This window comes from Balaenoptera ricei, chromosome 18, assembly GCF_028023285.1.
Source record: "Balaenoptera ricei isolate mBalRic1 chromosome 18, mBalRic1.hap2, whole genome shotgun sequence".
NCBI classification, from domain to species: domain Eukaryota; kingdom Metazoa; phylum Chordata; class Mammalia; order Artiodactyla; family Balaenopteridae; genus Balaenoptera; species Balaenoptera ricei.
Genome location: NC_082656.1, coordinates 22,166,178 through 22,310,356, shown reverse-complemented (window position 1 = coordinate 22,310,356; position 144,179 = coordinate 22,166,178). Strand labels below are relative to the sequence as shown.

The window sequence follows — 144,179 nt, the reverse complement described above, 5'->3', positions numbered from 1 at the left end:
GGAATAAATTTAACCAAGGAGGTGAAAGAGCTATACACTGAAAACTATAAAACATTGTTGAAATAAATTGAAGACACAAAGAAATGAAAAGATATTCTCTGCTCATGTATTGGAAGAATTAACATTGTTAAAGTGTCCATATTACCTAAAGCTATCTACAGATTTAATACAATCCCTATCAAAATACCAATGACATTTTTCACAGAAATAGAACAACAACAACAACAACAAAATCCTAAAATATATATATGGAACCACCAAAGACCCCAAATAGCCAAAACAACCCTGAGGAAAAAGAACAAAGCTGGAGGTATCACAGTCCCTGATCCAAATTATATTACAAAGCTATAGTAATCAAAACAGCATGGCATTGTCAGAAAAACAGACATACAATCAATGTAACAGAATTGAGAGCCCAGAAATAAACCCACAAATACATGGACAACTGATTTATGACAAAGGAGCAAAGAAAATATGATGGAGAAAGGATAGTCTCTTCAATAAATGGTGTTGAGAAAACTGTACAGCCACATGCAAAAGAATGAAACTAGACCACTATCTCACACCAGACACAAAAATAAACTACCTCAAACTGGAATACTACTCAGCCTTAAAAAAAATTAAATCTTGCCATTTGCAACAACATGGATGGACCTTGAGAGTATTACGCTGAGTGAAATAAGTCAGACAGAGAAAGACAAATACTGTATGATTTCACTCATATGTGGAATTGAAAACAAAACAAAACAAAACAAACAAACAAGAAAAAAAACAAAATAAATGTCCAAATCATACCAAACAAAAACAAACACATAGAGGAAGGGGAGTTGTGGGGGGGGGGGTGATTGGTAAAGGGGATCAACTGTATGACAGATGGAAACTAAACTTTTGACAATGAGACTGCTCTAGTGTATGCAGAAGTTGAAATATAACATTGTACACATAAAACATGTTATAAGCCATTAAAAACAAACAAACAAATAAACAAGGCCGTAGGGTCTTTGACCCTGTGCCCCAGGCTTGTGCAGCAGTTACATTCACTTCCATGTCTTTCACAATTGCTATGTGTGTAAGCATGTGAATGGCTTTTAGCTGTACTGATTTAGGGGTTACTGGTACTGAGTTTCTCGCCTCTCCATAAGAATCAGGGTTACCCTCAAACGGCCCCATTTTTAGAGAAGTTCTCCCGGCAGTCTCTCTGGGGCAGCCAGCAGCAACAGGACACACACTGCTGGAAAAGTACCATTCCTCCCCTGGCTGGATGGCCAAGGACCCAGTGTCCCCGGAACCCACTGGCTGCTAGAATAGTATCAGACCCCTTCTCTTCAGCCCGATGACCACCTGCTTGGCCTTGGGTGGTAGGAAACTGTGACCCTAAATCTGCTCTTTGGCTGGAAGTTCTCATCTTTCTTTCCACTGGGTCTCAGGAGGACTGCAGACACCACTGCAGCTTTCTCATGTCTTACTTGTACGTCGTGCATCTGTGCTCCCAGTGCAGAGGGAAGCCGCTCCTGGTTCACCCGGGGACCAGGAGTCAGGTTTCAATCAGATAGGCATGAAGACAAATGTCACATACCTTTCTTCCCTAAAGTGGCACAAAGCTCCCTAAGAAGAGGCCAAGTGGGCGGGGCTAAACTTTTGTACTCCTATACTTCTTAGTCATGTGGGGAGGCCACTTACAGGTGAGTTTGATGTGGGGAGGAGGAAATGGACAGCTATTTGAAGTAAGACGTAGGTAACGCTCCACAACTTACCTCACAGTCTCAGGTCACAGACCCACAGCTTTCCACTCCATCTCAGTGTGTCTTGTCCTTAACTCGAAACCACAAAGCACATGTGCACACCCGGTGTGCTGGCTGTCCCAAAAGACTCTGAATGAATATGAGATTATTCAGACCTCACCACCTGTCTCAGCTAGGATTCCCCAGAAAGTAGAGTCTGAGGCAGAGGGCTCAGATGCTTCAAAACTTTGTTAGGGAATATAATCTTCTAAAGATTATAGGAAGCAAGATCGAGGGAGAAGAGGCGAGGATCAATTTAAGGATACCAGTCACTGAGTCGCCTACCAGTCACTAAGTGCAAGATGGCTATATACGCGGCATTCATTCAAATATATTTCTTTAATACTCATTAAACCCCAGGTATTATGCAAAAAGCTATAGAGTTGGTCCCTGTCCTCAAAGAGAAATCATGCAAACAGCGTCTAAAGTCCGCCCATGTTAGTGTGGGGAGGGGGGAGAGTTTTTTTTTTTCTTTTATTTATTTATTTATTTATTTATTTAATTTATTTATTTTTGGCTGTGTTGGGTCCTAGTTTCTGTGCGAGGGCTTTCTCTAGTTGCGGCAAGCGGGGGCCACTCTTCATCGCGGTGCGCGGGCCTCTCACTATCGCGGCCTCTTCTGTTGCGGAGCACAAGCTCCAGACGCGCAGGCTCAGTAATTGTGGCTCACGGGCCCAGTTGCTCCGAGGCATGTGGGATCTTCCCAGACCAGGGCTCGAACCCCTGTCCCCTGCATTGGCAGGCGGACTCTCAACCACTGCGCCACCAGGGAAGCCCCGGGGGGAGAGTTTATTTATCAGCTCTCGCCTCCCATTGGTCGAAGGTGAGCCCCAAAGGGCACTGACTCTCCCACGCTTCCAGCTTGCCCGTGTGTGGGCACCAGGCAGGTCTCGTGGAAGCATCAGCAGGGGTGCCCTGCGTGGGGAGGTGAGAGGTGACTGGTGTGCATATAGGCAAAGCACTGCTGGACCCACCCGAAGTCCACTGGAGCCCATGTGCCATGGCACTGGGACAAGAGACAGGAAAGGCCAAAAGGATCTGAAACTCCAGCCATGGGAAGAGTTAGAAGGACGGGATTGCAGCAGCTGTCTGCAACTCCACATTGGGACCTCCAGAGCCCTGTGCCTCAAGTGGCAGCCAGCGCAATGTCAAAGGGCCAGACTGTCATAAAGACACGGAAGTGACAGCAAGCACATACCAAGTCAGGGAAGTGAATGGGATTTCACAGGCCGCCAGGATCTTCTAAAAACATTCTATGCTCTGATTCATAATCCACACCCTCCCCCGTTTGGGAACTCAGCAAAATCACAACCCCCTCTCTTCCTGGGGAGGCAATCAACAAGGAAGCCTTACAAGTTTGCAGTCTATGTTCAAGTCCCAGGTCTGCCACCTACTGGCTTTAGGACCTTCTGCAAGATTCCTAAACTCCCCCAGCCTCAGTTTCTCCACCTGTCAAAGGGGAAATTGAGATATCAAATGAGAGCAATTCAATGTCATGTTTAGCTGGTTCCTGGCACCCGATAAATTCTACATAAATAGAAGCTACTGTGGTTACAAGGCCACAAACCCTGCGTGCCTCCAGGAATATCATGTTTCTCTGGGGGAAATTAGGATGGTATGACACTCTGAAAGGGTCCTAAAGCCTTAAATATATCAACAACTGCTGCTATTTTAACACCCCTGGGAGCAAAGAGAAAACTTGGCAACAGCAAAATGGCCTAAAAGAGAAATAAAATCAAGTAGTAAAATTAGCATCCCATCCCATCTTCACTCCAGGGCGCAAGTTCTCCCTAGCCCCCCAAGAGTGAGTCAGTTCTGGCAGAAGAGAAATGAATTCATCCTAAAAGAATTTGTTATTCTTTCCCCACTAATCCTTCTCTTTCAGACTCAGTGTTTCAGCCTTGAGGAGGATGCTTGTGAATGACTACTTAGGCTTATGAAAAAGGTCCTGTGTGCTTAAGTTTCCATAAGTAGATGTACTCTACACTAAATGCTCCCACTTCACTTTGCTCCCACTTCTTACAGCTTTTTTCTTGCAGGTCTATTGCTGACCAGACTTCAGCACTTTATTAGTCCCCCAAATGTCTACGGAGCCCCAAAATTGTGCCAGGCCCTGCGCTGGCCTTGGGGATAAAAAGGTGAGTCTCTAGGGGAAAACTGCTTAGACAGGGAAACACATCACAGGACAGGTGAGCACAGAGGTTCAAGCATTTGTTCAACAGATACTACTGAGCACTTATCAAGCCCAAGTGATGTGCTAAAAGCTATATAGACTTGATGCCTGACCTCCAGAAGCTTGTCATCTGGAAAAGGAGACTGACAAAAAGCAGACGATTACCATACAAGGAGACCGACAGTGTGAACGGGAGAACACACCAACATGCCCTTTCTAGATTATTCCAGGAGTCTGCACCAAGCTGCACTGAAATTGAAGCCACCCTATGCTCAACTCCCAGACACACCTCAATCTTCCTGTCTCTGGGTATCCTTCAAACCACTCCTCTCATTTCAATGACATTTTTATGTTTATCAAATAGGGCATAAGTTCTTTTAAGGGTTGAAAAGCATTCCTCTACAAGATTCTTTCCTGTCTAGCTAAAAGCCACCAACCTGGATTACCAAAATGTCTCAGCGCCCAGTACCGTAAGGTCTAGAAAAAGGGGTGAGTTTCTTCCACCCCACAGATGGCCTGCCTAGTAAATTTCCTATTTCCGGCCCCCAAACTACCTCTTCCCAGGTGATGACAGTGGGAAAGCCCCACTCCCTTCAGTGGACACCTCCACTCCGCGCTAAGGCTATATCAGTCTAAGTAATACTCATGCAGTGGTTGAAACGAAGGGTGTGTCTCTATCTCCCTAAATTAGCAAAAATTACCAAAAGAATGGACAGCTCTTTTCCTAATTTTATAAATTGTTTGTTGATATACAATATACCTAGAGAAAATTGCACAAATCATAAGGCATGTCTGGATGAATTATCTCAAAGGAATACCCCCACTCCCATGACAACTACATAGGTCAACAGCTGTGTTTTCCATTCTAATATGTTTTAAAGTCTAGATTATTCTAGGCTCGGAGAACCAGTGCATGTTCGCCAAACCCAGTCCAACTCTTTGTTATGGCCCCTTCTCCAGCATAAGGCCCAGGTGATGCCAGCATGCCCTTCCTGTGGTCTTGGGCTTGGCCCTTCCTGTGGCTCCTTGTGTCCTGCAGGCAACTGAGCCAGACCTAACACACACACAGCACCACAGCCTGCACACACAGCACACGGTGGGTCCACAGGGGGAAAAGAAGCCCTGTCCCAAAGGAAACATGGGCTGCAGAGATATATCTCTGCCCACCACAGAGACAGCTTTTATATATTGTCATACAGAGCAGCAACTAACAGCTGACTGCTCTGGCGTCTCAATTTAACAGCCCCGTCAGGTGGATCTCCCTAAAAAAGCAATGGTTTCCATCAAAGGCATATTCAAGACCCTACCTCGTGCATGATTAAAAACAGCTGAGAGCGCTGAAATGCTCTTTTCCCCATCTCAAACGTTTCAAAGACCTGCCATTAAATTCCACTTTCCCCCGGAGGGCTCTGAAAGAAGGATGCTTCTGTCTGGCATGTGACCAAGGGCAGGGAACTTCACCAGGAGATGGGGGCAGCAGAAAAGCCATCTCACTGGGACACTGGGCCAAGCTGCTCTCCCCACAAACAAGCTCTTCCCTTCAAAATCAGCTCCAACTCCATCTCTGCTCGGCCTTTTGTGCCTACTCCAAGGGCCGCATCTGGGATTTGTCATCTACTTTCTCACATGCCGTACCATCACACTTGCCCTGGCACCTGATGGCCATGTAGGGCTCAGATAAAATAACTCACACCAAAGACCTCTTAAACATCAACTGGTGTCAGACACTGGGTCAGGAGCTAGGAACACAAAGAAGAATATGCCTAGGACAGCTAACTGACCAGATCAAGGGGAAATATCATGAACAAATGCAAAAAACAAACAAACAAACAAAACTTTAAAATGGTCACTCGCTCCCATTTACATCTCACCTGAAACCCTAGTCTTCTCTTTGCAACATTATAATTCTCTCCAGTGGTGACTAATTGTGGCGTCACAAAGGATTATAACTCTAGTTGAGGAATAAGCAGTAGAAGGAGAGGAAAGATCCTGTTTCCACGTCAGTGTTTCTGGCAAATTTGTTTTCAAAGGCGCGAAATAGACCGTCCCCTTTATTCTCACATTTGATGGTAACAAGAAAGTCTCACATCTCTTGAGCTTCTTGGTGAGTACTTCACTCAGTACTGCTTCTCATATGTGATCCTGGTAGAAAGATGCCTTTCTGCATCTTGAGGCTTGTATCCTCTGCTCTCAGGGCACCCAGAAAAAAAAGTCTCTTTCCCCACAGTTCACAGAAGTTCTGGAACTTTGTCTCCCCTGCCTCTAACTGGCCTGTGTCCATTGCTGAACCAACCACAGTGGACAAGCAGTACAGCGGTCACATTCCCCATCAGCTCCACCCGAACCACAAAGACAGTGAGTGCAGGACAGCGAGTTTCTCAAGGAAAATCAGGATACTCCTTCCTACCAGAGGGAGGTGGAAAGGAAACAAGAGATGTCTATTGAAGAGTGAAATCGGCAGCCTAGCCTAGGCCCCCATCAGTTGCAACAGAGGTTAAAAAAAAGTCATCATATGATACAGACTAAAGAAGCCCCCAGACTCAGAGCCCTGTCTCCCATCTTCTTTTTTTTTTTTAAGATTTTTTTTGATGTGGACTATTTTGTTAAGTCTTTATTGAATTTGTTACAATGTTGCTTCTGTTTTATGTTTTGGTTTTTTGGCCGTGAGGCATGTGGAATCTTAGCTCCACCGCCAGGGATCGAACCCACACCCCCTGTACTAGAAAGTGATGTCTTAACCACTGGACCGCCAGGGAAGTCCCCCCCCTCTTTTTTTTTTAAGATTTTTTTGATGTGGGCCATTTTTTAAAGTCTTTATTGAATTTGTTACAATATTGCTTGTCTCCCATCTTCTGTGAAGCTTGGTGTTGCATCCACAATACAGACCTGAACATTCATCTAAAAAAACTAAGACACAGTTTGATGTAGTAGAACAGGGTTTCTCAACTTCCTCACTGTTGACTTGGGACTGGATAATTCTTTGCTGTGAGAGGTCTGTTCCGGGCATTGTAGGATGTTTAGCAGCATTCCTGGTCTCTACCCACTAGACCCTACCCCCAACCCACCCCCAGCTGTGAAATTAAAAATGTCTCCAGACATTGCCAAACGTTTCCTGAGAGGCAAAAATCGGCTCCCAGTTAAAAACCACCATGTTAGAAGGCATGAGGACAGAAAAGAAGGGTTCTCAACACTCACCAGGAAGGACAAACCCAAGTCACCTGGTCCAGCTGGGTCCCTCTGCAGCCCTGGGGCCTGCCCGGTTGGAATTCTGGGCAGGAGAATTGGGTTACTGGACACTAGGTGCCAGAGACAGAGATTTTCCAGTCCTCTCTCAAAACTTTGCTCAGAGCTGGCCTCAGAGGGACCAGGGTCTCCCCTCTAATTCAAGTTTCATGCAGTCATAAATCTTACCCCTTACTGAGCACCTGCTGCATACAAGGCACCACTGGGTGCTTATGTGTATATATTTTCTCACTTTATCACCACATCAACATTCCAATACAGATGTTAGCTTCATATCACAGAGGAGGAAACTGAAGCTCTGAGAAATTAGCTGCCCCCAAATCACACTTAGTGAACGCTAAAGCTGGGATGCAAAACTGTCTGGCAGAGTCCAGAGTCCCCACCTTCTCTAATACGCTTTGTGGCCTCCCTGCGTGTCCACGTGTTACCGAAAGCGCGATCTGGTTGCTCTCCACTCAAAAGCCAATAAAGAGGCAAGGTTGGTAGAAAGGAAAGTTTGCTTTATTTTGGATGCTGACAAACGGGGGGATGGGGGGCAGAGCGGACGCCAGTCCAAAGGCCGACTCCCCCAACTGACAATCAGGGGGCAAGAGCTTTTATAGACAGAAGGAGGGGGCTGCACGCAGAAACGGCACAGTCAGCTCTGACAGTCACCTTGAAATTGGTCATGCGGTGGTCTGACCAGCTTCATCTTGATTGTTTTAAGTACAGTTAGTCTTCAGTTCCAGGGCCGGTTTGTTCCCATTTCCTTGAGGCCAGTTCTCAGAATCGTGGCAGCTTATGTCATGGCTACAGTCTGGTCATCACGTAGTTATCTTCTTCCACCTGATGGGCGTTTCAGTATCTACAACAGCTCACAGGATACGGCTCAGAATATTATCTACAGCCCTTGAGGAGGAACTAAAGGTCCTTGACTTTGCTTCATGACTAAACTATTATTATTTGGTCTCGTTTGACTGTTTTCCTTTGTTTCTGCACTTTCTCACTTCTCTCATTAAACTTATTCTTTGGCTAAACTTTTTCTCAGACAAAAGGCAGGCTGAGAGGACATGGGGGGCAAGGACCACAGGGTCCTGCTCTGTTTCACACTCCTGATGGCTTTCTGCAGCCAAGCTCCCGTGACTTACCATTTCTATTCCAGTTTCTCTTTTCTTTGAGATATTATTTTATATTTTGTCTCATTCTTCTTCCTGTGCTCTGGGTTTCCACTTTGAGAGTTTAATCGCTTCATCTCTACAGGTCTAACAGAACAAAGGAACTGAATAACAGTAACTATTGCTCACCCTTAGGTGAATGACTGTACTTAACTATTCTCTTGAATATTTGGTCATTTTAGAGATTGGTTTCATGACTTAATTCTGTCTGAATTTAAGTTTATCATTTTAAAGACCTCATAGTATGATGAAGGGGCCTATGTTTGAGACGCAGAGGACCTGGGTTTTCCTTTTGACCCTGCTACAAACTTGCTGTGTGACCTTGGGAAACTGATTCAGTGTCTCTGAATCTCAAATTGGGTGCCTAGATTTATTCATCTACAAGGACTCTTCTAGCAATTTGATAAAGGCACTAAATCTAAAATTAATTCCATGGCCATTTAAAAAGTCTGAAATATTTAGAATAGGTTTCAAATAAGTAGCAAGTACTGCTTCTCCGGGAGGTGGTCGGAGAGAGTCCCACTGTGTGGAATAACAGCTCGCAGCTGACTTCAGCTGTGTTCCATGAGGACAGAGAGGGGGGCAGGCCTGTGTCACCTGAGTCTCGAGAGAAGAGGTCATTAAAAATGCATGCCCAGGCTGCAGGAGGACACCTAGTGAATTAGTGATGGCCCTCAGATGTCTGCGCTGCATGGTGATGGTGAGACAGGAGACGGGGCCCTGAGTGAGGCCCAGCGGAGGATGAGTGTAAACAGAGCGCCCAGCTCAGAAGACCTCCAGCCTGGTTCTGGGTGTAGCCACGGCACAGAAGGCGCCACCTCTGAGTTTTAGGTGAACACGATTCATTTGGCAGGAGAAGCAGGGCAAGCAGGGTGCCTCTCACACCACCAGAGCGTGCACGGGCCAAGCCTCCAGCCTTCCGTCTCCCGGGCTGCTGGCTTCCCAGAAAACAGTGGCACTGTGGTCAAAAAGGGGAGCCCCAGAGCAGGAAGGGGGGCGCTGCAGAGATGACAGAGTGGCCTGAACCCCTGCCAGGAGCCAGAGACCTTTGAGGCCAGGAGGGAGTTTGTACACCGGACGCCCCCTTCCTCCCTCCCCCTCGCTCTCCCATCCTGAACTCAGCTGCCGAGCTCAGCTGCCGGCAAACTATTTTCTGTTGAGTCGTCAGAGGGAGTCTCCAATGGATCCCCACAGCTGAAGGATTAGAAACCCACTGAGCTGGGGGAACCCACCTGAGCTTCGTAGTAAAGGTGGTCTGAGAGCTTGAGAAGAAAACCTCCAGGGAGTGGCCAGGGAAAGGAGCCCCTTTCTCTCTCTGCCCACGCCAGGTGCCACGTACCAGGTACCAGGTGTACTACTGGTGGGGGGATGACCCAGAGGATGCTGGAGATACACCCAGAGCCTCCCCTGGCTCCTCAAGTCCTGGGCAGGTACAGAGGCCAAATAGGTAAGGACAGGCTTCTGCCCTGGTCCTGTGGACAGCAGTGGAGACGAGGACACAGCTCAGAGAAGGATTTAGCATAAGGGGAGGGAGGAGAAATTTGTCAGAGGGCTCCAGGCTGGGCAAGGTGTCTGGGAGACCCCGGTCACCGAGGCTGGGAAGTGGACACATCCAGCCAGAGGTAGACAGAAGACTTGGAGCTCAGGGGTCATGCACTTGGGGTCATCAGAGAGCAGGAAGGAGCTGACACTTGGAGGGTGGATGGGTATGCAGAGCAGAAATGCGTAGACTGAGCAGAAAACACCATTTTAAAATGTCCTTTGTAGAGAAGCTGGGTTTCCTGGGCCAGGTCACTTTTGAGTTATTAGAAAGTGCAGTGGTGATGATCACCACACATAAACTTCACATAACTTTAAAGTCACCATTAAAAGAACAGTCACGGGACTTCTCAGTGGGTAAGACGCCGAGCTCCCAACACGGGGGGCCTGGGTTCGATCCCTGGTTAGGGAACTAGATCCCACATGCATGCCGCAACTAAGAGTCTGCATGCCACAACTAAAGATCCCACGTGCCACAACTAAGACCCGGTGCAGCCAAAATAAATAAAAATAAAAATTTTAAAAATAATAAAAGAACAGTCAGCAGTCCTCCTCGGCACCATCCAAGCTTTTACAGATAGTTGTGCTGAGAAAGCTTCCTCAGCAACTCCAGGCTGAATGCATGCCTCCTCCATCCACTGGATACGTGCCTCAGCTATCTCACCCAGAGAAGGCAGGACCTTCATCGGCTCGGTTTACCCTTGTACCCTAAGTGCTTGAACAGTCTCTAGCACATGGATGACACTCAGTAACTATTTGATGAATGAATGAATGAATCATTTACTCATCAGTCTTTCTAGTAAAGAGTAGACCCCCTGTAAAAAATCATTTCTATATCCAAAGCCCCTATACCATTGCTTGACACACAGTAGGTGCTAAATCAATGTTTTTGAATAAAGTGAAAGTGTCCAATGCCAACAGCAGGCAATGTTTGCTCCTTGGCTGCCCTGGGAATCATTTACACAACACCGCCACACCACCACCCCCATCCCTCACCTAAAATTTAGATGAATTTCTGAGTTGTTCTCTAGACAAGCAATACAGTCACTTCTTCTCTAAAAATGTGTGTACTAACCTGTTTTCTTTTTCTTTGTTTTTTTGTGTTTTTTTGTTTTTTTTTTTTTTTGCTAAAAACAAGCCCAGCAAATGTCTAGCCTCCTCTAACAGCAGCAAAATAAACACAGGACATAGTAAGGACATGGCTTAGAGGAAGAGAAAATGGCTACCTGTTTTAGTTAATTTGAGGAGATGATTTTATAAGAAACTTTGTGTATTTGTCAGATTACAAATGAGAGCTTCCAGACCTCATGGTCTCTCTTTGATGATGCTGAACCTCCCGCATTAATCCCCTCAGGAGTAGGCGGGCAGGACGGCACCTTAACCAGCAAATCTGCATAATAGACGTAATTACTACCATCAGGGTGAGTGACAGAAATACTGTCCTTAACAATGTTGTGTAATCTTCCTTTTTTGTTTTGGCCTATGGTAAATTAAGATCATTTCCCTCTCCTCTGAAAGGATTCAGCTGTCCTGCTTCTCTTTCTCTCCCCCTCCCCCCGCTGCTCCCCCATCCCTCACTCTTTTGTCCTCCCTCCTTTTCCCACACCCATTATCCATTGACTCACCTCCCCCTGTTTTCCTCTGGGATCTGACCAGAAGCCTCCCCCTTTCCCTTTTAATTTAGGTTGTGACATCTCTGGTGAGGTCGCTAGCCTTTATTTAGGAGACTGGGAGCCATTACCCACCGCTGCAGAGCACTGCCCAGCCCTCTAGTCTTGGAATTTGGTCCGAAGGAAGCATCGCTTCCACGTGTGGGCTTCCAGTAGGAAAACTGGTGCACAGAATTCTTGGCGGTGTTTTTTGGGTGCAGTGGGAACTAAAGTTTAAGTGGTCATGTTTTTTTTTTTTTTTTTTTTTTTTTTTTTTTTTTATAAATTTATTTATTTATTTTTGGCTGTGTTGGGTCTTCGTTTCTGTGCGAGGGCTTTCTCTAGTTGCGGTGAGCGGGGGCCACTCTTCATCGCGGTGCGCGGGCCTCTCACTATCGCGGCCTCTCTTGTTGGGGAGCACAGGCTCCAGACGCACAGGCTCAGTAGTTGTGGCTCACGGGCCCAGTTGCTCCGTGGCATGTGGGATCTTCCCAGACCAGGGCTCGAACCCGTGTCCCCTGCATTGGCAGGCAGATTCTCAACCACTGCGCCACCAGGGAAGCCCTAAGTGGTCATGTTTGAAGCCACTCTGGTGGTGGCAAAGCACGGCGCAAAGACCAACTTTTTGCTGCAAATTGATGCCAGTTCTGAAGAACAAGGAGTTCCAGGCAGGAACTAGCAAGCTCCAATGTTACTAAAAAACTAAAAGCAATAATAAAATTACCATTTGAATTAGTTTCCTAGGGCTGCGATGACTACAAATTGCCACAAACTGGATAATTTAAAACAACAGAAATTTATTTTCTCACAGTTCTGGAGGCTAGAAGTCCAAAATCAACGTACTCTCTCCAAAGCTTTTGGGGAGGATACTTCCCTGCCTCCGCATAGCTTCTGGCGACACCAGCCATCCTTCGTGTTGTCTTGTAGATGCATCACTCCAATCTCTGCCTCCGTCTCCACGTGGCCTTCTTCTCAGTGTGTCTCTGTGTTCTCTCCTCTCCTTTCAGGACACCGTTCAGGGGCTTCCCTGGTGGCGCAGTGGTTAAGAATCTGCCTGCCAATGCAGGGGACACGGATTCAAGCCCTGGTCCGGGAAGATTCCACGTGCCGCGGAGCAACTAAGCCCATGTGCCACAACTACTGAGCCTGCGCTCTGGAGCCCACGAGACACAACTACTGAGTCCATGCGCCACAACTACTGAGTCCATGCACCACAACTACTGAAGCCCACGCACCTAGAGCCCGTGCTCCACAACAAGAGAAGCCGCCGCAATGAGAAATCTGCACACCACAAGGAAGAGTAAGCCTCGCTCACTGCAACTAAAAGAAAGCCCGCGTGTAGCAACGAGGACTAAACACAGCCAAAAATAAATAAACTAATTAATTTTTTTAAAAAAGGACACCGTTCACTGGGTTTAGGATCCACTTTAATCCAGTACACTCTCATCTGAACTAAACGCACCTGCAAAGGCTATTTCCAAATCTGAGATTCCAAGTGGACATGAATCTGGGGAGGACACTATTCAACCCAGTACATTATTTTAAAGACATAGGAAGATATATTTTTAAAAACATTTCTGGATTTCTTCATATTCTCTTGCATATCTTTCAAATATCATCTAGGGGAGAAGGGAAGCAATGAAAGAATATAGTATTTTAATTTGGGGTGTTTTTTAATCCCAAAGAGTTCTCACAAAGCTAATTTAAACTTAGGGGCCTCAAGAAAAACAAATTTCACAACAATCCTCCTCAATGTTTATTTTTCAGCTGAATATACACATCTCCTCTTTGGAAAAGGGCCTTTTCCTCTGTGCCTTGCCTCTCTCACATCCCAAATTCAGGGGCTGCTTTAGGGTGCCTCCTTATCTGAAAAGAGAGGTACATGTTGTAAGAACAGCAAAAATATCAGTGTGAGGTGTGGAAGAAACACCCCTTAAGGCTTTCAAAGCCTCATTTTAGAGTGAATTAAAACTTATTTGTATAAACATCGTGTGAGCTTTTCTTAAATTTTCAAACAGAATTCAGGAACTAGAACTAAGGTGGCCTTCCTACTACTTAAATTTCCAGTTCCTATGTCCACACAATTACAGTGAAAGAAGCAAAGTCAATAACCAAGATACTTCAAGTCCAAAAATCTGATTAAAAAAAAAACAACATAAAAATAACCTAAACCAATTTTTTTTAAAGCATTGGTTCTCAACCAGGAGCAATTTTGCCCCCCAGGGGACATTTGGTAATATCTGGAGACTTTTTTTGGTTGTCATGCCTGGAGGGGTTCTACTGGCCTCTAGAGACCAGGGATGTTGCTAAACATCCTGCAATGCCCAGGAAGGCCCTTCACCACAAAGTATGATCCAGCCCCAAACATCAATAGTACTAAGATTGAGAAGCCTTGGTGTAGCACCAAGAAAATCGTTCCCAAACCTTATTTTGATCATGTTTTGTTCCTGCTCAAATGACTGAACATTATCTTTGAGAATTCAACCTCCTTGACCTTTAAGACCTTCTAGAACTTACCCCAGTTTCCCTTTCCAGCCTTCTCTCACTACTCCCAATAGGAACCCTTCTTATCTACTACCTTGAGCCTGCACGTACACTGCTCAAGCCCTTCATAGCTCACCCTGCTTTGAAAATGTTTCCCCCTCGCTCAGACTCAAACCTCATCTGTCATTCAAGGACCAGCTCAAGATCCCCGCTTTCCAGAAACTCTCTGGGACCAGCCCTCTCCTCTCCATCTCATCTTGCGTCCCTCTCCCCTCACTCAGTACACTCCAGCCACACTGGTCTCCTTGCCGGTCCACTCACACCCCAAGCTTTTTTTCCCCTCTCTTCACCTGGCTGCTTGTATGGCTGGCTTCTTATTCTTTAGGTTTTAGCTTAAATGTCGTCACCTCAGAGTGGCCCTCGCTGAGCTTCCTATTCACTGCCCAATTTCTCTGTCATCACTCTATTTGGTTCCTTCATGATATTTATCACTACATAGTATCCTGTCTATTCACAGGCTTGCTTACTTCTTTCCTGTCTTTTTTTTTTTTTTCACACTAGGATGTGGACCTTGAGGGCGGGAACCTTGACTAGCTTTTCAGCAATATGCCCCAGCCCTTTCACAATGAGTCTGACTCATAATACATGTTCAGTAAATATTTGTTGACTTAATGGCTGAACTCATGGGCCGGTGTTTTGTTATTGAACTCTTGAGGTACATCTCTCTCATTCTCAGGAGCAGAGTTGCCCCACCCCCATAGTACAGCATGACGCTTTGGGGAAGTTTCTAGTAATTGTGCACTGGATGAAAAAGTGCCTGCCACAAATTTAATACTTATAGAGCTTACATCCCAGTAGCTCTGGATGTAGACTCCACAGTGGACCTGCTTTACAGTTAATTCTAAGTGGCTGATGGAAGATGCAGGAAGCAGTATTCTGACTGATTAGGCAAATTACCTGATAGCCACTACATTCTCATGAAGATTTCAAAATTGCTCCAGTTCTGTTCTATCACACTAACATGCCTTGCTTATTATCACTGGGCTTCATACTCTTTCTAGGAATAAATTTCCATTGATTTGTTTATCAAAATCCAAGCGGTTCCTTGCTCTGCAAAGACCTGGCAGAGAACCTCTCAATCCCCATTTGATTTTCCTCCCCTGGGGCAGTTGCAAAGGAGAACGAACATTGTACTTACGAGGCATTTTGCCACATTTCTTCCAGTCACCTATGGCAGAGATGCTATCTCCTGATACTGCTTTTCCTCATGTTTGTAGAATGTTAAGTTGGGATGTTGCCACCCTGGTTAAAGCCCACATGTCCCAGACTCCTTTGCACTGAGGTTTAGCCATGAGACAAAGCCCTGGCCAACGGGATGTGAATGGAAGGTATGTGTGAGCTTGAAAGGTGAGTGCCTTCCCCTTCTTTCTCTTTTCTGGCTTAAATATGGATTAGGTAGTGTCCACCATGCAGATGAGGGTGGTATTCCAAAGATGGCAGAACAAGAAAATGGAAGGCAATTGGGTCAGTGACTCCATCACTGCCGCGCAGGCGGTTCATGCTTAGGCTCAGAAGTTTCCATGAGAGAGAACACTTTCTATCTTGTTTAATTGACTGTTATTTGGGGCCTTGCTCCAAAAGATGACCTGATAGCCTCAACCTTTCCTACCTTCCCCACTAAGAAAGTCAGCAACACCATCCCCATTTTGCCAAACCGAGATAAAGAGGGGGTGCGCCCATGTCATTCAATAAAATCGGCAGAAATGCTAGATTTGAGCCAGTACCTCCTGGGACATGCTTTTCTCTGCCTCCTTTGCCACTCAAGCTCCTCACTACTGCCTATCCTTGGCCTTGTCTTAGCTCGTTCCAACCTTGATGTCGCCCATGGGCACCAATCAGGTGGTGCAACACAATCTGAATAAAGGATATTTTGAGAGACCCTGAGCAGGCTTATCTCCGGTCAGCAGTGCTTTTTACATTCCCAGAGGGAACTCACCCCATTCCTTTTTCTCAGCTTTCCCGGAGGTTTCATTTACTGCACAAAGACAGAGCACAGTTCCTTCGACTTAAGGATGCCTCCAGAACTTGTGATCTAAGCCTGCCACTGTGGATTGCTTTCAGGTTATCAGAGACCCCTGAAACATGAATACTCCTTGCCAATATCAAAGTGCTTTGCAATGGTCTCCACTGACCTTCCCCCTTTCACCATTTGTTGAAAATAGATGATCCTAGCGTCCTAAAGTGTTCTCAATGGAAGCAGCCAAGAAAGAAGGTAAGTGAATCAACTTGTTCACGCAACATACGTGTGTGGAACACCTGTTCAGCTGCCATCCTAGACACTGAGGATCCATCAGAGAGCTCCCATTTTAGTAGGGGAGACAGATGAGGAAGGAAAACAGGAGGAACCAAGAAGGAGAGAGAGGAAAAGGGGAGCTAGGACAAGGAGAAGGAAAAGTAGGTTCATATTGCGATGAAAGTGCTATTAAGAAAATACAATGGGGAGTGGGTCAGGCAGGCCTCTCCCAGAGGAGACTGATTGAGCTGAGGCTTGAATGACACCAAGCCAGTCGTGGGGATAATGATGTGGGGAGGAATTCTGGAAGAGGGAACAGCAGATGCCAATGCCTGGGGGTGGGAACATGCCAAGTTTGTTGAGGGGCAGACAGAAGACCCTTCTTGACTACAGTGACATGAGTGAGGAGGAGAGCATGAGATTGGGGGGGGTGTTAGCTCAGCCTCCTTCCAGCTCTCAAAGTGCACACGTGGAGTTGGAAAGTGGGCCTGGAGGTCAGGAGAAGAGGAAATGGGAGGCCCACCCTTAATCTATGTCCTTCCCATGGAGACAGGAGCTGAAGAAATCTCAGAAAATCTATTTCAATTGTACCCAGTCCCTCACTATCTCAATGTCCTTTAGAGAGGACTTTGCCTGTGTTTACACTTGGACATGTGGTAACTATGCTGATGATGAGGGGATTGACAATTGAAAGCTTTGCTAAAGCTTGGTGTTAAATGTATCTGCTTCCAACTTCTCCAAAATATGTACCTTCCAGCACAAGCAGAAAGTAACACTTCCTCTTCTAAGACTAAATACTTAATGGAACAACTCACCACGAAAGTAAGATCTAAAGCCTACAAAAAGAAGATTCTTGCCTTGAAATCCTGTTTTTCTGCATTTATGACACACTGTGGACCAGATAGCCCCACCTCAGCCTTGAGTGACCCAAAACAAAGGTTCTGATCAGGTCTCTGGGATGAATGAGATGGGTTCACGTGACTTGCTTTATGCCTTTGGGCCTCAGTTTTAGCTTTGAAATGAATATAAATACCTCGAGACTAATGTCAGCTAATTGGTAAGTAGACTCTAGAATCTACCTTTCTCATTTTTGTAAACCATGATGACTTCTGCCTCTCTCTGTAGCATACCTCCCATAATTTCCCAGAAATGACTGCTCACAGGTCTGCGGTCACTCCTTCATTGGCTGGGCAGTCAATGGCCATACCATGATAGACAAGATGACCATGGTCCCTGCCTTCAAGAACTTTCCTAAGTCTAGTGGGGAACACAGATACTGAGCAAGTAATTTCTGGAGTAAGTGCCATGCAGGGGAAATTCAGGTCCCTTTGGAAACAGCCATCTACAATGTCTAGGCCTAAGGCTTGGAGAACTCAACTCTCCTTGAGGGTCTCATCCATCCTGAGAAATTTTTGCTAGCCTTTGAAGACTGTTTTGCTTTGTGATGCACTGAAGAAAATATAGGACCAGCTGGTTTTGCTTTCTATCACCTGCCTGCGGTACACTACCCCATCTTCCTCTATATATACTTTTGAACAGGGTAACAGAAAGTGATGTGGGATAGTGGAAAGACGCAGCATTTGGCCTCAAATGATCTGGGCTCAAATCCCAGCTTTGCCTCTGAGAAGTCGCCACACACTCTGAGGATAATAACTCCTACCCACCCCGCCCCCCCCCCCCAAGGATTATTGTGAGGATCCATGTGATCATTTACATGAAAATGCTTTGCAAACCATGGAGCATTATTCTCATGTCAGCTGCTATTTCACAAGTCTTAGCATATTCTGGACTTCAGCTTTCCTGACACTAATATACAGATTCCTGCTACTCTTTTGTGACACCCTTCATTACGTGCCCCTCCTTCCATCTTTTGTTTGTGTTCATTTAAAATTAAAGCTCTAACAGCCTTCCCTCACCACCATGTTGGTTCTTTTAGCTGTCTCTTCCTTTTTTTCCTCGTGATTTTTTGGAACTGGTGTCATTTAAAGCTTCATAACCTCCCTGGGTCCTTTCAGAGTCACCCTCAAATCCAAATCTCAGACATCACTCTATTCCGTTTACCAAATTGGAAAATCAGAAAACTTTTAGTCCAGATCAAAATGACCATTCTCAGCCTGATGTCAAGTATAGCCTCAGCTTTTCCATGAAATCTCTCCCATTTGGTGGTGGCCCTGGAGGAACTGTTTGGAAGCATAGGGGTCAAAATTCCCTTGAGGGTCTAATATGGTGGTTCAGAGAACTTAGCAGCTGTTTATCTAGAGACTCCTCTTCATACCCCAGAGTTTTCTTAGGGCCCCCAGACTCACCCCACAACTGGCCTCATCAAACTGAAGAGCTGGGTCTCTGTTCGCTGGTCACCACCACAGCACACCACCTCAGCCTCCCAGGCGGTTCTTGGCAGGATGGGGGCAAGCTGGCCCGGGAGCATGTTGTTTCTCCCAGGACCCGCCAGAGGCAGCTCAGGCACGAGCTTCCCTTCCTCGTCCAGACAAGCCACCACTGACCCTGGTGGCAACCCGCCAGGAGCGTCACTGCCCTCTCTGTTCCTAACCATCACCAAGGACTTTGCATCCAGGCACTTGGAGTCAGAACAAGAGGGTCCTAATCTTCCACTCAGGAAGTCCCAGCGGTTGCCAGGTGACATCACAGGTGAGGACGGGGGAGAACTCCTGAGGCAGGCAAGCAAGGAGACTGTGGATTGATCCAGTGTCTAAGTACAAACACGTGAAAACTCGAGCACACGGAAAGGAAATTAACATCACTTTTTGCCCCACTTCAGTGGAAAAGGAAGCTGGGTAATTGCAGTTCAGATGCAGTTTCTTTATTGGAAGTGTCTCGCTGCCAATGACAATAAACAGGGAAGCAGGTAGGAGGGATGACAAGCCCCTGGGTTGTTGCCATGAGGGCAGGAGTCACCGGGTGGTGCCAGCAAGGACGCTGCTATGGTAGCAGCCCTTTCCCAGCTGTGGGCACCTTGGCCGGGGTCCTCAGCCCAAAGTCCACAGCTTGCTTCCCTGACTGAGGCAGTGTGGTTTCTGGAAACACAAAGAAACACACACAAAGGGCAGCCCATTAAAAAGGATGGGGCTCTTGGAGCAAAGAACCAAAGCATGGCAGGGCTGGAGCTACTCCCCAGCTCCCGGACCTCTGCTTTACCAGGTGACAGTAGCTTTCTTCCGAGTGACTTATGAGGAATCCCAGGAGTGTGCATGTGTTTTCAAACAAAGATGCCAGAGCTCTTTGGTTACTGTGCAAGACTCAGTCTTTTTCTTTCTTTCTTTCTTTTGTTTAAAGCCTTCTTAATTCAATCTACCCATCTTCCACAGTCATCACCAAATGTCACCGAATCTCCCGTGTCAGATGGAAATAACTACTGTTGGTTTCAAACACAGGTTCGTTTATATACTGGAATATGACACATCTTAGAAACGGCAAATCAAGAGGCATTCTGAAAAATAAGCACTAGCAAAAAAAAAAAAAGTAACTTTATATTGTTCAAAACACTCAACTGGGAAATGCCATCATTTTCACTTGCTGCAATCAGAGCCATTAAATGAACTTCATCTTTGTAATTCTGAGTACTTTGTTTTTAAATGTGTGCCCCCACGGGTTCTGGCAAGCCTGAGGGCATTATTGTTGCTTTGGTGATGATTTCAGAACTGTTTAAGGGTATCTTAGAGTTGTTGAAGAAAGTTTTCCTTTTTTCTTCCCTCTCCTGCCGTTTTTTTTTTTTTTTTTTTTTTGGTTTTATGGAAATATTGACCCATGAGGATTTACTTAAATCCTCCTTGGTTATAGGCCTCCAAAGACAAAGCCATATCCATGGCAACCACAGGCCGCCCAGCAGAAGAGAGAACACATCAGACCCAGGCATAATAGCTCTGTTTACTGATGACTAAGATCTTGAAAGCACTACTGTACATTCCGACTCCCGGCTCAGGGCGGGACTCCAGGCTGTCCTCACCCTTCAGACCCAGCAATCTATAATCAGAGCCACAGAAAGGGAGAGAAGCCCTTTTCGCAGCCCTTGGATGTTCCTCCTCCCAAGAAGAGAGGAATGTGCCACTTCTGCCAAGGCCCGGAATGGTCCTGCAGGAAAGGAAATCGTGAGCCAACAGGAGAAGGAGGCGGGGCCGGGGCAAGTCACGTGGGGTGGGGTGCAGCTGCACCGGCTGGAACTTCATGGCCCTTTGGGGGGTCGGGGACCTGCCTAGCTGCAGGCCCTCTAAGGCCAGCCTCATGCCGAGGCCACCTCACCTCCGGAGGCAGAGGCACAACCACCAGTAGCAGACCCTGCTGGAGCCCAGGTTCCCAGGTCACAGCCAAGTGTTTTGTAATTTACCCTCTAACCCCGCTTCTTGCACCAGCAGGCCTAATTCCATCAGTCTTTTCCAGGCGCCAATACACATCTGGTAAACACACAAAGCCAAGTAAAGGATTGTGCACACCAAGCACCTCCCCTGCTTTCTGACACACGGACACCAAACAGGAGCTCCCACAGCTCTCATCCCGCGGCTGAACCAATCAAGTCTCTGGCTTGCTAAGAACCCTCAGGCAGCTAGCCATGCCTTCCTTCCAGAAAGTGAGTTCATCAGAGAAACCACCAAAAGGAAAAGAACTCCAGCCCCAAATGCATTAATTTCAACCCCAATCACACCGGAGCCCTCCCTGGGAAGATTTCAGGTGCCCGGATCTGGGAGGGGGAGGGGCAGTGGAAGGTGGGGAGCATCGCAGGGCCCAGCGATCCAATCCTGTTCCTGTGCTCCCCCCACCCAGGGTCTCCCAGTAAAGGAGAAAGGCCATCCCCACGCACTTAAATTGCAGAAAACTTCTTCCAGGGAGAGAAAGACAGGAGGAACCGGGCGCTTCCTTCGTAGCAGCTTGGGGGTTTTATCTGTTTTCTATGCCTGACTTCTACATACATGTTTATTTGAATGTTTTAAAAGTTCCAGATGTTAAAACAGTTTGAAAGTCACAGCTCTAGAGACAAGAAAAGGGAATGGAGAGCAGGAGGAGGAGAGAGGGTAGGGGAAGGATTTTGTAGTGCTTATTGAACACCTTTATGTTAGTTTATTTGGTCATTCTTTCATTGACCTTATCACATAGGCATTGCATTTGCTATTGGTTTTTAGATGAAGAACTGGGATTCGAAGAAAATACAGAATTCCCCCCCAATGTCACACGTTGGCAGTAAAATCGATTCCAAGTCTGTGTCAAGTTGAAGTTTCGCCCCAGGGCTGTTTGATTCACCTCCAGCTTTACTCCTCTATAAAACTAGTAGCTGTTTACATATGATTACAGATGACAAAATAAAGAAAGCTTACGCTGTCAGCCAAGTTTTGACAAGAAATTCGAAATATTTGTGTCCTCGCAGGCCCCAAATTGAAGCAATCACTGTGACCAAACCTTCGGTGCCAGATTTATTCTAAATTCTAAAAGCTCTCTGCTGAAGAGGGGGACTCTGTTTCTTGTCACCAGTGCCTCAGGTGCTCTTTGTTTTAGATCCCAGTACTTTGGAGATGTTTAGACTGCTCCATTTTTACCATCAAAGAAGAGAGAACCTCGTAGAATTGCTAGGAAATGGAGCCAGCTCTCTATGTACAGGGAATTGTGCACAATATCCTTGCCAGAAAGGGAGCATGAGCTCGGGCTATGAGGCGAAGTGGGAAGGATTTGGGAAGGTCTCCATTCAGAGCTGTGCGCTGGGCAACCGCTAACTGCATGGAATCAGTTTTTGTGCTCAAAAAAGCTCATGGAAGCAGCCAGCGTTCTTTGACCAGATCTGCTGGCTTTTTAAAATTTGGAGCAAAAAAAAAAAAAATACTTGGGGGGGCCAGTTGGGAATCTCGCCAGAAAAGTTTGGCTCTAGCTTCAGCGACCAGGCAAACAGAACCAGTGAAGGAATATTGCCCCATGTACACTGCATCTGGTCACTGAGATCATTTTCTTCACCAGTGGCTTGTGGCCTAAGCAGAAGTTGGAGAATGAATCCATGATACCACCTTAAAAAAGAATCTTACATTGGCTGTACACTTGATCCCTCAGAACATCTCCAGAAATTGTTGAACTTGTTTGACCTGACTCAGCCCTGGGCGGACCAAGCAAGCAGTTGGTGGTGAAGGAAAGGACAGAGGACCTCGGGTGTCTACACTGGAATTCAACAGCAATGCCAGGGACGCATATCTACACCTAGTCATCTAAAATTAAACAACCCAACCAAAACAAAGCAAAACAAAAAACCCCCGCACAACCAACTTCAGCCTTGCCCCTCTCCCCCATCACACTCCCTCCCAAAATATTCACAGAAATACAACTGCTGCTTCCTCTGTCCAGTAGCAGTGGTAGAACAGTGGAACCCTAGGTTGTCTCTTCTAGTCTCTCTATAGCCCCTGTACCCGCTACTCCCAAGCCCGTTACCCCCAACTCACCAGCATCTAACTTCACTTTTACATCGTGTTCCTAGGGATGGTGGCAAAAGTTATTATAATGAAGCTACAGTGCTTAGGCTCCTAATGTTTCTCATTCTCACTTAATTTCTTTTAACTTTCTATTTTGAAATAATTGTACACTCACAAGAAGCTGCAAAACATTTAAATTTTAATGGTCGTTTACCCGAGAGCTGTAATCACACTCGCTATGTCCCCCTTCCTACAGGTCTCTGCCCTTTGGGGGACTCAACCTGAGGACAAGAGTCATTGGAGGGCTTCCCTGGTGGTGCAGTGGTTAAGAATCTGCCTGCCAATGCAGGGGACACGGGTTCGAGCCCTGGTCCGCGAAGATCCCACATGCCACGGAGCAAATAAGCCCGTGCACCACAACTACTGAAGCCCGTGCACCACAACTACTGAAGCCCGCGTGCCTAGAGCCCGTGCTCCGCAACAAGAGAAGCCACTGCAATGAGAAGCCCGTGCACTGCAACGAAGAGCAGCCTCCGCGCGCAGCAACGAAGACCCAATGCAGCCAAAAATAAAAATAAATAAAATAAATTTATTTAAAAAAAAAAAGAGTCATTGGAGACTGGAGATTTATGAACTCTTGCGGGGGGGTGTCTAACTTTCTTGAAAGCAGAATGACTTTCTACATACATATGTCTATGTACATTTATACCACGTCCTCAGAAGACCATGTTTAAAAGTTAGAGAGCTCTCTCTAAATATCCAAGTTATTATGCTTTTATTATTGCTGAGCCTAATAGGAATGAATTCTATTTTCTCTTTTTACTATTTTATTTGTCATAGCTGACACTGGCCTCTTCCCAGCTTGTTAAAGGACCTGTTGTTTCTGCTAACCCTCAAATAAGAATTCAAATTATTGTGATTCTTGATATAGAATCTCATTGTGAGAAATCTCTCAGGGATTTCCACACCCAGCAGATCAAAACTCCAACTAAAAAAAATTTTTTTTAAAGCCACTCTGATTTTCATTTGCAAAACAGCAATAAGGAAAGGAAGCACTCTGACAAGAGGAAAGTTACCAGATGGAGAAGACTAATGGGATCTAGGTTGTGCGCTTACAAAGTCTTTAAATGCTAGAGAAGAGCTTTCAGTGAACGGTTCACAGACAGTCTTGGTTCACTAAAAGAATGTCACTTACGGCTAAAATGGCATTTCCTGTGCAAGACCCAGGGCATCCAGGTTTTGTTTTCCGATGAAAAGATGGACCAGCCACATCACCCTGGATGAGGGCATGAATGGGAGGTTAGTGGGCCTGGAGCCTTGCCCCTTCCGTGTCAACCCTGCCCACTGCAGGGGTCAGCCCAGAACCCATGTCTAAAGGGTGAGAGCACCACATAGAGGCTCACGAAAGGTTGGATGGCTCTGAAATGTCCTCGTGCTGCGGGTAGCTGAGAGCACGCTATAGGGCATCTCATAGCACTCAACCCAAACTCCCAAGCTATATGGATTTACTTCGGGTGGGGGGAAGTTCCTGACTATACTCATGTCAAAAATAATTTGGAGGGCTTCCTTGGTGGCGCAGTGGTTGGGATTCCGCCTGCAAATGCAGGGGAGACGGGTTCGAGCCCTGGTCTGGGAGGATCCCACATGCCGCGGAGCAACTGGGCCCGTGAGCCACAACTGCTGAGCCTGCGCGTCTGGAGCCTGTGCTCCGCAACAACGGAGGCCACGATAGTGAGAGGCCCGCTCACCGCGATGAAGAGTGGCCCCCGCTTGCCGCAACTAGAGAAAGACCTCGCACAGAAACGAAGACCCAACACAGAATAAAATAAAAATAAATAAATTTATTATTTTTTTAATTTAAATAAAAAATAATAATAATAATTTGGAAACTTGAAATAAGTGCAAGGAAAAAGATTAAATGTAACTGTACCACCCAGAAATAGCCACTGTTAACTTTTTGGTATATTTCCTTCCTGTTTTTAGGTATGTGTGTATTGTCTTCTATACAAAGTTGGACTCAAACTATACATAGAGTTAGGGATTCTGCTTTTTTCTGTGTCATTAGATAATCTTGGCTGTAAATAATCGGCTCTACAACATTCCGCCATATGGATGGACCATTTGTTCATTCATTCTCCTATTACAGGACCTTTTTAGCATTTCAAGTATTTTTTTTTTCAAGTATTTTTTAATGATAGATGATGCTGTAAGGAAAAAAGCATCCTTGTTCATCCATCTATATCTTTGCTCTTCTCTGATTCTTCCCTTGATGTAGATTTCTGAAAATATAATAACTAGATAAAATGAAGAAACATGCTTACGGTTCTGGATGTGTATTACATGCTAAACAGTTTTCCGTGAAATTCGTACCAACCCAGCTTTCCAGTGTGTCCCACAATCACACACAAAACATATGCAAGAAACAATGTGCCAACATTAAAGTGCCCAATTTATAAAATAAAATAATTAGTAGCGCAGGGTCTTCGACTGATTCTTTACATAATGTAACAAGATCAGAAGGGACTAGAAATTTTGCAGGCTTTATTAACCAAGACTTATTAATAAAAAAAAAAAAAAAAAAAAAAGACTAACAAGCACCCCAGAGACCCTGAAAGCTTATATAGTATCTTTGCTCAAATTGGAAAAAGTCACACCTTTCTCAAGACCCTTTACAAGATGGCAGATAATTTTCTGCCATCTGCCAGAAAATTATCAAAATCTATGATGACTGCAGTGGAACTGGAGGCCCTCGGAGCTGCGCAGGGCACATTTGGTGCTCTTGAGATGTGTCACTGCAGGGCTAGAGGTTTATGTACAAAAGCGTGTGTCTGTCACTACAGGCTCGATACGCGACAGAATCTCTCACATCTTCCCAAGCACACACTCTCTCCACCACACCACTGATTGCAATAGCCAGGCACCATTCAGTTAGAAAACCCTCTTATTTGCCTGAACATGACTATTGCCCCAGAGACGTGTGCTTTCACGGGTATTCCAGCCTGGATTGCCTGCGCTCTTCATTTGCTCTATTTAGATGTCCCAGCAGTGCCTCAAAGTTGTCAGAGGAGACAAATCTCATTCTCTCTGCCCCACTTCTCTGTCTCTCTGGGGATGCTTATCATCTTGGAGTTGTCAACAAATCATCCCTTCCCTTCACACCCCACCACTGAGCTGTTGCCAAATTCTGATTATTCCTCCTTTACTTCCCTTAGTGCACCACTCTCTCCGCCTCCCTTGAATCCATTAACCCCAATCAGGACATTAATGAGCACAGGTTATGGAAAATTACTCCAGCTTCTGATAACTGGCAGGTTCACTGTTCCCACCACAGACTCAGTGCACATATTTGATGCTTACAAAATGTCCTGCCTTCCTCTGTACCCTCCCCCTCCCTCCCCAATCTCCTGTATTAGAGCTTAGAATGGAAAACAGCACTCACCAGAGGTAACCAGAGGCAAGAAATAGATGATGGGGTTCTTTGCCTTTGGCAAATAGACTTGCTAGGAGTGAGTCAGGGTCAAAGGCGATGCAATCGGACTGCCGCAGGTGTTGGATCAACAGAGCTAAAACTCACTGAGGGTGGGGCATGAGGTTCCCTGATAATAACAAGGTGAACTCCCCAGGTCCACCGTCAGACGCTGCAAGATCCAGACAAAATCCTGACAGGCCTCCATTTTCTGCATGCGATTCGGCAATTTTGCTTTTGAGCTCCCCGTGGAAATCCTAATGCAGGTGACACGCCTCAGACTCACTGTGGTTCTGATGAGACAGAGTTCCTTAGCATCAAACACTCCTCTAGGGTCCCCTGTTTCCATTTTAAGATGAGAGCATGCCGTGGGACGGCCAGCTAGAAAAATGTAGGTCTCAGAGAAAACTGCTAATCCCCATAGCCCCTCCTCACCCTTCTTTTTAAAACTTCCCCTTAGGAAGTCTGGAAAAAAGGTGGGAGAGAAGTCAGAGCCATCCTAAGCTGCTGCCCTGAACACTTTTCTATGTTTTGTCAAACAGTTTGCGGCCATAACCAATCCTGTCTCCTTCATTTCCACTGAGAAGAAAACTGGAAAAAAAAAAAGGTTCATAGTAAAGAATTTGGCCTTGCCCAAAGAGAGGTCTGGCCTTTGCCCTTGGCTTCTGGGAAGTAATCTATCAAAGACACTCCTACCTGAAAGGAGTGTCTTTGTTTAGGGCAGGGTCTGGCCCTACCGGATAGCTTTAGGGTGGGAGCTGGCCAAGCCAGAAAGACCAACTATGTGACTTAGGATGGGAGCTTTGGGTCACATGTCGTCAGGCAGCCTAGAGGATGAGCTCAGTCACGTGGGTGATCAAGCAATCAATCATGCCTACATAATGAAGCCCCAATAAAAACTCAGGTGAGCGTCCCTGGTTGGCAATACTCCATGCATATTGTCACACATCAATACAGGATGGGGGTGGGGTAATGCATCCTGACTCCATGGGGAGAGAGGAGAGGATGACAGAAAGTTGTCCCAGACTCTGCCCGGTGTGTCTCTCCCTTTGGCTGATTACAGCCTGTATCCTTTCCCCATAATAAACCGTAATTGTGAGCGCTACAGCTTTCACTGAGTTCTGTGGGTCCTTCCAGTACATCATCAAACCTGGGGGTGGTTTTGGCAATGCCCCAAACTTAAGGACGGTGTCCAAAGTGAGGGCAGTCTTGAGGGCTGTGCCTCCAAACTTCGCAGTTTGGCTAACTCCAGGCAAATAGGCTGAAAACAAAGTGTAATGTGATCTAGGTTAGTCCACAAGGAAACTTTATTTTATGACAAAGTTGCCAAATTCTGAAAATGAGGTTATGGAAGCCATTTCAAAGACCTGTTAAACATTTTCATCTTCCCATAAAAGTGTGGTTGGTTCTGACCACAAACAGAGAAACTGGCCAGAAGGTTCTCAAAGCCCCTGGAATCCAGGGAGTCTCATCCTGGCGGTGGAACCCTCTCTATGCTTAAACCTCCAGAGCTTTCCCATAACATTTAGAATCAAATCCACACTTCTTACCTTATTCATGTGTTTTTGTGTGTGTGGAAGATTCCCCAACTAAAATGTAAATCTAGATGTGTGCTGGCCCATAATCGGTGCCTATAAATGTTTGCTGAATGAGTAGCTCAAATAAAAGGAATATAAAAATGCTTATTTTGCCAGCAAGATTTTATCTCTGGCTTAATTTTTTTCTTTTTTTTAAAAATTGAGATATAATTCATATACCATAAAATCCAGGCTTTTACATTCGGGGGTTTTAGTATACTCACAGAGTTATGCAACCATCACCACTATTTAATTTCTCTGGCTTAATTTTAATCCCTATTCCTCCTTCCTCCCCACCATGCGGTTCTAATGAGGGCTGCCAATCACAATACCCTACATGCATTGACCATCAAGAGGGTACAGGTCCCAGGCAAGGCCGCATTCCTCCCCAGCACTGTCCAACAAAAACTAAGAAAAGAAAGACCTTCCCTCTTAGTTGGAGGAGCTGTGAGTAATAAGTATGGAGCTGGTGGTGCCCAGATCCCTGCCATGTGGAAACAGCTGGTCCATAATAGGTGAGAATAAATCTGACACCCAGAGAGACAGAGAGACAGAACACTGGTTCTGGTTGTCCCTGAGGCCAGCCACACCACTCCACTTTCCACAGTTTGGTTATATAAGCCAATCGTTCTCTCTCAGGCCTGAACTAGTTCCAGTGGCTTTCTGTAACTTGGAACCTAAGATGTTCCTTGAGACAATACAGTCCTTGTCCGGCTCACACATTCCCTCAGCACATGTTTATTAAGTATTTACTGCATGCAGGGCACTGGCCTTGGAGCATGCGCTCTAGCGGGGGGCCATGGCAAGCGTGGTAAATGCAGTGAGAGAGAAACACGCAGACCAAAGCATCTCCCCCCACTGTCAGAGAGGCAGGAGAGACTTCTGGAGGAAATGACATCTAAGTTAAGACCTGAAGTTAGAGAGGAATTAGTATCAGAAGAGAGGTATACAAGATGCTAAGAGGAATCAGAAGATATTCCCATCAGGAGTCTCCCAGCAGGAGAGGTAAGGGTTGCTTCGTGAAGGACAGGACATTTGAATTAAGCCTTAAAGGATGGATAAGATGCAGATATTTAGAGAAAGGACACAGGAGCATTTCAGTAGAGGAAAAACTGAGCAAAGGCCAGATACAGGGCAAAGTGAGAAATTAACTGAAACCTGGGGTGCACGGAGGGAAGCGGTAGAAGCAGGTTGTAAAGGTAAGCTGGGAGCACATGGCAGGCCAAAGCCCTGAAGGTGCCGGGGAACAGCACGCTCAGATCCACGCTGTGACGGGCAGTAGGATGTGAGATAGAAAAGATGGGTGAGATGGGGGTCAGAGAAACCAGTTTGGTAACTGCTGCAATAGTCCAGGGAACAGATGATCTGCCCAGCACAGTGGCGGGGGGAAATAGATAAGAACGTACCTCGGCATCACTGAAGAGGTAGAAATGATCAGATTTAACACCGTGATTAGAAGTAGAGAAAGAGGAACTAGACATGATAATAATGACAATGATGATAATGGTGGTGATGGCAACAAATTGCCATTGGCCCCAAACTGGGCCAAGCACTTTATATGCATTATCTTATCTAATCTTCACAACCTTATAAGGTAGGTCCAATTATTACCCCTATTTTACAGTCTAGGAAACTGAGGAACAGAGAGATGATGTAATTTGCACAGAGATTCTGAATAACACTTTTTTTAAAAAAAGGAATCCAGGCAGAAGAGCCTTAAGATGGAGGACAGGGCTTCCCTGGTGGCGCAGTGGTTGGGGGTTTGCCTGCCGATGCGGGGGACACGGGTTCGAGCCCTGGTCTGGGAAGATCCCACATGCCGCGGAGCAACTAGGCCCGTGAGCCACAACTACTGAGCCTGCGCGTCTGGAGCCTGTGCTCCGCAACAAGAGAGGCCGCGACGGTGAGAGGCCCGCGCACCGCGATGAGGAGTGGCCCCCGCTCGCCACAACTAGAGGGGGCCCTCGCACAGAAACGAAGACCCAACACAGCTAAAAATAATAAATAAATAAATTTATAAAAAAAAAGATGGAGGACAAAGTCATTGCTGCATAGAATGAGGGTAAGCTGCCTATCTGGGTGAAGCTGAGCCCCAAACTTCGGTTTGAATGCATCCCTGCCAGACAGCAATAGTGTTACCTACATTTTCTTCATGAGTACACAACAAAGTACAAAATCCCAAGGTTTCTTAAGTCAGGATAGATTATCTTGACTGCTCCCCCATCCACCATGCCTGTCACTCTGTGACAAAAGGAAATTAGATTCATCTGATCAGCTTTGTTTTTCACAAAGCTATGTGGGATGATTACCTAGTACGCTGTGGGCTTCTAGGTGTTTGCAGATTGATTTTTTGATTATTTGTTCCAGTGATTTTCCAAGTATTAAGTGTTTTTCCAAGTTGTTCAGCTCTACAACGTGGGTAAGTTAAAAAATTCATATTTGCCTTCCCTTTCCTGTATTAATATGAAGTGTTAATGCTGCAATTATTTAGGAAATCTTTTGCATGCAACATGTATCTCTCAGGGAACATACATACAAATCTATGTGACTCTATATACCCATGTGGGTGGGCATAAAGCGATATCTATGCAGACTCCCCCAAAGCTTATGACCATATATAAAAATAAAAGCATACTGAGAACCTATGACTAGTTCAAATATCCCAAATAAAGATCATCACTTTCTAGAAATGTCTGTATGGGGAATAAGAAAAAAAATTTTTTTAACTCAAAACTTCAAACAGGAAAATTGTTTTGACTGTGAAAACTGACCAAAATCAAGATACGACAGAATTTTTAAAATTCATCTTCTCAGCACCCAGTGGTGCAGGAGGGAGTGGTTTCAGCCAGGACACCATGAAAGATTCAATTTGGGGGAACACAACCTAAAATCCAGTCCTAGGGAATCAGAGGCATAAAATCCAGGACCCAATGCTTCATGGGTAAAATAAGGAGCTCCATTAAATGACTGCAGAGGGCATTTGCAGCTCAAATAGTCTATGAATCTAAAGACTGATTAGGAAGATGATTAATGAAAATTACTGTGAAATGTTCTGCAAAAATACAAGGCTGTAAAATGCCAAATATAACTCAAGCAACCATCTCCCCACAAACTTAAGCTCTTTTCATTAAGTACATGTCTGCATCTCTTAATTATCATATGCATCTAAAGGAAGCTTTTGTCAAATCCGTGAGGCCACAAGTCTATTTTACGGAAATGAACGATTCATAGGATGAGTAGATTTAACAGCCTTCATGTGAATGGAACTCACCTGCCATATGAAAGCAAGTTTTAAGACAAACAAAAACAAAAACCACAGACCCTCAGTGGCAGCCCTCTCCTTCAGCCACTCTCCCCCGATTACTCATTTTAGGCCCAGGAGCCCTGAGGACTGCATTGTTCCTTGTTGTTTTCCTAGACCCTAAATAAACTCTAAATAGTCCCTTTATTAAACTCTGTTAAGAATGTCATCAGTTTCCTACTGGGCCCCTGGCTGATACAGACATAATAATAATATCTGATAACAAAATAAGGATTAAACTGAAAAGGGCGTGTAAAACATTTATCCTAGTTCATAGTACATGCTCAATAAATATTACTTCTTCTCATTATGTTTTTTATTTTCCTATCAATTCTGTCCTACTCGATTCAATAAATGCAGATCACCTGCTGATGATCAATTTCTCCTCCAATTTGTGACCACCTAGAGGGGTGGGATAGGGAGGGTGGGAGGGAGGGAGATGCAAGAGGAGAAAGATATGGGAACATATGTATATGTATAACTGATTCACTTTGTTATAAAGCAGAAACTAATACACCATGGTAAAGCAATTATACTCCAATAAAGATGTTAAAAAAAAAAAAAAAAAAAAAAAAAAAATTTCTCCTCCAAGCTCTTTATTTAGGAATTTTGAATAAGCATATATTTAGCCTAGTATTTTTCTCATGAAGGACGGCATTTTTGTGTCCCTTAAAATCCCAAAGGACTTTAAAAGGAGAGCAAATTTCAAACGAAGTCATGTGGATGCCAAGTCTTCTTCACAGCCGTTTCTCAGGGTTAATGGCAGTCTGGGAACAAACTGGGGAAGCTTCAAAGAGTTCAACACCAGTGGGAAAGAAGTGTGGCTTCTAAAGGCCTGGAGACTTTTCCTAATGGCAGATGGTTGGAGAGGTAAGCAAGATAAACGATTACAGCAGAGGATGCACTTATTTGGGTAACAGTTGGAAACTGTCTCGTCACACATCAGTACTAAGATTTCTAACTCTAGAGAGCTTGTTGAGCCTATCATGAATTCTTGAAGTTTTTTCAACAGAATGTGTCAAATAAATATGTTAGGGCATGAAAAGAAAGTGCTGTTTTTGCCATTGCCTCACTCCTCAATATTTGTAATAACCTAATTTTCTTTTTTCCTCCCTCACCACCCCCCCTTCCCCCCGCAATAACTGATTTAGTGAGCTCTTTGAATCACAAACACAATCGATTGTACCCTGAACTACTCTGCCCTTAATAATATGTCTTTTTGGAAATCTTGCTGTCCTTCTCAAAGGAATGGCTTTAGGCAACTTAAAAGCCCTATAATGCCCTACAATATGGCTTTTCTTTTTCTTTCACAGAAGAGCGCTTTTTGGTCATTAGTTCCATAGTCACAGTACAAGGAGAAATTAAGGAGAAAAACCAGCTGAAACGTATATCTTAGCACGGGACCGGTTGGCTCCCTGCTCCTCAGATTTAAAGACTTATTTCAAAAGCTAACTTGGCACTGTTCCGAGTTACTTCCTTTCCTCCTGCTCCTGCCAGCGGACCGGGTTTGGGTGGGCTGTGTGCCGACGCCCGCTCCAGGGTAGACCCTGATTCTCTCCAGCTTCAATCTCTCCTGGCTGCTCTGAAATGGGGTTACAGCGTTTTCTAAAAACACTAGTCTAGTCTCCCCCCGCTAGTTATGGGGGGTTTGAATTGCTTTTGTTTTGTTCTAAAAGTTCACAAATTCCCACACCGGGAGTCGAACCCGGGCCGCCTGGGTGAAAACCAGGAATCCTAACCGCTAGACCATGTGGGAAACGACGACCAGCGTGGCAAATCTAGACAAATTAAGTCTTCGGCCTCAGCTTCCTCCCGCCTTGCCTCTTCCGTCAACCGTTGCGAGACCTGCTTCTGCGCATGCGGAGATGCCTTCCGGCCCGCCCTCTATTCTTCTGCGCGTTGAGGAGGGCGCTTGAATCTCTCTTTCTTCCACGTTCGCGGCTTTTATGACCTCATCCAGTCTCCTGATTTTTAGACACCACGTATACACCGGTGTAGATTCTAGATTGATGAGTCATTATTCATAATTTCTCACAAGAAATGGGCAGAGTACCAAAGGACTGACACTCCTTTGGAAGGACGTAAAAGCGCCTCCACAGAGGCCGGAGTGGGCTGGGCGCCGGGTCCCTGGCGGCCGCTGACCAGCCGCGGGGCAGCCGCTCGTAGCGCAGCAGACCCGCCTCGGTGCAGCCGGGCGGACCCGCACGCCCGAGGAAACGCACGGGCCGCGTCCCCTGGGCCGCCAAGCCCGGGTGTCCCCAGCGCCCGCGGTGTGTCCCTCTCCCCTCCGCACTGAGCAGGGCCGTACGCAGGCCCCGTCCCGTCCCCAGAAACTTTCCCTTTCCTCTCAAGAAACAGGAGGCAGGGCTGCTTGGAAGCCTGGAACAGTCCATGTTCTGTTGACTGAACGGTAAAAGGCAGGATTCGTGTCACTGAAAGTAGGCGGTGGTGGTGCGTGAACGTACTTTAAAAAACCGGAGAAAGTCCCTCATTGCCAGCAGGCGTGATTGAGGGAAGGTCCCCGCGGTTTCCCAGCCCGGTCTCGGCTGGAAGCAGCATCTCTCCGGGCACAGTTTCTGCCTTACAATCGGCCCCGTGGATGAGGAAGCACAAAGAGCCAGTTATTCGGGCAGCCGGGGTGGGAGAGCTGCGGTCCCGGTGGCCTCGTGGCGGCTTAAACTACACAGAAGTTGTTTTCGCGAGCGCCGAACACGTGGGAGTCCCTTTAAAAGCTGGTTCTGGTTCTCGTTTACTCCCTCCTCTCTCCCCACCGGCCAAAGGGTCTTAGAAGGTTCCCGCTCTCCCCCTGACCGAGGCTCTCTAAGGCTTCCATTGTGACATTCATCAACATGAACACGGATGAAGCTCCCGAAGAGGGAGTCGACATAATCCAACACCACTGGAACGTCATGAAGCCTCTGAAGGAAAACCACAACCTACCGACTGAAAACCTGCTCTGTGTGTTAGACACGTTCCAGTATGTTTGCTCAGTTAATCTTCATAGTATAGGTCTTATACGCGTCTTTGGGGTGGGGGGGGGGTCCTTCCTGTGCGATCTTTGCATCCTCGAACAGTTTCACTTGTTTGTTTTTCAGTCAGTGAGACAGCTGCTGCCTTCCTTCGGGGGGCATCTGTTCTGGAACAGTAAAGAAAACTCTCCAAAACAAACCTCATCAACTACAGACTGCCCTACATCTGCGGTTCTCAGTCTGAGGGCGGAGATTTCATGTATACCTTTCAGTTTTGTATGTCCACGTGATATTTCTCTTTTAAAAGTACCTTCCCAGTTTTAAAGATAAAAGTTCCCCATGTAACCCATACATTGGACAGGCGCCATCCTTAGGATATAACCAGAATGCAGCTTTCCTTTGGTCTCTTACTATCCCCGAACTGAAATTGGTTCCGTTTTTCCCCTGTTACTGGATGAGAACTTGAGCGGTAACAGAGAGCTCTATGGTCACTTTAAATAACAAAGCACAGTTCAGGACAATATACTGTTCAGCAACTCAGTCTTCCTTCTGGATAGATAGTTCTCCCCCACCACCCATCGTGGGCGTGACTTCAGGCTAGGAACGGTGGGGAGCTGGGTCAGGCTCCTACCAGCTCACCAGATCGAATTTTAGCTTCTCTTCCTAACCCTGCATTCGGTGGCATCACATGGGTAGCCTGAGATGGCCGTGCTGGAGAGTATTTACACCACGGAAATAGGCAGATACTCCAAGGCAGGGCTTTTTACCTTGGAGAGCTGGTGTGCTGGTTAAAGAATAGCGGTGTGCTGGTTCAGTATTTACCAGCAGACCCGGGGCCAGGGTCTGCTGTCCAGGAAAGAGGGTGTGACCCACTTCTCATTTCTTTCTTTGGCCTTCCTCCCTTCCGGGCTCCAAGGCCCTCCAAGATTGGAGCGCAGGGAGGGCAAGGGAATGGGGGACCGAAACTTGCTACTGGATCGGTACTGTCCCAAGTCAGCTTCCTGGGGCTTCCCTGGTGGCGCAAGTGGTTGAGAATCTGCCTGCCATGCAGGGAACAAGGGTTCGAGCCCTGGTCCGGGAAGATCCCACATGCCGTGGAGCAAATAAGCCCATGCGCCACAACTACTGAAGCCCGCGCACCCTAGAGCCCGCACACCTGAACTACTGAGGACATGTGCCACAACTACTGAATCCTGTGCACTCTAGGCCGGTGTGCCGCGACTACTGAGCCTGCGTGATGCAACTATTGAATCCTGCGCGCCTAGACCCCGTGCTCCGAGAGCCCATGCTCCACAACAAGAGAAGCCACTGCAAGGAGAAGCCCGCTCACCACAACAAAGAGTAGCCCCCGCTCGCCGCAACTAGAGAAAGCCTGCGTGCAGCAAGGAAGGCCCAACGCAGCCAAAAAACAAAACAAAAAGTCAGCGTCCTGCTTTCTGGGCCTGAACGTGTTTTAGGGCTGACTCTTTTTCTCAGTGGCTCTCTGTGAGTTCCCCCGAGGCCTCCCTGCTTGGAACCCTTGGACAGCATCTCCCAGGAGGCCAGCAGTGACCTTCCAGTGTAGGTCTTACACCAGTGACACCAAGATCACCAGTGCCTTTGTTTAACTGCAGATTCCCAGCCCAACCTGGAGCTTCTGAATGAGAACTTCTAGGAGCAGGGTCTGAATTTTAACAAGCACACCCACCACCACCAAATGATTCTGATGCCACTTGAGTCTGAGAAACACTGAACTACAGGACTCTAAGTTTCCTTCAACCTCTAAAAGACCATGATCCCTGAAGCAAAATTTCCGTCATTTCCCTTTCCTGCTCAAAAACCTGAAAAAAAAAAATGGCTCCTAATTGCCTGTTGAGTAAAATCTAAATTCCCTGGCCAAGCCCTCCCAGCTTTCCATAATCCAGACCTCACCTAACCTGTTAATATTATCCTCCCGTGCCCCCTCTTCAGAGACCACATTCCAGTCACCCTACTGTCTCTGTCCCACTTGCCCCTCATGCTTTCCTGCCCTGATGCCTTTGTTCCACCTCTCTCTGTACCCTCCCCACTCTTCTTCCCACATCTGACCCCAACTCCAAGGCCAGCTCAGCCCCATAAAGCCCTATGGGTTCATTTCCTCTGAGTCCCAAAGCACAGGCCTTTAAAAAATGGTGATGTAGGCTTATGCCTTGCCACCCTTGTTATTTAAGTTATTTAATAGGAAAGTCCATGAATAAAAATCAGATTCCATAATCCCCCTGGGAACCCAGTCCTGCACTCACTCATTCTGCCAAGTAGTCCTTCCTTTTATCTAACTTAAATACTTCCTGCTGTACTTCTGTGTGAAAGCTGCCCCCTTTTTAACCAGCAGCATGAACAAAGTGTTCTTGGGAGGAGGGAAAAAACACAAATTTTTGAGGTTTAGCCAGACCAGTAAGTGAGCTGCATTTCTTTAGTTACACACACACACACACACACAAAGCCTCCTTGTTGACACAAGGAACCGCTATTCCTGTTCCCATGCATCTAAGGCTGACTCTCACTGGGCAGCTCTCCCATTTCATGCACGATTTGATACATTTGATCCTGAAAAAAGCCCCAAATACATTCTACTTGCTGGGCATCTACATTAGCCAAAGCGATGGGTGCAATTCAGGTCTCCTGCCTGCCAGTCATTTAGGAGCACGAATGGTTTCCATTTCAGTGGGCCCAGGAGTCACCCTTTATAAGGGCATCGAAAATAAGTGCCAATTAAATTCCACTCTCCCAAGGAGAGCTCTGGCCAACGCGGACCCAGCCTACGGCATAACGTTAACCTCAAAGCTCTTTTGGGTAACAGCATCTGCCCCTGCTGACCAGTTGGGGTGAGCTAATCTTCATGGCCTAACACTAGGTTCAATTTCTAAAATTGGATCTGAGCTCAGGAGGCCACTGGGATAACAGAGCTTCCTCGGGGCTTTTTTAGGTTATATAACTCTGCCCTTCACCTCTATCCCGAATCTAGCATCGCCTTCTCGTCCCATGACTCAGGACAAGTACCCTTGAACTCCCGAAACTGGGTTCGGTGCTTGTTCTGTGGGCCCATCCCATCAGTCATCAGGCTGGATGAATTTCCCTGCTTCCCTCTCCATGGTTGATTGTAAGCTCCTGATGGCACAGTCTGGGTCTCATTCTGTTGTCTCCCCAGCTTCTAGCACAGTTCTTGGCAAGAGGAAACTTCCTCAGCCAGGTAAAAATATCTTCACAGCGTGGTATCTTTCCTGACACATGAGCCACACTCAGTAAATGTTTAAGTGGTTGCTTACTTGATTCATTCATTCATTTAGTAATCAATCAATCAGTCAATCCCAGGGGAATAGTCTTGGTTTCCAGCCAGCACCTAAGTGGCAAAGCAACTAAGAGTCTCAGTGGGCCACAATTTCAGTATCTGAGCAACTACAACATAGAACATGGAATCATATCACTGTCTCCCAGTGTCCTCCCCCACCTCACAGACACACTCTTTTCTCCCCACACCTTCCCTTCATCTGCTCTGATGGCACAAGACAGGGAGAACTTTGTCAGACTGTATTCATACTCACCCCTATCTGTCTGCTCAGCCCTGGGGCAGAGACGAGCTTTCCTCATTTTTCTGGAGGACCACGTTCTGGAGTTGTGCAAGGCCAGGTACCCCATGGCCTGGCACCTAGAAAACTTGCCCAGTGTCGTAGTTTCCTGTTCCACATAGCAGTTGCCCAAATATTGAAATTATGGCCCTCTGAGACCTTCAGTTAGCTTGCTTTGCCACTTAAGTGCTAGGTGCAAATCAAGTTGGACCTTGTGTGGAAGGTTAAAACTATTTGTGATTCATTTCTGGATTTCCTACCAGCAGTTCTGAGTTGAGTGAGCTTTCGAAACTCATTTTCTTCTATACCTGGGAGATAATCTGTCTCAATTTTCATCAATAGCTCCATGGCCAGGGATAATGTCAAGTTCAGTGCTCGTCATGGCACCCAGTATATAAGACAGTGCTTGGTATAAAAAAATAATAATTATCGCATATAGGATTCACTTATGTGCCATACAATTCTAAACACTTTAATATATTAACAGTTCTCACAATGACCCAATGAGATAGGTACTAATATTATCACCATTTTACTGATTAGAAAACTGATACACAGGAAGGTTTAGTAACTTGCTAAAAGTCTTACAACTTATAAATAGTAGAAGCAGGATTCAACTGCAGGCATTTTGTCCCAGAATCTGAACTCTTAATATCAAACTGCCTCTACTATTATACATATGGCATAAAATAGGGGACTGTCACTGATAATAATAATAATAATAATAATAATAATAATGATAATGCCATCAGCAACAATGACAACATGCATTCTGAGGCCAGATGGAGTATTCAGCAGAGACTGAAGATGTCTGGGGGTCTTCCTAAACCAATGAAAATAAACATTTCGTGATTTAAGACTTCATAGATGCTGACACAGATGCACCCCTGGTCCCTTCTTCCTCATCATCTAGCCATTTTCAGAAATAACCGCTTTCTTCATTGTTATCCAAAAGTAATGTTTTCCCTCTCTCACAGTCTAGGGTTAGAAATCTCATAACTTTTCCCCCTAGCCTCTATTCAGAATTATTGTTCACTGTTGATTAACTGGTCCACAGAATCAACAAACAAGGCACGAAGATTCATGAGGCTGAAGACATTCTGCCCTTCTGAGGCTACCGCCTACTTGACAGCTGCACCTGGATGACTACTGAGCATCTCAAACTCAACATGTTTAAAACTGAGCTCCAGAGAGTCCACCACTTCCGTTCCCCCAAACCAGCGACTTCTGCAGTCTTCCCATTTTCCATTAATGGCCGAAACGTTCTCCGGTTGCTCCCACCAAAAATCCTGGAATCACCCTTGATTCCATTTTCTCTCTCATTCTACACCCAATCCCTCAGGAAACCCAACTGGCTCTATCATGAAACTACGTAAAGAACTTGATCGCTTCTCCCCATTGCTCTGGCCCTGGTCGCTATCATCTCTCACCTGGATGACTGAAATGCCGACAAGCTCTCCCATCCCCCAGAGCTTATTCTCAACGCTACAGCTAGAGAGATTCCTTTAAAACAAATCAGATCACGTCCCTTAACTCTTCAAAACCCTCAACAGGTCCCGTCTCACACAGAATAGAAGCACAAGTCCCAACGATGATCTACAAGGCCCTACATGACAACACCCCATCCCAGTAATTGTACCCCTACCCCCGTGCACTGGGCTCCAGACACACTACTCTCCTGTCATTCTTCAAATCCTCTAGATATGCTCCCAGCTCGGGGCCTCTGCACTGAGTGGGGAGGGAAGAGCTTTCCAGATGGAGGGAACATGTCCATGGCTTGCTCCCTCACCTCCTTCAGGTCCTTTAGAAATTATCATCTCAATGGGACCTTCCCTGTCCACCCAGCTGAAATTTCAGTAACCTGCCTTTTCCAGATTTACGTTTTCTCCTCAGCACTTAGTGACACTTGATCTACTATGTACTTTATGTATTTGTCTTGCTCTTTATCTGTCTTTCCTACCAGAAAACATTTCTGCTGTTTTGTTCACGGCTGTCTCCCCTGCCTTGAACAAAACTTGGAATTTAGTGGGCGTTCAGTAAATATCTGTCGGCCAGATGAACGAATGAAGATGGTTACACAGAGGACCGCGTTGAAGGGCACTCTGAGTGATATGGACAGCAACCGCTGTAAGAATTAAGAGGAAAGGGCTTCCCTGATGGCGCAGTGGTTAAAAATCCGCCTGCCAATGCAGGGGACACGGGTTCGAGCCCTGGTCTGGGAAGATCCCACATGCCGTGGAGCAACTGGGCCCATGAGCCACAACTACTGAGCCTGCGCATCTGGAGCCTGTGCTCCGCAACAAGAGAGGCCGTGGCAGTGAGAGGCCCGCGCCCCACGATGAAGAGTGGGCCCCGCTCGCCGCAACTAGAGAAAGCCCTCGCACAGAAACGAAGACCCAACACAGCCAAAAATAAATAAGAATTAAGAGGAAAAAGGTCACTTCTGATGAGGGCAATCACAGAAATGTCAAGGAGGAGGGAGGGTCTGAGCTGGGCTTTTAAAAATGGGGAGGAACCTTTGGTAAGTGTAGGTGGTGGGGAGAGCCCAGTTGCGAGGTAACAGGAGCAAAACTCCAGAAGCAGGTACATACAAGACATGTGGTAGGGCTACTGCCCAGACCAGCGTGCCTGGAATGGGGGTTCCTAGAGGAAGGTAATGCTGAAGAGTTAGGCTGGGGCAACAGAGAAGCCTTCGCATGCAACCCGGGGAACTTGGATGTTGCGGATGAGGATTCCACATCGAATCTTAATTTCCCACGTCCAGGCCATAATCATAGCTGGCTCCACAACCACGGCATATAAAATACTTCTGTGATGATAGGGCATAAGGAAGCCAAAAAGATTTCTCATCAGCCTGAGAGTAATACTTACCACTCGCTGCTCACAGAACCTGTGTTGCCAGTTAACTTACTGTTGCCAAGAACAGAGGCAGCTTTGACTCAGACATCTGAAGGCTGGGACCATAGCTTTTAGCAATGCACATATTAGAGTTGTAAAAAAAAAAATCAAAAACAAATTGGGGAATTTATCTTACAGTCAGTATATTATGATTTCCCATTAGATGTAATGGCCAAGACTCAGCAAATCAGAAAGCAGCTGAACTAAGTATTGTCCCAAACCTTTAAGAAAACGTGATTTTTGGAGGGGGCCTTCAGTAGAACATTAACTTCCAAGCAGCTGATAGACAGTTCCCAACAATTAGATACTGTTGAACAATAATAATATCTTTCTTCCTGAGCCATTCTCAGGATAATAGAACTTTTATAAAGAGGCTTAGGCTGTAATACTTACTGAGTGCAGGGTAAGTCAACTACTAATGACTGATCCAAGAAGAGCTGAATATCCCCTTAGCAATGTCCCCTTAAAATTAAAAAGCTATTCAGACTACATCAGGACAACACTCTCTCCCACTGCCTGTTCCACTGAAGCCCCTGTTCTTTCCACTCTACCTAAAAGGAAACACTCAACACCATTTCCTAGTGACCCTCAAAAAGCAGATACCCATCGGCATTGCTGTGAATCTATCTTTTTCTGATATTTCTCTGGGCAAAATTCTGAGCAAAGGCCAAACAGTGCTCATTAAAGTAGAAACAGAAATGCAAGGGGGAAGCTATACAGCAGACAAATCCGAACCAGCAGCAGCAATACTCCTGTGGAAGAAATGAAGACCAAGCAAATGAGAAAAACAAAAGCTCTTTGTTCAGAGCTTGCTATAGCAAGGAAGTCAGCCACTGTCACGAGCACTTGGGCAGAGAGTCAAAGGCAGGCAGGGGAGTGGGAAAGTTTCATAGGGACCAGACAGCTGCAGGAGGTCTGCCCTGATTGAAGCTGTTGGCCTGGGGAAGCTGGAGTCAGGCTGACTAGAGGCAGAGGATCCTATGTGATTGTGGAGGGGTAAATATTTGGCTTTCTCTGATTGGTTCTTTGCTGGACGTGGAGACGAAACAGGGCAGCTGTCAGTTATTAATCAAGCCCTGGTCATTTGGGCTGATTGCTTCAGAAGCTATTTAGCCTCCTGGGTTGTTACTAGAGATAGCAGACTGACTCTCTACAAGCCTGGCTGGCTTCCTGGGTGGTTTAGTGGAGACCGCAGGTGGGTTTCCTGGGCAGGCTGCTTCAGGCTGTGGATCAGAGTTCTGTGTTTATCTGTGGCCTGGCCACCGTCCATTTGCACACTCAGTCTCTCATTCCCAAGAGGGCGAGCCGTGTCCCATAGCTGTGAAGCTCCTCTTCAGGCCGAGGCACATAATACAGCCTCTCCTCACTCCTTCCTTCCTCTTGCCAGACTGGGCTCCCCACACATGGGCCGGCAACACGGGCTCTTCCCTTCGTCCTTTCTGAAACATCCCTCCTACCTTGCCTGTTTGATCAGGGCTCTCCTTCGCACTCCAAACCACGTTGCCATCACCCCCGGGGCAGTCTCTGATGAAGGGCCTCCCCAGAATGCGCCAGGTCCCCTTCTCTCTGCAGTGTCTACATGTCATTTATTTATTGACAGGCACGCATACTTATTGTACGGTATTAACATAAATAGCAGTGACCTTGCTCGTCTCCCAAGACCGTCCAGGGCCCAGAATAGTGCCACAGCAGAGAGGTGCTTAGTAAACGGTTCTGATGCTTGGTGACCCAAGCTATGCTTTAGGAAAGCAGAGAGCAATTCCAGTCAACTGGTCAGAAGAGTTTCAGGTAAGCTGCTTAACCCCAGGTGGTGTCTTTCTCTCCCAGGCCCTCCTTCTTTTTAAATTTAGAAACATAGTAAAGGCATTTCAGAAACATGTGCATCCTCTATTTTTGGAAAAAAAAGTTTCCCCACTGTTTGAGTAGTAAAGTTATTACATATACATATTTACCCAGATACTGATTAAATTCTCACTTATGATAACTATTAAACTAAAAGTCACATGCAATAATTAGAATGAAATAGGCCTTCCACATTCACAATCCAAACAAAATACACTGGTTAAGTATAATAAAAGCTGATGTAAAAAAAAAAAAAAGCTGATGTAATAGCATCTCATACAACAGTGCTGTTTACCTAGATCCAGATCAACTCCTGCAACACCTTAGAACTTAGTTATCCACCATGAAAGCCTGGTATGGCATGAGGTTTTGTCCAATTCCTGGTACCAGACTACTAATAAATTTCATTCAATTAAAATAAATGGATTCTTTATGCAGAGTGAAGTAAGTCAGAAAGAGAAAAACAAATACCTTATGCTAACACATATATATGGAATCTAAAAAAAAAATGGTTCTGATGAACCTAGTGGCGGGACAGGAATAAAGACACAGACGTAGAGAATGGACTTGAGGACACGGGGTGGGGTGGGGGGAAGGGTAAGCTGGGACGAAGTGAGAGAGTGGCATGGACATATATACACTACCAAATGTAAAATAGATAGCTAGTGGGAAGCAGCCGCATAGCACAGGGAGATCAGCTCGGTGCTTTGTGACCACCTAGAGGGGTGGGATAGGGAGGGTGGGAGGGAGATGCAAGAGGGAGGGGATATGGGGATATATGTATACGTATAGCTGATTCACTTTGTTATGAAGCAGAAACTAACACACCATTGTAAAGCAATTATACTCCAATAAAGATGTAAAATAAATAAATAAATAAATAGATAGATAGATTCTGGAAAAAAGTCTATCATAAAACTTTCAAATACTTACATGGTCAAAGTCAGTCACTGCTATTTTAAAACAGCCACAATTCATGAACTAGTGCTCTCTATTGAGATACTTGTCCAATTTACCTGGGTCCAAATTCTGGCTTTTAAAAGAACAGTCAGGAGAGCCATTATTTGTAAACACCGAATCTTAAAAGTATAAAACTACTCTGTTAATTTTGTAAGTTCTGAGCCTTTGCTCCCTGTTCTCTTTATCTTCTCTGAACTCCTCCCTTGGATACAGAAACCCATCACTTCCCTGGAACTCAGTTAAGGACCAGAAAGGATACAAATAATAAATACCACTTCTCGTTTGCATCATGCTTCACAGTTGTTACTGTTTTTTATTATTTATTTATTTATTTATTTTGGTTGCACCCGGTCTTAGTTGTGGCACGTGGGATCTTTAGTTGCAGCATGCGTGTGGGATCTAGTTCCCGGACCAGGGATCGAACCTGGGCCCCCTGCACTGGGAGCGTGGAGTCTTACCCACTGGACTACCAGGGAAGTCCCCGCTTCCCATTTTATAAATCAGCTCATATAAAAGGAAGTCATGTGGACCCCAAGTTATGGGTGAGATATAATCAAACATCTGTGGTGTTCTATCTCTTAAAAGATACCAGTCATTATCAGGGTGTGGGTCAGACATGGGAATTTGCACGAGCTCTATGACAAGCCCATAAAATCATATGTAATCTAATAAAGTTGCCAATGAGCCTGTCTCCCTGGATCATATGAATATGTTTCTTCCTGCCTCCACCTAATGTAGCCCACAAAATAGGCCAGGTAATTGCCCATGCTACCAAGTAATAATACAGGATTTCCAAGTCAGCTGTCCTCCTTGGCTACTCCCTTCCCTGACCTAAAGAAAGATATTAAGTTCAAGATAATGCTGGAGACTCCTTGGGCAATTGCCCAGTTGCCCCCAGGAAATAAATTCCCTCCTCCTGCCTCCTAACCTCTAGTCAAACAGGCTTTTAAAAATCCTGTGCTGGTTATTTCCCTCCTGTGCTCTGTGATGCTGGGGCATAACTCTGTAGCTATGCTCCCTTCACCAGCTGGCTCCCTGTTTGGCTCTGTCGATAGGGGGCACTAGAGGGAGACTATGAAACTGTTTGCTTCCAGTTCCCGAGCCTGACCATGACCACACCGTAACTCATCCTAGCAGCAGCTGTTGGTTCCAGGGGCAGCAGTTCCTTCCAACACTTCCAGAACCAGCATGAGCGGCACCTCCGCTCCCTGCTCAGAGACACTAGCATGGACACCAGCATCCCCTCACCAGAGGTGTGAGTGCCAGCTCCACCGTCTCCCCTTTAAGCTTCTGAGGAACCAGGACCAACAAAGTAGGATGTCCTCCAGCCCAGAGGTCTGAGTCAGGGCCCTGCTCCAAGGTTCTAAGTTTCAGAAAATCCCAGCCTCTTACTTGTGTTATCCCAAGCCTAGGGGTGATCTCTATTTCCTATCATTCTTACCTCTGTGACATCTGTGTCCCACCTTTGCCTTTTTTCTTCCCTAATACCTGTGTTTCTTCCCTAATATAAACAATCCTTTATAGTAAGTCCCCTATTAAAATACCTGCTGTGGTTTCTGTCTCCTGATTGGACTCTGACTGATACAAGTCCAATAAAGGAACTCGTTCAGCCTGATTTCATATCAACACTTCTTTAAGAGCACAGGTGCTAGACTCCCCTGGTGGCTCAGTGGTTAAGAATCCGCCTGCCAAGTCAGGGGATACAGGTTTGATCCCTGGCCCGGGAAGATCCCACATGCCGAGGAGCAACTAAGCCCGTGAGCCACAACCACTGAGCCAACGAACCACAACTAGTGAAGCCCATGTGCCTAGAGCCCGTGCCCCGCAACAAGAGAAGCCACCGCAATGAGAAGCCCGCGCACTGCAACGAAGAGTAGCCCCCGCTCGCCGCAGCTGGAGAAAGCCCACGCGCAGCAACGAAGACCCAACACAGCCAAAAATAAATAAATAAGTTTATAAAAAAAGAAAAAAAAAAAAAAGAACACAGGTGCTGGTTGCTATTTTCCAAGAGGTCTTTATATATCTCTATTAATTCATGCTCCAAGGGCAGGGACTGGTCCTCAGTTTGAAAGATTCAGAATTGACTATGTCAGCAAATAAAAGCAAATCAGTCTCTGAATCTTTTATAATGTGCAATGAGCCTGTCGGCCCTATGCTCTAGAGAGACAACATCTATTTTCAAGGCTGATTGCTATAGAAAGATTCTTGAAAAGACAGTCCAGAAAAATGGAAACACAAGAGACCCTAGGAGAACTGTCTCCCAACATTTATCTGAAGCTTGCATATCAACATAGAGCCAGGACAGTTAGTTGGATAATTGAATTGCTTACATTTCCACACCAGAGCTCTATCTACAGGACCTAGAATAGTTGAGTCTTTGGGCCAGGGTCCCCCTTTCTTATTTCGTGCCATTATATGTCTCTCTGAATCTAGATTTCTCTAAATTACAGGCTATTGATCCCTTTTCTCATTGACATAGAAGTAAGTTGGATATATTGTTAGTCAAGTCTTGCTCTGGCCAGTAACTAAACCCCACTAGTTGCAGCATGCGGGCTCAGTAGTTGTGGCACACGGGTTCAGTAGTTGTGGCTCGCGGGTTCCAGAGCGCAGGCTCAGCAGTCGTGGCGCACGGGCTTAGTCACTCCGCGGCATGTGGGATCTTCCCGGACCAGGGCTCGAACCCGTGTCTCCTGCATTGGCAGGCGGACTCTTAACCACTGCACCAGAGATTTAACTATATAGAGAGGCCAGTCATATTTGCAAGTAAAGCAGTCCCCGCTTATCCACGGGGGATGCGTTCCAAGATCCCCAGTGGACACCTGAAACCGTGGATAGTACAAAACCCCATAAATACTATGTTTTTTCCTATACATGCATACCTATGGTAAAGTTTAATTTATAAATTAGGCACAGTAAGAGGATTAACAACAAAAATGAATAACAAAATATAACAATTATAACAATATACTGTAATAAAACTTATGTGAATTTGGTCTTTCTCTCAAAGTACCTTATTGTACTGTACTTACCCTTCTTCTTGTGATGATGTGAGATTCTTGTCCTGGGCAGGACAAAGTGAGACAGCATGAGATTTCTTCACGCTACACAGAGCAGTGCACAATTTAAAATTTATGAATTATTTATTTCTGGAACTTTTCATTTAATATTTTTGGACTGTGATTGACCACAGGTAACTGAAAATGCAGAAAGTGAAACAGTGGAAAAGGGGGGACTACTGTAGCTGGAAATTACCTTACTCTCCCTTGGTACCACCCATCTTCAACCTCAAAGACCACCTTAAAGATCTAGTTTGAGCATAAAATTGCTTTCTGCTGTTTTTCCTTAATATTGTGCTAAGGAATCTATCTTCTATCTATAAATATCTTTACAGTACACATTGGTTCTTAGAATATTAGGAGAAAGTAATGCCCTAGGTATTAGTAGACTAAGATTCTTGACCTCCTAGATCAATGTCAAATGTGAGATCATAGCTGATGCCTGACTTATATAGGAAGCAATCAGTAAATAGTAGTCGTACTGTCAGGGCTCTGGCAGATAACCGAAACTGAGTACGTTTGTGCAAAATAAAGAATTTATTATAAGAATAACAGGGTGTCTTCTAGAAATCCACAGGCAGGAAAGCAGCCAGTTTTGGAATGCCCACCCTGCCTTTGCCCTTCTGTATAACGTGACCCCATTCATTGCCATTCATTCAACTCCTATGTGCCAGGCACAGTATTTGCAGCTGAAACACAATAGGAAACACAAACTGATAAATTTTTTTTATAGTTTAAGTCCCAGAGCTTACAGTCTAGTGAAGAGAGACAAATCAAATGATCACACAAGTAAATATAAAACTGCAACTTTGGCAATGCTGAGGAAGGCAGGTACATGGTGTGAGTGTGTAAAAAAGGAGGACCTCACCTACTTGGGGAGGTCAGGGAAGGCTTTCCTGAGGAAGTGAGGACTGAGCAGAGATCCAAGCTGAAGCAAGCAATAACAAGATGTTAGAAGAAAGGGAAGAGCTTTCCATGCAGGGAGAGGAGTAAAGGCCTCCTGGCAGGAGGAAGTATGGGTGGAGCTCTGTGGCTGGACAGCAGAGAGATCAGGTGACCTGCCCAAGGTCACAATAAAACCAGGGTCAAAGAATGGGGACTTCAGCCCAGCTTTACACAATGCCTGGGCTATTTCCATTCCACTACCAAGCCACCCTAGCCAGCAAACATCTTCTTTCCACTCAAAACTTTCCTTAGCGGGCTTCCCTGGTGGTGCAGTGGTTGAGAATCTGCCTGCTAATGCAGGGGACACGGGTTCGAGCCCTGGTCTGGGAAGATCCCACATGCCGCGGAGCAACTGGGCCCGTGAGCCACAACTACTGAGCCTGCGCGTCTGGAGCCTGTGCTCCGCAACAAGAGAGGCCGCGACAGTGAGAGGCCCGCGTACCGCGATGAAGAGTGGCCCCCGCTCGCCGCAACTGGAGAAAGCCCTTGCACAGAAACGAAGACCCAACACAGCCAAAAATAAATAAATAAAGTAGATATAAAAATTAAAAAAAAAAAAAAAACTTTCCTTAGGGACAGCATCAGTTAATGCTCACTACAAAGTGTAAAAATGACCAAGTAGAACATGAAAAAGAAATGCAAAACTTGAGCCACAGAAACTGAGAACCCTGCCATAGAATTCAGTTTGTTGTTTCCTTGTTGAGCTTGACTAGTCGGGGACTGGGGAGCCTTGGGGATTGTCTATGTCAATAGTACTCCAAGTGTGGTCCCTGGGCCAGTAGCAGCAGTAGCAGCAGCTCCTGGGAACTTAATAGAATTGCAAATCCTCAGGACCTACCAAAGACCTGAGTCAGAAACTTGGGAGGTAGACCCAGCAATCTGTATCTGAACAAGCAAAACATCCTGCAGGGGCTTCTAACGCACACAAAATGGTCTACATCAGAGGTTTCCAAACCTGTCAGACCATCCTAATCACCTGAGGAACTTGTTAAAACATTCCTGGGCTATACCCCCATATCTACAAAAATCTGAATCTCAGGGTAGGAACCTGTATTCAGATGATCAGCCTGGTGTGGGAGCCACTGGTCTACATCAAAGTAATACAGTATCTGACACAGTGAACAATTAATTTTCAAATGCCATTTTTCCTTGCTAGGTAATTAAAGACAATAAGTACCACAAGCTCTACAAGCCAGACTCAGTACATAATTTTTTTAAAAATAAATTTATTTATTTATTTTTGGCTGCTCTGGGTCTTCGTTGCTGCGTGCAGGCTTTCTCTAGTTGCGGTGAGCAGGGGCTACTCTTTGTTGCGGGGCATGGACTTCTCATTGCAGTGGCTTCTCTTGTTGTGGAGCACGGGCTCTAGACACGTGGGCTCAGTAGTTGTGGCTCGCAGGCTCTTGAGCGCAGGTTCAGAGCACACGGGCTTAGTTGCTCCACAGCATGTGGGATCTTCCCAGACCAGGGCTCGAACCCGTGTCCCCTCCATTGGCAGGCGGATTCTTAACCACTGTGCCACCAGGGAAGTCCCTCAGTACATAATTTGACTGATAATCTTCTATATTCTCAGCTCTTTGATTTTAAAACAGTGCCTTTCAGAGATTTCTTATTTTGATGAATGTCTCCTTGTCGCAGTCTCATATATCATATCCACCAAAAACCATATGAGATCTAATAAGTGCTTACCAAATTCAAACCTTGTTATTTTAGTTGTGGTCAAAAGACCTGTTCTTGAATATGTCCCCAAGTTCCAAAATATTCAAAAGAAAAGTGTCCAGCCTTGTAACACAAATATGCATCTAATTCAGAGCTTTTTTGTTTTTTTTCCTGCTTCTACAAGGAAATAGATTTCTATCACAGTGATTTGGCATTGTTTTAAATAAACATAAAAATAAATATGGAAAGAATTGAGACGATATTATGTCTAGAAACAAAAACCAGAAAGTATTTCCAGAGCTGAAACCATAAATGTCATCCTAGATTTATTTTCAAGCAACAGAATTTTCAAGAATCTTAAAATTCTTCCATATCCTGGGATTTATGCAGTTCATCTGCAAATAATATTGACTGGTGTACTGTAGGTAATTTTATATGTCTCAGAAACTCTCAAGCAAGACAATGATATATGACTTACTTCCCTCAAGATATATGAGGGTCACAGTCCCATGAGAAGGGACAAAAAAATGAGTGGTTACTGTAACATAAATAAAGGCCCCAAGTACTGGTTATCTTCAGATAGCTTAGTGGTTAGGGTCAGCAATCTTTGATTGTGTAAATGCAGAATTTGTGAACTAGCTGCTGCTACCATTCCAATAAAACAAAGAAGTGGGACTTCCCTGGCAATCCAGTGGGTAAGACTCCGCACTTCCACTGCAGGGGGTGTGGGTTTGATCTCTGGTCAGGGAACTAAGATCCCGCATGCCACGCAGCCAAAAAAAAAAGGAAGAAATTTCAGTAGTTTTAAGAAAATGGAGAAAAGAGCATAGGAAGGAAAAAAGGTAGCCTTGATTAAATAACTCTGCCTTTGAAGATATTAAAAAGAAATCTCTAACTGTAAAATTACATAATAATAATAGATTGTTTCCTATTATACAGTATCATCATCTTCAAAGAAAAGAAAAACAGAAACCCTTCTGTAGAGCACAAAATGTAGAAGGCAGTATCAAGAAGGTAAACCATTTTAACGGTAAGAATAAAGGGATGAGAGCAAAAAAAAAAAAAAAAAAAAAGTCTTAAGTTCCTCCTCTGTAGTTCTACAGAATAGGGAATTTTTTTTTTTTTTTAAATTTGTTTATTTATTTATGGCTGTGTTGGGTCTTCGTTTCTGTGCGAGGGCTTTCTCTAGTTGTGGCAAGCGGGGGCCACTCTTCATCGCGGTGCACGGGCCTCTGACTATCGCGGCCTCTCTTGTTGCGGAGCACAGGCTCCAGACGCGCAGGCTCAGTAATTGTGGCTCACGGGCCCAGTTGCTCCGTGGCATGTGGGATCTTCCCAGACCAGGGCTCGAACCCGTGTCCCCTGCATTGGCAGGCAGATTCTCAGCCACTGCACCACCAGGGAAGCCCGGGAATTTTTTTTAAGTAACAAATTCCTATCTCATACTACACACAAAATAAAGACCAAAATATAATATCACAAACATATATTACAAGAAAAAAATATATTTTTGTGTGACACAAAGCCATCAAAGAAAAAGCAATAGATCAAACTTCCCCAAATTAAAATACTAGCAAGAGATTGAAATATTAACAAAAGATTGAGATCCATAACAAAGTGTCTGTACAAATCAAAAAGAAAATGTACAAGCAACCAACAGGAAAATAAAGTACTAGAACAGGTAAGTCACAGAATACAATGGCCAAAAAGAAGAAGAAGAAGAAAAAAAAGGCTTAGCTTCACTAGTGTCAGGGAAAAAAAAGCCATTCTCTCACCTGACAGACTAACAAAATTACTGTATCTGCTGTTTGTTGGGTGTTCTTGTCCCTCAAAAAGGTCATCTAAGTATAATCTGTGTTATATTTGAAAGGCCCAACACTGGGGACCACTTCACGACCGCAGTGAGAGGACCGCCTCTAGGGGTAGGAGGGATCCAAGGAAAGGCACACATACCTCCCCAACCGGTGCCATGAGGGGTATGGAGACAGAAGCCTGGGCACCACTCAGTCCTTACAGTCTCACATCCTCCTCACGCACCTGAATGGTAAGCCCCAACTGAACTAGGACGAAATGTTTACTTTTTTTTTTAAACTTTTAAGTCTTTAAGTCTTACATACTGGCACATTTCATGTATCAGCAAAACTAGTAAAAAGATTTGTAATACACTGGTAAATTCCCATGTACTTGTCAAAGAATAATTTTCAAAAAGTTGGAAGCATAACACAGTAAAGCACAGGTCAAAACAAAGGTTTGTTTAACTTATTACCAAAGGACCCTGAAGGGTGACAAAAGAGGATACCAGAAAACAATGTGGGAATAAGGTCACAAAGTTAGATGCTAAAGTGGTTAATGTCCTACAAGGCTAAACAACTGTAACATCCTTTCTACTAGAGAAAAATAGCATGTCACTCCACCAAATAAAGATCATTTGCAGCTTATCAATAATGTACAAGTTAACACCTGGCTTTACAGAGTCTGGGCCATAATCAATCACAAACAAAAAGTGGCAGTTAGGACTTCCCTGGTGGCACAATGGTTAGGAATCCACCTGCCAATGCAGGGGACACGGGTTTGAGCCCTGGTCCGGGAAGAGACCACATGCCGCGGAGCAACTAAGCCCATGCGCCACAACTACTGAGCCCGCGTGCTGCAACTACTGAAGCCTGTGCACCTAGAACCCGTGCTCCGCAACAAGAGAAGCCATCACAACGAAGAGTAGCCCCCGCTCACCACAACTAGAGAAAGCCCGCATGCAGCAACAAAGTCCCAACGCAGCCAAAAAAAAAAGAAGTGGCAGTTAAACATCAGCATCTAGCATTGTTTGTTAGACAATGCTCTAGTACAGTGGTTTCCCAAACATGTCTCAGGACTCTGTCACACTCTTAAAAATTATCTAAGAGCTTTTATTTATGTGAGTTGTATCTACTGATATTCATAGCATTAGAAATTAAAACAAAATTTAAATATATTAATTCACTTAAAAACAATAAACCATTTACATATTAACATAAATAACATTTTTCCAATACAAAATATATTAGTGAGCTGAGTGGCATCATTTTAAAGCTTTGCAAATCACCAGGATTTCAAAATAACAACTTATTGATGACAATAATTACAGCGGTTACAGAGACTATATAGCAGGGATAACCAAAGAGAGCTAGTAAGAATACAGTAAAAGTCCTGAGAACAACCTGAGTTAATCTCTAAAAACTCATACACATATCCTCAACCCACCACCTTAGAAAATTCTAGAAAACACAAGAATAGCCAAGCACATAGTGATGACAGCATCACACACTGTGTAGCCTTTGGGAAAGCTCCACTGTGCTTTCATAAAAGAAATGAGAGTGAAAAAGGCAAGTAATGTCTTAGGATTAGGAAAATAGTTGCAATTTCACAGCCTCCACAAAAGTGTCCAGAGGTCCCTGGACCACACTTTGAGAACCACTGCTCTAGTATGACAATGAATAGCCTCCACGAAAGTGTCTTAGACACCACCAGAGGTCCCTGGACCACACTTTGAGAACCACTGCTCTAGTATGACACTGAAAGGGCATAAAGTAATCCATTTCTCTTATTTCAAGTTTCAATCCTTTTTAAAGCATATTTTTAGTAAGAATGTAATTTGATACAGCCTTTTAAAGGTCATTTGATTTTTTCCTAACGCTCTTTTCCACAGAAGTATCCAGAGGTGCATACACATACTCATACACAGAGTGTGTATCACTGTAAATTCAGTAGTGTTCACTGTAGTATCATTAACCTCAGAGAAAAATTGGAAACAAATTTCCCCATTGGGGAATGATTTAAAAAGTGAAAGCATATGTATACATACATGCATATATATATATGCATATATATAAATACGTGTATATAAATACACATGCACAAACATTTGTGACATATTGTCAAGTGAAAAAATTTGCAAAGCGTTATCTATGATTTTTCCATTTAAACACAAAGTTTATACAAGCATATTTAGATACTTACATGTGTTTTAAATGTCTGGAAATACACACCAAACAGTTAACAGTGGTTCTCTGGGGAATATGAGAAGGGAACAGGACAGAACAAACCTCACTTTCTTATCTTATATACTACTGGATTATTTGAATTTTTACAATGAGCATATTACTTTTGACACTGAAAAATGACAACAATTAAAAACAAGATAACTAAGAGACACAGCGACTAAATGCAACGTGGTATCCTGGATTGAACCATCAAAAAGGACATTCTTGGAAAACGAGTAGAATCCAAATAAAGCCTATAGTTTAGCTTTACAGATTAAATAAAAACATAAAAATAATCAGAAAAACATATAGACACTAAACTGCAAATACTTGACCCAGGAAACGATGGCATTCGCTGCTAATAACCAGAGATGAAGCTGCCAGAAACTGGAATGTGGGAACCTTCACACAATGGGCCAAAGGTCCTGAAGCAAAGACATCATAGTTTCTCCAGGGTGTGTACAAAGACTTGTTTAAGTCGGCTGGGTACGGAAGGTCGATAGAAGACACTTGCTCTCTTTATAAGAAGACGCAGAAAGTGTTCCAAGCATGAGCCACGACCGGTGTTTCACAGGAGCTCTGCACTGCAGGGCACACAGTCTATGGCAACAGCTGTAAGAACAGAATTTCAATTGGGGGTCTTTTCTCTGTACTTTCTGAGTATCTGCCTTCTTTATTACTCCATTTAGTCACACCTACTGATGTTCTCCTCTTCCAGTTTTGAGGACGAAATAATCATTTGTTCCCTAAGCCGCTCCCAAGCTGCCTCCAGGTATGCTAACAGGAGACTGTTCTGGAGCACGCCTGCCCTCCAAAGCTCCGCTTCCACCACAGATGAAGTGGCTTATTCCCTCCCGGTGACCACGCAGTCCCTTTCAGCCTTGTAAAAGAGGCAAACAGTCACTGGACAAAGGAAGTGAATAAGGCAACTTTCAAATGCTAATTCAGAGTGTGGGCTGTGGAGGTTAGAAAACCACCAGAAGAAAACCCACCCTGGCCTGTTCCATCAGCCGGGCTCTCTCCTCCCCTCTCCCTGAGGACTCACTGAGCACCTAGCGCCCAGCAGCAGCGGAGAGCTCTACTGCACAGAGCACCACCATTTTCACGTTTAAATTCAAATACTGATACATTGTCCACCCCAGAACTTAAATGTCTGTTTTTTAATGGAAAAGAGGAAGGTGTTAGTAATAGTAAATACAAAAATAGGTTGCGCTTTTAAATATGTCCAAAATATAGTCTTCCAACATGGCACTTTTGATATACAAAACAAGGCACAACATGAAATATACAGAATGATCTTAACTATGTTATCATAAAAAGTTATAAAAACTTAATTTGTCTGATTGGACAGTTGATGATCTTAAGGAATTAATTTGTAATGATAGGTGTCTTTTTTTAAATCCCTATCTTCTAGAGATGAATGCTAAAATATATAGGGAAAAATAATAAGATGCCTGAGTATTTGCTTCAAAATAATCTCAGGTGGAGTGGGGTAGGGTAGGGTGGGTTGGAATGGGTGAGGTGTAAATGAAAACATGATTGGCAACAAACTGATAAAGTGTTGAAGCTGCACGATGGTTGGGAAGAAGGGTATCATTACATTAGTCTCTTTTTACACTTCATATACTTTTACATGTGCTTGAAATTCTCCACAATAAAATGCTTTTTTAAAAAGCCACAAAAAGGAGAAAAAAAAATTAAACAAAGGTGTTTACCCAAAAAACCGAGGACTATAATGAATAAAGAGATTCAATTAAAAGTCTGGATTAAAACAATCGGGGCTTCCCTGGTTGCGCAGTGGTTAAGAATCCGCCTGCCAATGCAGGGGACATGGGTTCGAGCCCTGGTCTGGGAAGATCCCACATGCCACGGAGCAACTAAGCCCGTGCGCCACAACTACTGAGCCTGCACGCTACAACTACTGAAGCCCATGCACCTACAGCCCGTGCTCCACAACAAGAGAAGCCACCACAATGAGAAGTCCGCGCACCACAGTGAAGAGTAACCCCCCCTCGCTGCAACTAGAGAACGCCCACACACAGCAACAAAGACCCAACGCAGCCAAAAATTAATTAATTAAAAAAAAAACAAACAATTGACTACTCTCTCCATATGCTCCAAATTCCTTGAAATGATATTTGTAAAAACAACTGAAGATTTACAACAGGGAAGAAATACAAGATAAAGGAGGATATCAGGAAGCCAGTGGTTTTGAGAAACTCCTATAAAATGGTTCTCAAAATGCGGTTCCCCCCAGACAAACCTCATCAGCATCACCTCAAGCTTGTTAGAAATGCAAATTCTTAGGCCACATCCCAACTCCCCTTAATCATAACCTTTGGGGGCAGAGCCCTGCAATCTGGTTTTAACAAGCCCTCCAAGTGATTCTGGTGAACCAAAGTTTGAGAACCACTGTAAAACTGATCAGGCTGACAAGAAACAAGAGAGGAAGGCCTCAGCCCAAACCAGCCCCAGAGACAGCAATAGGAAAGGTAAAAAGCAATTCCAGGGATACTCTAAGCTGAGTCCACAAGTGACAGAAAGCTGGAGGCCTCTAGCTGCAACAGTCAAGTGCTAACCTTGCCCACCTCCAAAACCAAGTGGTTGGTGGGAGTGGGAGATAGTTCTGCCCGGGATTAAACCTCAGATTAAAACCCTTTGTATTTTGGCAAAGAGATGGGAGTGAGGCTGAGACAATAGCCTAGATCTCTCGCCCACTCCCCATCCGTGTATTCTAAAAATTCTGCGTGAACAAGCTCCCTTTTCTCAGTCAAGGTAAACATCTATGGGAGCAAAGACGGCTTTTACAAATGTGGGAAAAACCCATACCCACTACCAACCCATTAATCAAGTGAATCTTTCATATGTAAGAGTGATCCTTTAAGGACAACAAATAGTGATAAAGATAATTAGTAAACTGAACAAACAGAACAACTGACAATCAATGGGGAAAACAAATAATTCAAGGAATAGAAAATAACATGAAAATTCTAATTGATATCTTTAGAAATGTAAGGGTACTACACCTTTGAAAAAAGCAATTAGAACATGAAAGCAATCTTGACTATTTAAAAACAAATTACTAAACTTAAAAACTAAACAGAAAAGCTAAATGATGTAATGGACATGCTTGAAGAGGGAATTAAGTGATCTGGAGGATAACATTTGAAGAAATCTTTCAGAATAGAGCAAAAAGACCAAGACAAATTATATAAATCCAGTGAGAGGATCAAGTCAGGAGGTCCCATATTCACTTGATAAGAAGTCTAGAAAAACAAAAGGCAAAATGGAAAGAAAATAAAGAAATCATTTTAGAAATTGCCCTTAGTCTAAGAATGGTACAATTCTTCAGAGTGAAAGGACCATTAGGTAAGCAGAATGAATGACATATATTATATTCCACATACTTGGGTGCATTACTGGTGAAATTTTAGGACTCCAAGCATAAAAAGAAAACCCTGAAAGTTTTTCATGAGGGGGAAAAATAAGTTTTTACCAATAAATAAAGAGAGAGAATCAGATTGGTGTCTGACTTTTAAGAAGCAATACTGGATGCTAGCAATTATGTTATAGCTTCAAAATTCTGAAGGGAAATGATTTTGAACCTAACACCCTAAACTGTTTTTTTTTTTAATTGAAATGAGGATTCAACATTTAATTACTTGATGATATGCTGCAGTAAACCAAAAAACTAACCCTGGGATGAAAGAAAAAGCAGTGAGAAGGAAACAGTGAAACTTATAGCTGTCTAAATAATGATGCATAATATCAAGACACAAACACAAACACACACCAAGATAATAGAGATTAATCTAAAACAAATCTCACATGATTACACCAGGAGAAGAGGTCCAGGTGGGGAAGTGACAGAATGCTAAGGTAACTGACTTAATCGGGAGATGGGTGGAAAATATGGCTACTGATTAACTGTAAATATAGAGAAAAAAGGTAACCCTTAAAGGAACAACAATAGGTTGAATTATTTCCAAAGCACTAAGAGGAAAAACAAGGAGAAAAAAAACGACAATCAGTCAAGCCAATGAAATGGTAAAATAAAAACAAGCACGATATTCAGAAAATACAAAATACGATGGCAGGAATAGTCCAAACATTTCAACAATTTCAATTAACATGAATGGATTAAATTTCCCAGAGACTCTTAGATTGAACTTCCCCAAAGCTGTTTTGACTACATTAATTGGGGAAAATAGGAGCCAATGCAGAAAGTATTAAGGACAAAAGAGAATATCTCAGTTATAAAAGGCACAGCTCACCAACAGTCACATAATGCTTTCACATCTCAGAAATCAATTCATTAAATGGACAATAAGAATGTAGAAGGTCTGACCATTAACAAGTTAAATCCAAAAAAGAACAGGCAAGCCACCCCTCCCCGCCCCAGTAACTCATAGAATATTTACAGATATTGACTATGCATTCCATAAAGTAGAAACCGTACAGGTTACACTCTATCTGCTTGGAAATTTTAAACACATTAAGTAATTCCTGGTTTAAATATAAAGGCAAGTGAATCTGAAATTACCCACTAGAAATAAACAACAGTCACCACAGCTTAAGACTGTCAGACACAGCCAAGGCAGTACTCAGAGGAACATTTTCAGTCTTAAGTACATTTATTAGAAAACAAGAAAGATTGAAAATAAAACATTGCACAATACACCTTAAAGCAGTGATTGTCAACACCCCTGGATATAGAGTGGTTCTTTGAAAGTAGCCTAGGAGTCTGTGAATTCCTTTATATATTTAAAAGCCTATAGAATTTACATGCTAACCTGTGATAAAACTGCAGACCAGTCAAAATTTGAATATTAAGTCAGTTTGTAACATTGGTTACTTCATCCATCCTGATGAGATGAATTGGGTTAAGAGTCACATCTTTGAATAATGCAAGGCCTTATTCATTTTTCTATCTTTAATCCATTGAAGTAGTATACGAACTGAATTAATTAATGAACTGGACAGATAATTTTCCAAAATATGGGGCTCACTGGAGGAATAGAGTAAAGCAGAATAAAAAGGTCTGTATGGTGGTTACCAGGTTGGGAAACACTGACTTCAGTATGAATCTTAATCTCAGGTCTGTGATGTCACGGTGTTCCGTGCCTGGTGTTCCAGGATTTGGGATGGCCTCTTACAGACGCAGAGGAACAAGAGGGCAGAGACCTGCTACCAGCTTTCTTGCCTTATTTCTTGAAGGCAAGATTCATGGATTTCAATAATCACAATGTCAGATAAAATTAATTTTCCAACTACAACAAGAGACTAATTTATAAAAATCCAGTTCCTTTGGCTGTACGTCAAAAGGGTAGAGCTCTAGCAGTAGCTAGCACAAATGACTAGAACATAAGACCAGAACCTCTGGTATTATAGGAGATAAAAAGATCTTAGCAGCTATTTATTTAAAACATTTTTAGAAGGTTCAATTACTATCTTTATAGGACAAATTTTAATTATTTAAAACTCAGGTACCATGATTTCACAAACTACTGTTTATGCTATAAGAAACTAATTGAACCTCATCAAGTACTATACTTTACATACTTTTTCAAAGGAAAAATTTTCTAAAAGGTCCAATTCTGAACCATACCAAAAAGAAGCACTTCAACTGAACTGAAACACACACAGAGGCCATATCTGTAATGTTTCAAATGATCAATATTTGAGCTACTTAAATGCCAATAGGTGAATTTCAAAATGTCCTTTGAAATAAACAGTGAAAATTTAAATTTCAAGACCTTCTCATTATATTAATTTGTTCTGGTTTATTTTTAAAATATCCCCCTTTGCTGAAGTTAAAGAATGACTCTTCCTCTCCCGTATTAAAAACAAAATGACTGTATTTCTCTCCCCAACCTATAGCTCTGCTCAGCTGAATTAAAAATTTTTTTAATTTTTTTCTTTACCACTAAACCAGTGCCTTCAATTCTTAACTGGCCCAAGGGCAGACTTCCTTACATGACAGCAATAAATACAAATAAAAAGTAAATTCTGCCAGCAAATATTATGTATGATCCCAACAATACAGACACAGTCTTAAAAATCAGTTACGCATTTATTTGTATAGAGTCAAACGAAAGACTGGAAAATCCTACATAATAGCCCATGAGGCTTACAATTTAATTACTAATCCAGTTTAAAAAAAAAAAAGGTTTTCCTCCACAAACTTGAAGATGTTACACTATTTTACATGCTTCAGATATGTGTGCTAAAACACCAGACACCTATTCATCTTTAGTTTTTGCAGAAGTAGTATTAAGTCCAAAAAAGTCTTTTTTGATGATGTACCGAACACACTGCAAAATCACGTTTCTTTCACGTCGAATGTCTGGAGCTAAAAGCTAAAAAATGACAAATAAAAAGATTAGCTGGTAAATAAAATACATCCAAGAAACACCATCTAAAATAGCATGTGTGCCTTCTCTATATAAAGAACACAGAACAATAAAGATGTGTATTATATTTACTAATTATTTTACTAAAACACAATGCAAGAATATTTCCTTTTAACCAAAACTATCTAGCTTTAAGCACAAATGTTCACATTTGAGGCCCTTTCTAGGACTATCAAGCAAAGGACAGGAAAAATAGATTTAAAAGTCTACAATTCTTTAAATCTAAACATCATGTCAAACAGGATCCTCCCAAACCCAAATCTATAAACAGTATAGAAAGTGGTAAGGAGATATGGTAAATATAGTAATAATGAAACTAGCAGTAAAAAAATCCTAACACTGCTGGTCTTTCAGAACTGCCCATTTTTGTGCTTACTGTAATTGAAAGAAAGCTGAAAATCCCTGGTATCTAGAATACATAACCAAGGACTTATATGTGATTCGCCAAAAAGATTTAATGTAACTACTCATTTTACTTCTGATGTCATTAATGTAGTTCAGAAACACCCACACAGGACCTTTCAGTAGAAAGATGATTTAATATACCACTTATAAGGTAAGCATTTTAAAAATGCAATTTACTTTATATAGCACCAAAATTTACAAAACAAGAGTACATTTCAGATCAATTTTATTAAGAAGCAACTGTGTCTACATGTATTATAACATGTCATAGAGTGTAGTCACAGAACACTTCAGCTACAGCAGAAGCATATATCTGACCAGGCAAAATCAGACTTTGCACAGAATGTCAATAGATAGTTTTACAATTCCACTAAAAATTTCAGAGTATTTCTATCACTCTTAGATATGAAAGCCTTGGATCTTTGAACAGCTTCGTGTCCATCACTTAGAATCAAAAGAGGCATTGCTTCTTTACAATTTGAAGAAAGATCATAAATTTTTGAGCACATCATGCTGAGAATAAAGCCAATAATGCACAGAATAAACATAAAACCCTTTCCCTCCCTTCAGCCTGCACTGTATTTAGCTGTGCTTTCAACAGGAAAACTTTAAAAAGGTCAGTACACTTCAATACATATTTCTTTACCAACCACTTAAACCTAGATTCCTTTATTTTAAGCAGTTTTGAAAATTGTAATTATTCCACATTTACCGAATATCAGCTATATTTCAAATGCAGCTTCAGAATTAAGATACATAGATAACTCTTCAAGGAGCATATGTCTCTGGTAACCTTAAAATATACACACACAAGCCCAGGAGCTCTATCTTCAAGACACGAGAAGAACACAAAGATCAGAACATAAAGAAAAATCACTTACCATTTCCAGGAGATATGGATGGTGTGTTCTTGGTTCAAATAATGTTTGACAATTGCGATAATTCTTTTTCCTCTTAGGATTTGTGTTTTTAAAACTTTTCTTTTGGCTCTCATACTTGGCTTCTGAGAAATTTCTAACAGTTGCTTTAACATCTTGACTTGGTTTCTTAGGAGTACTGCTATGAAAAACCTGGTCTTCTGCCAGAATGTCTGCTTCAGTCTTGATGGGAGCTTCTAAATGTGATGAAAAGTAAACACAAAAATAAAAAACAAATTAAAAAACAGGGAAAACTTCCAAAGATAACAAAAAAAAACCCCATAATATTCCCCTTCCCCAGCCATAATACTGGCTACTTATTAGTTAAAACTGAGCATGTACAATGTATTATACAAAATTTTTCAAATTGTGAGCTATGACTGCCAATAATTGAGGAGATTACCACAAAGAGCTACAGAAAATGATCCCTATGAAAGAAATAATACCAGATGGAAACTTGGATCCACACAAAGGAATGAAGAGTGCCAGAAAGTCAATATGTGGATAAATACAAAAGACCTTTTTTCTCATTTGAAAAAAATTTTAAAGGTAATTGACTATTTAAAGCAAAAATAATAATAACAATGTACGTGGGGTTTATAACATCTATAGACTTAAAATCTAAGATAACAATAGCACAAAGGAAGGGAAGAGGAAAATCTAAGTATATTGCTGTAAAATTCTTAAATTACAGGAATACTTCATTTTACTGTGCTTCGATTTAATGTTCTTCACAGATAGAGTGTTCTGTATAAATTGAAGGTTTGTGGCAACATTGAGCAAGTCTATCAGCACCATCCATTTTTTCAACATCATTTGCTCACTTCATGTCTCGGTGTCACATTTTGGTGATTCAATATTTCAAACTTCATGTCTCTGTGTCACATTTTGGTGATTCAATATTTCAAACTTTCACTGTTATTAAACTTGTTACAGTCATCTGTAATCAGTGATCTTTGATGTTACTATTGTAATTGTTTTGGGTCACCACAAACCATGCCCACATAAGACAATAAACTTAATTCATAGATATGTATGTTCTGACTGCTTCACCTACCTGCCATTCTCCCATCTCTCTCCTTCGCAGGCCTCCCTATTCCCTGAGACACAATATTGAAATTACGCCAGTTAATAACTGCGCTACAGTGGCCTCTGAGTGTTCAAGTGAAAGGAAGTGTCTCACGTTTTTCACTTTAAGTCAAAAGCTGAGACAGGCCAGAAGTTAGGCCTCTTGTACCAGTTAGCCAAGTTGTGAAAGCAAAGGAAAAGTTTTTGAAGGAAATTAAAAGTGCTACTCCAGTGAACACACAAATGATAAGAAAGGGAAACAGCCTTACTGCTGATATGGAGAAAGCTGTAGTGGTCTGGACAGAAGATCAAACCAGCCACAACATTCCCTTAAGGCAAAAACCTAATCCAGAGCAAGGCCCTAACTCTCTTCAATTCTATGAAGGCTGAGAGAAGTGAGGAAGCTGCAGAAGAAAGGTCTGAAACTAACAGAGATTTAAAAGAAGCCGTCATCATGACATAAAAGTGCGAGATGAAGCAGCAAGTGCTGATGTAAAGCTGCAGCAAATTATCCAGAAGACCTAGCTAAGACAATTAACAAAGGTGACTACACTAAACAACAGTTTCTATGTAGACGAAACAGCCTTGTATTGGAAAAAGATGCCATCTAGAATTTTCATAGCTAGAGAGGAGAAGACAATGCTTGCCTTTAAAGCTTCAAAGGACAAGCTGACTCTCTTGTAAGGGGCTAATGCAGCTGGTGACTTAAAGTTGAAGCCAATGCTCCTTTACCATTCTGAATATCCTAGGGTCCTTAAGAATTATGCTAAATCTACTCTGCCTGTGCTCTATAAATGCAACAACAAAGCCTGGACGACACAGCACATGTTTATGACATGGTTTACTGAATATATCAAGCCTACTGATGAGACCTACTGCTCAGAAAAAGATTCCTTTCAAAATATGACTGCTCACTCCTGGTCACCTAGGAGCTCTGATGGAGACATACCAGGAGATTCATGTCGTTTTCATGCCTGCTAACACAACATCCATTCTGCAGTCCATGGACAAGGAGTAATTTTGACTTTCAAGTCTTATTATTTAAGAAGTACATTTTGTAAGACTATAGCTGCCATAGATTAGTGATTCCTCTTATGGCTCTGGGCAAAGTCAATTGAAAACCTTCTGGAAAGGATTTACCATTGTAGATGTCAGTAAGAACATTCATGATTCATGGGAAGAGGTCAAAATAGCAACATTAACAGGAATTTGGAAGAAGTTGATTACAACCCTCATGGATGACTTTGAGGGGTTTAAGACTTCAGTGGAGGAAGTAACTGCAGATGTGGTAGAAATAGCAAAAGGATCAGAATTAAAAATGAAGCCTGATGTGTGACTGAATTGCTATAATCTCATGATAAAACTTTCACAGGGGAGGAGCTGCTTCTTAGAGATGACCAAAGAAAGTGATTTCTCGAGATGAAATCTACCCCTGGTGAAGACCGTTGAATGACAACAAAAGATTTAGAATATTACATAAACTTAGTTGATAAAGCAACAGCAGGTTTTGTAAGGACTGACTTCAATTCTGAAAGAAGTTCTACTGTGAATGAGATGCTATCAAAGAGCACTGCATGATACAGAGACACTGTTCATAAAAGGAAGAGTCAATTGATACAACAAACGTCACTGGGGTCTTATTTTAAGAAACTGCCACGGCCACCCCAGCCTTCAGCACCCACCATCCTGATGTCAGCAGCCGCCAACAACAAGGCAAGACCCTCCACCAACAAAAAGATTATGACTCACTGAAGGCTTGGATGATGGTTAGCATTTTGCAGCAATAAAGTATTTTTTAATTAAGGTGAGTACACTGTTTTTTTTAAGACATAATGCTATTGCACACTTAACAGTCTACAGTATGGTGTAAACATAACTTTGATATGCACTGGGAACCAAAATATCTGTATGACTTGCTTTATTGCAGTGGTCTGGAACAGAACCCACAATATCTCTGAGGTATGACTCTATATATGCAGTGCTATAGTATCATTTGAAAGTATATTGTGATAAGTTAAAGTTGTATCCTATAAACTGTAGACCAACTCCTAAAAAATAAAATAAAGAGATACACCTAATAAACAAATAGAACCAAAAACAGATGAAACAAATAGAAACAAATATTGATAATTACAACATTGACTATAATTATTTGTTTAAACACCCCACTTAAAAGGTGAGGTGGTATACGACCCAGCAATCCCACTACTGGGCATATACCCTGAGAAAACCATAATTCAAAAAGAGTTATGTACCACAATGTTCATTGCAGCTCTATTTACAATAGCCAGGACACGGAAGCAACCTAAGTGTCCATCGACAGATGAATGGATAAAGAAGATGTGGCACATATATACAGTGGAATATTGCTCAGCCATAAAAAGAAATGAAATTGAGTTATTTGTAGTGAGGTGGATGGACCTAGAGTCTGTCATACAGAGTGAAGTAAGTCAGAAAGAGAAAAATAAATACCGTATGCTAACACATATATATGGAATCTAAAAAAAAAATGGTTCTGAAGAACCTAGGGGCAGGACAGGAATAAAGACGCAGACGTAGAGAATGGACGTGAGGACATGGGGAGGGGGAAAGGTAAGCTAGGACGAAATGAGAGAGTGGCATGGACATATATACACTACCAAATGTACAATAGCTAGCTAGTGGGAAGCAGCCGCATAGCACAGGGAGATCAGCTCGGTGCTTTGTGACCACCTAGAGGGGTGGGATAGGGAGGGTGGGAGGGAGACGCAAGAGGGAGGGGATATGGGGATATATGTATACGTATAGCTGATTCACTTTGTTATACAGCAGAAACTAACACAACATTGTAAAGCAATTATACTCCAATAAAGATGTTAAAAAAAAAAATGTTAGGTGGTCAGACTGGTAAACAACAACAAGACCAACTACATAATGTCTACAAGAAACCAACCTTAAATTGCAGGCAGTCCTTGCTTTGCACAATTTGAACTGAGAGTAAGTCTCAGTTACCAAGGAACAATGCAAGGTAAGGACTGCATATATAAAGTCAAAGGTTGAAAGTAAAAGGATAGAAGAAGATACTGTGTATACAGCAATCATAACCTTGGAATGGCTATATCAATATCAGACAAAGGAGATCTCAGAACAGGGACTATCGACAGCGAAAAAGAGGGACAGTTCATAATGATAAAGAAGTCAATTTGTCAAGAAGACAAAACAGTAACACCTAAAAACAGAGTTTCAGTATACATGCAGCAAAAGCTCACAGAACTGAAAGGAGAAATAGACAAATCCATTATTAAGGCTGGAGACTTGAATACTCTTCTCTCAGTAACTGAAGAACAATGAGACAGAAGATGAGCAGGGATATGAAACACCTGAGTACCATTAACAACCAATTCAAACTGACAACACTCGACCCAACACACATTCTTGTCAAGTTCACATAAACATTCACCTTGTGTTGGGGTATAAAACAAATCTCAATAAATTGAAAAACTGAAAGCATACAGAATATGTTCTCTGACCATAACAGAAGTAAATAAAATCAGTAACAGAAAACTATCTTTAAAAACCTTCCAAAAATTGGAGCTGAACAACAGACTTCTAAATAACCAGAGTTAAAGGACATATCACAAGAGAAATTAGAAAATATTTTGAAATAAATAAAAATGAAAACAAAATGTGTCAAATTTGTGGGATGCAGCTAAAGCAATGCATGGAGGCAAATGTATAGCTCTGAATGCTTACATTAGAAATGAAAAAAATCTAAAATAACTTATCTAAGTTTCTACTGTAATGAGGTAGAAAGTGAGGAGGAGAGAAAGAGTGAAAGTGTGAAAATCAACTAGAAATAGACAATAGAAAAAAAATCAACAAAGCCAGAAGGTAGTTCCTTGAAAAGATTTATAAAATTAATAAACACCTAGCAAGATGATCTGATCAAGAAAAAAGGGGGGAAAACCCCCAATTTATAGTATAAGGAATCAAAGAAGGAACATCACTATAAATCCTACAGATATCACAAGAAAATATCACAAACAACTTTATGCCAATAAATTTGACAATTGGTCAAATTGAAACAAATTCTTTTGAAAAATACAAATTACCAAAATTGGCTCAAGGGAAAAATAGAAAATCTGAATAGTGCTATACCTATTAAGGAAATTTGATTAATTTAGAATCTTCCCCCAGAGAAAATGCCAGTTACAGATGGTTTCACTACTGAATCCTACAAACAAGAAAAAATTGCAGCAATTCTACACAAACCCTTATAAGAGGAGGAGGAAACAGATCCCAACTCATCCCAAATCCAGACAAAGCCTATAAGAGAAGAAAAACACAGACTAATATTCCTCAAGAACACGGATGCAAAAATCCTTAATAAAATATTGGCAAATCAAATCCAGTAATGTATTAAACAGGTAATACACCAAGACCGAGCAGACTTTATCCCAGGAATACAGGGTTGGTTTGACATTTGAAAACCAATCGGTGTATTTCACCATATTGAGAAAAAAAAACAACCATATAATCAGTTGAAAATTCACAAGTATTAAGATAGGAATTCCCTCTTCTCAGCCCCAAATGGTTTTTCTATATTTTTGATTACCATGAATTATAGGCTGATGTGATATAAAGAGTTCTATTCTAGAAGTCGGGAACTGAGTTCAATTGCCTGGACAAGAGTGTAACAGGCTAATCATATGCCTCAAAACTCTCAACATTCAAGCATTACATAGGACTGAATGTGGATATTACATTTGAAAGGAAGTACAGGGTAAGTTTTAGAAGCACAGACTCTGTTACAAACTGTTAGGTTCAAGTTCTAGATCCAAGACTTCCTAGCTGTGTGACCTTGGAGCAGCTACTTGTCTCTGCCTAAATTTCCTCATAAGTAATGGCACCTACTTCATGAGGTTACTGCAATAATAAAATGAGTAAAGCACATTAAACAGTGTCTGAAACAGAGTAAGCACTATATAAGAATTTACCCTGATAGTGATTTTAATGTGCCTTCAAAGTAATGGGGAAAAGAGGAAAAGAAGAGAAATATAACCATAGAACAATGGAGCTAAGAATTCACAAGTGGTTTGCAGAGTTCAAAACTATGGGAATAATAATTAAAGGCAAAAAAGAAAAACTAGGGCACTATTTTCTATTATTTCCTTTCCCTTCAAGTATTGCTCTCCCAATCCAGGAATAAAAAAGACAAATGAATCAGAGCCTATATTGTCAATTCCCTGCTAAGGAATGAGGAAGTGGGACCATTTATATGTTTCTTGAGGTTCACAACATTTTCCAGCTTAGTATCATATTTTAATGTAATATTTATCAATCCAAATAGATTTAAAACATGGCCACTGAGTTTTTTCAAACCTAAATCACTCTTTTTTGGTTTGTGGCCTTTTGAATCAGTTTTCAGTATGGAGGTCCCTCAATCATAGCCAAACCTGTTTGAAGAAACATAACAATTTTGGGGAGTTGCAAAACTGTGCTTAACTTCTCATATGGCGCAAACAAAAACAAAAAACTAACACGCAAGACCCAGGATGGATAAAACGTTTGGAAATATTGCTCACTGAAATTTTCTTTCCTGTCTATATCTTAATGATTCTGACAGCCCCAGAACCAAGTATATAGCCTCTTCTTTTGCTCAGTGTTTCTGGAAGGACCCTTTCCTTGTTTAAAATTCATTCTGGAAAAGCACTATTCATGCTTAAGATCGTCTACACACTTCTATGTTAATTCCTAAGTTAAGACAGGTGTTAAATATGAAAATATGGTCGTTAAAATCTGTGAGAAAGAATCAGACTGCTTCTCTCCATTTAGAACCCACTTAAATAAGCAGCCTTCTAGATGCTATTTCATGGTTCAGAGAAGGCTCACTTTATTTCCTTGGTTTATTTATTCTGAAGTCCCTCTGTGTCAATATCCTATCCTATCCTATAGCCCAGAATTAACACTGAAAGCTAGAAATTTGCTAGTGACCTGGATGGCTTAATAAAGCTGAATTCAAATTACATAAAATAATTCTTAAGGCTTAGGAATGTGAAGCAAGGCCTTTTTCCTTAAGGCAGGACATTTTAGACAATTAGTCAAAATGAATTCATACAAAAGCAAACATATCTTTTAACAGACAACATCTTCTGTTATGTACTAGAAAAGAAAAGCTATGCATTACTGTGCAGGAAGATAGCAAATGCCACACAAAGAAAGACTAATGGAAGGCAATATAGTTGGCTTCTTTAGACATTTAAGTCCCTAAACCTAAGCTTTACATCAGCTTTGCCATATACTAGCTTTGCAAACCTACCCTCTCGAAGCTTAAGGGTCTATAAAATGGAGGGTTGAAACCTCAAAGATCCCTTCCAGTTTCCTTTCTTCCTTCTAATTTAAAAAATAGTGGCAGCCTCAAAATGAAGACATGAGTATAAAATGTTTTATCTTAGGAATGAGAGAAGAAAGCATTAGTACAGCTTGTTTTTATGGGATTCAGTAATCTGGTAATAGCTTTCTTTGCTATCACCTGTCATAAATACAAATGATTAGCAGGAAATGTAATACGTGTTTAAAGAATAACTTCATCTTCATATCAGTATAATGGAAACAAGAGTAAAGAAATAAATACTGTTTTTCTGAAGATTAAAAAAAAGAAATAAGAAGAGGCAACCATCTGCTAAGGAATACTCTGATAAAGCCAAAGTAGTTTATATTTCAAAATTCAACTAGCTTTTAGCCAGCTACCACGGTAAAAGGAAAAAAGGAAAAAAAAAAATTCCTGTTAGATAGATCTAAACCTTAACTTTCGTATTAAAGCCCAACTCTTCCTTCAACATCTCAACTACACAAACATTGATTTTCTCTAGCCTAGCCAACATTAAAAGTCCTGCCATCTTCATCCAATTACATTCAAACCTTCCCTTCATCCTACGTATTCACTTTTAAGACCCTCTATTCTTATCTTGAGTACAGCCCCTACTGTGATTACATATCTGAGACACAAACTCATGAATTCTCTCATGGTTGGTTGGTGAAGCCTAGATAAAATGACCATGCAGAGCCAGGTACACAGGCACAATAGGACACATGCTTATTCACTAAACAAATGCTGGATTACTGATATGAACCTTGGGTTAAGAACTGCCATACTGCCAAGTCTACTCGCAGCTCTTTTAGGTGGCCCTAAAAGAGATGCTAGTGATTGAGCTGGTTTATTATCATCTTTAAAGGTTAAGACATGTATCCTGAACAATGTTAACTTCTCAGAAAGACTATCTAAAGGATTCCGTGTCTCTCAACCTTTAAAATACATACACAGGCGAATGCAACACAAGTATAGGGTTACTGTGTTCTCCAAATGAGATAATTTAGGTAAATGAGCTCTATAAAGAGCAATACCCCATATACATGTAAGGAATGTTATTATCCTCTTTGTCCTAAAGGACCTCGCTCCACCTACTAAAGGTGCAAAACATGTTAAGACAAGGGTTCTTGAGAGTAGAGAGAAGTAATTAACCTTCTTCACTATATCTTTTAGAATTTTTCTTTGATTTCACTAGTGGATATTATCTCTTCCCCTTCCTATGCTTTCATTATATTATTTTTGCCCTTTTCTCCTAGAGGAGCAATACATTTCCCCATTTCTCTCACTTCACTTCATCCCATGTTAACTTCTGAATCAAATGAAGAAGGAACTTGAGGATCACAGAATGTGCATGACACATCTGGTCCTCAGACACATACACATGAAAGGATGCTATTGATGCGTAGTGTACATCAAAGGCAACGAAACAAACCTAACTGTAACAACTGAGGCCATGACTTACCTTCTGGCTCACTCTCCGACCCCGAGAGGCTGCCATAGCTGCTCATTAGGGAGCACAGGGCTGGTGTCACTTCCTTAGGTATGACAGCACTTTGTGGTTTCTCCTCTTTATCAGACTCTGGAATAGAAAGACCTAAGAGTAAAACTGTATACCAAAAATATCTACCACCATAAAAAAGAAAGCTGACAGCCCCCCACTCCCTCATGTGCTAGTGAAAAGAAAGTAATTTCTGATCATTTCCTCAATCTTCCCAAAAATGAAATCCAGGAGACTCGAAAAATTTCCCCTTGGTTTAAATCTTTATGGTCAGATAAGCTACCTGCCCCAAAGAGAAAACAGAGAGGCAAATGGAAGCTATACACGACTCAGTTTCTTACCATGCTTCACAGGTCATGGAACTTGGGCCTTCTCTAAATTAACTAGACAGTCTTTGTTATTAATTATTTTATTTTATTTATGCTACTAATTAATTTTATTAAGGTAGCAGGAAGGCCATACATTTATTTGACTTCACTGGATTAGGATCACAGACTCTGAAAATTAGATTTAGAATAAATAAAATATAAAATATCCACTCTTTTTGTTGTTTTTAAGACTGGTTTAGAGGACACATATAATATTTCAACCATTCTATAGCTAAAGGCACAAAGAGTTACGCTGAACTGAATCTGCCCAAAATTTTTATTATTTAGAACTTCTAAGAACTTAAGTAAACAAGCCAACTATGAGAATTTACCAAGTACTAAGAGCCTGCCAAAGGTAAAGTGTTTGATCAGAGCCCAGTAAGCCTAGCTATAGCCCCCGGACACCACCTATTACATTTATTTTTGGCAGCTCTCAAAATGTATTACATCTATTCTAAACAAGTCAGTAATGCCTGACTGAAGAATGAAGACAGTAAGTAACTTGTCTGTGTAATGAACCAACTCAACCCACAACCAATATGAAATGTTTCAAGACAGTACTTAACGTTTACCAAGTCAGTCTAAGGGAAACCAAAACATGCCAGTAGGCAACAGGAGTAAACTTTTATGTGAGCATGGAATTACCACCTTCTGATGGATGAAGTGAAATTCCCTCTCCTCCACCAACCCACACTGCCCAGCAGCAGCCCCTCCAAAAACTGCTCCTTGTCGATTTTTAGCTAACTTATTACCTTTTCTCTTGAATTAATAAAGGGAAAGGAAAATATGCAGTTATATACATATAAATAAGTTACTAGTGGACAAAACAGAATCTGTAACAATATTAGTATAGACACTGGTCATCTCATTGTTTGAATGATGATGTACCAAAGTGTAGTATTTCCTTCTAAAACCCAAAGAGAGGCACCAAAAAGTACAATACAGTTGACTATATAATGCTCTTTAAAAGCATGAGCTCATTTAATCCTTTTGAAGTATCACCGTCACTATTTTTTTTTTTTTGGCTGCATTGGGTCTTTGTTGCTGTGCGTGGGCTTTCTTTAGTTGTGGCGAGCTGGGGCTACTCTTTGTTGCAGTGCGTGGGCTTCTCATCATGGTGGCTTCTCTTGTCACAGAGCACGGACTCTAGGCGTGTGGGCTTCAGTAGTTGTGGCTCGCAGGCTCCAGAGCGTAGGCTCAGTAGTTGTGGCGCATGGGCTTAGCTGCTCCTCGGCATGTGGGATCTTCCCGGACCAGGGCTTGAACCCGTGTCCCCTGCCTTGGCAGGCAGATTCTTAACCAGTGTGCCACCAGGGAAGCCCCGCCTTCACTATTAATTACAGATGATGAAACCAAAATTGAGAGAATCTGAACTGGATGATCCTTCAGGTAACAAATCTATAGAACACATGGGTCAAATTTAAATTTTGGCTATCTGATTCCAAATCCCAATTCTTAACTAGTGGGCTAGAATATCTCCTACAGATTGAAGTCCTCTTCTTAAAATTAAGTCATCCTACCAAAATGTCTCTATGGTCAAGAATGTTAATAAATGTCTTCCAGCTATAGCCCATTTCTCTGTTCCCTTTCACAGCAAAACCCCAAATAACTATTTATATAATTGACCAGGGAACACCTGGGCCTAAAATTTCCTACAGCTATCTGACACGCTCCAAAATCTACTCCAATCTGTCTTTCAGGCCCACCACACCAGTGAACCTTTTTCTTCCAAGTTCACTGGAGTCCTCTGTGTTGCCAAAGAGGAATACTTGTTGGTACTCATCTTATTTAACTTAGTGACGACATTTGACAGTCCAACTGACCCTTAAACAACATGGGCTTGAAGTTCACGGGTCCACTTATACACAGATATCTTTCGATAGTAAATACTATTGAAACTGATCTGCAGTTGGTTGAATTCATGGATTCGGAACTGTGGATACAGAAGAAGTGCATTACATGGAAGGCAGACTACAGGTTATACTTGAATTTTCGACCACGTGGAGGGCTGGTGCCCCTAACCTCCCAAATTGTTCAAGGGCCAACTGTAGTCATGTTTTACTTTTAAAAACATTTCCTTCACTTGGCTTCCAGAACCCTTTCACTTGGCTCTCCTTTCCCAGTCTCCCTACTAAATTCTCTTCATTGACCAACTTGAAGATTCTTGAATGTCCCTGGGTCCAATCCTCAGCAACCTTTTCTCTTTATGCCTCCTCCTCCTCCTCCTCTTATGACCTCATTTTACCTCAAATCTTAAAGTACTATCTAGATGCTGGTAAATCACAAATGTATACCTCCAGCCTTCAATTATCCCCTAAACTCCAGAATAACCTAACTGCTATTCAACGTCTCAACTTGGGTATCAAACAGGCATCTCAAAGGTTAACATGTCCAAAAACAAGCACTTGATTTCTCCTCCAAACATGCCTGCCAGTAGTCTCCATCTCAATAAACGCCAGCTCTTCTTCATGGCTACGGCAAAACCTAGCAATCACCCTTGACTCTTCTATTTTTCACATACCATATCCAATCTAGCAACAAATACGGTCAGCTCTATTTTGAAAATCTATCCAGAATCATACTCCTCCTCATTACTTCACTTCTATAACCCCAGTCCAAGTCAACATTTCTTACCTGGACAGTTCTAGCAGCCTCCTAAAAGGACCCTCTGATATGACCGACCCACCTCTGCAGTCCATTCTCCACCTTAACACATCTCATCACCTCTCTGCTCAACCTCGGAGTAAAGTCCCAAGACCTTTCCTGCCTATAAGACCCTACTTGATCTGATCCTTCACCACTTTCTTCATGGCTTACTCCACTCCAATCCTGAATACACAAAGCATGTTCTCACCATGGGGTGTTCGCACTTGTTGCTTTCTCTGCTTGGAAAACTCTTCCCTCAGGTCTCAGCCCCTAATTTTACTCAGATTTCTTAATGTCGCCTTATCATACAGATGCCATTGCTGATTATATAAAATAGCACACCCCTTTCTCCAACTGCCATTCTCTATCCTTTTCCTTAGCTTTACTCATCGTTATGAAGGATATCAACCCCTATTTACTGCAGCTACCCCAAGCAGAACATAAGGTACAGGAGAGAAGGGGTTTGGCTTTGTTCAGTACTGTATCCTCAGAGCCTAGAACAGTACATAAGTGCTCAACAAATACTTGAAGAACAAACTCTTGCATGAATGAGTTAAGGACAAGTTCAAAAAGGCTAACTGGTACAGAATGATAGAGCTATGCCGAGGTGGTGCCACAAAAGAAACCTGATTTTGTCTGGATTCAGAGCTTATTCTTTTTTCTTTTCAATAAAATGATTCCATTTTTCTTAAAAAAATCACATACATGTGTATAAGAAAAATATTGAAGGATATAAAACAAAACATGAGCAGTGGCTGTCTGTAAGTTAAGTAGGCTGTTTTTTATTTTATGCTTTTCAGTTTTTTCCTCACATTTTCTGCATTATTTTTGTAATCAGAAATGAACAGAAAAAGAAAACATAGGAAAATAAAACCTGGAGGAAAGTGTTTCCTCACAATTCAATTCAAGAAGTGGACCACACAGCTTTAACTGGCCTACATATCACCCCTTTCCTGCTTCCCTTTTTTTCTAAACTTTATATTTTGAAACAATTTTAGATTTACACAAGTGTTGCAAAGATAGTACCAAGAATTTCCATATACCCTTCACCTATCTTCCCCTAATATTAACATCTTACAAACCACAGTACATTTACCATAGCTAACAAATTAACATTGGAATAGTACTACTACCTAAACTACAGACTGTAATGTAATTTCACCAGTTTTTCCACTAAAGTCCTTTTTCTGTTCTAGGATTCAATCCACCGTATCACATCACGTTCAATCACCATGACTCCTTGATCTGTGTCTTCTCCAAATCTGTGACAATTTCTCAGTATTTCCTTGCCTTTCATGAACTTGACTGTTTTAAAGACTACCGGTCAGTTATTGTAGAATATCCCTCAGATGGGTCTGTCTGATGTTTTCTGATGATTAGACTGAGGCTGTGGATTTTAGGTAGTGACCTTCTCATCACATATCAGGGGGTACATCTCAACCTATTACTGGTGATATTAACCATGATCACTTGGTAGTCTCCACCATAATGTTACTATTCTGCTCTTTCATTATTCTATTTCTAGAAACAAGTCACTAAGTCCAGCCTACGTTCACGGGGAAGGAAATTAAGCTCCACCTCTTGAAGCAAGGAATAGCAAAGAATTTTAGACATACATTAAAACCACAACGTGAGTGGGTGGTGTACTCATTATGAGTAGTGTCACAAAGCTCACTACACTTAACTGCCTTCCCAAGGGTAAGAGCTAGGAGTTCATACAAATGAACACCTCTTTTCCTATTTCGTCCCCCTCAGTTATGTTTTGGGGACCCACCACATGTAATGACACTTTTGGCACTATCAAAACATCCTCTATGGTGACTCTTCATCTCAAAAACAGCAGGCTGGGGGCTTCCCTGGTGGCGCAGTGGTTGAGAGTCTGCCTGCCAATGCAGGGGACACGGGTTTGAGCCCTGGTCTGGGAAGATCCCACATGCCGCGGAGCAACTAAGCCCGTACGCCACAACTACTGAGCCTGCGCGTCTGGAGCCTGTGCTCCACAACAGGAGAGGCCGCGATAGTGAGAGGCCCGCGCACCGCGATGAAGAGTGGCCCCCGCTTGCCGCAACTAGAGAAAGCCCTCGCACAGAAAACAAAGACCCAACACAGCCATAAATAAATTAATTAATTAATTAATTAATAATTTAAAAAAACAGCAGGCTGTTCACAAAGACGCTCAGATCTACTTGGCAGTTCTAATGTAGGCATTTCTAGCAGCCATTTTGGAATGACTATGCCATAGGCAGAGCTGATAAAATAATACTCAAGAAACTTCACCCATGTTTTAATAAAAACAGCCAAAACATCCCTCTAAACTAAAAATACCAGTACATTTGCAGCAACATGGATGGACCTAGAGATTGTCATACTGAGTGAAGTAAGTCAGACAGAGAAAGACAAATATCATATGGTATCGCTTATATGTGGAATTTTTAAAGAGTACAAATGAGCTTATTAACAAAACAGAAATAGAGTTACAGATGTAGAAAACAAACTTATGGTTACGGGGGGTAAGCGGGGGAGGGATAAATTGGGAGATTGGGATTGACATATACACACTACTATATATAGTAGATAGATAACTAATAAGGACCTACTGTATAGCACAGGGAAGTCTACTCAATACTCTGTAATGACCTATACGGGAAAAGAATCTAAAAAAGAGTGGATGTATGTAAATGTATAACTGATTCACTTTGCTGTCCACTTGAAACTAACACAACACTGTAAGTCAACTATATTCCAATAAAAATTTTAAAAAAAACAGAAACCATAAAAAATAAAAATAAAATAACGAAAAAGATCCCTGAGTAATATTTTAAGGTCTTATACAATTTAATATTAACATGTGTTAAAAATTTTGATGGGCCTAACTTAGGATAATAAAAGTTTCTATAATTGAAAAAAATTGAAAAATTAAGAAAATTTTTAAAAACTTAAAATAAAAATACTAGTACAAAAATAATAGCAATGAAGATTATAAAATCAAACTTTAAAAGCATTATAAATTCCAACTCCAATAATTTCTCTTACTGTTAAAAAAAAAATAGTGACACTTTTCTTAGGGTAAATCTCACCTCTCTCTCTCATACAAACACATCATGTTCCCAATGACCAAAAAAATTTTTTTAAATCTAAAAATTATCACTAGACTATGAGTTTCTTGAAGGCAGGGAAAGACTTCACTGAATTATAGGGCTGGGCAAGCAAAATGTAGGACCTCAGTAAATCCCTATTGAAATGAAAATAACAAAAAACAAACTGCCCTTTGAATGTCTTACCCAACTCTAAACATTAGAAAAAGCTTCTCACCTGGCTTCTTTCTACAACTTATTTCTTTATTTGTGCCACCCTCCTCTCCCCCCACTATTTCCTATTGCCTTTATGGAACAAAGCACAATTATATGCTGTAACCCCAAGATGATTTATAAATTCTCACAAAGAAAAAGCTATATCTTGAAAAAGTCACTCTAAAAAAATGGGAACTTTGGTTTACAGTTTCCAAACCTCAAAACCAGGTATTTAACAATGGGCATTCATGATTTCTGATGTGCTAGGCCAGCTTACTTTCTTACTTGAATGTCTACCTTTTTAACAACAGAAGCCATCTAGCTTACCTCAATGCATAGTTAGACTGATGTCCCAGTGTTCTATGACAATAGCTATATTTGTTATAATGAATGACTAACAAACTGGATCCTTTCTGTTTTGTGGACACTGAGGCACTTTAGTCAGTGATGCTCAAGGACACATTACTGACCAGCTCCTTTCCTTCTAGCCCAGACAATACTTGTTAAAACCACGTGCCAGGAAAACCATAGAACATGCTGTATTTAAACAAGAGCAGAGCACCACCAAGGAAATCTAGTGACAACAGGTCATACTCAAAACTCATAAGTTGAGAGACTCCAAATGACAGGCTTTCCTTTTGAAACAATGTCAATTCCCAATTTAAAGCATCTGCACAGGGACTTCCCTGATGGCACAGTGGTTAAGAGTCCACCTGCCAATGCAGGGGACATGGGTTCAATCCCTGGTCCGGGAGGATCCCACATGCCATGGAGCAGCTGGGCCCATGCGCCACAACTACTGAGCCTGCGCTCTGGAGCCCACGTGCCACAACTACTGAGCCTGTGTGCTACAACTACTGAGCCTGCGCTCTGGAGCCCACGTGCCACAACTACTGAGCCTGTGTGCTACAACTACTGAGCCTGCGCTCTGGAGCTCACGTGCCACAACTACTGAAGCCCGTGCACCTGGAGCCTGTGCTCCGCAACAAGAAAAGCCACCACAGTGAGAAGCCTGTGCACCACAAAGAAGAGTAGCCTCTGCTCACCACAACTAGAGAAAGCTCATGCGCAGCAGCGGGGACCTAATGCAGCCAAAAATAAATTAATTAATTAATTTAATTTAACTTAAAAATTCTCCATCTTTAAAAATAAATAAATAAAGCATCTGCACAATTAATGAGGGTTCACATACTACCAACTACCATCAAAAAAAGGGGGGCTCAGGCAGTGATTTTCTAAACATGACATGAGGTTTATAGAGATTCTCAAGAACTACTATCTTGTCTAAATGTGAATGCTGCTGTCTAGATAAGGTTCTAAGCCCAAAAAAGGCAAAAAAATAGAAGAAATTGGGATCTTCATTTTTAAAGTGAGCTTAGTGCTGAAAAGTGTCAACTGCCACATTGGAGCATGAATAGGGCCACGCTGTCACAATGCTGCCCTGCCACCGACAACTTGAATAACAAGCACAACTAGATCTTAATGAAGGTTGGTCGGCTCTGGCCCATGTGAAGGAAGCTGCCTCCAAACAAGGTAAAACGGATAAACTGGAAAGTCGAGAAGCTGAGAATATCTAGGGCATGTGAAAAAATGGTACATACGGTTTTCTGTAGCTATACCTGGAGTGGAAAGTTGAAAAACCAACACTCTGAAACATTGATTTGGAAAATGTGAAAGTCCAGAAGAAATCCCAGGTAAAGAATAACATAAATTTAAATGGAATCTTTCCTACAAAATTAAGCTACCATAATTTGATTGTGGGTATTTTGATTTCCTCAAAGAACAATATTATAAATTTACAGCTTACTTTTAGGATTTTTATATTCAAGACTTAGATTTTCATCTCTGACCTTCAGAATAGGTAAGAGTTTCAACATTAAGCCAAAACAAAATTACTTGCTACTCTCATTCAACTGCTCCTAGATCTGACTGAATGCTTTCTACCATGAGGATGAAAGGCATTTAACTATTGTTTCTCAGGTCTAAGGTGTCTCTTGAAGATCTAGATACAAAAAGAGGCAAGATATACTCATCTTTTTGTTAGTGTTTCACCAGATTGACACACTGAAACACTTCTTTAAAAATGAGAAAACAGAATTACCCAACCAAAGCTAACAATGCAAAAACAGAGTATTCAGGTATTACAGAATCCTTCAAATGTTCATTTAGAAAATTGCATAAAGGGAAGAATTATGTAATTTTCAAATTAGTAACACTGTTTATAACAGTAGTCTTCACATTTGTGTTTCAAGTATTTTAACGACATGGAAGTTTATATTTAGGTACAGATTGCATTTCATCATCAAGGTCACAAACTGTAAGTTTGAAGAAGTATGTGGGCTCTATCCAACAATTTCTGAAGGAAAAAAAATCAGTGCCCAAGAGTAAATTCAGCCCTGGCCCAAAATGTCTTCTGTCTTTGCCTTGCTAGCAGCAAGGATAAGAAGATGCCTTTTTAAAACTCTCTCCCACATCTCAACTATCCTAGACTCCTACAATATTTTTTTGGCCAAATGCAGACTTCACGTGTAGAGGTAGTATAGTATACGAGGAGTTAGACACCTAAGTTCTCATTCTGGCTCTGCCATTAACTAGTAGCATGACTAAGGTAAATTGCTCACTCTAAGTTCCTTGGTTCGAAAATGGAAGTAGCATCTGTACATACGTAAACGTTGTCATGAGGAAAAGAGCTAATATATACAAAGCATTTAGAGCACAGTAAGTATTGGGTTGGCCAAAAAGTTCATTTGGGTTTTTCTGTAAGATGTTACGGAAAAACCCAAACAAACTTTTTGGCCAACCCAATACCTTACTCAATAAGTGTTAGTTGGTGTTAAAATAATTTATTATTATTATTCCTAGTAAACTGTATCTTGTCACTCTTAGCCCAACATTCCCTTATGCCAAGATCTTTTCCATGCTGATTTAGTCAGTGAAGTAGTTATCCCCCTGTTTCTTCCCATCCATAAATTCAGTAATCTGCCACGGGGCTTCCCTGGTGGCGCGGTGGTTAAGAATCGCCTGCCAGTGCGGGGGACATGGGTTCGATCCCTCATCTGGGAAGATTCCACATGCCGCGGAGCAACTAAGCCCGTGCACCACAACTACTGAGCCTGCGCTCTAGAGCCTGCAAGCCACAACTACTGAAGCCCGCACGCCTAGAGCCCGTGCTCTGCAACAAAGAGAAGCCACCGTAATGAGAAGCCCGCACACTGCAACGAAGAGTACCCCCACTCGCTGCAACTAGAGAAAGCCTGCGTGCAGCAACGAAGACTCAACACAGCCAAAAATAAATAAATAAATTTATAACATAATCTGTGATTGTCGTAGAAGCTGCTTTCCCCCAAGCTGAGCAGAGCCTGCTAGCAAACCTGCAATGTAACATCAATAACACCCCTTTGCAAAAGAAGAATCACTAGCAACTGGATAAAGCCTCACATCGTTATTGGAAGGAAAGGTGGTAAAATATTTACATAAACATTTTTATTTTTCAGAAGAGAAATGAAGCCTTAGCGGTATCTTTCTGTGACAGCAATATTTTGGTCCTTTAATTTCTCAACTTATAAGCAAGAGTAAACTTATCTCTTAAATTCTAGAAGGAATTTAAGAAAAAACAATAAACACACATAAATATATTCTATGCTCTGAGGAAGAACAGTATTATTTAAATATATGGAATTAATATTATTTACCCAAAGAGACCATGTTCATGCTGAGCAGCATAAATACTGGCTTTCATTGGAATTCCTGCTTTCTAGGTGGGAAAATTCACATAATGGTGCAAATCTGAATCCACTATACATTCAAAATAATCTTAAGAAAATTTCCAAGATTATATGATACTAAGGAAATTATCCAATAAATATAATCTTTTCCCCACATTCTGCCTGCCTCATGCATTCATTCCCAAGATTCAGAAAAAATTTCTTTAAACAAGGTTTTTGACAAAACACTCCTATTAAGAACAAAAGCATCATTCTACCTTTTTACATTTTTGCCATTAAACTCTCCCCAAACAAGGATGTGAAGAATCAGTTTCTGCATCATTGGCTATACTCTTAAAAACACGGTGTTTTCTTATTTAGCTTACCGGAATCGGTGTTTACCAAAACACCCAAAGGGTCTGAATTTGCCTCGGGTGTACTTTCAGGCTTTGAATCACACAAGGGATTGCCTGACCCAATGGCTGCTCTCTGTCCAGCACGACCATTTTTCCATTTGTGACGTTTGCCAGGACTTCTGATTTTTGCCATCTGTGAATGTCTGGCCATCCCCTTCATCTTGCTGGAGTAAGAAAAATGCAATTCTTAATATAAAAGGCACTGACCTTTCAAGAAAAATTTGAAAAAGATTACTGAATGCAAAAGAAACTTAGCCGTCAAATAAATCACCTGTCACCTAGTACATTAAAGAGACCAGAAAAAAATAAATTCAATGGCTTCCAAAGTAGAACTTTAAAAGGATAACATATGACAATATACCATACTTTATCAATTCTAAATTGCACATTTCCTCCCATAATGTAATCCCTCTGAAACTGGGCTATGTTGTACAATCAACAGCAAGTGAATTTAATTGGCAGCATTCTTTCATTCCTATTATACATTAAGATAAAATGTTCCTTAGACTTTACAAAGTGCATTAACTCTTATCTTGTTAATTGTAAGTAGTCTTAAAGTTTCTGATGCTTTTACAAATATGCTACCTCGTTTCTTGTTTAAACTTCATGGTAACTCCTTGAAATAGATTAGACAGGTATTATTCTCTTCACATTACAGGAGGATAAACTTAAAGATCATAGCCCAAGCACAATTTCACAGCTAGCTCAGATCAAGCGCCCTCTCAAACCACAGCAATTACTACTCTTAGGAGGAAAACAAATACTTATGTGAGCACATGCTTATGTAAACTATGCATAGGAAAACAAAGACCATTTTAAAAAAAAGGTTCATTACATATACTCTCAATGGACAATAAAACAAAGTAAGAAAATAATACCAAGGCACATAATAATCAAATTGCTCAAAGCTAGTGAAAAAGAGAAAATCTTAAAAGCAGTCAGAGATAAAAGGTATTTTATATAGAGGAACAAAATGATGACAGCAGATTTCTCTTGGAAACAATGCAAATAAGAAAACAATGGGGCAACATCTTTAAAGTACTATAAAATTTTTAGAAAACTGTTAAGCTAGAATTATGTATCTAGCAAAAATCTTTCCAATAGGAAGGTAAAATAAAGATCTTTTCAGACACACAAAGCTGAAGGAAGTCATCTCCAGCAGACCCTCACTATAAGAAATGTTATAGGAAGTCTTTTAGGCAAAAGGAAAATGGTATCAGATGGAAAGATGGATCTACGCTAAAGAACGAAGAGTGCCACGAATAGTAACTATATAGGCATCCCAACCATCAGCTAACCAACCCCCAGCTGTGACTAAGCCTTGTCAAGATCACCAGATAACCCCCAGCTGACCCCAGATATCTGAGCAGTTAAGACTATCATATGGAGAAAAAAAAAAAAAAGACACCTATTAAGGGTAAAAAGGCAAGCCACAAATTGTAAGACTATATATATCTGCGCTACCTATACTCTATGCAAAAAAGGATTTGTATCTAAGTAAATAACTCCTACTAATGAAGAAAAGCAACCCAATTAAAAAGTGGTCAATAGCATTTGTGTTTGTTTTTGTTTAATTTGTGGACAAAGACTTCTAGACAGGGGCAAAAATAAATCCTCTTTTGCAACCCAGAACTCATTGTTCAGTATGAGTTTTGATACAGGTAAGAAGGAACATGATACCTAAAAGAGAATCAAGTGATGGGGGTGTATTGATAAACATAAAGATTGCTTCCAGGACTATAGAGCTGATAATTTCCCTCATATCTTAAGCTTTTAAATTATCAGCTGTATTGATTTAGTACTCTAATTTTAATGTTGACATGAAACAAAGATGGCTTCTTTTTTTAGGCTTTTATCTTGAACACAGTGTCTGGATTTTAAAAAGGTACTGGCAGATCCCAATGATCTGTACTGTTCTAGGGTGTGACAGCTTAGGAGTGAATATGATTTGAACCTAACACATTTTTAGAGGATGTCAAATTCAGAACCAAGCAGATCCATCTCCTGACCCTAAACACGGTCCTAAAGTAAATCGCTTGAGGAAACTGGATCCCAAAGATTACAGGTGTGGAATTTTGAAGTGTGTCCATATTCCACTGGAGATCAAAGAAGCCCAACTAAAAGAATTGTGGGCTAACATGACAACTTCTTTTTGAAGGGCTATTTTATCTTGAAGATTATGAGTTTGGAGGAACTAAGGTGATTAGCAGTGGAACGAATCAGAATACATGAAATTCCTTAAAAATTTATTGACTTAAATAATTTTGTCTATGTTACACATAATTTTTAAAAAACCCTTTAAAAAAAAAAAGTGGTCAAAGACTTGAGCTGGCACTTCACAAGAGAATATCGACATGACGGATAAGCATATAAAAAGATGTCCAACATCGTTAGTCATGAGGGAAATGGTATAACATGAGGAAAAGGTATAACAATACTATACATTGACCAGGACACACAGCAATTAGATGCAGAGTCAGTAGGAGTATAAATTAGTACAAGTGTTTTAGAAAACTGTTTGACTATATCTAACTAAATATCTAGTATGACCTAGTGTGTGTGTGTGTGTGTGTGTGTGTGGCCAATGTAAACAAGAAACAAGTACTTATGTCCACAAAAGACACTTAAAAGAATGTTCATAGCAGCTTTATTCATAATAGCCCAAATTGGAAACAACCCAAATGACCAATAATAGAATGAATATATATTCTCACACTTAAGTTCTATATAGCAATAAGAATGGATTTACAGCTATACACAACAATATGGATGAATCTCACAAGATAATTTTGAGCCACAGAAACTATACACTAAAGAAGACACATCAGTACTATATGTTTCCACTTACACAAGGTTCTAAGAACAGGTAAAATACATTTATGATGATAGAAATCAGAAAAGAGGTTACCTTTGTGGGGAGCCATGGAAGTAAGGAGGGCCTAAGAGAGAAAGCTTTGTGAGGTAAAGATGTTCTATATATTATTAATGTGTGGAAGTTACATGAGTATGTAGGTATGTGAATGTATATAAATTCATTCGGTTGTACACTTCAGTACAAAACAAAATGGAAAAAATTCTATGAATGTGAGGCATTGGGGAAAATGGGATGTCTCATATACTGCTGGTGGGAGAGTAAACTACAATAGCTTCTATGATAGGAATTTGGCAGTTAGCTATGAATATTATAAATACACATGTCTTTTGACTCAGCAAAACCACTTCTAGGAATCCATGCTCAGAAATATCTGCACATGTGTAAAATGTATGTACAGGGCAATAATGGCAACTTTTTATTATTAAAAGATTGGTGAAAACTTAAATGTCTGTCAATAGAGAATTGTTTTTTTTTTTTAAGAAAAGACCCTGTGGGATATTCTTATGCATCTTACATACCCTCAGAGAATGAGGAGTCTTGGTTATATGTCAATATAGGACAATCTCCAAGTATATTATTTGGCTAAAAAAAGCAAGATGTACAATAGTATCAAAAAAGGAAAAAAAAGACTATTATCTATGTGCTGTATAAAGATGAAATATCTCTAGAAAGATAAAATGGGTTGTCTCTGGGAAGGAGAACTGTTTAGCTAGGAGACAAAGACAGAAAAGACTTGTTACTGTAAATCGTTTTGAAAACCACATAAATATAGGGTACTACTTATTTTAAAATATAATTTTAAATTTTTTAAGTAAAAAAGTTACAAAAGCAAAGATTTCAGAATTGAAAGTATAGAGGTTTTAGGATTTGGGTGTATGCTCTTTTTTATTATTTATAAGTACATACATTCATTTAAAATAAGCATTGAGTGTACAAGCAATTTTAAGGAACTTACCCATACTGTGTCGTTGTCAACACTGCTCCTCGCTTTTCCTTTTCAATTTTTAACTTTTTCTTCCTTTCGATATTAGCCAGAGTTGGGTAATTTCTAGAGAACAATAAAAGTCCATTATAAAAGGGCTTTTAGAGTAAATTTTAATTATGCAATCAAGCAATTGCTGCATTTAACAATTTTTGTTTAATGACTAATACAGTAAATTGATAAAAACTTTTAATTCCTTCTAGAATTTTTTTAAGGGTGAAAAAGTAGACTCTAACAATGCTACTCAAAGTGTATACCAGCTGCCAGTCCAAACTCTGCTACCAGTCTGTTACCAAGTAAGGAGCTTACAATAGAATTTAAATCAAATACATCATATAATGTGCTGAAACTGATATACAGTTCATTTATTTGGCACATACCCGTAAATACTATAAGAAAAAATGTATTTTCTTATGCATCTACTTATGCAAATACATACTAGGAGGTATATCCAAAGTTACCAAAATGAGGAAGAGACAGTTCTTAAAAAAAAAGCTACAGTCTACCAGGAAGGTTAAGAAAAGCATGGTTATTTCTAAAGACTAGTTAAAACAAAAGACAAAATATAATAAGCACCCTAAGGAGTATAAGGGAGGGTGGGAAGGAAAGATCATATCTAGATGGAGAAATCCACAAAGAAAGGAACATGAAAGACACTGGTCTTAAATGGTGTTAACAGACAAAAATCTGATGGAAAAGCGTCAGCATGTGCTTTTTTTTTTTTTGGCCGCCACATGGCCTGTGGGATCAACCAGGGATCGAACCCATGCCCCATGCAGTGGAAGCACAGAGTCTTAACCACTGGACTGCCAGGGACCTTTTTTTTTTTTTTTGGTCAGAGTGTTCTAAGCAAACAATGCAGACAAACCAAAGCCTCAGAAAGTGTGAGAGAAAGGCAAGTGGTTCATTCTTAAAGAAATAGTTACAGGCAATCAGACCAGAAAGGGAGGCTGGGGCCAAAATGTGCCTCGAATGCCAGACGAGAAAGCTTATTTTTAATTCAGTGGTGTTGGGGAGCCACTGAAAGTTATGAACAGGGAAAGATATGAACAAGGCAGTGAAAAAAATTAAATCTGACAGCAGTGTGCAAGAGGAATTGCTCTGACAAAGCTTTCTTTGTTCCTTAGCACAGTTGTGTGGTGATGGAGGCACCAAACTTTGGTGGTGAGAGGAACAGATCCGAGGAGCATAAAAGCACGAAAGGAGGGGAACACAGACAGCCCTCTACCACTCAGCCTGGCTGCTCATTAGAGTAAATTTCGAGAAACATCAACACATCACATTCTGCCATCATTTCGAGGACACTGTCTCTACCCCCTTCTTTTTTTAACATCTGCATCACGGACTGGGATAGCACAGACAATAGAAGCCCATGGGCTGGGCACATTGGAAGATAAGAATAGAAATGACATTGAGTAAGTGGTGAAGTAAGCAGAAAAAGAAGGCAATGAATTTCAGTGAGGACAGTGCAAAGCAATCTATCCAGCCAAGAAAAATAAACTCCACAAATAAAAGATGATTAATGTGCAAGTTATAAATAAACATAAGAGGAAAAGATCAAGGTCACAGGAGATAAAAATCTGACAGGCAGTCAGCACCACACGAGTACAGTTTTGGAAAGCAAACATAATCTAAGGTGATATGAAATGGACTCTGGCACAGGTACAAGTGTGAAATCATCCCCTCATGACACTCAAAGGTGATCAGAAACTCTCAGGGCACTGCCATCCAGTTTTGTACTTCTAAACTGAAAAGGAATGTTAAGGAAAAATAAAACTTGGAGGGGATTCAAAAGAGACTCAAAGCTGATTAACAGGATGAAAAAAGAAAACCTCTGAAGAAAGATGAAAGGAACTGGAACTATTTGCAGCCTTTAAAAGAGGAAGAGAAGTGACAAAAAATGGTCTTACAGAGAAGATGGCAGCCAGCTGTTCTCAATCTGAAGACAAACTACACAGAAGAAGAAATGATGAGGAAAAGGTGATGACTTTCACAGGCACCACAGTGTCTAGACATGTAACTCACAGCTAATCAACACTCTTCACACCTCTGAAATTCACTTATTCTTACTTATTCTTAAAAATGTTAAAGAAACACAAAATGTGTTTCTTTAACATTTTTCTTCTGAGTGTTACAGACCAACCCTTAACATGTTGGGCCATATGCTAAACATAAAGACTTGGTCCTACAGTGTTTCATGTATAAGCAATGAGCTATGTAAATGCTTCTCAATGATAAGGAATATAAACAGTTTGTTACAGCAAGTGGATTTTAGGTGAGATATAAGAAAGAATTCCTTAAATGAGACATCAAGAATGTTGTGGAAACTCCTTTGGTGGAAGTCTTTTAAAACAGCTCACTTTTTCTTTCTGGCTGACTAAAGTATCACTTTCCTAAAGGTAGGGGATCTTTATATCCCTTCCAAAGTTATAAGATTCTATTTTTCAGTGCTTAAATTAATAAAATTTTCTTGCAAAAGTTATACCATTCTTATTTACATAGAACCTAGAGACTAAAAACTAGGGAAAACAAGGGTACCAGAGAGCAAATTATCCCCCCAAATGGGAAACCAGAAACACAAGATCTAGTTATACATACAACAATAATCAGAAGCCCCTTCCAGCAACATACTAGTGAGATACAAGAATCAGGAAAAGTCTGGATCTTTGATAAAGGACACAGTTCAGGTTTCTAAAGTACACAAATCCAGAGAAAACTGTTGAAAAAAATCACAAATTGTCTTACATTGCACAATACATACCAATAAAATTTAGTCCAATACCTCCTGGTAGAGAATGGATGTTATAAAGCTATAAAGACTGTGACAAGTGGTATTTTCACAGTTGGTTTCTCTATTTTTATCTGCTAAAATCACTTTTCTCCCTACTTCCATCTTTTCCCAACACCCCAAAAGGAACTGGCCCTGAAACCGTATGCTCTTTATCTTGCTCTCTTCTCCCTCTTTCATTTCTTGCCCCCTCTTTGTCTTCCCCTTGCCTAAGCCTTAAGCCTCCAGTGACAATCCTTAAGCCCCAGAGTCAATAAATTGGCAACACAGAACCAACCATTATCTTAGCACATCTCATTCTGGTTACCTTTCTCTTTGCTTAGGCTCAAATCACCACCCACTCCTTGGCTTTTCCCTTAAGCCTCTTCTGTAGAAAAACACAATCCCTCTTTATTCTCCCTGAATCACAGCTACTTCAACACTACTGCATTTTTATTTAAAAGTCTTTCCAAGCTTCAAAAAGATGTAGCATTCTTTAAGAGCACAGCCCCTCTGCTGGAATTCTGAAAGAACTGGGGACACAGCTGTAAAGTGTTTCCTCAGAGCCATGGTAACTGCAGTATTAAAATAAATGACACAACTACTCCACCTAGTGGACTCCCAATCTGCCGTGAAATATGTTTCAATGCCTCTAAAATAAGAGCTTTGGGAAACGAACCTCTACCACTCATTTTTCCTAATGCCAAATCATACAGCATTTGTACCCGACAGGACAGGAATTAAGAAAGAATCACTACGGGTTTTTTTTGGCTAGGATTTCTTTTTTTGCAGGTTATTAGGGGAAAGGCTTAAAGTTCTTAATTAAACACAACTATGGATGTTTGTCAGAACTATGCATTAAAAAAGAATAAACATCACCTTCAAATAAATTGGGGGGGGGAGGGGTGGCACGACCCCTCTCACAAGAAGTCTTGCAAAGCGAACTGACTGCCCTGCCTTCCAAAGACGCCAGCTACCCCTTGACCAGACACTGTTACCCCCACACAGCGAAAATCACGCTTCAGTTGCCTGTGCTCTCATAGCCACCTATGGATATTCTTCCTACGTCTCCCATTAGAGTGAGGGTCTTAAAGGCAAGAGTCTACTCCTATCTCTTTTCAGTAACCTTGGCCATATATAAAACAATCTTTGCCTTTTCAAATACTGAATGTTTACCTCTAATTTCAAGCTAAACTCTTGTCAAGAAGTTATTCAAAGCTATAATGTACATCAACATAAATTCAAAGGTGGCTGAGATTTCTCAATTACATTACAAAACCAAACTAGTCTTCTACCAGGGACTTTATAGAAACACGTACTACCTAAGCTAGTTTGCATCTTCAAATGTTAATATTCCTTAAGTTTCTCTAGCCAGTGGAATTTTTTCCTTTAAAGCACTTGTTGCACAAAACCACAAGCTGGCAGAGTTCACCTTCAAATGGGGAAAGCTACTGTAGAAAGTAATACATTCAAATACAGATCAATTTGGTTTGTCTTGGTGATGATCTGTTCTATGTGGTGAGAATTTATTGTTCAAAACCACAGCAATTTAAGTACCATTAGTTATATTACTGAACTCCAACTACAGTTATTAATCAGATCAACACTGCCCAATTTCTTTAACAATGACAAAGGTATAGTTTAAAACATAAATTAAAAATATGAATCTCAGCAAGATTTCTCCCACCACTTACTTGTATATACCAAAATAGAATTACACCCATAATAAAAATATTTTCAAGCCCCATTTACATATATCAACATTTATAAGCATCCCTTCTACCTATGGCCCCATGGGATATAAACAGTCACACAAACCATGGTTCTTACATTTCTAAAGCTTGTAATTTATTTTTTTAAAAAAGACACATAAGCAAAAAAGTTCATCAATAGGACCATAATGAGGGGCAACTACACTAAGGAGGCAGAGGGGATACCACATTCAAAGAGGGACAAGATATCCCTCTAGGCGGATAAGGAAAAATACTCCCAAAATTTTAGTCTGGCAGGATTTCAGCTGGACTAAAGCAGTGAGCAGAACTTCAAGGATGGAGAAAGGAGGATTTTCTGGAAGCAGCATGATCAAAACTGAGTTAAAAGTTCAAAAAACTTGTTTGGGATATGAAAAAGAAAAAAACCAAGTCTGGCTGGAACAAAGAACTCCTATAAGCAAGTAATGTGGGATTAATCAGGAAAGATGTGTTAAGCCCACGTTACAGTACCCTGACTGTCAGTTCTAAGGTGCTGTTTTCACTGGCATTTTAGCTGGCTACAATAAAATCAGTTTAACAAATTTATTTTTAAATTTTATTCTACATAGTCACCTATGTAACTAAGAAATACATGCATACTAGCATCTCATTTTCATTTTGCATGAAAAAAAAAACACAAAGAGAATAGCCTAACCTCATTGGTCAAAGTCAATTCCTTAAGTGTGATCAACACTGCTGAGCGTTCCCCTGCAGAGCGTACTTCAACTGTGTGGTTTTCTTGAACAACACTTAGCAACTGAGCCAGAGCTGAGATTTTGCCAGGTGGGTGTAACGAAGGGCAATGGGATGAGGGAGCTGAGCTGCTGAGAGTGGTGGAAGTGACTTAAACTTGGCAGAGAAGCAAAGACGGAAGGGGAATGAGAGAAAAAGAAGGTAAAGGGCGTAAGAGGTGGGAGGCCTCAACTAGTCCGGGAGCAGGTACAGGTGACAGTGAGACAGTTGGATGGAATGAAAGTTATGACCAAAGAGGAGTAAGCCCAACTTCAAAATTTCTGGGGCAGAAAGTCCAGAAGATAAGATCCACAGGGTGGCCATGAAAGTAAGTGGCAGAAACTGCATGGAGGTAAAGGACACTGGAAATCGGAAGGTAAAAAGGTGCCAGATGAAACTCTTTATTGTAAGCTGTGAGTCTCAAAAAGTCAGCAGAATTCAAAGGATACACACTTCTGTTGGACCATCTATATATATGCCAAGGGCAGGGTGGCAAAGGCAACTGCAATCCATCTTGTTAAGAATCATGGGGGAGGGACTTCCCTGGTGGTCCAGGGGTTAAGAGTCCACCTTCCAATGCAGGGGATGTGGGTTCGATCCCTGGTCAGGGAACTAAGATCCCACATGCCGTGGGGCAACTAAGCCTGCACGCCGCAACTACTGAGCCTGCACACTTTAGAGCCCACACGCCACAACTAGAGAGCCCACGCGCTCCAACTACTGAGCCTGTGCGCTCTAAAGCCCATGCACCACAACTAGAGAAAAGCCCGCATGCAGCAACAAAGAGCCTGCGCTCCGCAACAGAAGATCCCATATGCCGCAACGAAGATCCCGCTGCCGCAACTAAGACCCAACACAGCCAAATAAATAAATAAATATTAAAAAAAAAAAATCATGGGGGAGGCTGTCAGAGCTGCAGAGAGCTGTGGAGACAGATGGCAGGAAACTCCAAGAAGAAGGGCCAAGGAGCAATCATCTGGAATCCACGTCAAGGGGGCCCTACAGGTCACAAAATCAGTCACTTTTTGTTCTTGTTTTATTTGACCTTTCCACAGCAATCTGCACTGATAATCACATCTTCCTTCTTGAAATCCTCCCCTCTACTGGCTTCCACGACAGGTCATATTCTGAGTTTTCTTCTACTTCTCTGGCTCTTGCTCAGCAGGCTTGTTGGTTTTAACTCCCTTTTAGGCTATCTTCCCTTTCCACTCTACCCTCTCTCTGTGGGGAGTATCTTCTGCATTCATGGTTTCATGATTTTAAAATATCTATCTCCAGCCAGTCTGGTCTGAGTCCCAGTGCTTACACAACATCTTCAAATAGTTCTCTCAGAATCTCCTCATACTCAACAATGTCCTAAGTCAACACCTCCAAACCTGATTCTCTTCCAGGGTTCCCTGAGTAACAGGCACCACCTTTCACAAAGGTGCTTTCACAGAGGAACTTGGACATCTCCTCAAAATCTCTTTCCTCCTCAACCTCACAACTGTCCAATTACCAAACAGTGCCCATTTTTATGTTCTATATCCACCGAGTTCTCTCTGTCCCCACAACTGCCATCTTTCAAAAGCTTCTATCATTTCTTACCTATATTCAAGTTCCTATACTCATGCCAATCTGTCTGTGCACTAGCCCCTGCCTTCCCTTATTTCTTCCTAACTAGGTCTAAGTTCAGCTCAACTGCCCTTTGTCAAGGAACACCCCACTCCTCCAGACTAGATGAGGTCCTTCCTCTTACATGCTGAGAAGGAGGGTAGAGTGGAGGATTGTGGGAGAGTAAAACAGCTAGAGACATAGTAGAACAGAATCACTGAAGCTGGCTACCATTAATTTAATAGTGGGTCCAGGGGCTTCCCTGGTGGCTCAGTGGTTGCGAGTCTGCCTGCCAATGCAGGGGACACGGGTTCGAGCCCTGGTCTGGGAAGATCCCACATGCCGCGGAGCAACTGGGCCCGTGAGCCACAATTACTGAGCCTGCGCGTCTGGAGCCTGTGCTCCGCAACAAGAGAGGCCGCGATAGTGAGAGGCCCGCGCACCACGATGAAGAGTGGCCCCCGCTTGCCGCAACTAGAGAAAGCCCTCGCACAGAAACGAAGACCCAACACAGCCATAAATAAATAAATAAATAAATAAATAAATAAAATTAAAAAAAAAAATAGTGGGTCCAATTTTCCCAGTTTATATAATGACTTAATTCAAACACTCGTTAGATATAAAAGAACCAAAGTTGGTTAATCAGGAACTCATTTCAGAACTTCCCTATTGCCTTAAGTGAACTCAAAACTTGAGAGATTAAACAGCTTACTTAGTTAACTTCTCAGTTGCTTTATAATCATTGCTGACTAGCAGCCATCATCATTCTCCTCAGAAGAATTAAACATATACAACAGCGGCTGGCACCACTGAGCTGCAACAACTTCCAACTGACCAAAGTCAGGGCAAAGTACCAGGAAAAAACCTTTGCAGGTAGGCAATTTCCAATCCATCTAGCAGGATTTAATCTTCAATACTGTCATCACCAGCTCTTTAAAAACTAATTATCAGGAAGTGGAGCTAACTCTTCTTGTTTGATTATTCCTCTGTGCAAAATAGTAAGAAAAAGATACACCCAACAGATAAAAAACAAATAAGCAAAACAAACAAAACAAAAACCCAGAGTGAAGTGGAATCATGAGAAGAAAAAAATTGTACCTGTAAAGAAGCCACCTAGAGGAGGCAAGGAGCTTTATATGAACTTCTTCGAATTTTTCACTAAGTCAAATCACGTCACGGTCCCAACTCCTTTGACTTCTAAGTTTGACCATGCAATTGGCTAAGGCTCTTTATCAATGCCAAGACTGGTTCTTCCCATACTGCACCATTTAACAGTAATTCAGTCCACAAATATTTATTCTCCACATACTAAATCCCAGGTACTATGCAAAGTGCAGCAGAATCAAAGACGTCTAAGACTAGGATCTCCTATAATATAATGCAACAAACGCTATTGTGTTTGTATTAATAAGCTATGTATTCACACAGGAAGTAGTGAATAATGCTTTAGGGGAGGTTGGTCCGTGGGCTGGCAGACAATTCACACACTTACGTCAGGGTATAAATCAGCTATGTCCCTAAGCAAAATATATTTAGTTCAGCTGACATTTTCTTCTTACCAAGACTTTCTCAATGAAGGAAGTAGGTATAGATTTATATTCTGGTACAAGTTCCTTATCTTGTTACAGACTAGCACTCTGGCAGCATTGAGATAGAGGAAATGAAGAAGAAGAGAATGACAAATCAGGTGACACTTAAGAGAGGTCTTGGGACTTCCCTGGTGGTCCAGTGGGTAAGACTGTGCACTCCCAATGCTGGGGGCCTGGGTTCAATCCCTGGTCGGGGAACTAGATCCTGCATGTATGCGGCAACTAAGAAGTCGTCTGCATGCCGCGACTAAGATCCAGCGCAGCCAAAATAAATAAATAAATAAATACATGTTAAAAAAAAACCAAAAAACAAAAACACAGGTCTTACAAGATAAATAAGATTCTGCCAGGACATAAAGAGGAAAAGGCATTCTAGTATACCCTACTCCTGGTGGCCTAGATTTTTACCCTAGATTCTTACATTTGTTAGCCAAGGATGCTCTTAAAATTCTATTAAATCCATTGAGTCCATGTTGACTGCTGACTGGCTGGACCCAGGTTTACTTGCTTAAGAATTAAATTCCTCTGATTGTCCTTCAACCTCATCCAACTCTTTACAGAGTATTAACAATGGATAGTTACATACACATTTACTGAATTCTATTTGTTCTTGGTTGGTTCTAAATCTTTGTTTATGTTGGTTTTCCTCAGAATTACCTTTCAAGCTTTAAAGGGCAGTAACTAACTCTCTCACATAACAGTGCAACACTTCACACAGCTCTTCATATACACACATACAGGGGCTTTAAGCTGAAAACTTTAAGTTGAACGAAATACAACTTTAACCTGCTGGTTAAAAGTTTTTAAGCATCTTTCTTGACCTTTGACGGTAACTCTTCCTATCTGAGGCTCTTCTCATTTTTTAATTCCAGAAAAACAGCTATTGACTTAAAAGTGCTGCTGACCATCCTAATAGCTTTGACTTGGTCTTCTGTTTCAGGATGACGTATCCCGGTCCTATCCTGAGACAAGAGCATCCTCATGGGATTTTTCATTGGTAGATTCTAGCTAGACATCTATTAAGCTTTCTTCCCTAATAAGTATAAAGCTACAAGTCACATGGTAAGGCTCAAATTTCTTAGACTTTAATTACAGGAAAACATTTCTCGTCTTTTTATGGATAAGGGCAGGCATGTGTGTATCTTGTCACTGCTGTACTCCCTCTGCCTAGCACACTCCAATCATTCAACAACTTTTTTAAAGTAATCAAAACAATAAACATAGCAAAGCATTATACATTTTTTTTTAAATAGCACCCACCCATCACTGCCTCAGTATTGAACATTTAACAGAGGGGGCATGTAGTGGCTCCCCTCATAGAGCAACGTCCCATTATGACATCAGTTATTTATGAAGAGTTCCTATTCGGTCTACCAAAAGCTACATTCAAATAGCCTCATATAATATAGCTTACAGTCCTATTCCCTAGTACCAACATTATAAGGGAATGCAATGAATCAAAACTGCAATAATAAAAGCTGTGTGTTTATCATACGTCAAGTAATGATACTCCCTAAGTCACTATATACCAATTCTGAAGAACGACAAAATTAGGACTGGTCATTTTCCATTGAATATCTGCAACATTATAAAAGATCAAATTTCCATGGGTGGGCCTAAACCAACATGGTGGAGTAGAAGGACGTGCTCTCACTCCCTCTTGCGAGAACACCAGAATCACAACTAGCTGCTGGACAGTCATAGACAGGAGGACACTGGAACTCACCAAAAAAGATACCCCACATCCAAAGACAAAGAAGAAGCCACAATGAGACAGTAGGAGGGGCGCAATCACAGTAAAATTAAATCCCATAACTGCTGGGTGGGTGGCTCACAGACTGGAGAACACTTATACCACAGAAGTCCACCCACTGGAGTGAAGGTTCTGAGCCCCATGTCAGGCTTCCCAACCTGGGGGTCCGGCAACGGGAGGAGAAATTCCTAGAGAATCAGACTTTGAAGGCAAGTGGGATTTGACAGCAGGACTTTGACAGGACTGGGGGAAACAGAGACTCCACTCTTGGAGGGCACACACAAAGGAGTGTGCACATCGGGACCCAGGGGAAGGAGCAGTGACCCCAGGGGAGACTGAACCCGACCTACCTGCTAGTGTTGGAGGGTCTCCTGCAGAGGCGGGGGGTGGCTGTGGCTCACTGTGGGGACAAGGACACTGGCAGCAGAAGTTCTGGGAAGTACTCCTTGGCGTGAGCCCTCCCAGAGTCCACCATTAGCCCCACCAAAGAGCCCAGGTAGGCTCCAGTGTTGGGTTGCCTCAGGCCAAACAACAACAACAGGGAGGAAACTCAGCCCTAACAATCAGCAGTCAAGCAGATTAAAGTTTTACTGAGCTCTGCCCACCAGGGCAACAGCCAGCTCTACCCACCACCAATCATCTCCCATCAGGAAATTTGCAAAAGCCTCGTAGATGGCCTCATCCACCAGAGGGCAGACAGCAGAAGCAAGAAGAACTACAATTCTGCAGCCTGTGAAACAAACACCACATTCACAGAAAGACAGACAAGATGAAAAGGCAGAGGGCTATGTACCAGATGAAGGAACAAGATAAAACCCCAGAAAAACAACCAAATAAAGTGGAGATAGGCAACCTTTCAGAAAAAGAATTCAGAATAATGATAGTGAAGATGATCCAGGACCTCAGAAAAAGAATGGAGGCAAAGATCGAGAAGATGCAAGAAATGTTTAACAAAGATCTAGAAGAATTAAAGAACAAACAAACAGAGATGAACAATACAATAACTGAAATGAAAACTACACTAGAAGGAATCAATAGCAGAATAACTGAGGCAGAAGAATGGATAAGTGACCTGGAAGACAGAATGGTGGAATTCACTGCTGCAGAACAGAATAAAGAAAAAAGAATGAAAATAAATGAAGACAGCCTAAGAGACCTCTGGGACAACATTAAACGCAACAACATTTGCATTATAGGGGTCCCAGAAGGAGAAGAGAGGGAGAAAGAACCCGAGAAAATATTTGAAGAGATTATAGTCGAAAACTTCCCTAATATGGGAATGGAAATAACCACCCAAGTCCAGGAAGCACAGCGAGTCCCATACAGGATAAACCCAAGGAGAAACACGCCAAGACACATAGTAATCAAAGTGGCAAAAATTAAAGACAAAGAAAAATTATTGAAAACAGCAAGGGAAAAACGACAAATAACATACAAGGGAACTCCCATAAGGTTAACAGCTGACTTCTCAGCAGAAACTCTACAAGCCAGAAGGGAGTGGCATGATATACTTAAAGTGACGAAAGGGAAGAACCTACAACCAAGATTACTCTACCTGGCAAGGATCTCATTCAGATTCGAGGGAGAAATCAAAAGCTTTACAGACAAGCAAAAGCTAAGAGAATTCAGCACCACCAAACCAGCTTTACAACAAATGCTAAAGGAACTTCTCTAAGTGGGAAACACAAGAGAAGAAAAGGACCTACAAAAACAAACCCAAAACAATTAAGAAAATGGTCATAGGAACATACATATCGATAATTACCTTAAGCGTGAATGGGTTAAATGCTCCAACCAAAAGACACAGGATTGCTGAATGGATACAAAAACAAGACCCATATATATGCTGTCTACAAGAGACCCACTTCAGACCTAGGGACACATACAGACTGAAAGTGAGGGGATGGAAAAAGATATTCCATGCAAACGGAAATCAAAAGAAAGCTGTAGTAGCAATACTCATACTACATAAAATAGATTTAAAAATAAAGAATGTTACAACAGACAAGGAAGGACACTACATAATGATCAAGGGATCATTCCAAGAAGAAGAGGTAACAATTATAAATATATATGCACCCAACATAGGAGCACCTCAATATGTAAGGCAACTGCTAACAGCTATAAAAGAGGAAATCGACAGTAACACAATAATAGTGGGGGATGTTAACACCTCACTTACACCAATGGAGAGATCATCCAAAATGAAAATAAACAAGGAAAGAGAAGCTTTAAATGACACAATAGACCAGATAGATTTAATTGATATTTATAGGACATTCCATCCAAAAACAGCAGATTACACTTTCTTCTCAAGTGCGCACGGAACATTCTCCAGGATCGATCACATCTTGGGTCACAGATCAAGCCTCAGTAAATTTAAGAAAATTGAAATCATATCAAGAATCTTTTCTGACCACAATGCTATGAGATTAGAAAGGAATTACAGGGAAAAAAACATAAAAAACACATAAACACATGGAGGCTAAACAATACGTTACTAAATAACCAAGAGAGCACTGAAGAAATCAAAGAGGAAATCAAAAAATACCTAGAGACAAATGACAATGAAAACGCAATGATCCAAAACCTATGGGATGCAGCAAAAGCAGTTCAAAGAGGGAAGTATATAGCTATACAAGCCTACCTCAAGAAACAAGAAACATCTCAAATAAACAATCTAACCTTACACTTAAAGGAACTAGAGAAAGAAGAACAAACAAAACCCAAAGTTAGCAGAAGGAAAGAAATCATAAAGATCAGAGGAGAAATAAATGAGATAGAAACAAAGAAAACAATAGCAAAGATCAATAAAACTAAAAGCTGGTTCTTTGAGAAGATAAACAAAATTGATAAACCATTAGCCAGACTCATCAAGAAAAAGAGGGTGAGGACTCAAATCAATAAAATTAGAAATGAAAAAGGAGAAGTTACAACAGACACTGCAGAAATACAAAGCATCCTAAGAGACTACTACAAGCAACTCCATGCCAATAAAATGGACAACCTGGAAGAAATGGACAAATTCTTAGAAAGGTATTAACCTTCCAAGACTGAACCAGGAAGAAACAGAAAATATGAACAGACCAATCACAAGTAATGAAATTGAAACTGTGATTAAAAATCTTCCAACAAACAAAAGTCCAGGACCAGATGGCTTCACAGGTGAATTCTATCAGACATTTAGACAAGAGATATCCCCCATCCTTCCCAAACTCTTCCAAAATATAGCAGAGGGAGAAACACTCCCAAACTCATTCTATGAGGCCACCATCACCCTGATACCAAAACCAGACAAAGATACTACAAAAAAAGAAAATTATAGACCAATATCACTGATGAATATAAATGCAAAAATCCTCAACAAAATACTAGCAAACAGAAGCCAACAACACATTAAAAGGTTCATACACCATGAACAAGTGGGATTTATCCCAGGGATGCAAGGATTCTTCAATATATGCAAATCAATCCATGTGTTACACCATATTAACAAATTGAAGAAGAAAAACCATATGATCATCTCAATAGATGCAGAAAAAGCTTTTGACAAAATTCAACACCCATTTATGATAAAAACTCTCCAGAACGTGGGCATAGAGGGAACCTACCTCAACATAATAAAGGCCATATATGACAAACCCACAGCAAACATCATTCTCAATGATGAAAAACTGAAAGCATTTCCTCTAAGATCAGGAACAAGACAAGAATGTCCACTCTCACCACTATTATTCAACATAGTTTTGGAAGGCCTAGACATTGCAATCAGAGAAGAAAAAGAAATAAAAGGAATCCAAATTGGAAAAGAAGAAGTAAAGCTGTCACTGTTTGCAGATGACATGATCCTATACATAGAGAATCCTAAAGATGCCACCAGAAAACTACTAGAGCTAATCAATGAATCTGGTAAAGTTGCAGGATACAAAATTAATGCAGAGAAGTCTCTTGCATTCCTATACACTAATGATGAAAAATCTGAAAGAGAAATTAAGGAAACACTCCCATTTACCACTGCAACAAAAAGAATAGAATACCTAGGAATAAACCTACGTAGGGAGACAAAAGACCTGTATGCAGAAAACTATAAGACACTGATGAAAGAAATTAAAGATGATACCAACAGATGGAGAGATATACCATGTTCTTGGATTGGAAGAATCAATATTGTGAAAATGACTATACTACCCAAAGCAATCTACAGATCCAATGCAATCTCTATCAAATTACCAATGGCATTTTTTACAGAACTAGAACAAAAAATCTTAAAATTTGTATGGAGACACAAAAGACCCCGAATAGCCAAAGCAGTCTTGAGGGAAAAAAAATGGAGCTGGAGGAATCAGACTCCCTGACTTCAGACTATACTATAAAGCTACAGTAATCAAGACAATATGGTACTGGCACAAAAAGAGAAACATAGAACAAGATAGAAAGCCCAGAGATAAACCCACGTACCTATGGTCAACTAATCTATGACAAAGGAGGCAAGGATATACAATGGAGAAAAGACACTCTCTTCAATAAGTGGTGCTGGGAAAACTGGACAGCTACATGTAAAAGAATGAAATTAGAACACTCCCTAACACCATACACAAAAATAAACTCAAACTGGATTAGAGGGGCTTCCCTCGTGGCGCAGTGGTTAAGAATCTGCCTGCCAATGCAGGGGACATGGGTTCGAGCCCTGGTCTGGGAAGATCCCATATGCTGCAGAGCGGCTAGGCCCGTGAGCCACAACTACTGAGCCTGCACGTCTGGAGCCTGTGCTCCGCAATGGGAGAGGCCGCAACAGTGAGGGGCCCGTGCACCATGATGAAGAATGGCCCCCGCTCGCCGGAACTGGAGAAAGCCCTCACACAGAAATGAAGACCCAACACAGCCAAAAATAAATAAATTAATTAATTTTAAAAAAAAAATGGATTGGAGACCTAAATGTAAGACCGGACACTATAAAACTCTTAGAGGAAAACATAGGAAGAACACTCTTTGACATAAATCACAGCAAGATTTTTTTGAGCCACCTCCTAGAGTCATGGAAATAAAAACAAAAATAAACAAATGGGACCTAATGAAACTTAAAAGCTTTTGCACAGCAAAGGAAACCATAAACAAGACGAAAAGACAACCCTCAGTATGGGAGAAAATATCTGCAAACGAAATCAACGGACAAAGGATTAATCTCCAAAATATATAAATTTATATTTATTATAAATATTAATTATTAGCTCAATATTAAAAAAACAAACAACCCAATCAAAAAATGGGGAAAAGACCTAAATAGACATTTCTCCAAAGAAGACATACAGATGGCCAAGAAGCACATGAAAAGCTGCTCAACATCACTAATTATTAGAGAAATGCAGATCAAAACTACAATGAGGTATCACCTCACACCAGTTAGAATGGGCATCATCAGAAAATCTACAAACAACAAATGCTGGAGAGGGTGTGGAGAAAAGGGAACCCTCTTACACTGTTGGTGGGAATGTAAACTGATACACCCACTATGGAGAACAGTATGGAGGCTCCTTAAAAAACTAAAAGTAGAATTACCATATGACCCAGCAATCCCACTACTGGGCATATACCCTGAGAAAACTATAATTCAAAAAGACACTGCACCCCAATGTTCACTGCAGCACTATTTACAATAGCCAGGTCATGGAAGCAACCTAATGCCCATCGACAGACAAATGGATAAAGAAGATGTGGTACATATATACAATGGAATATTACTCAGCCATAAAAAGGAATGAAACTGGGTCATTTGTAGAGACGTGGATGGATCTAGAGACTGTCATACAGAGTGAAGTAAGTCAGAAAGAGAAAAACAAATACCATATGTTAACGCATGTATGTGGAACCTAGAAAAGTGGTACAGATAAACCAGTTTGCAGGGCAGAAGTTGAGACACAGATGTAGAGAACAAACGTATAGACACTAGAGAAGTGTCTAGAAAAGTGGTACAGATGAACGGGTTTGCAGGGCAGAAGTTGAGACACAGATGTAGAGAACAAACGTATAGACACAATGGGGGAAAGCCACAGAAGGGTTGTGGTGGTGGTGTGATGAATTGGGTGATTGGGATTGACATGTATACACTGATGTGTATAAAATTGATGACTAATAAGAACCTGCTGTATAAAAAAATAAATACACAAAAAATTTTTAAATAAATAAATATAAATAAAATTCAAAAATTTAAATAAATAAATAAATAAGAAAAGACCAAATTTCCTTTTACAAATTGTTCCTTAGGGCCAGAACGGTCATTATTTTCAAGTACTCAGCCTTGCCACAGTAAAAGAAAATTGTTTCACTAGTTCTTAACTCTTTACTCACTTTCTTCTTTCTTCCCTCCATCTTGCAATCTCCTCTGGAGTGTCTAACTTGATTTTCTTCATACCAGGAGCATGCGTCTAAGGGGAAAATGTCTGCTGAATATCAAGAAGCGTATTGTATGCTTTTGACTAAATCTCAAATATTATGGGGGATAATGGAGACTGTGTACCCAAAAGTAAATTTACTAGCAGAGACAATTTTAAAACTAAGTAAGCAGGTTTTATCTATCCTTATTATGACTTTTCCTTTAAAGGAAAAAGAATTTTTCTCTTGTCTTTAGATTAGTACTACTGATAAGAAAAAAGTCATAATATCATTTTGGTTACAAAGTAAATGTCACCCAATACTTGATTGATATTAAATACCCAAATGAATTACCTACCAACCAAAGTTGAGAAAGTTAGCTAGAGAAATAATGAATACACAAAACAATTTGAAACAGCATGGTATAGTAAAACAGAATTTGCCATCATGAAATTCAAGTGCAGGGGTCAGTTCTGAGACCCTGGGCAAATCATTTCATCAATCTGTTAAATAGGGCCAAGATTTATTTACTTTACACAGTGGCTTACGAGGATAAAATTGAATAGTAGATGTAAAAATGCCTTACAAAGTACAGTGTTCTGTGAATGTTACTTATTAGTAGGCTATGTAAATAGAGAGCTATGAAGATAATAAATCAATGAAATAAAAAGAGCATGTAACAAACAAACAAACAAAAAAAGAACTCACATTTCTCCAGTGGAATTGGACAATCTTCTCATGTGCACTAAAAGAGCAATCTACCTCAGGGCACTGTAAAAATTTTTAAGAAAGGCTATTCAATGTTTTCCATAAAAAATTTACCTTACTACTATATATACAGACATATTCTGGTCATATTACATAGAATCCCATCTATGTGGTGTTATCACTGAATACCTAAAACAAAAATCACTCCAAAACAGAATTGCACTCTCCAAGTATATAGTACAGTAATGCATATCATTTACTTCTCCACTTGAGTGAATGCACGACATCAGCAATGTTGTAAAATGTTCTTAATTCCTAAAGTTAAGGGGCACGCCTACAAACTGAAAGAGAACTTTTCCAAACTAAGAACTTTCTTTTTAATTTTTTTACTTCCCAAATATCCTGGTTAAAAGTACTTAATAAGGTCTAAACCATCCGTAGAGGATGCTGGGCCAAGGCAAATTACACTGTGTGGTTAAATAGTCAAGGGCAGCCTTAAAGGTGAAAGAGGCGCACGGAGCAACCGGAGGGGAGGCCCAGCCTGTCACAGAGCAGAGGAGGCGCATACATACAAACAGCTGCCAGACCTCCCTTCCCTTTTACTGCCATCTCACACTTCCTGAAGCAGTGGGCTTCCCACCCTCAAACTGCAAATCCCAGGGTCACTGTCCCAATTTGTCAAGTCATCAAACAACATTTCTATGAAAATTATAAACTTTTAAGGGAAGAAAGCTTAGAATTTCTACCAAATACACCCATTTTGCTAAATAAATGTCAGGACAACTAAGAAAACCTACTTTCATATGTTCGGACATGTGTTTATCATACTTCTCTTGATTTTTAAAACCACGATCACAGGTATCACAAAAATAGTGAAAAACTGGTTCCTTTCTTTTCTGCAAACAAAAATGAAGAGGCATTAGGCTTTTGGTGAGAACTCTTTAATCATCAGTAAAAATATAGTACATATTTTGATTTTTCACACAACCCTTACAGGTGGCAAAAACTTCTGAATACATTTCTAATGAAGAGATGATTCTGTTTTTATTTTTAACAAATACATTAGGAAAAGCCAGGCTTGTTAAAAAATTTTAAATCTGAGTAAAGCTAATATAAATTGTGAGTAGATTTCAAATTGGTAATCTAATTAAAACTTAATAGAGCATATGTCAAAATGACCTAAGAATAAATATTCAGAGTAAAAACAGTATTTCTTCTTTTAGGAAAAACAAGTATGTGCGTGTGTGTGTGTATATTTTAACTACAGAATGAGAAAAAAAGAACTATTTAGGTAAATATTAGTTTTTTTTAATTCCCAATTTACTATTTTTATGTTTAAACATAAAACAAAAATGATTTTTACAATGATAGGCTATATAGGGCCCCAATTGTTCAATGTTGACATTATGTTAATAAACATACTTTCACAATATTTTGTTAATTTTAGTTACATAGTTTTGATACCAAAATGAAGGGCACTAATTTCAAGCTGTAGATTTACTCAGTTTATTCTAAACTAATAAAATTATTTACACATCTTAAAAGTTGAAAGACCAGATTATAAGCTACATCAGAATAAAAGAAGCCTATTTTAAGACTCAGTTTCTGAACATAACGAAGGGTTGTTCCTCATTAAAAAAAACAAACACTTTTAATTTCATCCTTCTCCTCCCAATATTTTAGTAAAATAAATAAATTAAATATATAATATATATTATGTATAACTTACATATATTATACTTTTGTTTACTTCATTGAAGTTTAATAACATTTACATTTATCTGTAATCATAATTCTCCATTATATTTACTCCTGATACTGTACTGAAATGAATTAAATGTTTTCTTTTTCTACAATTTCTCCATTTATTTCTCAAAAAGATTTCGCTTGAAGTTTTTACTTACAGCCAAGACTCTTAAAGATCCTTTTATGCAAGGCTCTGCTGTGTCAATAATGAATGCAAAACACGGAGACAGTTATGATAGAAACACAAGATATGAAACAGTGACATAGGGACCAAACTGTCACATTCAAGAAAATCTTAAAAAATACCCTTTTTTTCTGTTTTCTCCTGGGAGAGATGTTGAAGTCATTGACCTTTGCATCATGTTTTCGTGGAAGATAAGAATGTTTAACTGAAAAACAAAAAGGGATCCAGAAATGTTTGCAACTATACAATTATTTAAAATTTTGCTACAGAATGTCATAAATACTTGAGTAAAAACAGTGGTAAACTACTTCTAGGCAGAATAGTAATTCAAACAAATTAACAAAGATTAAGACTAGTTTACCAAATAAACATTTTTCAAATTAATACATATTGGTAAGATTACATGTCCATAGATGCTTTGGATGTCTAAATAAAGGAATGGACAAGCTAACCTGGTAAAATTCCTTGTAGTTATTTCAAACATTAGAAATGTAAACCAGGGACTTCCCTGGTGGTCTAGTAGTTGACTCTGTGCTCCCAATGCAGGGGGCCCGGGTTCAATCCCTGGTCAGGGAACTAGATCCCGTGTGCCGCAACTAAGAGCCCACATGCTGCAACTAAAGATCCCACACGCCGCAATGAAGATCCCATGTGCCGCAACTAAGGCCCAGCGCAGCCAAATAAATAAATAAATAAAAATATTTTTAAAAAGTAAAAAGAAATGTAAACCATAAAATCCCTAATGGAGCTCTTTCAGCATCAATTTTACACTAGGAAAACAGACCCTTGTGAAATACATTTCTTCTCAAATATTTTTCCTTTCTTATTGACATGACCCAACTCTGAAACCTTGATCTTTCACCCAGATCACTGTGACAGCCTTCCAGACTGGCTTCCACTTCCTAAGCCCTCTCTTCCAACAGACCCTGCACACTGACACCACAAAAATAATCCTCCAGTCATCACAACCCTGCTCAAGACCCTGGAAGCAAGTAGCTTCCTAGAGTCCTTCGATGAGATCCCACTTTATTTTTTCACCCTGCTCTTATCTGTACCTTCCACATACTATGCTTTAGTCACACCAGAACACAGCAACCTTCAGAACTCACCTTGCACTGACACCTCTTTGCTTCCATCTAAAAAGTATCTCTTCCAGAATACTAAACATCTCCCAATACACTTCTTCCAAAAGTTTTCCCCAACTTTCTCCATACTCTGAAATCTCCTTTTATATGTCTCTATCACCAGTCACACTGCATTGTGATTTATATTTATGAACCCATCTCACCTCGCTTGGGACTGTCTTAGGCACATTCATATCCCCAGCATTAGGCATACAGTAAACACTGATTTGGATTCAACTTAATGTAAATTGAATTGTTCTAAGCGAACAATTTCATGGCTTTAAATATGATCTCTATGTTAATGACACCCCGATTTACAGCTCTAGCCACAAACCTCCCCTGAAAGTACAAACTAATAGCTAACAGCCAGTTCAGTATCTCCACTTGACACAAATCATATTCCAAACTCAACTCCTGGTCTCCTTTCCAAATCTACTCCCTCCACATCCTTCCACTTGCTTGGCAAAAAACTTTAAGTTAGTCTCGTCTCCTCTTTACATCCCATCCCACATCCAATTCCTCAACAAATCATGCTGGCCCTACCCTACCTTCAAGATATATCTAGAATCCAACTACTTCTCATCACCTCCTGAGCTCCACCTTGGTCCAAGTCCCCAGTATCTCTCACCAGGTTAACTGCAATACCTTCTTAACTCATCTCCCTTTCTGTCATTTCCAATTAGTAGCCATATTAACCCTTTGAAAACATAAATCAAAGCATGCCACTCCCCTGCACTAAACATATCATAACAGTAGAAGTCCCACGATCTACAAGGCCCTCTTCCTCTATCGCCTACAACTCCATCCCAGGCTCAGTCCTTTCTTGCCTCACTGGGTTCCATTCTGATCTATAGCTTCTGCCTCCAGGCCTTTGTACTTGAAGGTCCCTCTGCCTGTATCGCTATCCCCCAGATACATGCACTGCTCTGATCCCTCACCTCCCTGAAGTCTTTGCTCCAATGTTACCTTACTTACGACTGACAATGACATTTAAAACTGCACTGCCTGTCACCCTGCTCTCTCTCCATAGCACTCACTGCCTTCTAATACACACTGCTTTCTTTTGTTTATTGTCTGTCTTCCTACACCAGGAGATTTAAGCTCAAAATAAGGATATTTGTATGTTTTGTTCACTGTTATATCTCCCCTTCCTGGTTCATAGTTTGAATTCAATAAATAATTGTTAAACTGAATGAACAGGCAGGAAAAACATAACTGTGGAACGAACTGTGAGACATTAATGACCAGACTCCAAGAGTGCAAGGCAGTATCAGAAGGGGAGAGAGCAACAAGGGTGGAAAAGGAGAGGGAAGAAGGGAAAAGCAAAGGTAAGGGGTGGTACAAAGAGGAGTAACAACCTACCCGGAGTGTTGTGGGGCTGCCGATGCCAAGGAAAAACACCAGGAGACTGTGTCCAGTACCATGATGTTGAAGCCTGGAAATTCCAAGAAGGCTGGCCATTGAGTTGACGCTGAGAATCAAGGGGGGACTGGGCGTCGAAAGGGGGCTGTGCCCCGGGAAGAATCTGGGCGTCAAAGGGGGGAGGCGCCTCGGGGAGGCTCTGGGCCTCCGCGGGGGGCTGAGCCTCTGAGGAAGGTTCGGACCCTGCTGCGGGAAGCGGTGAAGGCGGTGGTGGCGGCGCCGGCAGCATCGCCCAGAACATCCAGTTGTCCGGCAGCGAGGCACCGTCGCTCAGAGGCTCCAAAGTGGGGGTCACCTCGGGAGCTGAAAAACACCCCGTGCGAGTCACGAAACCACTTGCCGGCTCACCCATGCCATTCGCCTACTAGGGAAGCCAGCGTGCGAAAGTGGAGCAAGCCTTAGACGTCACTTCCGTTATCGTTAATGACACAGGTCAGCCAATCGCAGGCTGCTACGTCATTGGTCGGGGCCGGAAAAGCTTCCCTCATTTTCGGCGTATGGCGGGCTGCCTAGTGGGGCGGTTTGACTCGGTGTGGATACACTTGCGTGCGGGACCAGTGTCTGCCACCGCGTATGGCGAGGGATCTTATCGGGCCGGCACTGCCGCCGGGCTTCAAGGCCAGCGGGTCAGCGGAGGACGAGGAGCGGGACCCCAGCCCGGGTAAGCGGCGGCGTGTCCCCTGCCCGCCAGGCCCTCCCACCCCGTCTCTGGCCCGGCCCTGTTCTCGGAGTACTGGTCCCGAGGCCCGGGAGGGCGGAGGAGTGGCGAGTGGGCGCGGCCCCACCCGAGCTAACTTTCCTTCCCAAGCGTGGCCGTGGGGGCTGTAGAAACGAGCTTTGGCCTGGTAATCATTATCACCAAGAAGTATTCGCATTTAGTTCTCAATGGGCTGGACGCTGTGCTAAACGATCGATACACATTCAGTGATTTAATACTCCTGGCCACTGTATAAGGTAAAGATTATTATTTCGTGGTGCAAATGGGGACACTGAGGCCCAGGCTGTTGCACATACCACACAGTTAAGTGGTGGAGCCCGACTTAGAGCGAAGCCCGTACTCCGAACCTCTGTGCCTTCTTGCCTTCTAACGTGCAATGAATGCCCTTGGCTCTTGCAGAAGATGCTCTGCGCCCTAGCCCCCGACCTGCCTTCCTAGCCTCTCGTCCTGTCCTGACACACACGGCTCAGAGCTCAAACCAATCCGAGTTTCTGCGCAGTTCTTCGATTCTCTAGGCTCCTTCGGCCGTCGCCCTGCTCTTTTTGACATACCTGACAAACTCCCACCTCATCCTTCAAGCCCTAACTTCAGTGTCACCTCAGTGAAGGCTTTCCAAACTCTCCCAAGCATTGTCACGCCCTCCTCTTTACCCACGGGTTTTTTGCCTACTTAATTACATCACATATTTAATACACTGTTTTCGAATAACTTGCTGACATATCTGTCTCCACCATTGCACTATAGTCTTCTAGCCTTAACACGTAGCAGGCACCTCGTATTTGCCAAATAAATGCTTCTCAGACTCCTCCGTGATGAGTATCCATCTCCTTTCATGTTTGTACTAATTTGTAGCCTGGGACTGACTGAAGTTGGCAAAGAGCAAAGCTGGAAGAATAACTCTTCCATTTCTGAATCTAATTTGCATTCTTTGACTACGCAGAGGCCAAGTTTCCACCTAGAGGTTTCTTTCCAAGTCTTGTTTCTGCTATAGCTGTTAAAAAGTTAGGCATTTATTTTAGCAAGGAAGGTTCCATTCAACTAAGGTTGAAGAAAAGTGGGCTTAACCAAACTTTTTATTTAGCACACAGGTCTGAAATGGACCAATTTAATTTTATTTGAATACTCTGGAAAATTGAGTGCTGGGAAATGTCCCCTGAGATCATGTTAAAAACACGGGGGTGCAGATGTTTTCTCAAGACCAGTCTGCATACTCCAGACGCTGCTTTGTGTAAGCTGAGTGGAGCCTGGGCTCTTTTGACTCTGACTTTATTCTCCTCATCTGCGGCAACCTTCACGCCACTCATCCCAGCCACATTTGCAGTCACACAATGGATCCTATTCCACCTCTGAAAACTTTTTTTTTTTTTTTTGGTCGTACTGTGCAGCTTATAGGATCTTAGTCCCCTGACCAGGGATTGAACCCGGGCTCTTGGCAGTGAGATCATGGAGTCCTAACCACTGGACTGCCAGGGAATTCCCCCATCTCTGAAAATTTAAATTCAGATCTTATTATCAGCCAGAACCCCTTATTCATCCATCATTCTTACTCAGTTACTCTCATTACAATTTTTTTATTTTTTATTTTTGTTTTTAGTCTCAGTGAGCCATGTGATCTCTGCCTCAGTCCGTTTTGGCCTTAAATTTCCTTTAATTACTTCTGTCCCTGCTCAACTTAGCCTCCATGGTCTGTCCATTTGTGCCTTCTCTTGCCAGTGTTTTCAACTGCCTTATCCCATTCAGTATTCTGTTAAACCCATCTAACAAAAACTCAGCCCTGGATCAATCCAGTCGTTCACCCCTGGTGAGCCCACACCCAGGCTTCCAAGTGCTGCTAGAAGAAACCTCACCCCTCCACAGGCTAATGCTGCTAAAAACTATAGTCTCCTCCCTGACTGGGCCCGCAGTTCTACCCAGCCATCCTCAGACGTTTCCCCACGCAGGTCTCCTCCCCCATGATCAACCATGGCTTTTTAAAACCTTCTCTTTCTTCTTTACACTCTCTCCATCTACTTCGCAGAAAAAGTAGATGCCATCTTAAGAGAACTTCCTCACTTTTCTGGCACAGTACCTAAAAACTTTCCCGAACCTCTACCCAACTCTTTCATCTTCCCTTTGATTATAATGGAAGAGGGGAACTACCTCTTTCCAAGGCTAATCCTTCCATTTTTACTCGGAACCCCTTCCCTCTCTTGTCCTGGGGGCTCCTTGCCCTTAGCATTTAACCAGAACATTCAAATCGTTCCCATCTTCATGAAGACTACTCCACATCCCCCAGTAGCTACTCCTCTTTCTCTCTGACCAACTCTGGATCCTCCCCGTTTTCTCCTTAACCCACTGCATTCTGGCTTCTGTTCTTGCCAATCCACGGAGACCACTCTCACCAATTTCACTGTGGAAATAAATGAACACCACCCACCAATCATCTCGGCACCTTTTTGCTAAATTCAAGGCACCCTTTTCAGTCCTGACCTTGTTTGACCTCACAGCCACATTTCCCCCTGGTGATCCCTCCTCTCTTCTCTTGGTTCCAGCCACTCTGAACACATTTCTAGATGTGCCAGGCCCTTAGGCTTTCAGTTCTTTGCAGATGCTTTTCCCTCTGCCTGGACCACTCTTCCTCCAATCCACACTCCCTTTGCCCAGCTAACTCAATCTCATCTTTTAGCCTCAGCCCAACCATCACTTTTTTTAAAAATTTTATTTATTTATTTATTTTTGGCTGTGTTGGGTCCTCGTTGCTGAGCGGGGGGGCTACTCTTCATTGCGGTGTGCGGGCTTCTCATTGCAGTGGCTTCTCTTGTTGCAGAGCACGGGCTCTAGGTGCACGGGTTTCAGTAGTTGTGGCACGCGGGTTTAGTATTTGCGGCACACGGGCTCTAGACCGCAGGCTCAGTAGTTGTGGCGCACGGGCTTAGTTGCTCCGCGGCATGTGGGATCTTCCCGGACCAGGGCTCGAACCCGTGTCCCCTGCATTGGCAGGCAGATTCTTAACCACTGAGCCACTGATGTCACTACCTACTCCCATCAAAAGACAGTTGGATGCTCCTTATTGACATTTCCATGACAATCCTGTCACAGGATCAGCAAGCTTTTCCTGAACCAGATAGTAAATATTTTAGACTTTGCCAGTCAACAGGCAAAATCAAAATTATTATAAAAATATGTATATAACAAGAGAGAAAACAAATTTCCACAAATCTTTATTGTTGAAATTCAAAATATAATATAACAGTATAATTTTTTTGTAGTTTAAGTCTACTAATGAGAAGAATGGAATTGCTTTGGAGGGAATAATGTTTTGTTTAATTGGGGTTCAGAGTCAGTGTTTCCTATTATAATCGATTGCTGATCTATAATGAGATTGAATGTGCTTTATACTGAGTACTTCTTTTTGTATGCATAATTCTGTGTGATAGATATCACAAGAGAAACATAATGAAATATATGACATAATCTCTATTTTCATGGAAGTTGTAATCTACTTGTAAAATTACCATTGCAGTAGAAGAGCTACCTTAATGACGCGCATCACTGCTTTAGTAGGAAAGAGATGGAATAGTTCATTACAAATGCCTAAAACAATTTTTTGAGACATTTTATATAGTTTTGAAGAATGATACCTATAAAAAAAAGTGAAGCTAGGGGGCTTCCCTGGTGGTGCAGTGGTTGAGGGTCCGCCTGCCAATGCAGGGGACACGGGTTCAAGCCCTGGTCCGGGAAGATCCCACATGCCGTGGAGCAACTAAGCCCACGCGCCACAACTACCGAGCCTGTGCTCTAGAGCCTGTGAGCCACAACTACTGAGGCCACGTGCCACAACTACTTAAGCCCACACGCCTAGAGCCCGTGCTCTGCAACAAGAGAAGCCACCGCAACGAGGAGTAGCCCCCGCTCGCCACAACTAGAGAAAAGCCCGCACGCAGCAACAAAGACCCAATGGAGCAAAAAAAAGAAAAAAGAAAAGAAAGGAGCTAAAAAGGAAAAAAAACTTCTGTCTTTAATACTTAGGAGCAAGAGGAAGATGGAAAGAGCCAAGAGCGAAATGTAATCCCCTAGTCTCTTTCATGTTAAACAATAACCGCCTAGAATTTTGAAGAAAGGGATATTTATGGAAGGTTGTGTGCTCCCTTGCTATATTCTAAAAGGTGCTTTCTCTAGGAATTAGTAGTACATACAAAGATAAACCAGAAATCAGTAAAGGCATTATTCATTACGGTCAGAAGTCAGATATAATCTCCACTTATAGTTGGGGAACATTTACATACGAAGACATTAACTGTTCTTCAGTCTTAAACAGCAGTTGGAGATATGAATTTTATCTTTTAATTCTTATTGTTTTCCTCTTTTTGCTCATTGATTGTTCTCTTCTAGGCATGCCGTATTACCAGTTTAGCTTTTTTTTAAATATATAAATTTATTTATTTTTGTCTGCATCGGGTCTTCGTCGCTGGGCATGGGCTTTCTCTTGTGCGGCGAGCGGGGGCTGCTCTTCATTGCGGTGCGTGGGCCTCTCATTGCTGTGGCCTCTCTTGTTGAGGAGCACGGGCTCTAGGCACATGGGCTCCAGAGCACAGGCTCAGCAGTTGTGGCGCATGGGCTTAGTTGCTCCGCGGCATGTGGGATCTTCCCAGACCAGGGCTCGAACCCGTGTCGCCTGCATTGGCAGGTGGATTCTTAACCGCTGCACCACCAGGGAAGCCCCAGTTTAGCATTTATTTTCTATAATTCCTTCCTTTATTTAATGATACATGGGAGAATGTAGAAAAAATGCATCCAATTTTTTAAGATAAAAGTTTGGATATTTTAATTCAATTTGTTGTGTATTGAGCACTTGTTCTATGGTAGTACAACAAGGAACAAATAGGAAAAAAATTTCAGAAATAGACCAGTGGTTCCAACACTGAGCCTGCCTTCTCCCCTGGGTTTTATATTAATATACCCAAGTACCACTGATCATACCACTGAAATTTCTAATGGGCATGTTAAACTGAAGATGTGAAAGCAAGCTCTTAGCTCTTCCCCCAAACATGCTTCTCTCCTAGTCTTCTCCATATTAGAGAATAGCATTACCATCCTCCTGGCTAGCTAATCAGGCCAGAAACCTACGACATCCTCAGTTCCTTTTTGGCTCTCACTTCTCACATCCAAACCATTAGCAAATCCTGCTTCTTCAAAGCAGTTGCAAATCAAACCATTTCATATCAGCTTTCTAACTCATCTCCCCTACTCTTGATTCCCTATTGTCCACAAGCTGAGTTTTTTGTTTTTGTTTTTGTTTTAATAAAAAAGCTAACTCAGATTATATCTCTCCAGACTTAAAACCTTGCAGTGACTGCCTGTTATAACTAAAATCCAAACTCAATTACCACAGCCTATGCTCACATTTATGGAGTGCCTACTGTATGCAGATACAGTGTTATATGCTTTGCAGGTATAATATGTATTCTTCACAACAGCCCTATGAGATTGGAACTACTGTTAACCTCACTTTACAGATTAAGAGAGTAACACAGGAAGGTTAAATAATATCCAGATCACACAGCTAGGAAGTGGCTGAGCTGGAATTCACAGCTGGAGTCTGGCCCAGAAGCATATAGTGTGGCCCCTTTGTACCATCCAACTTTGTCTTGTCACTTTGCTTACTTTGCTCTAGCCGCACAGGCCTTTTTGTCCCTCAAGCACATCAGGCTTGTTCTCTCCATAGGACTTTCGCACTAGTGATTCTTCCATCTAGAATGTTCTTCCCTCAGATTGTTGCATGACCACTGTCATCATTTAAGTCTCCCTACAAGTGTCTTCTCAGGAGAACCTTCCCTGATCTCTGTCTTTAAAATTACCCTCCCACGTATTCACAGTCACCTTTTTTTATTTGTTTCTTTTTTAAGTTGTTTCTCCAGAAGTACTTACTCAATAAATATTTGTTGAATGGATGGATGTTGACTTTGTTGAATGTTGTTTAATATAGTGGTTAAGAGGTTCATATCCTAGCTCCACTATTTAGTTGTGTAAAATTGGGCAAGTTACTGTCTCTCTGCCTCAGTTTCCTCATCTGTAAGATAGAAGTAATACTGCTTTCCTAATAAGGTTGTTGTCAGAATTAAATAGGGAAATGCATGTAAATCTCTTTTAAGTTTTTGTTGTTATTAATACTGAAGGAATAGCATACCTGGGAAGCTCTTTGGAAAATCATATTTCCAGGCCCTACTCCAGGCCAACTAAGTCAGAATCTCTGGGGCAAGGGCCCAGGAATCTCTTTTTTAAAAATATTTTGGCAAGTCTGATAAACACCCAGGCTTGGGAACTATGTCAGTAGAGTTTTAGCATCACTGCTGAGGATCGACATAGACAGTTGTGTCTATGTGACATCGTACAATGACATCATGCAATAATTTATAATTTTGCTAAGCCATGAAGTGAGAGCAATTCACTCTGGTGAGTGGGCACAGAACACCCTTACCTCTTCCTTGGCATCTGCATCCCAATGTGACCTCATTCTTTTCTCTGAATCTTTAGTAGTAGGCAGGAGAATTTAGAGTGCCTCTACTTTTGTTTCTGCTTGGAAAATCATCTTGAACAGAAAGCTAACTGAGAAGTTTGGTAATTAACCAATAAAGATATTTTTAAGTGGTGATTCTTAGTCAGAAACCAGAATGGATAATTTTGATTTTTACTATGTTAGACTGTGGAATGGCAAATTTGTTGTTTGGTTAGCTCCGTGATATAAATATTGTCTACCATATGCTGTCCGTAAGGAAAAAACAAAATCATGAAACCGTTTTGGCAGTTGCACCAACCAAAATTGCAACCAATGCAAAAATTGCAAGATGTCAGGGAAATTATGTGCTATTGCTATATTTATAAGTTTGGGTATTAAAGCTTTTGTGAATCTCATAGTTAACACTGTGTAAGACATGATTTCTGCCTTCCTGGAGTTGGAAAGACAAACTCACTGTACACAACAGGAGCAAATGAGATTAAAATCCATAATAAATGATAGCCAGCCCGTGCTGAGAATTTCAGAAAAGAAAGTGTGAAATGTCAACTAGGGAGTTCATTGAAACAGTTGTGGCTACTTATGACATACACAAGACATCTTCTTTAGTTGCAGGACCAGCTCTGCCCCCTAATTATAAAAGCAGTAGTTCAAAGTCATCAGACAGCGACGAGGACAGTAGTTCTTTGTCTGAAGAAGGAAATCAAGAATCTGAAGAAGATGACACTGGTCCAACTGCAAGGTGAGCCACTTATAACATTAAATGGTAAACCAAGCTTCAAATCTGGTGTACGCTGACTAGAACAGAGAGCTAGTAAGGGGATATCATAACCTGCATTTATACAGCACAGGAAGAAATTACTTCATTTGGCATTTCCTCATGAACTATACCTTTCAGAAAGAAATTTATTTTAGTAGTATATAGCTCTGGAGATATCTAGAATTTCTTTTTTTTTTTTTTTTTTTTTTAAAGATTTATTTATTGATTGATTGATTGATTGCTATGTTGGGTCTTCGTTTCTGTGCTAGGGCTTTCTCTAGTTGTGGCAAGCGGGGGCCACTCTTCATCGCGGTGCGCGGGCCTCTCACTATCGCGGCCTCTCGTTGCGGAGCACAGGCTCCAGACGCGCAGGCTCAGTAGTTGTGGCTCACGGGCCTAGTCGCTCCGCGGCATGTGGGATCCTCCCAGACCAGGGCGCGAACCCGTGTTCCCTGCATTAGCAGGCAGACTCTCAACCACTGCGCCACCAGGGAAGCCCCTAGAATTTCAATAGAAGTCTCATATAAAGGATTTTTCCTTAAGGTATTATTCAAGTGATTAAATATTCTAAATGGACCATACATCTTCTTTTTCAAATTATGTACGCAGGGAACTCCCTGGTCGTCCAGTGCTTAGGACTCCGTGCTTCCAATGCAGGGGGCACAGGTTCGATCACTGGTTGGGCAACTAAGATCCCACAAGCCGCACAACCCAAAAAAAAAAAAAAAGAATATGCTTTAAAAAAAAAATTATGTATGCAGTATGTGCTTTTTATTTAAGTAAATGAATGATTCCCTCTGACCTAGCTTTACTCACCACAGGTCGATGTAAATAAGAAATCGAATCTTTGTTTATTATTGGATAGCAAGGTCTTTTTTAAAGCATTTTAATGAGTAAGAGACAGAAGTAGCAACTTAAAGCTTTTACTTAAGTGAATTTAAAAACCAGTGCCATAAACTTTTTGCTCAAAAATATCTAGCAAGTAGAGTATTTGAAACTTCATTGAATGGACTCTTAAACAACACAGAAAATATAGAAAATTGATATATTACTGCTGTAAAGAAGTAACCAGTCTCTATTTTTAGACCATAAATGAATTTCAAGAAAAGATTAGTATAAGATCTGTGGTAGATTTTTTTTTCTTATTTGGCAAGATTAATTTATTGTTTCAGTGTTTGTACAACTAGTTGAAGTTAATGTTCTTTTAAAAATGGAAATTTCTCTATGAAGAAAATTTTGACATACATGCATAAAATTACACTACTGTGTTTTCAGAAAACAGAGGAGAAATCAGGATGACGATGATGATGATGATGAAGGTTTTTTTGGACCAGCCCTTCCTCCTGGATTTAAAAAGCAGGATGATTCTCCTCCAAGGTGGTAATGTATACTACTCCGGCCAGTCTTTTCTAGTGTCCGTTAATTCATTAAAGAGTTGTCTGAAATTGTTTTTTAACTTATGTGTTTATATAACATTTGGAATAAATTTGAAGTAAAAGTAACTGTAATTTTAAAATTCATATAAGGAAAATAATTATTTACACGTTTATGACACTTTTATAATTCATAAAAAACTTCCACATCTCTTATTTGATACTCACAAGAGTGTTCTGTGGCAGGCTGGGTGAAACATGACCCTTCTTCCCCATTTTTTTTTAAACAAGTAAGGTTGCACACATAGTCAGTGGTACACCTGGGACTGGAATCCCGGTGTCTGACTTCTAATTCAGATGTCTTCTTAATTATTTATTGAAAGAACAGACAAATCCCTATGTGCCAAGTTACACAGTTAACTTCACCGAACCTCAGATTTGTCATCTGTGGAATAAGATAGCAACACGTACCTTACAGAATTGTCGTGGTGATTGAGATTTCATATTTATATGCATATATATACATGTGTGATTCTTATATAGTGCCTGGCACAGAATAAACATATAGTAAATACTGATTCCTGTCTTCTCGGAATTATAAAATATTTAACTGCTGAATATGAAATTGCACACCATATTGTTTATAATTCATAGCACTGTATCCCAATATGCAGGAACAAGTAGAAAAGGCTGTTGTACATTTTATATTCAGAGGTTATAATCACACTTGTCAGCTTCTAATTTTCATGTAACTTTTGGGGAGTAACTGCCTCTGACTTCAACTCAAAAAACACTTTTTGTTGCGAATGTAGTCAGTTTCTGTAATGGCATCAGCAAGTAAAGGGATGCTTATTATTGAAGAAAAAAAAAGAAGAAATAAGAGGAATAGGCAGTCCACTGCCTATTTTTGTATGGCCCTGAGCTAAGAATGATCTTTAGGGGGTCATTAAAATACAAAGATGAATATGCAACAAAGACCAAATGTGGCCCTCAGAGCCTAAAATTTCCTGTCTGGGTTTTTATGGGAAATTTGCTGACTGCTGGGATATAACATTCCTTTCAAGAAAATAGATTATTAGATACATAGCGATTTCTTTCTATTTTGACAATAGTAAAATATATGTTTGAAATAAACAGGTGGAAGCATATATTGGAGGCAAAACCTCATACACATCCACAGCATGTGCCGTGGTTATGTTCCTTTACTATATTTTAAGATTTTATGTGTTAGTGGTTTTATCCTCACAAATTCCCTGAGGCCAGAGAATTGAGCTGTAATTGCATTTGTAGATCTGCTAAAAACTGTACTCAGAAAAAAACCCATACAGCACTTCCTTATACTTTATAAATGATAACTAATTTGATCTTTCTAACAATGCCACACTTCCGCATTTTTCATTTGCAAAATTGTTTTGGTTCATAGCAGTTTTATGAACCAAGACAAGAGGTTATTAAATGGCCAGGATCAGACCCCAGACCTTCTGACTCTAGTACTGTTTTTGTCCTACTGGGAAACCTGTCTGTAAGACTCTAATTGAACATAGTGCAATCTGGAAATTTCAACTTTGGGCATCAGTGCCATCTTGGTTGGTAACACTTGCACAGGGACATCTCTGGAAAAAAACCAAAGAATGGAGAAACTTAACAGTATGAAAGAGAGTAGAAAGTATCGTTCCTCTTTTGTTTTTTCCATACATGAAGTAGGACTTTTTCTTTTTAAGGCCCAGAATTTAGGCAGTTTTCTCTTTTGAATGGATGTCTGTTCCCTCAGAATGTGGCAGTAGGGCAGCTAGAAAGAAAATGAACTTTGGCATCAGATAGACCAGGGTTCAAACTCCAGCTCTGCCACCTACTGGTTCATGTTGTGCTTGGGTGTTATTTTGCTCAGATAGAAAATGGAGTGACTTATACCAACCAGGGTTTTTTGAAGGAAACTGAAAAGTACACTGGTTGAAATGTAGTTAGTGTACTACCTTTTCCTTTCTATATAGGTCTTAAATGAACTATTTTCCTTCTTATATGCTTCCACATCATTATTGGACTGTTAGTTAGGATGGTGTTTAGGTTTTTATACTGCCTTGGCACACATAACCATAAATTACTAACATCTGTTGTATGCATTTGCTATATATGTCCTTAGAACTCAATTCATACTTAAGTAGTTCTGACTATAAATATAATGCCACTAAGGTATTTTTCAGTGGACGGTGAATATTAAAACTGAAAGCCAAGGCACAAAATAAAAAAGATCTTCACAGGCTTTAGTCCATAATAAGGACTTTTTTTTTTTAAGTTATTATTTTTATTTAACATAGTTCTTTTAGGAAGTGGGTATACACCATTGCCACAAAGATTGAGAATTACTGGTTTAGCATCTAATCATTGGCTAACAAATAGAAAGTTAAAATACAAAAAATTAGATTTTTATTTTTATGATACTCAGTGAAAAAATACTAGGTTATAGAGTAAAAATAATATGTTGAATAAGATTCTCATTTTTAACATTTGTTATTATCTGGCTTTTTATTATTTGTGTGAGCTTTTATTCTGAAAGCTGACTTTTTAAAGTCAGGGAGAATGATAAAGGTACATTTTATTTTTCAGGCCTATAATAGGTCCTGCATTACCACCTGGTTTTCTTAAATCTGCACAGAAAAGTGACAAAGGCAGAGATGATCCAAGACAAGTATCATCGTATTTCAACTCTGAGGTTTGGAACTTTTTCTATTAAAGAATAAGATGTAAGAAACTCAAGACTTTACGTAGGAATAACTACAATCATTTGACTCAATCATATTCAAACTAATTTAGGATTGTAGCTAGGTAGATGAAATCAAAAGCTGTCACAGACCTGAGATTCTGTTAGAAAAATAACAAGGCAAATTACATGTGACAGGGTGTTACCTATTCATGCTTCTCATCATTGAAGGGAAGCTTTAAAGTACTAGAAACTAGAACATGATGAAAAGTTTAAAGAATCACTGTGATTTGATCCAGAAGAGAACAAGCTAAGAAAAATTTTAATAGTGAAATAATTATTATAAAATACTGAAATTAACTTTCTCCTACCCAGCTCTCATACCATTGTATAACAAGGGCACTAGTGGATACATGATGTTTTGAAAAGAAAGAACAAGTAATTTTGGAGTCAAGGAGGAAGCCTATATTCTTACAGAGGGCCAGTCCTTAACAATAGCTGAGATTTGCAGAATACTTTATAATTTGTAATGCATTTTCCCCATATATGCATTTTCAGCTTCTCCAAAGCCTTATGAAATAATCATGATCTGTATCTTAGATGCTAAAAGCCAGAGAAATTGGGTAACTTAACTCCAAATCACACAATTTCTACTTATCAAAAGTCAAAGCTCAAACCCAGTTCTTAGGATTTTATATCACCTGTTCAGTCTGCTAATCTGCAGTGCCTTCCTGTATATGAATTCATATACTCCTGTGCATCTCCACTGAGAATTCAGCAATTCCACTGAGCTTGTTACTAAAGGAAATATATAATGCATAATGCAGTGGTTAAGCTCATGAACTCCAGAGTCATTTACTCATTCTTTCAGCAAATGTTTATAAAACACCTACAGTGTGTCAGGCCCTTAGTCAGAGAAATCAGTTTGACAACAAATTCTGTTGTTCCCACCTTCAAAAACATCCAGAATCCAGCCACTTCTGCTGCTACCCTGATCCCAGTCAACATCATATTTCACCTGTTTCATTGGTCTTCATGACTTAGCCTTTGTTCCTCCGCTACCTCTTCTCAACACAGCAGCTAGAGTGGCCCAGATAAAACAAAGTCAGATCATGTCATTCACGCTCAAAACCATCAATTTGCTCCTCCTCTGTCTGCATAAAAGCCAAAGTCCTTACAGGGCCCTCTGTAATCTGGCCTCCATTAGCTCCCTGATTTTCTCTCTAATTTTGATCTGACCACACTGGGCTCCTTGCTCCTTAAATATGCCAGACAGGCTCCTACTTCTGAGCCTTGATACTTGCTATCCAAGTCTCTCCAAAATGGTTTTCCCCTAGATACTTATGTTGGCTTGCTTACCACCAGCTAGAGTGCTTTTAGCTGCTAATAACAAAAAATCCAACTCACAATGAAATGTAGTCTTAACCTTGTTAGTTAACAAATTGGTTGTTTATATAATTTCCTGGATGGTCTGTAATCTGTATTCCCCAAATAAGAAAAATGTGTTTCATACCTAAGAAGAGGTCTAGAGGAAGGGTCATTCCAGGCTTGGCAAATTCAACAGACTAATGAGACCATCCAGGACCCAGTTTTTTATGTCTTCTCTGTCATTTACAGTATGTTAATTCCTCTTAGGCTGACCAAGTGCTGAGATTAACATGCAGATGGCAGTGTCCAGACATAGGGTCCCTATCCTGTGCCCCCTTTTTAGAGAGAGGAAAACCTTTCCAGGTTTCCTGTAGACCTCTCCTCACATTTCTTTGGCCAAAATTGAATCATATGCCATGCTCAAGCCAATCAGTTGGCCAAGAGGAATGAAACCAAAGTGATTGGCTTAGAATTATCAGCTTTTTTGCCCAGGAATTAGAGAAGGTCCCAGTTTCCTGAGAAGCACGTGGTTCCAAAGAAAATGAACAAAACACAGGGTTCTCTTAGCAATAGAGTAGTTATTGGTTGGAGCTGTTACAATCCCTATCTGAAAGACAAACCACAGCCTAGAAAGATTAAATAATATGCTTGACAATCTTGAGAAAGAAAAACGGAGCTGGAGGAATCAGGCTCCCAGACTTCAGACTATACTACAAAGCTACAGTAATCAAGACAATATGGTACTGGCACAAAAACAGAACTATAGATGAATGGAACAGGAGAGAAAGCCCAGAGATAAACCCATGCACATATGGTCACCTTATTTCTGATAAAGGAGGCAAGGATATACAGTGGAGAAAAGACACCCTCTTCAGTAAGTGCTGTTGGGAAAACTGGACAGCTACATGTAAAAGAATGAAATTTGAACACTCCCTAACACCATACACAAAAACGAACTCAAAATGGGTTAAAGACCTAAATGTAAGGCCAGACAGTATAAAATTCTTAGAGGAAAATATACGCAGAACACTCTATGATATAAATCACAGCAAGATCCTTTTTGACCCACCTCTTAGAAAAATGGAAATGAACACAAAAATAAACAAATGGGACCTAATGAAACTTCAAAGCTTTTGCACAGCAAAGGAAACCATAAACAAGACAAAAAGACAACCCTCAGAATGGGAGAAAATATTTGCGAATGAAGCAACTGACAAAGGTTAATCTCCAAAATTTACAAGCAGCTCATGCAGCTCAGTATCAAAAAAACAAACAACCCAATCCAAAACTGGGCAGAAGACCTAAATAGACATTTCTCCAAAGAAGATATACAGATTGGCAACAAACACATGAAAGAATGTTCAACATCACTAATCATTAGAGAAATGCAAATCAAAACTACAATGAGGGATCACCTCACACCAGTCAGAATGGCCATCATCAAAAAATCTACAAACAATAAATGCTGGAGAGGGTGTGGAGAAAAGGGAACCTTCTTGCACTGCTGGTGGGAATGTAAATTGATACAGCCACTATGGAGAATAGTATGGAGGTTCCTTAAAAAACTAAAAATAGAACTACCATATGACCCAGCAATCCAACTACTGGGCATATACCCTGAGAAAACCATAATTCAGAAAGAGTCATGTACCATAGTGTTCATTGCAGCTCTATTTACAATAGCCAGGACATGGAAGCAACCTAAGTGTCCATCGACAGATGAATGGATAAAGAAGATGTGGCACATATATACAATGGAATATTACTCAGCCATAAAAAGAAACGAAATTGAGTTATTTGTAGTGAGGTGGATGGACCTAGAGTCTGTCATACAGAGTGAAGTAAGTCAGAAAGAGAAAAACAAATACCGTATGCTAACACATATATATGGAATCTTAAAAAAAAAAAAAAAAGGTTCTGAAGAACCTAGGGGCAGGACAGGAATAAAGACACAGATGTAGAGAATGGACTTGAGGACACAGGGACGGGGAAGGGTAAGCTGGGACGAAGTGAGAGAGTGGCATGGACATATATACACTACCAAATGTAAAACAGATGGTGGGAAGCAGCTGCATAGCACAGGGAGATCAGCTTGGTGCTTTGTGACCACCTAGAGGGGTGGGATAGGGAGGGTGGGAGGGAGACGCAAGAGGGAGGAGATATGGGGATATGTGTATATGTATAGCTGATTCACTTTGTTATAAAGCAGAAACTAACACACCATTGTAAAGCAATTATACTCCAATAAAGATGTTAAAAAAAAATAATAATAGTACGCTTGAGGTCACAGGGCTGATACAGTGGCAAATTGAGGCCTTGAAACTAGGTCTAACTCTGCAGTCCAAACTATAAACCAGTAGGGTACGTAATTTCTATTATATTTCTGGATAAAATATTATAACTCACCTTTTTAAAAAAATTTAAATAACTCATCCAGGACACCAAAATGATTTAATACCTAGATTGGATTTAGGTTTGTGATTCTGGGTTCTCTTTTTATTTTAGTGTATTGGGCCTGATTTTGTTTGTTCCTCCATCCACGCATTTAGTTTCTGTCTCCCAATATCCTAAGTGATTTTTATTTCTAAAAGTTTCAGGCATCTACCTTTGTAAAACCATCTCTTGTTGGATGGGAGTGTAACTATCATTAGCTTATCCCATCATCCTAAACTTCAACACTATATTGATATCATGTCTCTTACAGTATTAAAAGTTTATTATGTCTTCTATATCTGCTCGTTTTATGTCACCACGTATTATATTTGTAGGGGGCTCTAAATATGTTTAAGACAATGTCTTTGCTGTCGAAGAGCTTACTGTTGTAGAAGTAAGCTATAAACATTTAAAGTTAGATCATTAGCAGTTGAAATAAAGAAAATAGAGGGGCTGCTGTAGTATAAGTAGAAAAAATACTGGCCCTGATCTTAGAATATTGGAGTCTTAGATTCTAGTTTTATAACCTCAGACAAGTTGTTTAACCTTTCAAAGTAGGTTTCCTCAAAAAGAAAACAGGAATAATAATGCCATTTCCCAGTCTTCAAATGAAGCAAAGTCCATAGTTATTGAGAGAGGGAGAGTGTATGAGTGTGTGTGTGGCTTAGAATAAGCCGCAAGACAATATGTGATTATCTAGTTATTTGTACTAAGAGCAATTGTTATAAGGGTTCAGAGAAGAAACCACAGAAAGTTAACCATTAAGTGGTTAGCAGGGAAAATGTAAAGAACACAAATTAACTTGTCTAATCCTGGTAGTTTGAAAAAATAAGAGGAGGAAGCTTCCTCTCACAGCTGGAGGACAAACATCTTATTGTTGTTCATCTTGTTGTTTATCTTTCTCTCCTTGTTGAGGACAAGGACTGTTTTATTTATTTTTTTATACAGCAGGTTCTTATTAGTTATTTAGTTAATACATATTAGTGTATATATGTCAATCCCAATCTCCCAGTTCATCCCACCCCCACCACCCCCATGCCACTTTCCCCCCTTGGTGTCCATACGTTTGTTCTCTGCATCTGTGTCTCTATTTCTGCGCTGCAAACCGGTTCATCTGTACCATTTTTCTACGTTCCACATATATGCGTCAATATATAATATTTGTTTTTCTCTTTCTGACTGACTTCACTCTGTATGACAGTCTTTAGATCCATCCACGTCTCTACAAATGACCCAATTTCGTTCCTTTTTATGGCTGAGTAATATTCCATTTTATATATGTACCACAACTTCTTTATCCATTCTTCTGTCGATGGGCACTTAGGTTGCTTCCATGACCTGGCTATTGTAAATAGTGCTACAATGAACATTGGGGTGCATGTGTCTTTTTGAATTATGGTTTTCTCTGGGTATATGCCCAGTAGTGGGATTGCTGGGTCATATGGTAGTTCTATTTTTAGTTTTTTAAGGAACCTCCATACTGTTCTCCATAGTGGCTGTATCAATTTACATTCCCACCAGCAGTGCAAGAAGGTTCCCTTTTCTCCACACCCTCTCCAGCATTTGTTGTTTGCAGATTTTCTGATGATGCCCATTCTGACTGGTGTGAGGTGATCCCTCATTGTAGTTTTGATTTGCATTTCTCTAATAATTAGTGATGTTGAGCAGCTTTTCATGTGCTTCTTGGCCATCTGTATGTCTTCTTTGGAGAAAGAAGGGGCTATTTAGGTCTTCTCCCCATTTTTGGATTGAGTTGTTTGTTTTTATAATATGAGCTGCATGAGCTGTTTATATATTCTGGAGATTAATCCTTTGTCTGTTGATTCATTTGCAAATATTTTCTCCCATTCTGAGGGTTGTCTTTTTGTCTTGTTTGTAGTTTCCTTTGCTGTGCAAAAGCTTTGAAGTTTCATTAGGTCCCATTTGTTTATTTTTGTTTTTATTTCCATTGCTCTAGAAGGTGGATCAAAAAAGATCTTGCTGTGATTTATGTCAAAGAGTGTTCTTCCTATGTTTTCCTCTATGAGTTTTATAGTGTCCGGTCTTACATTTAGGTCTCTAATCCATTTTGAGTTTATTTTTGTGTATGGTGTTAGGGAGTGTTCTAATTTCATTCTTTTACATGTAGCTGTCCAGTTTTCCCAGCACCACTTATTGAAGAGACTGTCTTTTCTCCATTGTATATCCTTGCCTCCTTTGTCATAGATTAGTTGACGATAGGTGTGTGGGTTTATCTCTGGGCTTTCTCTCCTGTTCCATTGATCTATATTTCTGTTTTTGTGCCAGTACCATATTGTCTTGATTACTGTAGCTTTGTAGTATAGTCTGAAGTCAGGGAGTCTGATTCCTCCAGCTCCATTTTTTTCCCTCAAGACTGCTTTGACTATTTGGGGTCTTTTGTGTCTGACAAGGACTGTTTTAAACCCAAGTGCATATAGCATCTAACACAGTCTTACATGAAAACCCTTTAATAAAATGACTTACTAATGGGACTTCCCTGGTGGCTCAGTGGTTAAGAATCCGCCTGCCAATGCAGGGGACATGGGTTCGAGCCCTGGTCCAGGAAGATCCCACATGTCACAGAGCAACTAAGCCCATACGCCACAACTACTGCGCCTGCATTCTAGAACCCATGTGCACCGCAACTACTGAGCCCATGTGCTGCAACTACTGAAGCCCACACGCCTAGAGCCCATGCTCCGCAACAGGAGAAGCCACCTCAATGAGAAGCCTGCACACCGCAACAAAGAGTAGCCCCCACTAGCTACAACTAGAGAAAGCCCACACACAGCATTGAAGACCCAACGCAACCAAAAAAAAATTAAAATATAGTCACTGTTCTTTAAAAAAATTAATTAACTTAAAAAAATGATTTACTAAGAACTACTTGAATTCAATTATTGCAATAATATTGTGTCTTTGGGGTAATGAGAGAAATACTTTGGGAACCAAATTAACTCGTTCAGACCAGTATTTTGTAAGGCTTTGCACAGCATTTCTGTTTCAGTGGACTGTACGAAATCATGAAGGCTGATACAGCTTCCGAGAATGTCTTATTTGTGTGCATCTTATTCCAAAGAGCTCTTTCTGTACCAGGAAAGAAAATGGTTTCAACTTGTGTCATCTCTGACGAATCATTAATAATTCTCTGGAATATTACAGAGAAATTGTGAGGCCACATCTTTGTCCATCAGGAAGAGGACTGAGATGAGTTAATGAGCTCTGCCGTGGACATAGGGAAGAGGTGGGACAGTCCACCGCCCCTGGGTTTGTCATTTTTGTATGGTGCGCTTGAGGAAGGCACAGGAAAGGTGCTCAGTGATTAGCCAGCAACACAGTGTTTGCTTTTTGTTCCGTTTCTAGGTTATCAGTCACAGTTAAATTTTAAGTAATTTAGGATCATCTTCTTATTTCAGAAGGAAACAGGTAGCAGTGAAGAGGAGGACATTATTGGGCCGATGCCTGCCAAAGGACCAGTTAACTCTAGTGTAACGACAGAGTTTGAAAAAAGGGCCCAGAGAATGAAAGAAAAACTGACTAAAGGAGATGATGTAAGTTTTCAATACATAGTACACTTTTCTCTGAGAAATTGACCAAATATATTAAAAATCTCAATTTTAAAAACGGACATTAAAAAAATGTATATGTACATATGTAAGTGTATAAAAATTTAGGCTCTAGGTAATTCAGAAGCTATAAAAGGAAAAGAGTAGAAATTTTGCCTACTTAAAAATTTCTATATGGCAAAAGAACATTAAGTCAAAGGAACAATAAATTAGATAGAAGTATTCATAACATATATGACCAAAAAAAAAAAAAGTCTATTAAATCCTTTCTCTTAAAGTCTGTTAATTAACTTTCAAGCCTCATTTGGGAAGCATAGTCACTCATACAGTATTCTGCACACATACACACATACATGTGCACACACGCACACATATACACATTTTCCAAGGCTACTTTTTTTTTTTTTTACTTTTCATTTCTCTTAAGGATTCATCTAAACCAATTACAAGAGAGTCTTGGATGACTGAGCTTCCTCCGGAGCTGAAAGACTTTGGTCTTGGGCCCAGAACTTTCAAGAGAAGAGCTGCTGACAAACCTGGAGATCGATCAGTCTGGACAGATATGCCAGCTGACAGGGAAAGGAAAGCTAAGGTAAGAGGGTTTGTTCCTGTATTTTTGTCCATGTTGACTCTATTTTGAAAAAATAGGAGGCAGAATTATTTGAGTACTGTTTTTTAAATTATGATTCCAAAGGGAAAAGATTTCCCCTGAAGGAGAGTTAAAAGGAAGTGACGCCAGTTGCTTCCTGTGTATTTACTTACTATTTCCCAATAAATTGTCTCATCTAAATCTCGAGAACCTGGAGACATAGGTTTACTGACCTCATTTTATGAAGGGAGACACTATCCTCTATGAGGTCACCTTTTCTGGAATTAAATGCTGGTAAGTCATGAACAGTAATTCCCTTCTAGACCTTTCTGACTCCAAATCCCCTGGTCTTTATACATCATACTATCTCCATGAAAATTTCTTTTAAAATGTCTTGAACAGGCCAAGGCACAGATTAACCTAGCAAGTTAAGTGATACATAGGGACTATCTCTCAAAATAACAGTAGCTCAAGTGCACTAAACTTCATATTACTGTCAAGATAGGCAAAAAGCCCTTTCATTAATACATTGAATAATTTATTTAAAAAATACCCACAAAAGTATGCATAAAATATTATTGTTAGATTTTCTTTTCTTGGATCTCTCCATTTATTATGAAATATTCCATTGTAAGTTAGGGGTCCAAGAAGTATCCTCAGCACTAACTCCTTAAATTCACTCCATCCCAAAGTTTCAGTTTCCTTGAGATGTCCCATTCCAATCTTAAATGCTTGACTGATTGGCACCTTATGATTATAGCTTTATCAGTTCTGACTTAAATTCACACCCCTAACTCTGTTTATGTTGTTCATCAGTACCTAGAATTATGAGGATTTCCATCTTCATTCTATAACTGTAAATTGAATATCTCCTCTGCCAGGTATTCTGTTTGGTAACAGGTAATAGAAAAAGCTCCTTATGGCGCTTTCATTTTAGTGGAGAATTGGTTGTGAAATAGTGTCATTCTTAAAATGTGGATGATATGTGGCCATCTCCACATTTTAGCAGAATATGTGGCAAAATCATAAGTTCTCCTTTGCCCGGAGTATTCAAGGAAATCTGAGAGTTGTAACAGAAAGGTGAGGTAAACCAACACACCTGAGGGCAGAAGAGACAACGGAAGATACAGTATAGAAGCGAGCCACACGCCGTGAATGACTAGTGTTGGAACGCCTGTCTGCTCTTTCTTAACTGGTCTTTTATAAAAATAACATACTGACATTTTTTATAATTTAGCCTTTAAGATTGTCTCCAAAAAGACATTTAATCCCCTTGCTTACATGGACTTTTTATTTGTGCTTTTTTCAGTCCTTGTGTTCCTCATTATATGTGAGTAGATGTCTAGCCTACAGCCAGATATGCAGGGAGTCTTCCTCAAAGAAAAATACCACAGAAAAACAGAACAAACAGAAACTAGCCAGTATAATTTGAACTCAAGTGATTTTAGGCCCTGTGACTGAACTCTTTAGATCTGGTCATTCTTTTCAGGGCTGAAAGTGTTTTGTTCTGTGTTTACAACAGACTCCCAAAGGGATGACTAATACCCCTTAAATTTTATGTGACACTGTATTACAGCATATAATACCACAGACTTATATTTGTGGTACAAATTATATAGTGTCACAGAGCTGTCCTGTATAAAGGTCATGGCTAATTTTTGAGTTTTGTAACAGATCTTAGTCAAGTTTCCTTTTTTATCTCTCTCCAAATTACCTTTTTGTAGATTTTCTCCACCACTTCATCTTACTTTTTTATATTTGATTCCCCAGCATTCATCTCTCATACCACTAATGTTCACACATTCACTTAACCAGCATGCCCAAATGAAGAAAGATTGCTTTTTAGAAAGAAATGGCAGTGTTATGCATAAATTAATTGAATAAGATCTGTTAGGTTCTCATCTCCCAGTCTTGACTAGATTTACTAACTCTTAACTGGTCAGGTTTTCACCTCCGTCTTATCAGAACATCATTTTTTCTCTTAATATTTACAAGTAAAAGAATCTTTCTGGGGAAATTTTTATGGAAAAATAAGAAATGAGCTACTCCTATGTTTTTTAACATACTTTATTAAGTACAATGTTGTTTTAGTCCATCATTAAGATAAAAATGCCATGGGGACCTCGTTGGCTTTCTTAAGCAAACAGCAACAGTATAAAAACATGCTTTGAGGAAAGTGGTTTTCAGCTGATTTTATATGGGCCTTCTTCTTTCCTGGTTGGGACTATATTCTCCAGAATACTTTTTTTTTTCCTTCATTTTATTTGTATTTCATTTGTGTGTGTGTGTGTGTGTGTGCTATGGTAAGTGGTATTTCTTTTTAAATTTCAAATTCCAGTTGTTCATTGCTGGTAAATTTTGTATGTTGACCTAGCATCCTGCAGCTTTGTTACACTTATGCTTACTAATGCCAAGAGTTTTTTAATAGATTCTTTGACATTTTCTACATTGCCAGTCATGTCCTCTGTGAATAAAGATAGTTTTAGTTTTAGTTTTTCTGTACCCCATTTATTTCTTTTTATTTTTTTTCCCTCAAGAGTGCTTTTCCTAGCTTTGAAAACAGATAATATAAGATCTCTTTTTAAGCCTTATTTTCTCTTCTACATTTCATTATTGTTTGTCAGTCTCATCTCTGCGTTTGATAAAATCCAGTTAGTTGATTGGTTAGAGGTTTTTTGGGGTTTTTTCTTGTTTTCAGGCAAATGTTAGAGTAGAACACTAACAGATACCTTATCAAGTATATTAACATTTCTAGTGGGAAGAGATTCAACAGGCCTGGCTTCATTTAGTCTCCTATTACTCAATCTGAGTTAAAATAATAGTATTTCCTTTTTATTTTCTCTTAATTATATGGTTTAGTAATGTGTTTTCTGTGTTCGTTCCTCAGGAGACACCAGAAGCAAGAAAGTCATTCAGTAAGAAGGATGAAGAACATATATTGACAGGAATGGAAAAGAGATTGGCCGAGCAGGTATCCGCATACAATGTAAGTCAGGGGGTAAAATATATGGCCTTTCATTTTTTCCCATCTTTTAATGCTCTTCTCATTTTTTCTCTCTTTCTTGTTTCTCTTTCTTAGTCTTCCTTTTCATCTCAGTCTTTTTCTATACATCTGTTCTGAAAAATACTCTTGTGTGTATGTGTATGTGTGTGTGTGTGTGTGTGTGTGTAGTCCTTTAGTGTAGGCTTTTTTAATGCATCTCGTAACATTTTCAGTTCACTTTTTACTTAAGTCATATATCAGAAATTCAATTCCTAGAGATGGGTAGCACATGATTATAAAGTAAGAGCCCTACTAACTCCTAGAGAGCCCAATTCATACGTTTTAAATTGTAAGCTGATTTGGAATGTTTGATGTAATGATTTAAATATGGGAGAAAAACATAAATCTATATAAATATAAAAATTTAAAATATGGTTCAATTTAAATTTATAAACTAGTCAGTATTCATTGGGCATATTATTATTTTGTAATAGTCTCTTACTCATAAAAAAAAACAAAAACAAAACACTAGTGTTCCAGCTCAAAGAATAAATGTAAACCATTGAACCCTTTGGTCCCTGAAAGGTATTCAGGAAAATTACCTTCTGTTCCTAGCGTATTAGTTCATGAAAATTTCCATAAGCATTAAAAATATAGTTAGCATGATTTATTGGGCGTATGTAGACCAGTACCACAAACAGTGAAGCATACATGAAACATAGTTGGAAACTGACCAGAAACCCAACCCAAATGGAACGTCTTTGAAAACTGACCAGCTCAAAGTCAAGTCTCAACAAAACTGAAAGAATCACTATCATTCAGGCACCACAAAGAATTTAAGTTAAACTTCAGAATAACTTAAAAGCCCTACACAACTGGAAATTAGAAAATTCAAAATTTAAACTTTACATCAAAGAAGACATGATAATGGAAGTTAGAAAATACCTAAACCTGAATGATAAAAAAATATTCAGTACAACATATCAAAATGTGTGAGATGTAATATAAAGTGGTACTTAGAGGCAAAATTTATAGCTGTAATGAGTTATGTTAGAAAGGAAGAATAGCTGAAAATTAACGAGCTGGGCCTTTTTCCAAACACGCATTTCCTATAAAACTAAACAAACACCTACCCTATGACCCTGCAACTCCACCCCTGGGTGTTTATGTAAGACAGATGAAAACATGTTTTCGCAGACTCGAGCATGTTCACTCATAATAGCTTCAAAAAGACTTATACAGGAATGTTCATAGAAGCTTTATTCATAACAGCTAAATACTTCAAGCAACCCAGCTGTCCATCAATAAGAGAAAGAAAAAGCCAAACTGTGTTCATGATAAAATACTACTCAGCAATAAAAAGGAACAAATTACAAATAAATGCAACAACGTGGATTAATCTCAAAGTCATTATGCTGAGCGAAAGGAGTCTTACTCAAGACTTCCTATCCAAGTACTACTGTATGATTCCATTTACATGAAGCTCTACAATAAACAAAATGAATCTATGATGGGAAAAAAATCAGAATAGTTGTTGTTGGAGTGGGATTGTGGAGATGGACTAGGAAGGGGCATACAGAGCTTTCTGAGGTGATCGAAATATGTTCCAGAAATTGCTAGGAGTTTGAATTTTAAAACTCAGTGAATGTAGTATTAAGATTTGTACATTTCATTGTATGTAAATTTACTTTAAAAGAAAAAATTGTAAACAAATATTGAACTCTAGTTAGTGAAATCATGCTGAAATACTAGGGATACATGTAACAGTGTCTGCAATTTATTTTAAAACACATCCAAAAAATTAGGGTTCTAATCTTATGCTGAAATTTTGGTTACTTATGAGATATAGTTTTCAAAATATTAATATAGTCTTAAGACTAAACCATCTTATAACTCTTAGTATTGATAAATTGAACACTCTTTAAAATATTACCATGAAGGCAAAATAAAAACCAAACAACTAGAATCTTAGCATGAATTTTCAAAAACTGCTGAAAAACTAGCCCATTCAAAATAAATTGCCCTGGCTTTTTGTAAATTAATATAAAACCTACACACTTTTGTTAAATGATTAAATTTGGTAAATCAGCAAACCAGTCATTTAGCAAATTGATCTCTACATGAATTGGCTTTTGGTGTGACTTCTAGTTACTTACTTAAACCTTATAATGATCTATTAACAAAAAATTATTATTAATGATCTCTCAACTGTCAACTCTCTCTCAACTTTGATTTTTTTTCACATTGGTCTTTTTTTTTTTTTGCATTCAGAACGGCTAGACATTTAATAACTTCTCAGCTGAGGACCGTTTTCCATCTTTTTTCCAAAGGGCACAAGCTGGCAGCATTGCCACCCTACTGGATACTGAGGGACAGGGTAAAGAGAGTGAGGAAGGGCTATAGTGCCCTGACTCTCCAGCCCCCGTGAACAGGGCTTATTTTCTCATTCTCACTTTCCAAATCTGTATAATGGGAATAATAACATTTAATTTATAGAGATGTTGTGAGGATTACAATATAGCATGTGCTCAGTGAATTGAATACTTAACATTTATTGACTGATTTTTTTTTTTTTTTTTTTTTGGCTGCATTGGGTCTTTGTTGCTGTGCGCAGGCTTTCTCTAGCTGCAGCGAGCGGGGGCTACTCTTCAAAGCGGTGCGCAGGCTTCTCACTGCGGTGGCTTCTCTTGTTGCGGAGCATGGGCTCTAGGCGCATGGGCTCAGTAGCTGTGGCTCGTGGGCTCTGGAGCGCAGGCTCAATAGTTGTGGCTCACGTGCTTAGTTGCTCCGTGGCATGTGGGATCTTCCCGGACCAGGGCTTGAACCCATGTCCCCTGCATTGGCAGGAGGATTCTTAACCACTGCACCACCAGGGAAGTCCTTTGACTGATTCTTACGAACCCCGCCACACTACTAAATCCTTTGTATTCATTAGATTACTTAACTCCTACCTCATCCAAATATTTAGACATTATTACTATTATGATTTATTATCTTACAGCTGAGAAATTGAGGCTTAAAAAACTTGCCTAAGGTCACCAGTGTTGAAAATGTCAGCACCGTCATTGCTAACCAGATTTTTCCAAATGCAGAACTTTAGTTCTTAACTGTTTCTCTATGCCATGTGTATTGATAGGTTATTTTTTCTCAGCAACATTTGATTTTTTTTCACCTCCAGGTTTCATTAAAAATAAAGAATTCAAAAGCACTTAACTTGCAAATCAATTTGTTTCCTAAAGACTTTACCAAGATTTATGAAATGACCAATTTATGAAATGAGAGGGATTGAGAACATGGAAATAGTGCTAATTCAAATAAATATTTACTAATACAGCATCCAGATAGAGCTCAATTTATAGGAAATAGCAACCACATAACTTAACTGATAAAGTCAGATCTCATTGTCAAATCAGACAGATGATTGAGACCGACTTTCTGTGAGAAAGTCTGACTTCATTTCTCTGTTCAAATAGATGTGATTATGATCATTCCTATGACACTTCTGAATTGTAACGTAGGTCGTAGGTACCATGAGTTTGTCTTCTGATAAAATAAGATGCTGCCACCTTCATCGTTTCTTACCAGTTATTTTGCTCTTACTGAGCTCTCCTCATGTCTTTGCTCTCAAATATATTCTCTGACAGGAGGCAGGGCCTGGAAGAGATGTGATTGTTAAGCAAAAATTGTCTTTTCTTTCATTGCCCCATTCTGCAGTATATCTGCATTCAGAACATTCCAACAAGAGCCAAACTACCCATTCCGAAAGGACATTTCGCTCTTCAGAGAAATATGTTTGAGACACAAAAGGACACAAAGCCTCCTGGGTTTACAGTTCCTTGATTAGAAGAAGTTTCATTCATACAGTATTTCAGGTTTTTATTTGATGCTCTGGAGACTTCCTGTCCAAGACAATATTCTGTAATAAGATTCTGAAAGGCCTCTCCTTTGTTAAATGGGAAAGGGCTGTAATGAAAGGGGAGACATCCTCACGGGATGCATTACCAGGCAAGTCAGCTTTAAGTGAGGCTAAGAAGTTGAGAATCATGGGTAGGTAACGTTGAAATTCTCCATGCCTCCATACCCTGTGGAATCCACTCCGTGTGGCCCCCAAGGATACATATATTGCAGTCTGATGGCTGCTGGTCTGTACTACCTGCATCTACTCCTGCATCCCACTCCCTGCTTCTCCAATCCAGGGCTGTTCTGTCTTTTAGTTTAACCAATACCGAAAGGTCTGTAAAGAATCTCTAATTTATGCAACCAGTTGACTTTGCTCAGACCTCATCCTACTAGATATACTTGAAAATGTGAAACCAATAGATTGTAAATAGCTATACTTCAATTTAAGAAAAAGGAAAAGAAAAAGAAAATGTGAGCACCTACCCCAGCTAAAAAGAAAGAAAATGAAGGAGATAAAGCTGAAAGGACAAAAATTCTCTTGGCATACAGACTATGCCAGCTTTTCCTGCACCGGCCTTGGATTTTGTCATCTCTGTGCCATGGTTTTTCTGCTTTGCACTTGCTTTAGCTTCAGCCTGGCAGTGCCCGTCTCTTCAGTTCCACCCTTTCAGGGTTCACGGAGCAGCCCATCCATGAAGCTTTAACCGGGCTCCCAAGTGAGAAAATAATTGCTCTTCTTTCTCACCTGTGTTCTTGGTTCAGACTCTAATGTTGACTAATCACACAATGATTTTCATGATGGTTATTTAAACATTAGTTTACTCTCCATCTTGCTCTTTTTTTATTGTGTGGCATATAGTTGGTAGATACCTTCATTTTGGTCTAATTGAATTTGCCTCTGATAACACATTTTCTTCAGAGATGCTGTCTTAGATTTGGAAAAACCTATTGGGTTTGTAAATAGCCCTCCTTAATGTTTACCATTACTACTTCATTCTTTTGTTTCATGATTATATTCTGTCAATGATCTATATAAGATTTTTCTTTCTACTGTCTTGCTCTCCCCAGGAATCAAAAAGGTCAGAATCTCTTATGGACATTCATCAGAAAAAACTAAAGAGTAAGGCTGCTGAAGATAAAAATAAGCCCCAAGAAAGAATACCATTTAACCGTGATATGGATCTCAGAGTTCATCGGTTTGATGAAGCTCAGAAAAAAGCCCTGATAAAGAAATCTAGGGAACTAAACACCAGGTTTTCACATGGCAAAGGCAATATGTTTTTATAAGTAAGTATATTTCAGTGAGGTATATTTTCGTACTGATAAATTTGAACTTTTCTAAATACTCATATATAACTGTGTGTAAAAATTTATTTCCTTTTATAATAAAGTAGATTATAAACCTGCAGATCTTTATTTTCTAAGTAAACTGTGAGGTTTGAAAATTCAGCCTTGTGGGATAAAAAATGTTGTATACTGGGAAAGTAGACTTGTCCTCATAATAACCTAACAGGGCATTACTATTCAAAATGCTAAAATAAAAGCTTTTCATTTGTGAGACATGGCAAAGGGAAGTGTGGTTTGAAGCTTGGGTAAATATGCATGCTTTATTAAAGAATGAGGTTTGCTAGCAGTCTTTTTATGTTAAACAAGATCACAAAAGATGTTCATTGCTTTTGAAATGTTCTCTGTAAATTAAGGTTCAAAACCATTACATCACTCATACATAGCCCGAACTGACAAGGGTTCGTAATGGTGATTACATAAAAGCTAAGGTTGCTTCTTAAAATCTTTGTGATTTTTAATTGTATGAAACCTACATCAATATTAAAATGTGACTTTCAGGGAAAATACGGTTAAAGTGAGAAATATTTTCCAACTTACTGAATTTTCTTATTCTTACTTCAGGGGGATTTCCCTGTGCAATGAAGAAGAGTTGAAGAATACTCTTTTTTTCTGTCTGTCCATCTTTCTTCCTTTATTTTGAGTTTCTTAAGGTTAGAGGATTACTTTAGTCTTACAAACCACGCGTCCTTTAAAGTCACATGGAAACATGAAATCAGTGTGTCTTACGTAGAGTAGAATTTTATGTGTCTTTGGCTTCTGAGGAAATGTGGGCTTTTCTTCAAATGATTTTTTTGAGGATTCCCCCCCTCCCCGCCACTCCCTGATTTTTGTGCTGTCTCACAAGTGCCCTGTTAAGATCTGGTCAGGACCATCCACTGAGTCTCTCCCACAGCTCAGACCCCCTCATCAGATATTATGAACTTGCCCTGAGTGAGTGTGTCGGGTCCTCACAGTGAATCCATGAATTTGAAATTGTTTGGGTTTCCCTCTAAACTGCAGCCAGTGAATACACAACATTTACTTGAAAATAGAGGGTATGGAGGTTTTGTCCATTTTGTTATCAATTTGCTTGTTGTGGCAATCAGGGCTTTTTATTTGTGGTTTGGATTTTTTGGTTTGTTTGTTTCTAAGTCAGAAAGAGGGACCTCTGCATTATTTCATGTGCTAAGGAAAAACTATTTTGATTTTTCCAACTTCAGTAAGTATTTCTAGGGAAGGCAATCTGAGGGACAAGAGAACACCATTAACTGTTACCAGTGTGAAGTCTGAGACCTGGTCTCTGTGATCTCCACCAAAGCTTTCTAAGTCTTTAACCTGCTTTGGGATGATCTGACTTGATTCATTTATATTTAACATGCTTTAGCTAATTTATTGGGGACAGATTTTTTATATCAATCATAAGTAACTTTTTAAAAAAATCGAACTCATAATCCCTGAATACAAAAATGGAAATGGAAACTGTAATCAAAACCACCCTGATGTAAGCTGGACGAAGTGAGAGAGTAGCATTGACATATATACACTACCAAATGTAAAATAGATAACTAGTGGGAAGCAACTGCGTATAGCACAGGGAGATCAGCTTGGTGCTTTGTGACCACCTAGAGGGGTGGGATAGGGAGGGAGGGAGGGAGACGCAAGAGGGAGGAGATATGGGGATATATGTATCTGTATAGCTGATTCACTTTGCGATACAGCAGAAACTAACACACCATTGTAAAGCAATTATACTCCAATAAAGATGTTAAAAAAAAAAAACAAACACCGATGGAGTATTGTAAGTTTGTGATGCTTTAAGCACTGCCCCTTAAGATATTAAACAAAACTCTGAATAGTTAAAGCTTAAATTCAGATTCTGGAAGTTATGTTTCCTTACAGATTAATCCCGATTGCTCTGCTGGTTCTATGCTCTAGTTTTGATGAAGCACACGGTTTTAATGAAAAAAGATGCTGAGTCCTAGCTCATCTAGGCTTCATGAAAATTGAGTGAACTGTTCAAATTATGTGACACATTTTTCTCCTGATCATAGAAGTACAATGATCTTCCATTAACAGTAACCTACTCAAAGAGTGTTACTATTTATAAGATTAATTTTTCTCCTAAGCAAATTGAAAAAGTCTAAGCAGATTGAACAGAGCTACCTTTTGACCAAAGGTATCATTTTTAGTGGATGATGTTTTCTGAACACAATACTTTGTACAGGAGCATCTATTACTTTCATTAATTTTGTTATGATTTTTTCCCCTGATGAAAGGAAGAAATGTTTTCTAGTTCCTCATCCTTATGTAAATTCCTAATATATATTTTTGAGAAATTTTGGTATTTTTAATGTAAAAGTGTCATCTTTGGATACTTACTTTTGCTTTGCTTTCCTCACCTGAAGGTAGATAGGGATATTTCTCTAGTACGTATTTACTATTTCTTCCATCACCCTTGGAATGTCTGTGACCTTAACAAAAGGGAGAAAATATTAATACTTTCCATGAGTGACCACCTTACGTGGTACCTCAGGTCTAATGCTCTTTCATGCCACCCTGAGGACAGTTTTAACGAAATGTGAGGCCAAGCCAGAGGTTTTTGCCCCATGGAGAGACCAAACCCAATATAACAACATTGACAATAAAATATCTGAACAGGATAGACAGGTGGTCTTCATTTTATTCCCTTCCCTCTTCCAAAGCTGCAAAAGTCCTGGTAAATCAATTCTCCTCTCCATTTGGCAGAAAATTGGGATTGTTGACATTTTCTGCTAAAAACTTTTAAATTTTCTATACTTCTTGGCCAAATTTTGTAGAGCTGTGACCTCTTTTGAAACTCAAAAATGAAGAAGGAAAAAGAACAACACTAAGTTCAAAGAGGGGAGCAGACATTTTAACATTCTTTACTGTTTGGTGAAGGTGACATTTAAGTTCATTGTCCCTGAAATTATATGATTTTGTTCAGCTCTCTAAATTGTCATCTCAGGTAGATTTTGATGCTTCAAATAATGACAACATTACTGGTAAATAAATGGCTTTAGCAAGTGGGGTAATTGGGAGGGGAGACAAAAGGTGAGAGGCGGTAGCTACACCCATAATAAGGCTGTCTCATCCGATAAATTTTTTTGTATTGGGAAAAATATCGTAAATTAAGCCCTATGCCAAAAAGAGAAAGAAAAGAAAAGCTACAGTGTTCTAAGAATTTTTTATCCTGTTCAGATGTAGCAGCTACTTGACATTTATCACTTGAACATTTTATGGTTCTTTGAATTACTGATATTTTTTTAGAAGTAAGGTTGGGCTTTAGATGGTACTGAGGCCTACCTGCTCCAGAATAGATTAACAGTTATCCTATAAATTATTTGATCCTGAAACATCTTGGCACTTTTTGTATCTTATATAGGGTGGATAATGTTAACATTGTATATTACTTAGAAACGTATGATTGTGGGAGATAGTTTTTAGACTATTTACAGGAGCCCTTATCACTTCTCTTCACTTTTTCCATAGCAATGACAAGTATTGTTCACAAAAAACGGTCTCTGTTGAGTTGTATACCTAAGAGGAAGAGTCAACATGGGGGAAGTAGCTAGGATAGTACCCATGTAACATCAGTGCCAAGTCTTCTGCTTCAGACTGTTAATTTTTTTACTTTGGCTTTTGACACCATCATGTGATTTTAGTCTGCAGTTACAAAAGGTCATGCATTTCCTGTTATAGGAGAGGTATATTTTTTTGCAGCTTAAATATTTAACCATGACTAGAGTATGTACAAAATTAAAAAGCTATACACTGCCCCTTTCAATCTTTTCCTTTTGCACTTTACAATTAAAAGACTGTTTTTAGAAAAGAAGAATTCCTGAGGTGTGATTTTTTTATGTATGAATAAAGTTGCATCTATATCTGAGAAGTTGTCGTCTTTTATTTTTGTTTTGTTTCTTTTAATATTATTAGCTTATCTAAAGCAGGCAATGTGCATAAAGAGAATATCCTGTAAAGATTTATTCTAACCAACCAGATCATTGTGGGCTGTTGTGGGTTAAAAAAAAAGTCTTTCACTCCAACTCACTTGCCAGATTTTCATTGTCCCAGTATAACTACAAATATAAACTATTTAGAAACACAAGACAGACAAATTGGAAATGCTCTTAAGAGCACCATGGCACAAGAGGGGCTGGCACTGGATTTGTAACCAATATTCCATTTTTATGTGACAGTTGGTGGGTTTTTTCTGAATTGGTTGATTATGAGATTTTACGGTTTTTTGTTTTAGGGGTTTTTTTTTCCGTTTTTCTACTTCTCAAATTCTTTCAGGAAGCATGTATTCTTTTATAATTCCAGGGGAAATGAACCTCTTTTTTTTTTTAAGTCCCAATTTTGTATTATATAGGATCAGAGTTAGAAACTGAATTACTAAGGAGACAGGACTTGGGATTTCTCTCTTCCTTTATTTTTTTTTTAATTTTTATTTTATATTGGAGTATAGTTGAATAACAATGTTGTGTTAGTTTCAGGTGTACAGCAAAGTGATTCAGTTATACATATACATATATCTATTCATTTTCAAATTCTTTTCCCATTTAGGTTATTACAGAATATTTCTCTCTTGCTTAACTGGGGAAGTGACCAGAGAGATGCTTTGCAATACAAAAGCTAAGCATTAAATGATAGGAATCTGGACATACAGGATCCAAGGAAAGAAAGCCCTTGAGTTTTCAGATCATTTCCCTATAATAAGTATTTCTTGAGGAGATAATGTGTTTGTTCATTCAGTAAACATTTGTTAAATACCCGGGTGTGTCCTAGGTGCTAAGAACACAGTGGTGAACCAGACATTCGTAGCCCTCGTCCATGAGAGGAAGTTCTGTGCTAGTCACTACAGAGTGTTCACAGGTAAGTAACGCAGATTCGCTGCCTTGCGAGAAGTGGGAGAGCAGAAGATCTCAGTAAAAAAGACCAAGTAAGTGTATATCATGATGACTATAGCTAATACAGCTGTATGGTATATAGGAAAGTTAAGAGAGTAAATCCTAAGAGTGCTCATTCCAAGGAGAATTTTTTTTTTCTTTTTATTTTGTCGATATGAGAAGATGGATGTTAGCTCAACCTATTGTGGTATCATTTAACAATATGTAAATCAAACCATTGTGCTGTCCACCGTAAACTCATACAGTGATGTATGTCAATTCTCTGTAAAACTGGGGGGGGGGGACGCCACAAACTGTGGATAGTGTTATAAAGAAAACAGGGTAATGGGACAATCCAACAGGTAATTGAGGATGGAAATCCTGCCTGAGTAAGGTGATAAGGAAAATCTGTCTGAAGAGATGTTATTTAAGCTGAAACCTAAAAAAATGACAAACTAGCAGTTTGAAAAATGACTTGTTACCAAATCAGGTCTGGCTGCTCGCTGCTCAGTCAATACTCGAGAGAGAGGCAAATGTCGCGAGAAAGGGAAGCTGCTTTTAATCAGAATGCTGGCAGTCTGGGGAGGTGGTGGACTCAGTGTCCCCCCTAAAACCACGTCCGAAGATTCTGCTCAGCCATGAAAGTTTTTAAACGGAAAAAGGGAAATAACCTCAGTTAATCATTGAGATGGGGGGTCAGAGTCGTGGCCATCCGCCTCTGTGCAGGCTTGTCGTGCAGGCTTATAGATGCTGTCTTCTTCACACAGTTGGCTTCACACAGTTTGTTCGTGAGATTACTGAAGGGGAAGCTAGGGAAGAGATCTGATCATCTGTTAATTACGTTTTCTTCACTTCTACTTGTTTGATCCATGGAAAGAACAGGTTAGGCAAGGTATTGTGTGATCAAAAAATTGAAAGGTAAAAAAAAAAAAAAAAATTGAAAGGTGTGCTGGGACCGGAGTTGAGTAGAACATGGGGCTGCTGGGTTTAAGGTAAGTGATAAGACAAAAGGGGCCTCCTGCAGAGACTCCTTTCCTGCAACCAGCCCTTTCCTGCCAAAAGGTGCTTACAGACTGACCACGTATGCAAAAACCCTGAAGCATTCGTTCTTTGGTGTTTGAAGAATCGCACCAGTGTGGGCGGTGTACAGTGAGAAATACGCTTAGGGTTGGTCCCTGTGCCAGCAGATACTAGGAGGCCCATGTAACTGCAATTAACCTGGTGTTAGAAGGTAAAAGGAGCCTCCCAGAGGAGAGTGACTCTCGGTCAAGTCATAAACATCACATAAGAGTTGACCTGATGCATCCTAACATCAAACATCTACCTTGCTGGCCTTCCAGAATTTCCTAAACATATCTGAATTCATACCTTAGGCCCTTGCTCTGAAAACCTGTATGAATCCTCACTAATAACAGTCATCAGTTATCAGAATATTAGTACATTGAACTCCTGCCTATACTTTATCACCAAACCTGCAATTATTTAAGAATTTGTTATAAATGATTGTTCATTTCCTTCTCTTAGGCCTAATTATTGAGGATTACATACAGCCTTTTTAAGAGCTAAATAACACCAGATGAATTCAATAGATATCGATTGATATCAATCAGTTAATTAATTGATAGCAATTAATCTTTAGAATTCCAGGACATGGCAGAACCTTTTCATTTGGGGACTGGAGAATACAGTAGACCTGTTTCTTAATTTGAGAGCCTTGAACCACCTCCATCAGAATCACCTGGGGAGCTTGTTTAGATGCAGATTCCCAAACCCACCCCTATTGAATGGGGATCTTTGAGGTTACAGTCAGGTAATCTCCATTTTTAACAATTATCCCCTGTGATTGTTTGTGAGCTCAAGTTTGAGAATCACCACACTTATCATATATGTTCCTATAAACACTCCCTTCTCCCTTGTTCATGCGTTCCACTTTCCTATATGAAATATTCTTAAATACATAGTCATTTTATGTTACATGGCTATAATCACCAGTACTGATAATACTTGCATTATGAGGAGTGGATTATCATTTCTTTTTTTTTTGGATTATCATTTCTATTGAGTGAATTGATGCTTAAAAGTTTTCATTCTTGAAACATTTTTTACCAGCCAGGTGCTACAGGGTTTAAGATTATACTGTCAGTGGTTATTCAGTCTAATTTCATTAGACTTTGCCTTCTCTTGGGCACCTTTTAAAATGGGAGAGTCCCTGGGAGCAATAGTTAGGTTATAAGATCCTTGCCCCTGGCTGCCTGGGGCCCTGTGAGATCACTGAATGCCCTGGAAGTACAGAACATTGAAAGGGTGAGGGGGCTCAATGGGATGCTAAAGATGAACTTCAGAGTGGGTGCCTTGTGACTATTTTCCTTGGGGGAATTAATCAGTGAACGTTACTGAAGTATTTTAAAGTCTTAGGTAACTGCTTTGGCAGCTAAGGTATTATTTGAACTAAGCTAGCAAATATACTTTTAGATATCAGTTTCTGCATTTGCTAATAAAAGATGACTATAGATAATGGCAAACAGCAAAGGTACATGATTGTATTAAGACTGAAAAATGTCCAGAACCTAAGCTAGAATATTGAAAAGCATTTTGAAGCTCATTTTCAATTCTCTGATCACCTCCTTTCCACTGTGCAGCCCTTTATAGAACTTCCATTTGGTTTCCTTAGGATGGGTTAATGTTGGCTGAACAGACCATATGATCAGGTATTTTGTCCTAAAGTTTTCTCTTTACATAATCAGCGCTCTGAGATAAAAATAAACTTGCTCCTTTTATCACTGGACAGAAAAGAAGAAATGGAGTTGCCTATGAATATAACTTAGGATGATTTTTATCTTTTTGAGTAATGCTGAAAGCAACACATCTTGCTCTCCTAAGAATACATAATACTGTAAAACCTCATCCACACTACGCTTCAAGAAAGCAGTTTATTAACCTAAGGTTGCTACTTTTTACAGCAGGTACAGACATAATTAATTTGACACTGGCCAGAAAAATCAATCTAGAAATTGTGGCAAATTTTCAGTCTTCATTTTAACTGGATACTTTATGGTCTTTTAAATGTCTTTTTTTCCCAACAGCCTGTACACTGGTTAATAAAATTGTCATACTTGGAAACTGAGACTCTTAGAGTTAAAAATGTTTGCCAGTCAAACTGGTTTGTCAATAAAGACAAGATTAGGACTCACCCTATCAATGTATGTCAGTTGACCCATTCATAATACTGTGGTCCTTCTAAGAAAACATGAAAAGATGGATTCAGAGCATTTCCTTTTACCAGCTAATCATAAAGAGCTTTTTAAAAAATCATATTTCTTTTTTTTAATAAATTTATTTATTTTTAAATTTTTGGTTGCATTGGGCCTTCATGGCTGCACACAGGCGTTCTCTAGTTGTGGCGAGCAGGGGCTACTCTTCGTTGCAGTGCGTGAGCTCTAGGCACGCGGGCTTCAGTAGTTGTGGCACATGGGCTCAGTAGTTGTAGCTCATGGGCTCTAGAGCGCAGGCTCAGTAGTTGTGGCACATGGGGTTAGTTGCTCCGTGGCACGTGGGATCTTCCCGGACTAGGGGTTGAACCCGTGTCTCCTGCATTGGCAGGCAGATTCTTAACCACTGCTCCACCAGGGAAATCCTTATATTCTTTCTAATTAGTGCATATCAACACCCAGAAGGACTGCATCTTTAGTTCAGCATTTATCAGAACTGAGTAATACCTAGGTATAGAGGGATGAGGGGTGATAGTTGAACAAACATGGTGTGGACCAATTTAGACAACAAAATCCTCTAGGTCAATGTTTTTGAAATCAGTGTTCATCAGAATCCCCTGAGAGCTTATTAAAAATATAGATGCCCTCGCCTCATTATGAGAGATTTTGATTCTGTCTGTAGGTTTTGGTGTGGGCTCAGGCATCTGTTTTTGGCGAGCTCCCCAGGTAATTCTAATGCACTCCAAAGTGTAAGAACCAAACTTGGTTTGGTCCAAACATGGCATATTAAGATTTCTAGAATCAAAAAAGTCAGATTGCTGTTATGCTGTGGCCACTGAGCCTCTTGATTCAAAGAACAGAAGGCAAAACTCATTTCCCAGCTTCCCTTGCTGCTAAAGCACAAGTATGTGGCCTGGGCTCAGCCAATCAGATGTACCCACATAGGACTGGGATTCCAAGGAGAGAAAAGTAAAGAAGCAGACATTCCCAGAATCATCTTGTGGTGGAGGTGGCTAGATTTTCAACAGCAGCAGAGGTGGCATTTCTGGTACCCAGTCCCAAGCATCACTGTTGTGACCCGCCATGTTGGAGGCCTGTGATGTGGTATGGAACGGTGGTAACACTGGAGCATTGCAGTGAGGTTGGACATATCCCTGGTTATATAGCTTCCAGACCTGCTTAAACTGGCCAGGTATATTATTTTGTTTGCAACTAAGAGCTCTGAGTAACATCAGGGAGTTATACTCTGCTAGTTAAGAGCAGAAATTTTGGAGACAGCATCTTGGGATCAAATCCTGGCACTGCCACTAGCTGTGTAAACTTGAGAAAGTTTCTTAACCTATCTCTGCTGTAATTTGTCTTAAAATGGGGGCACTGATACCTCATAGGGTGTTATGAGGATTACATGAGATGACACATTTAAGCAATTAGCACAAAATCCAGCAATAAATGCTGGTTATCATTATTGTAGACCCCTGGATAACAGACCCACTCATTTCTTACGACCTCAGAAAATTCCTATATTTATCAGGACTCTTGGCAGCAAGTGGTAGAAACCTAACTCAAACTGGCTTAAGCAAAAAAAGATAACCCCGGCTTGAGGTACAACTGGATGTGGGTGCCCGGTTCATGTCACCAGGATCCTGTCCCTGTCCCCCAGCCTGCTTCCTTTGTGTGGACTTCATCTTTAGGTGGGCTTCCCAGGTGGTGACAGGCAGAGATAGCAGCCCCTCTAAACTGACATCCTACCAGCTTAGCAACCAATGAAAAGAAAGCCTCTCTTTCCCACTAGTTCCAGCCAATAATGCCCAAGGGCTAAGGCTAATTGGCTCTAGGGACCAGCTTTGGTCACTTGTTTACCCCTGAATCAATCATATGGTCAGGAGGTCACCCAATAGCCCAGGCTGGTTCACATCTCTACCTTTGAAGCCAAAGGGTGGGTTAAACCTGGTCTAAACCACATAGGCTGAGAACTTGGGAGGGTAGCTCCCTAAAAGAAAGTGAAAGTGCTGTAACTGGAAACAAGGTAACGTGTGCTACAAAGGACAAAACATCTGATGCTTGCAATAGCCCCCATCTCATTTTTTATTCCCACCAATTTGTTAATGAGAATACCAGTGTTTTGTTTACAAAAATGGAGTATCACCCATCTACCTGTCTATTCACCCCAGGTTCACCTTTGTGAACCACCCCCCCCTTT

The 144,179-nt window shown here is 40.8% G+C and overlaps 2 protein-coding genes and 2 non-coding genes across 4 annotated transcripts; 2 read left to right on the top strand and 2 right to left on the bottom strand.

Moving 5' to 3' along the window:
* Positions 1-32,742: 32,742 nt before the first annotated feature.
* On the bottom strand, positions 32,743-32,814 carry TRNAE-UUC (transfer RNA glutamic acid (anticodon UUC)). Its single transcript has one exon. It is a non-coding gene; the product is annotated as a tRNA-Glu (tRNA).
* Positions 32,815-59,041: 26,227 nt separating this feature from the next.
* NUFIP1 (nuclear FMR1 interacting protein 1) lies at positions 59,042-106,029 on the bottom strand. The gene is made up of 10 exons (XM_059902761.1): positions 105,597-106,029; positions 103,233-103,315; positions 101,978-102,076; positions 101,181-101,243; positions 100,449-100,525; positions 83,892-83,984; positions 80,032-80,225; positions 69,602-69,718; positions 60,687-60,919; positions 59,042-59,346 (listed from the first exon to the last, which is right to left on the bottom strand). The coding sequence occupies exons 1-10, from the start codon at positions 106,006-106,008 to the stop codon at positions 59,230-59,232; spliced, it is 1,488 nt and encodes a 495-aa protein (XP_059758744.1). The 5' UTR covers positions 106,009-106,029; the 3' UTR covers positions 59,042-59,229.
* LOC132352803 (small nucleolar RNA SNORA40) lies at positions 81,611-81,737 on the top strand. The gene has a single exon (XR_009498884.1). It is a non-coding gene; the product is annotated as a small nucleolar RNA SNORA40 (small nucleolar RNA).
* A 100-nt stretch (positions 106,030-106,129) lies between the features above and the next one.
* GPALPP1 (GPALPP motifs containing 1) lies at positions 106,130-136,113 on the top strand. The gene is made up of 9 exons (XM_059903097.1): positions 106,130-106,317; positions 113,477-113,609; positions 114,903-115,004; positions 117,605-117,710; positions 124,916-125,050; positions 125,493-125,657; positions 128,542-128,640; positions 133,606-133,824; positions 134,446-136,113. Exons 1-8 carry the CDS (start codon positions 106,230-106,232, stop codon positions 133,822-133,824), a joined length of 1,047 nt encoding a protein of 348 aa, XP_059759080.1. The 5' UTR covers positions 106,130-106,229; the 3' UTR covers positions 134,446-136,113.
* Positions 136,114-144,179: the final 8,066 nt, after the last annotated feature.

Excerpts from the sequence above, each read along its gene's own strand:
- NUFIP1 (XM_059902761.1), bottom strand. The coding sequence starts at position 106,008 with ATGGGTGAGCCGGCAAGTGGTTTCGTGACTCGCACGGGGTGTTTTTCA. Across the intron at positions 101,244-101,977 it reads ACATGTCCGAACATATGAAA|TGCCCTGAGGTAGATTGCTC; the intron begins GTAGGTTTTCTT and ends AAATTTTTACAG. Across the intron at positions 80,226-83,891 it reads TTGACAACGACACAGTATGG|CAAGATGAAGGGGATGGCCA; the intron begins GTAAGTTCCTTA and ends TTCTTACTCCAG.
- GPALPP1 (XM_059903097.1), top strand. The coding sequence starts at position 106,230 with ATGGCGAGGGATCTTATCGGGCCGGCACTGCCGCCGGGCTTCAAGGCC. Across the intron at positions 106,318-113,476 it reads GGAGCGGGACCCCAGCCCGG|TTGCAGGACCAGCTCTGCCC; the intron begins GTAAGCGGCGGC and ends CATCTTCTTTAG. Across the intron at positions 125,051-125,492 it reads AACTGACTAAAGGAGATGAT|GATTCATCTAAACCAATTAC; the intron begins GTAAGTTTTCAA and ends ATTTCTCTTAAG.